At 44.3% G+C, this 144179-nt stretch overlaps 1 protein-coding gene across 1 annotated transcript; it reads right to left on the minus strand.

Moving 5' to 3' along the window:
* Window positions 1-38214: 38214 nt before the first annotated feature.
* On the minus strand, window positions 38215-85340 carry CLDN19 (claudin 19). Its single transcript, XM_073603375.1, has 5 exons — window positions 84775-85340; window positions 57255-57419; window positions 50252-50336; window positions 48111-48260; window positions 38215-42026 (listed from the first exon to the last, which is right to left on the minus strand). Exons 1-5 carry the CDS (start codon window positions 84995-84997, stop codon window positions 41984-41986), a joined length of 666 nt encoding a protein of 221 aa, XP_073459476.1. The 5' UTR covers window positions 84998-85340; the 3' UTR covers window positions 38215-41983.
* Window positions 85341-144179: the final 58839 nt, after the last annotated feature.

Below are 144179 nucleotides of genomic sequence, written 5' to 3' on the forward strand. Positions count from 1 at the left end.
GACAGGCAGAAAGACAAATTTGAAAGGGGGTTACAACCATTCCAACCTCTATCCTAAACAAAAGAAAAAAATACGTTTCGGCTTGGTATTTAATGACTTCCTTTGGAGCCAGGCTTGGGATTGATGAGCCAATCTGCTTTAAGTGTTTGACATTTCCTGGGGCGGGTTTCCTGATTGCAGTAAACTGCGTCTGTGCTTCTTGTAGTCATTATCAGAAGTCTGCATGACAGGGTGACAACACAGGAGTAGAATTAGGAGATAGGCACAGAGTGTTGTCACCTTATAACAGAAAGTGCCTTAAAAAAGAGTCTTCATGGCAGGATCACCAGGTATCATTTTAATGAAAGCTGAAAATTTAAAACTGACCCGAAAAATAAAAAAATGACCTGTTGAAGCCTATATGAGATATCAGTGATAGGATTTACATCTACTTTAATGAGATATCTTGGTATCCAGGTGGTGCTGACAGTTCCTGGGATCACATACGAACTCGGATACTCTTACTGGTTGGCTAGCGGCTCCATTGGATGTGCGTTTGTTGCAGCTGTGCTACTCCTCTGGATGAACTATAGAAGTGACATCACTGCTGAGGCAAAAACTGCCAGAGCTGCTCGCCACAGTGCCCACAACACTGCAATGACCTATCTGTGACTACTTACCTCTCTGGTTGTGGTCCAGGGTGCTATCCTGGGTTCATGGAAGGTGTGAGAAGCTGAAAAGAAAAACTGACCGTGGTGTAAGAAGATACCAATCTGTACATTAATATTTACAATGTACCCACCTGTGTGCCCCTCTGTACAGTAAGTACCCATTGGTGCCTATACTCACTGCTCCTGGTCCTATCCATCACTCTGATCGCTGAAAATCTTCTGTGTATGGGGTACAAGTACACATTGCCATCGCACAATGCAGCTTCCTGTGCCTAAGCAGCCTGCTCCTTATAATTGGATTGGCACCATGTCATCCTGTGCGTTTTTACGCTTGGTAGTTAACTGATGGTTAATAAATGTCATATAACCCCCAGTGATTTTCTTTTCTTAAATGTGAGGTGTGTTTGACCCCTGTCTGTCTGCTGCGTATTAATTCCTTGGCAGATTGGGTAAGGGGGTCTCTATACAGTAATACCTTGGATTACGAGCATAATTAGTTCCAGAAAAATGCTTTGTAATCCAAAGCACTTGTATATCAAAGCGAGTTTCCCCATAGGAAATAATGGAAACTCAGATAATTCGTTCCACAGCCACTGCTTGTCTATGCAGTGCCGCGTGTGGCCAGAGGTGGGGGGGGGGGGCGCCGGAGAAACTCAGAAACACATTTGGAGACACTCAGAGACACTTGGGAATGGAGTGTTTCCGAGTGTCTTCGAGCAGCTTCGAGTGTCTCCGAGCAGCTCTGAGTGTCTCCGACTGTCACCGGCACCCACCCCAGAGGCTTGAATCCTGCTCGTCAGCGCTCGCAAACCGCGTCAGGATTTAAAAAAAAAAACAGCATGTATTGTGAAGCGCTCACAAACCGCGTTACTCGCAATCCGAAGTTTCATTGTATTAAAAAATTCACTGTGTGAATGTCACTGTGTGAATGTTATTCACACAAACAATGTGAATAATCCCCATAATGTGTCTAATATGTTTATTTTTCTATGATCATCAGCTCCATCTAGAGGCCATAATAGAGAATTTTCCTGATTGAGATAGTTCACGAAAATATCCACATTATGGCCACTAGATGGAGCTGACGATCATAGGAAATAAACATATTAGACACATTACAGCAGGGATCTCCAAACTACGGCCCTCCAGCTGTTGCAGAACTACACGTCCCATTAGGCATTGTAAAACTTTACAGACATGACTAGGCATGATGGGAATTGTAGTTCCTGAACAACTGGAGGGCCGTAGTTTGGAGACCCCTGCATACAGGGATTGTGTGAATGCTGTGACACATTTATTTATTAATGGATGCCTAAAAGTTTATTCATCACAGGCCTAAGGCCCCTTTCACACGGTCGGACCTGACAGGAGGACCTGAACGGGCGCTCCATGCTAGCCTATGGAGCGACGGATGGATCCGACCCGGTCCGATCCGCTAAAAGCAGACAGATGCCCGTTTTTGTTCGATCCCTCCATAGGTAGCAGCGGCGCTTGACAAGCCCCTCCCCGCTCAGTGAGCAGAGAGGGACCTGTCATCCGCCGGCTCAGCGGAGATCAACGGAGAGATCTCCCGCTGAGCCGGCAGACCGAGGCGGACTCTGTGGAAGCGGAGTCCGCCTCGTGAGAATGAGGCCTAACACTACAGGGCTTCATCAACACATAATATTTAATATGGACTCCAGGCCAGGGGCGGATCCTGGGGGGGGCAACGGGGCAATTGCCACCCCCGAGAAATTTGTTGCGGGCCGGGCGGGTGAGAGAGCGGGCGGATGAGGGATCGGGCGGCTCCCCGAGCGGATGAGGGAGCGGGCGGGTCCCCGAATGGATGAGGGAGCGGGCGGCTCCCAGAGCGGATGAGGGAGCGGGCGGCTCCGCGGGAGGACCGGGCGGCTTGGGTGGGTGAGAGCAGGCTAGGTGTGAGTGGGGGCGGCTGGCCAATCAGCGAGCCGGCGTGCAGGGGAGCAGAGACATGACATCATCTCTCACTGCCCCGCATCCCTGCAGTAACTTCTGCCCTCACTGTTCAGGCAGTGTGGGCAGCAGAGAGATTACATTATCTCTCTGCTTCCTGATCCTGGGACAAAGAAGAAAGAGGCAAGCAAAACACCACCTTAGCAGCTATGTGACAATCCGCAAGGTGTCAGGTGACGTGGCAAGTGACAATCCTCAATGTGTGGCAAGTGACAATCCGCATCTGGTGGCAGGTGATGTGACAATCTGCAATGTGTGGAAGGTGACGTGGCAAGTGACAATCCACATCTGGTGGCAGGCGACGTGGCAAGTGACAATCCGCAACATGTGGCAGGTGACAATCTGCATCTGGTGGCAGGCAAGTGACAATCCGCAATGTGTGGCAGGTGACGTGGCAAGTGACAATCCGCATCTGGTGGCAGGTGACGTGGCAAGTGACAATCCGCAATGTGTGGACGGTGACGTGGCAAGTGACAATCTGCATCTGGTGGCAGGTGACGTGGCAAGTGACAATCCGCAATGTGTGGCCAGTAACGTGGCAAGTGACAATCTGCAACGTGTGGCAGGTGACGTGGCAAGTGGCAATCTGCAACGTGTGGCAGGTGACGTGACAAGTAACAATCCGCATCTGGTGGCAAGCAAGTGATAATCCGCAATGTGTGCCAGGCGACGGTGGCAAGTGACACGCTCAGGGCTCCCACTGATTCTGCATTATGGTGAGTTGAACCAATAAATTTTATATTACAATATATTAATAGAAATAACAACCATGGTGCTAGGATAATTGAAGCGCCAGCACCAGCCATTTCCTCGAAAAATTGCCCACAAGAAAACTTATTTTCTGGCAGTGCCCCTCCCGAGACTAGACTCTGGATCCGCCCCTGCTCCAGGCATCCATAACACCAGCTAAAACATCAAGTATTAGGGCCCTTTCACACTGGGGCGGTTTGCAGGCGCTATTGCGCTAATAATAGCGCCTGCAAACCGACCCCGAGGGCTTTCACACTGGAGCGGTGCGCTGGTAGGACGGGAAAAAAAGTCCTGCTAGCAGCATCTTCGGAGCGGTGAGGGAGCGGAGTGTATACCGCTCCTTCACTGCTCCTGCCCATTGAAATCAATGGGACAGCGCGGCTATACCGTTTGCGGTGGTTTTTAACCCTTTCTCGGCTGCTAGCGGGGGGTAAAACCACCCCGCTAGCGGCTGCATACTGACGGTAAAGCGCCGATTACAATAGCGGCACTTTACCGCCGTCGCCACCCCCGCCCCAGTGTGAAAGGGCCCTTACATGAAAAAATAAAAATAACTGTATTTTATAATGCATCTAGGGTAAGTACCCAAAAATATCTACCTACTGTCATCCCCTGTACATTAGCATCCAGACTGGGATATGGAGGGGATTCACCAGAAGCCAATCAGTTGTGCTGCAAAGTACATATGCTGCCACTAAACATTCTGACAGGAGGAGAGAGCAGAGTGATTGATGGGATGAGCTCATCAGTGTAATCCTGTTTCTTCATTGTCCAATCACAGGCTGCTGACAGGGGGGTGGCCAGGCTATATTGCTTAAAGCAGTATTAAACCCAAAAGCAAATCTTTATTATATTGCAGCTTACGAATTCTTAGATGTGATGGCTGCATTCCTTTTCTTTTTTACGTTTTCTTTCTTTTATTTTTATCTAGTGATCTGGCCATGAAGTCTGTCGTTTTTCACAAACTCAAGCTTTAAATCAGAATCAGTTTACCAGTTTATATGGATGTGACAAACCACTTAACCCTGGTAGGGGTGATTAGAATGATCATCTTTTATTTATTCATGTAAAACCTTAATCCCAAAAAGAAACAAAACTGTGTGCTGTAACTGATTATAAAGTGTGAGCTGACGTTTGGCTTCAATTTGTTTGTACATCTAAGCAGTGGCGTCACTAGAGCGGGGGCCAGAAGGGGCCATGTCCCCAGCAACATTATACTGTCCCCCCCCCCCAATTAAAACATTTTTTTTGTGTAGCGGGTGCTGACCTCCAGCACCGAAACTGACAGGCTCTGTGAAGGTACACAGACAGAGCCACAGCTGCAGGGGATATCCACCCCTGCTTCTTCTCCTCCAGCCAAGCAGCTCTCATTCACCCGCCCGGCAATGCGCACTCCTAGTGGTCACATTCAGGGCCAATGGGAAACGAACACTTAGAGGATTATGGGACATGTAGTCCCGGGTACTAGCGGGCCCAGGATGATTCCCTGGGAGTCTACTGCAGCCCCCAGCATACCGAGCAGGAAGAGGAGGAAGGCAGAGAGGACAGGGAGAGGAAAAGAGGGACCATCGGGAGGAGGGAGCCAGAGAGAAAGTGCCAGTAATTCTATTATTATCCTTCAATGTAAGGTCTTACCTCCAGGCGGGGGGTAGGCTTTTATAGAAGGACCTTATCATTGATGTGACTGTGTAACCCCTCCACCTGGCTGCTCCACCCTGTACTCCCCTCCACCTGGCTGCTCCACCCTGTCCTCCCCTCCACCTGGCTGCTCCACCCTGTACTCCCCTCCACCTGGCATCTCCACCCTGTACTCCCCTCCACCTGGCTGCTCCACCCTGTCCTCCCCTTCACCTGGCGTCTCCACCCTGTACTCCCCTCCACCTGGCGTCTCCACTCTGTCCTCCCCTCCACCTGGCTGCTCCACCCTGTCCTCCCCTCCACCTGGCGTCTCCACTCTGTCCTCCCCTCCACCTGGCTGCTCCACCCTGTCCTCCCCTTCACCTGGCGTCTCCACTCTGTTCTCCTCTCCACCTGGCTGCTCCACCCTGTCCTCCCCTCCACCTGGTGTCTCCACTCTGTTCTCCTCTCCACCTGGCTGCTCCACCCTGTCCTCCCCTCCACCTGGCGTCTCCACTCTGTTCTCCTCTCCACCTGGCTGCTCCACCCTGTCCTCCCCTCCACCTGGCGTCTCCACTCTGTCCTCCCCTCCACCTGGCTGCTCCACCCTGTCCTCCCCTTCACCTGGCGTCTCCACTCTGTTCTCCTCTCCACCTGGCTGCTCCACCCTGTCCTCCCCTTCACCTGGCGTCTCCACTCTGTTCTCCTCTCCACCTGGCTGCTCCACCCTGTCCTCCCCTTCACCTGGCGTCTCCACTCTGTCCTCCCCTCCACCTGGCTGCTCCACCCTGTCCTCCCCTTCACCTGGCGTCTCCACTCTGTTCTCCTCTCCACCTGGCTGCTCCACCCTGTCCTCCCCTCCACCTGGTGTCTCCACTCTGTTCTCCTCTCCACCTGGCTGCTCCACCCTGTCCTCCCCTCCACCTGGCGTCTCCACTCTGTTCTCCTCTCCACCTGGCTGCTCCACCCTGTCCTCCCCTCCACCTGGCGTCTCCACTCTGTCCTCCCCTCCACCTGGCTGCTCCACCCTGTCCTCCCCTTCACCTGGCGTCTCCACTCTGTTCTCCTCTCCACCTGGCTGCTCCACCCTGTCATCCCCTTCACCTGGCGTCTCCACTCTGTTCTCCTCTCCACCTGGCTGCTCCACCCTGTCCTCCCCTCCACCTGGCTGCTCCACCCTGTCCTCCTCTTCAACTGGCTGCTCCACCCTGTCCTCCTCTCCACCTGGCTGCTTCACCCTGTCCTCCCCTCCACCTGGCTGCTCCACCCTGTCCTCCCCTCCACCTGGCTGCTCCACCCTGTTCTCCTCTTCAACTGGCTGCTCCACCCTGTCCTCCCCTCCACCTGGCTGCTCCACCCTGTCCTCCCCTCCACCTGGCTGCTCCACCCTGTCCTCCCCTCCACCTGGCTGCTCCACCCTGTCCTCCCCTCCACCTGGCTGCTCCAACCTGTCCTTCGCTCCACCTGGCTGATCCACCCTGTCCTCCCCTCCACCTGGCTGCTCCACCCTGTCCTCCCCTCCACCTGGCTGCTCCACCCTGTCCTCCTCTTCAACTGGCTGCTCCACCCTGTCCTCCTCTCCACCTGGCTGCTTCACCCTGTCCTCCCCTCCACCTGGCTGCTCCACCCTGTCCTCCCCTCCACCTGGCTGCTCCACCCTGTTCTCCTCTTCAACTGGCTGCTCCACCCTGTCCTCCCCTCCACCTGGCTGCTCCACCCTGTCCTCCCCTCCACCTGGCTGCTCCACCCTGTCCTCCCCTCCACCTGGCTGCTCCAACCTGTCCTTCGCTCCACCTGGCTGATCCACCCTGTCCTCCCATCCACCTGGCTGCATTCACTCTGTCCTCCCCCAGAAGGACATATCTGTGATTGTAGCCTCACCCTGCTGTGAGCTCTCAGGCAGAATCTGGCAAGCTTGTAGCCATCTCCATAAATAAGATTAAGTCACAATTAGCGAGCACACTTAGGATTTTCGGGGCTTTGCAGCCAGAATAATTAAGATCAAAGTCATAACACGCGTCACTGCACATTTCACTAATTCATGCTGAATGGAACTTTCAAGTCAGTACTGTGCCCAGCCGTTCCAGAATGTGACCGGTGTCAGCTTAGCTCTGAGACACAGGACTTCATTTAAAGGTATTTCACACTCAATCATGGTACGTTTAAAGGCTAGCGAGTGCACAGCTTGATCTTCTAATGTTCCTCCTGATGGCCATCTGCACCTGCAGCCATGCTGGTTAGATCTTAAAGGATAACTCCACTTTTGTTGAGAGAAAAAAAAACATTCCCCTCTGGGTGATCAGGGTACATTTTAACAAACTTTGTTGCAGATTCCTACCTTTTGTTATTCAGAAAAAATAGCTGTTTGTCTGTGTCCATGTGCCGAGTGAATCTGTATGGGAGTGATTTTATAAGTATCAATCAGCTGCTGCACCTGCAGGGCTGTAATGAGGAAAGTAGCAGGGCCTGCATCCCTTTAGTTGTGATTTCCCTTTGTGAGTATCTCTCCAAAAATTACATTTTTGTTGTAGGGATGCTATTAATCTGACTTGAGTCTTAGTGCAGACTTCTGTGAAAATCAGTGGGCCAATCACACAAGCAGGAAATGACATTTTTAGGGGGTGTTCTGTGTACATCCATCTTTGTACAGAACGCCTCTAGGTAGCCATATTGCATTTTACACAAAATTACAGAGCTGCAAATAGAAAGGTAATTTCTAAAAAAATCAACTACAGTATGACTTGAGTTGCAATTGTATATGCTAGATTATATCATCTCCAATATCATCTCTAGAATGCGCTCCTTTTTAACCAATGACACCACAAATCTTCTACTGCACTCCCTGGTTATCTCGCACCTCGACTACTGCAACTCCTTCTAAAGTGGACCTGTGGCTCGACATGTAAAGCTGAAGTTTAGGTATGGCAATTTTTTTTACGTAGTTCATTTGGAGCAGCTTGGACCACTAAAGGGTAAAGTGCCTTGAAAAAGTATTCATACCCCTTGAAATTTTCCACATTTTGTCATGTTAAAACTAAAAAACGTAAATGTATTTTATTGGGATTTTATGTGATAGACCAACACAAATTGGCACATAATTGTGAAGTGAAAGGAAAATGATAAATGGTTTTCAACATTTTTTACAAATGAATATCTGAAAAGTGTGGGGTACATTTGTATTCAGCCCCCCTGAGTCAATACTTTGTAGAACCGCCTTTCGCTGCAATTACAGCTGCAAGTCTTTTTGGGGATGTCTCTACCAGCTTTGCACATCTGGAGAGTGACATTTTTGCCCATTCTTCTTTGCAAAATAGCTCAGGCTCCGTCTTGCCACAGATTCTCAATTGGATTTAGGTCTGGACTTTGACTGGGCCATTCTAACACATGAATATGCTTTGCTCTAAGGTTGCTGAAGGTCCGATGAAGCCCACACACGATCGGATTGTCCACCGGGCTCGGTCCGTCGGACCGGTCCGGTCGAAAAGTCCGACCGTGTGTACGCTGCATAACAGGTTTTCTTTAAGATTGCCCTGTATTTGGCTCCATCCATCTTCCCTTCAACTCTGACCAGTTTCCCTGTCCCTGCTGAAGAAAAGCATCCCCACAACATGATGTTGCCACCACCATGTTTCACGGTGGGGATGGTGTGTTCAGTGATGTGCAGTGTTAGTTTTCTGCCACACATAGTGTTTTGCTTTTAGGCTAAAAGGCTAAAAAGTTCAGATTTGGTCTCATCTGACCAGAGCACCTTCTTCCACATGTTTGCTGTGTTCCCCACATGGCTTCTTGCAAGCTGCAAACAGGACTTCTTATGACTTTCTTTCAACAATGGCTTTCTTCTTGCCACTCTTCCATAAAGGTCAGATTTGTGGAGAGCACCACTAATAGTTGTCCTGTGGACAGATTCTCCCCCCTGAGCTGTGGATCTCTGCAGCTCCTCTAGAGTTACCATGGGCCTCTTGGCTGCTTCTCTGATTAAAGCTCTCCTTGCCTGGCCTGTCAGTTTAGGTGGACGGCCATGTCTTGGTAGGTTTGCAGTTGTGCCATACTCTTTCCATTTTCGGATGATGGATTGAACAGTGCTCCGTGAGATGTTCAAACCTTGGGATATTTTTTATAACCTAACCCTGCTTTTAACTTCTCCACAATGTTATCCCTGACCTGTCTGGTGTGTTCCTTGGCCTTCATGAGGTTGTTCATTCATTAAGGTTCTCTAACAAACCTCTGAGGGCTTCACAGAACAGCTGTATTTATACTGAAATTAAATTATACACAGGTGGACTCTATTTACTAAATAGGTGACTTCTGAATGTAATTAGTTCCACCAGAATTTAGTTAGTGGTATCAGAGTAAAGGGGGTTGAACAGTGGCCTCCCCTAGCCATGCATCCATCCCCCCTGATCTACATATCAGTGGCGCCGGACCATGGATTCCAAGGCGGTGGGGTGTTTTTTTGAAGCACCTGATTAGAGCCAGAGGCTCTAATAGGCTTCAAAAAAATGGTGATCTTGGAGTGCAAAGCATTGCGCTCTGAGCCCACCCTGTTGTGTGACCATAGCGAATTAATTTTCGCTATTATCACATTAAAGTTCCTCCCCGCCAATCAGAAGGTAGGTCTATGAGACTTGAGACTCCTATTGGATGCCTAGCGCTTTGGCGGAAGACACACAGCGGAGGAAGCTGGAGGAGCGGACACCGGAGTGGCCGCTGCTCTCGCGGCCGCTGCTCTCGCGGCCGCTGCTCCCGCACTCCAGGAGAGGACACCACAGCCCCGCCACACGAGCAGGTAAGTGCCGGGCCGGAGCGATTGTGCTGTGCCACGCCGCCGGGGGGGGGTTGTTTTTTGTTAGCCACTCCCCCCCCAAAGAAGAACCCACCAACTGCCACTGGGGCTGAATACAAATGCACGCTCCACTTTCACATATTTATTTGTAAAAAATGTTGAAAACTGTTTACCATTTTCCTTCCACTTCAAAATTATGTGCCACTTTGTGTTGGTCTATCACATACACACATTACAGATAATCATTACTTCTGCTTTGACCTTATAGTGACTAGGTTAGTTTAAATGCAAATACCCATTTTCCCTGTAAAGGTCAAGTTTGGCTGTGGCCCTCCCTCTTCCTGAGTGTTTTCATTGGTTATTTAATATGATGACATCCTTCTTTGACCAATAGGAAGACTTTACAGGTGGGAAGAGGGGCTAGCTAAGTTGGGATTTTACAGGGAAAGCTTTATATATAATTTTAGCTTTAATGAAAACTTTTTCATCCGCTTATGCATTTTTCAACATATACTCAGTTTGCCCAGGTGCGATCCAATTCAGTGACAGGTTCACTTTAAGGATCGGTTCACACGGTGTGGAAAAGGCTTGTTCCGTGCACGTTTCTCGCACCATGTTCAAAATGCACTGTCTTTGCGTTCTACTAGAGGTGTTAATACATTGTTATCAGCACCCCCAACACAAATCGCAAACACGGTGTGTTTGCGGGCACCAGATCGCATGGTACATACATGCACGACTTTTTGTGCGATCCAATTCGATTTCAAATGAATGGGCTGAAAATCACACTGCAGGGAATGCACATGATTAGCCTAAAGTAGGGGTCTCCAAACTTTATAAACAAAGGGCCAGTTTACTGTCCTTTAGACTTCCTCCGGCGGGGGGTGGCTTGTGGGAGTAGAAAGTTTTAGTGGAAGGAATAGTGCCCTATTGTTGGTATCAGTGGTAATTATAGTGCTCTATTGTTGATAACAGTGGGAGGAATAGCACCCCATCATTGGTGTCAATGGGAGGAATAGCACTCTATCATTGGTGTCAATGGGAGGAATAGCGCACCCCATCATTGGTGTCAATGGGAGGAATAGCACCCCATCATTGGTGTCAATGGGAGGAATAGCACCCCGTCATTGGTGTCAATGGGAGGAATAGCACCCCGTCATTGGTGTCAATGGGAGGAATAGCACCCCATCATTGGTGTCAATGGGGGGAATGGCACCCCATCATTAGAGGGAGTTGTCGATGGAATAGTTTTGCAAGGGCCAGATAGAGGCAAGAAAAGGGCCACATCCGGCCTCAGGCCCGCAATTTGGAGACCACTGCCCTAAAGGATGAAAATGCATTTTAAAAAAATTATGGTTAACAGGCTACTCTCATCCTCTGTAGCTCCTTCTGGTACCACTGAAGCCAGTACCAGTAAAGTATGTTTGGTGATAGTGGGAGGAGACTTGAACAAACCTGGTCCGATGCAAGAAGAACAAACTCCATGCAGATCTTGTCCTGGGGGGAATTTGAGCCTAGGCTCCTTGTGCTGCATTGTGTATATTTGTAAAAGGCAGCAATGTAAGGACAAGGTCACCTAGAGCCCAAGGCAAACATACCAAACTGTGTCCCCCGCCCCCCAAGATGTATGAGCATTGTGTCAGCAAAAATCTCACCTCCCCCCCAAAAAAAATTGAGCACTAATCTACATGCTAATCCTCTAATCATAAATTCCCCCCTCCCAGTACTAATTGCCCCCCTGCTAAAATCTTTGCCCCCCATTCCCTAAATCCCCCCAGCACAAATGCCCCACCTCCAAAAAAAATCACCCCTCCTAGCACAAATACTCTACCCCTCAAATTTCCCCTCCCCACACCGTTCCCCCTCCACTCCAAATGCCCCATCCCAGCACACATTCCCCTGAACCTCTTCTAGCACAAACCCTCCAATTCCCTCCTTCTAGCACAAATCCCCCTAAATCACCACCCCACCACATCCCCCCAAATTACCCCTCCTAGAACAATTCTTACCCCTCGCCCCCCCCCCCCAAATCAGATTCCTCCTAACACAAATCCTCTCCATTCAATCCCCTTGCAGTGCCCCCCACCTCACATGATACCACAGTGCTCAGGGAAGCCCCCCCCATCCTGCCCACCCCTTGTCCAATCCCCCTATTGTATGAGAGGAGACATTACCTACAGTATCTGGGGCTGTTTCTTTCGCCATGAGAGTGGAAGAGATTTTTTTTGTCGCGTTAGAAGCCCATGCTGAATTTGAACATCAGTAATTAACTACATACAATAATAATTAAGCGGCGAGTGTCTTATATTACAGATTCATTCAATTTCTTCTAATTAATGAGCCTCCGCTGCAATGTAATTCTCAGAGGGCCTCTGATTTGGGAATCAGATTATACCAGAAGTTCCGCTGTAATGAGAGCAATAATTTTACATGCAATGGACGGATTTACTAAGGAATCATTACAGAGATCATAGGGAAGCTATTCCAGAAGAGTTATTTCCAGAAGAAAAAGCACATTTCTACACAAATCTACTGAATGGTAGATATATATTTTTTATGTATATAGCCCCTAGTGCCTTCCTATCCTGATGACAACTGGTTGTGAGGGAAAATCTCCAGTGAAGTTGTATACAGAAATGAAAACCTGCCTAAAAAAAATGAGTAGGCTTTAGGCTTTAGGCTACAGTCACATGGCAGTTTGGCAGTGGCCAGAGGCAAACACCAGCAAGAATTAGTAGATTCTTGTCAGCAGTTGTCAGCTCAGATTTTGGGTTGTCACCAGAACAGGAATAGAAAGAAAATCTGCCAATGGGGACACTAGTTCTGGTGACAACCAGGAATTCTCTCACTTTGTAGAGATTTCCCCTCACTTCCTGTTTTGTCTTTGAAACAGAATGTGAAGTAGAATCTCCCCAATGGGACACAGATGGCACAAAAACAAAAAAACTGAGGGGAATTATAGGCTCCCCTTAGTGTATGAAAAATAAAAACGTAAAAGTTTTACCTTTAGCTCTACTTTAATAAATACCTGTCTTGCATCATTGATCTTCGCTTGTTAAAAAATCTTCTGCATTCAACACTTCAGGGAGTAGCGAATATCTGACCACTACTGTGCACTCTGATTCTATCTGCTCCAACCCTACTACAGAACATGGAAAATTTCAGTCACCGTTTCTGTGAATAGTGCATATTCAGTTATAAACGTTTTCAGAGTGTCAAAGCAGCCAATCAGCATAATCTTTTATTGTTCTAACAACTGTAAAGGTTACATTTGATTGGTCTCTATAGGACAGTGGTTCTCAAACTGTGTGCCATGTGAGATTTGCAGGTGTGCCATGGGAGGTTTGAAAAGTATTTAAAATTGCTAGCGTTTTGAACCCTTGAACTTATCGAAAAATTAAATGGTAAATCAATGTCGCAAAAGTTAAAAGAAGTAACATATATAAAAACACGATCTCTGTCAGTCTGTCATTCATTGGTTCCTTTCGTAACGCAAAACTTGTGCAAAATCTCGGTCACTCTAATTATAATAATAGAGACCGTTCCATTCCAACTTTGATGCTTATATATATAAAGTTTGTTCATTGTTTAGCGATGGAGAAATACTTAATCAAGTCTGGAACTCTCAAAGAGAAAGGAAGCAAGGAGCTGGGGGCTCAACTGGGGGCCTTGAGGATGAGCCTGGAATGGAGCTTAACCAACTCTGTTAAGGGGAGGTAATGGGGTAAGGGGGTGCTGCTGCTTCTATCACTTCCATCCAAATTCCAATGTTCTTATGTAAATTTTATATTTATACATAAAACTCTGTTTTAAAAAATATTTTTCCTTATCCCTTACTTTTTATAATGTATATTTGAAAAAAATATATTATATATGTTTTCTATTTGTATTTGTATACCATAAATGATATGTAAGGTTTTATTCAGTTTAAGTTGTCAAATTTTATACAACTTTGTGTAAATGTATTTAGACCTCATGTCTGATCTTTTACTACCCCCCCCCCCCCCCCCCCCCAAAGATGATTTGAGCAAATAAAGGATAGAGCTTTAATTATCCTGTTTCTAGACCTCTTGAGTTTGACAGTTGTACACTCTGATTTAGGTTGGGTTCACACTGGTACGACATACGCTCCAACATGTTGCATGACTTTTATAAATCAACAGTTCCCTAAAAGAGTCGTCTTAACTGGTCTGACACAAGTTGGTCCCACTTTGAAAACGGTTCCTGAACTACTTTGGTCCGACTTTGATCCTACTTTAGCCCATTGAGTATCATTGAAGTCGGATCATAGTTGTATCATCATCTTAACTGATCCGACTTTGGCATGCAACTTGTGCTCTGAGGATCTTGAAGGGAACCCCGCGGCAAAATTTAGAAAAAAAAACGGCATAGGGCCCCCCCCAATTCCATACCAGGCCCTTTGGGTCTGGTATGGATCTTGAGGGTAAACCCCACGCAAAAATTTTTTTAAAAACTGCGTGGGATCCCTCCAAGACCCCCCCCCTTCTGGACCATACCAGGCCACATGCCCTCAACATGGGGGTGTGGGTACTTTGGGGCAGGGGGGCTCTGCGCCCCCCACCCAAAGCACCTTATCCCCATGTTGATGGGGACAAAGACCTCTTCCTGACAACCCTGGCCAGTGGTTGTGGGGGTCTGCAGGTGGGGGGCTTATTGGAATCTGAAAGCCCCCTTTAACAAGGGGGCCCCCAGATCCCAGCCCCCCACCCTATGTGAATGAGTATGGGGTACATTGTACCCCTACTCATTCACCCAAAAAAAGTGTCAAAAAATAAAAACAGTACACAGGTGTTTGACAAAGTAAGTTGTTATAGCAGCTCCAGCGTCTCTTCTCCTTTTGATTTCTTCTCCCTCTGGTTCTTCTCTCTCCGGTGATGTCTTCGTCCTCCAGATCTTCTCCCTCCACTGATGTCTTCTTCCTCTGCCAGTTCTTCTTGCTGCGCTGATGTTTTCTTCCGCTGCCGGTTCTTCCTCCAGGTTCTTCTCTCTCGGCTGTCTTCTTCCTCCATTCTTCTCCCGACGCTCGCTGCTGCTGTAGTGTTAGGTCCTGCTTGTGCCATAATTTATATAGCCATGGAGCGTGGCCACCCGTTGACGTAATCTGGAGACCCGCCACCTCATGACATCACCGCCTGACCTGACAAAGCATACGTTGGCGTATGCAAAACGTGGTGATGTAGGCAGCACAGCGGGGCCCTGCGTTCCAACGTGTGGTCCATTTCTCCTTATAGGTTTCTCCTTATCTCTTGGTTCTGCTCATGGGACAGTGGGTGACCCCAAGGATCGTGCAGTGGAGTCCAAGGTATCCTCAAGGTGCATTTATCCCATGCTAGGCCTGCACAATGTTGGACCCTAGACCCCCTGCCTTGTCCCTAGGTCCGGCATTAAGGAATCACCATTAGAGATTAAATGCATGTATGTGAGTGTGGGCCCTGTTGTGTGGTATGTGTGTGACAGCATTGTCCACTGTTTTTAATCATTGGTGCTTGGATGTATGGGCCAGTTGGCCCAATATTTTTGCTAATTGGTGAACTATTTTTTCAATAAAGTAATTTTTTCTATTTTTCATATCCCCTGGTTGGTTCTCCTTATGCAAGTCCTGTACCATGAGGTGACCTATTTGGGTCCCCTTTACATTGACTTTTAGACCTTCAAATATGGCCTTAAATATCCAAGACCAAGGCTGTACCCATGTTGAAAGAGGAGCAACCAAGCACTGACCTGGGGGAGGAAGTAAAATTTATGAATTAGGTCCTGCAAGTGGGGTATGAGGGGGGCATACCCAGTGATAAGCTGACATGGAGATGGTCAGGAAAAAGTATTTAATAATACAATTTGTATTGAAAATTTGCACAAGGCCATTGCGCTCCCATTTCATTTTATAATGTTCTGACAAAGTAATGATGAAACGCATCAGGACATGACCACGTGGCAAACAGGACTGTCAAGCAGCTGTGTCTCAACCTGGGTAACACAGCTCTCTGAGAGATCTGTAGAGCAGTAAGAGATTTACATGCTGGCTGAACAGGAATATGTTTTAATGCATTTATTTTATTAAGTGCACGTTTGTAAGTTTTTTTTTTTTTTTTACAATAAATCCTTTTAAAACAGAATTACGCTACGTACATATTTGTTTGTCATGAGTGTTTGTCATGAGTGATATTTGGATGGAAGGACGATCTCGGATGTAGAGAACAGATTGTATCACAGGCCTATATAATCAGTCTTTTTGGTGAGTTCAATACCAGAGGGCAGAGGTCTGAGGAGGTGTGGTGACGGGATCCTTGGTTGAATCTGGACGCCCTTTTATGAATTGTTTTTATGGACTGTGTCTACAACCTGCCTAGGACATTAGATCAAGTGGGATATGTGAATTAGGGACAAATGGGTGAAGCATGCCTATCAAGCGCTGCTAATGCTGTAATGTTGTATTTAAGCATATATGTGCATTTTATAATGTTGTTTCAAGATTTCCCAGTCTGGAGAGAGCTGCAATTCTTAAATCATTGACCATTTTATTAACAGTCCCACTGGAGTATTTGAAAGGATCTGGACAATGGCTTATTAGTGGGATTATATTGCTGGAGGGTTTCTGATGAATTTATTTCTATACTGTGGTTAGATCTATGCATTTTTATATCCAGGTCTGCACACCAGACATGGCCATTATAAGTGGAAACAGACAGAATTTCAAGATGGCTGGGAGCAGATCTAGGAACTATGGCAAAGATATCTCCCTACTAAGTTTCCCAAGACATATCTGAAGCCAAGAGGGGACTCAGCCCAACAGACTCTGCTTTTAAATGTAAATTGCCTATTGACTGCTATGGTACGTCCACTAAATGGGATTGGCAAAGAATGCCAAGCGAACCCCGGATAGTATATCTGTGTGATGTGATTTGCCACATCAGTAAAGTGCACATCATTAACATTTGTGTGGACATTCCTTTCTTGTGACTATAAGGTCTAATGGCTCAGAATGTTGTGCGGGGCCACTGGCAAGGAGTTTGGCACAATATGACGAAGGCTTACACACTATCAGTAGTGGGTCCTTGTCCTATCCATGAAGAAGCAAGGTGGGAGTTTGGAGATTTGGTGCCAACAGCTAGTCAATTACAAGTCCCCTTACAAGTAGGCTGTTGAAGGGGTTAAGGCAGTGTTAAGGATTAGGTTGGCACTTCTGTTAGTTGTTGCAGTCTGTTCCCCATTTGGGAGATTTCTCCTAACTTCCTGCCTACTCAACGGGCTTCTGATAGAACTAGAACATAGGAAAAATCCTACCAAGAGGTCCATAAGTAGCTATACATGGGGATTATTGAATAGCACTTTCCAAGCTGAAATCCTTGCAACTGTAACAGTCACAATGGGCTTCTGGTGGTGAAAACCAACACACCAGATCAACAGGAGTCTCTTTCCAAGCCCTTCATCATGACTACAGTTCAAAAAGTGTGACATATTTCAAGCAACACAATCCATGTTTGTAGCTTCAGGAATTATGTCCCATACTTAGCCTTTGGAGAAGAAGGGGGACCTTCTTTTACCATAATCCAGAAAATCTCTAGGGGACCATCTGGCAACGGCTCATCCCTCACTCACATGTAAATAGTACCTAACTTTACAACCAATGCCCTTGTACAGTGTCTGAGGTGCTACTTTGCCAAATTCTCTTTCAGATGTTGAATTACCAGCATTTCTATTTTGCTGCCTCTACTTCAAGACACCCAAATACCAGCCAGGGTGAAGTCACCTCAGACCCCTAAAAATCACAGGTCTGTGATGAGGACCTGTCACCACGTAAGAGGTGGAGTAGCACGTGTATCTGACTTTTGACTTTTGACCCAATATGGTCAATTAGCACACATTTGAATTGGTCATATCTGTCAGATCTACCAATTGCCATAGATGGCCGTGTTTGTTGCAGAGCAGCATTTCTCACATCTTGCTGCTCAGAAGGGAAGCTTCATAAGTAACTTTTATTCAGGACAAATGAAAACCTCACTGTAGTTCTTTTTAGTCTGGATTTTAATATTCACACACTCAGTAAGAAAAGTGGCTTCTTTGTTCTGCTCAGAGGGTCATTTGTCTCAGTGTAATCTAATTTACCATAAAAGTCAAATATAAGTAGGGAAGGGACACTTGATGTCAGTTTAGTGTGGCAAAGGCAAACATTTTATCACATTTTTCTAAAAGTTTATCACGTGAACAGAATTGTGAACCTATGCCTGTGCAGATGTAGCATTAGAATAAAATGTTTTATATTGATGCTGCAATTCGCATTCCTTTAGCAATCTGGTCATATATACATATCTTTGAAAATTAACTTGGCCCAGAAGAAAACTAGAGACTTATGATTGTCTCTATGTAGCAAAGTCCCGGGACTCTTTAGGCCTAATGGTGACCTCCAGAGTTAGAGAGAGCTGGCATCATTCTGTGTAGAGTGGGTTACAAGGCATGGTGGGTGTAATGCAAGATGAACAGGTGTGCGCCAGACACTTTTTGAATGCAAAGAGATTCATTACCTGAACTGTGGGAGAGAGGGTTAGGGCCAGGACACCTTTAGGTAGATGCAATGATAATTAGCAGACTCAGAGACTTCTATAGGTAGACAGATATAGAGATATACACGTGAAGGCATTCAGCAGGACACCACTTCTCTATAAGTAGGACCGCTGCCTCGTAACAATCTTGTAGCTGTTAGTAACAGTAATTGTATTCAACTATTTGCAACACTGATCATCACACAGTGAGTCTTCCGGAGATGGTGGAGTCGGTGGAGCTGCTGACCAAGATGGCCGCACATTGAGTGGCTTTGCCACAGAAGTATGCTGTTGAACCGTTGAACTGCTGAAACAGATGAGCTACAGGCATCTTTCCATGCTCTGACCATCCCTGGATCACATATCATTATTATATCTGGTTCTTTCAGGTAGACAGGTTTGGCTTATACTTTTTCCATAGGGACAGTCGGTGCCTCATTTCTTTATGACAGCCACGAGATTGACAGTTGATGTTACTTTTCTACTGTAAATAAAATGCTGTTTAATTCCCAAGCAGATCGTCAATGGACAACTTACTTACAAATATGAATGAATGCCCCTGCCTTAGTGCCCCTACTACGTATAGTCCTTTGTGGGACAGTCACACATATACTTTTGACAGATGTACCCTCTTGTCTAGGGACTGTATGTGAGTGCTTAACACATAACTTGTGACAACATCTTTCCAGTGCAGGCACGGACGGCAACAAAAACCAGACAGAAGTTTGTACCTATCCCCAATCTACTTTAAAAACATGTTTTATTACTGTCTGTTCCCCAGTTGCAGAGATTTAGCTCAATTCCTGTCAAGGTAAACATATAGAACGTAAGGGAAGTTACAGAGGTAGCATCAAAATATGTCTAGACTTCCAACCCTTCCCAATTCTGTTTAAGATTTAAAAAGAGTCAGGGTTGGAGTTGGGATTTAAATGTCCTCTTCACCATATCTGGCGCATGGGGTCATCAAGCACGATTTAGGGCTTCCCTATAAATATACTTGTTTACATATACTAGTATTGAAAATACATACTGTACCTCCCAACTTTCTGAGATGGGAAAGATGGACAACCTTTAGCATAAGGTATGTATATGAAGGACACAATTTCCGACACTCCCTCAGTTACGCAGATCATAAAGAATGAATATGCAGAAAATAATTGGGTAAACTCGCAAGTTCTTTTTAATTCTCCTTCATACTGGCTGGTCAAAACTACAAATGTAAGAATTCAGAGGATGGATGAAAGGTTTAGCATTGTATAACTATAACAGTATAATAGCTCTGGTAGTTACATTAAACATTATTCAATGGAGTCTTTACCTCTAGACCATAAATTAACAAATTAGGAGGAAAGAGGGACAGTTCCTTGAAATGAGGAACAGTTGGAAGCTATGGGAAATGCAAAAGACTGATCTACATATTTTCTATTTTCAGTTTGAGGGACAGGGTCTAATTACTATGATTATTAATAGTCAAATACAATTTTCGCGGCAAAGAAAGGAGAGCCAGAGGAATTAGTTGAACTCCCAAAGCAAATTTTCTAATTTACACATTTAAGCTTCTGTCGTGTGTAACTGCAGACTAATTGACATGAAATAATCCTCTCCTAATATTGCCTATTTCTGATTGGGATACAAATAAAGACTTCATAATACCAAAATGAGTTTTAGGAAATGCATAAATTCTAACACAATCATTAAGCTAATCATAATCATTTTAATCAAATATTTTATCACTAATATCACAGAGGTATATGACCGGCACACAAGGAGCTACAAAACAAACAAGAAGGTGCTGGTTCATATTCATGAACAATTTGCATGATATTTTGCTTGCTAAAGGTTTATTGTGAAAGCTTTACGGCAGCTGGTTGTATTTGAGATAGAAAAGCAACTGTTCTACAATTCACCCGGATTTCTTTAAAGCTCTAGGTAGATGTAAATAACACTGATATTTAGTTATGTATTTATTATAAAATCATTAATCATGTTATTTAAATATTGTAAGTGTAAATTCCAGATTTTGACCTGATTTCAGCCTCTTCTTACCCTGTAAAGCATCACTTACAAGGGGAGAAGGTGGGGAACCACCAGGGGCCAATCAGGAATACTTCACATGTTGAAAAGGAACATACTGATAGATGGAAAGATAAATGTGATGACCTCATTAGTCTGCTGCAGCTCCCTCACTGCCCAATCCCAGGCTGGGGGCGGAGAGGTGACCAGGTTGAATTGTTTAACTACAGTAGGAAATTTCAGGTCAGCAAGGTGGTTCTGCTGTCTTTTAGGGCTGTGCAAATCTCAGGATTGGTTGGACAAGAATACAAATCATTTGGCAAGTAAAACAGCTCCTTTATTAGTATTTAATCTGTCTATTTAACTGTTTGCCCGGAATTCAGCTTTAAAGTGTAAATCTGGGTATACATTAGTAGAATTTCAAACAAAAATCCATACAAAAATTCTTAGGATAGTCCTTCTGAAAATGCTCAGTACATTTCGAATGTCGTTCAAAAGTCCACAAATACATTCTTAATTTACGCATTTTTTCACACCAGCCGAAAACTTTTTTTTACAGAGAAAGAGAGTACCGGTAAATTATTTCTATATTTTCATTTTCAAATAAGGATTTAGGTGAATTTTTGGCACAAACTGATTTTAACAAATTCACCATTTTGGAGAAATGCATTGTAATCAATTAAGAAGGCAAAATTAAGGTCATTTTGATGGTTTTTAGATTTTAAGGTTTTAACTGGCTTCTGAAGGTTATAGAAGCGGCTTACAACCACCCTGAACCTATTCTTCAACCAAAAAAGATGGTCCATTATTAGCCTCAATACCTTACTTTTTTCCACAGCAGGCAAAAAACAGTCATTAGAAAAACAAAAATAATAATTAAAGCAACAATACAAATATAACAATAAAATACATAAAAAAACAAATGAAAGAATCCTAAATTAAATACTAATCTACCATAAATACTCCATTCAAAAAACACACATACTCTAAATAAAATCAAATTAGTGCTTCATTATTGAATTTGAGAGTTTCTGCTTTGGCAAAATTTTGCTGACACCAAAATTATTAATTTTGCAGCAGGATCAATTTTTCCTAAATCAATCTGCTCATCCCTATATGCAAACTGCCAGTTTTGTACCCAGACACAGGTATAACGAATCACATCAGACTTTTCTTTTTATCCATATATACAGGTATAGAAACTTTCATCAAAAATATAAAAAGTGCTCATTTAAACTTAAGCTGTGGCTATTGCTCTGATATCGCCAACAAAAAAGACCAATACCAGGCACTGGAAAACTGTCTCTCATTGATCGACGATTGGATAACGAAGAGCTCCCTTAAACTCAACGGATCCAATACAGAACTCCTCTTCCTCCATGCAAACCGAAACAAAAACCCTGGCAAGATGTCCACACCACTCACCATCCTCAGACAACCATCACTACCAGCACTAAAGCCAAAAGCCTCGGAGTCATCCTTGACTCAAACATGATGATGGATGCACAAATAGGATCAGTAGTCAGTGGATCCCACTACCTTCTTTGCCTATTGCGTAGACTCATCCCCTTCATCCCGGAAGGGGATACAACAGCAGTAGTTGGAACAATCATCAATTCACGACTCGACTACGCACATTCCCTCTACCTAGGACTTCCAAAATACCAAATTTCACTTCTACAAATCGTCCAGAACACAGCAGCCAGACTGGTAACAGGAAAAAAACCCTGGGAATCAATCAGCTCGTACCTGAGAACCCTCCATTGGCTAGCTGTGAAGGACTGGGTTACATTTAAGACCCTCTGCCTCACTCACAAATATACACAAGGAAAAGCCCCGCAATACCTCTGCGACAAAATAAAGCACTACACCCCAGGTCGCCCTCTTTGGTCAACTAACCAGAACCTCCTCCACATCCCCAAGACCCGGTATAAATGAAAAGGCGAACGAAGGTTCGCAGTGCAAGGACCACGGCTAAGGAACGCTCTACCCGCGGACATCCGCTCGGATGTAAATCATCTGGCCTTCAGGAAGAAGCTCAAGACCCATCTCTTCTGAAGTCCCAGACGGACACTGGCGGCAAAAGCGCCTTGAGGTGATTTATTTCGCATATATAGCGCTATACAAGTTATCAATTCATGCCCATGTTTTCCTCTCATTTCTACCCTTTGGGTTAAAAGAACAATTTCCTGCTATGTTTGTCTTTAGACCATGTGTTGAATTTGCTAAATCTTAATGTGAACATTCCTGTTATCGGTCAACATCGACCATTCCCTGCACTAGGCTGAAAGAACAAAAGACATACAATTATGGTCCAGTCCCCCTGACTCTAAACTGATATTTTGACAAATATACAAAGTTAAAGAGTGACCCAAAATAATCCTAACAGTCCATGTTGAATGAATTTTCATACTTGCATATAGGGTCCATTGTCCAAAAGACAGCAACACAAAAATCACACCACGTGATTGGTTATCATCTCACAGAATAGCATTCAAATAATCCTGGAAAGTTGGAAATTAATTACGTTACCTCCTCATTTTCCTTAAGGAGCTCATGGCCGCCACTCAACGCAAGCAAGACTGCAACGGTCTAATTTATTTGACCTCTGGAAAGCTAGAGACCCATAATAATAGACTTTGTTTCTGAAAATGTGAAATCAGCTAAGAAAAACTAGACTAATCCAGCGAGGGTAGCAGCAGGTCCCAAGTCACCTTTTAGTCCTGGACAATGATAGAGGGGATGCTGGCATTGCCAGTTCTCTGAGCTTATGCTTGCCGTACTATTTTTAAGGTCTCCAACTTATGTGATTTGTGCTTTAATTAGCATGGTAATGGGGTGGAAATGATATGCTGTATTCTAGAGGACACGGCTGGGCGTATTTACAGGGGGGCCACATGTGACAGAGTGAGTGTCATGTTGTATACAATCAGGAGAAAAAAAAAAGTATCTAAGCCGTAGATGAGAACCAGATTCAAGCTGGTACTTTCCAGTTCAGGCTGAAATGGTTTCTGATTTGTTGCTGCAGGTAACATTGACATTCTTTCTGTCATATCTAGATTGTATGATATGACCCACTAACTCTTATTCAGTAAAGCTGGCCATACACTAGTAGAATTTCATTCCTACAGAATTTTGAAAAATTGTTTTTCAGAGCATCCAATCTTTAAATCAATTAATTTAGCCTGAAAGCCCCTAAAATTTCATCAAGATCTACTACTTTAATGGAATCCTGGACATATTATACAGGTTTCCTTAAAGTAAAAAAAAAATCCCTATCAATTCCTAAAAATGTTCCATACCCCCTTCTTCTACCTATCCTGCCTAACCTGCATTAAAAAAAGATCTGTATACATAACTACACTATATTACCAAAAATATGGGGACACCTGCCTTTACACGCACATGAACTTTAATGGCATCCCAGTCTTATGCCCCGTACACACGGTCGGATTTTCCGATGGAAAATGTCCGATTGGATCGTGTTGTCGGAAATTCCGACCGTGTGTGGACTCCATCGGACATTTTCCATCGGATTTTCCGACACACAAAGTTTGAGAGCAGGATATAAAATTTTCCGACAACAAAATCCATTGTCGGAAATTCCGATCGTGTGTACACAAATCCGATGGACAAAGTGCCACGCATGCTCAGAATAAATAAAGAGATGAAAGCTATTGGCCACTGCCCCGTTTATTGTCCCGACGTACGTGTTTTACGTCACCGCGTTTAGAACGATCGGATTTTCCGACAACTCTGTGTGACCGTGTGTATGCAAGACAAGTTTGAGCCAACATCTGTCGGAAAAAATCCTAGGATTTTGTTGTCAGAATGTCCGAACAAAGTCTGACCGTGTGTACGGGGCATTAGTCTGTAGGGTTCAATATTGAGTTGGTCCACCCTTTGCAGCTATAACAGCTTCAACTCTTCTGGGAAGGCTGTCCACAAGGTTTAGGAGTGTGTCTATGGGAATGTTTGACCATTCTTCCAGAAGCACATTTGTGAGGTCAGGCGCCTGATGCCCACGAGAAGGCCTGGCTCGTAGTCTCCAGTCTAATTCATCCCAAAGGTGTTCTATCGGGTTGGGGTCAGGACTCTGTGCAGGCTAGTCAAGTTCTTCCACCCCAAGCTTGCTCATCCATGTCTTTATGAACCTTGCTTTGTGCACTGGTCCAAATCATTTGGTGGAGGGGGATTATGGTGTGGGGTTGTTTTTGAGGGGTTGGACTTGGCCCCTTAGTTCCAGTGAAGGGAACACTTAAGGCGTCAGCATACCAAGACATTTTGGACAATTTAATGCTCCCAACTTTGTGGGAACAGTTTGGGGATGGCCCCTTCCTGTTCCAACATGACTGCGCACCAGTGCACAAAGCAAGGTCCATAAAGACATGGATGAGCGAGTTTGGGGTGGAGGAACTTGACTGGCCTGCAGAGTCCTGACCTCAACCCAATAGAACACCTTTGGGATGAATTAGAGCAGAGACTGTGCGCTTCTGGAAGAATAGTCAAACATTCCCATAGACACACTCCTAAACCTTTTTTGACAGCCTTCCCAGAAGAGTTGAAGCTGTTATAGCTGCAAAGGGAGGGGCCAACTCAATATTGAACCTTACAGACTAATGCCCTGTACACACGATCGGACATTCCGACAACAAAATCCATCTGATTTTTTCTGACGGATGTTGGCTCAAACTTGTCTTGTGTACACATGGTCACACAAAGTTGGTTGGAAATGCCGAACGTCAAGAACGCGGTGACGTACAACACATACGATGAGCCGATAAAAATTAAGTTCAATAGCCAGTGCGGCTCTTGTGCCTGTTTCTAAGCATGCGTGGCACTTTGTGCGTCGGAACTGTGTACACAAGATCGGAATTTACACGAAAGCTCTCAAACTTTGTGTGTCGGAAATTCCGATGGAAAAAGTCCGATGGAGCCTACACACGGTCATAATTTCCGACAACAAGCTCCGATCGCACATTTTCCGTCGGAAAGTCTGATCATGTGTACAGGGCATTAGACTGGGATGTCATTAAAGTTCATGTGCGTGTAAAGGCAGTCGTCCCAATACTTTTGGTAATATAGTGTATTTTCAATTTGTTCTGGTCCTGTCACATGATCCTGCAACTCTGTATAAGGGAGCGCTTAATAACAGCTCTGAATTCTGGGAGCGGTAGCATCACCCATAGGCCCCCATGGCCCAGCCATTGTCAGCACTCCCTCCTCTCCCCTGCAGCTGCTGCTCATTGACACAGGGAAGCCAGAGCTGTGGGATTAAATGACTGGACTGGAGCGGATTAAAAATAGGTAAGTATGCAGATTTTTTAATACAAGTTAGGCAGGATAGGAAGGAGGAGGTTGGAAAGGACATTTTTAAGAACAGACGTAGCTAGGCTTTTCTTCCACTTTAAGCCTAGAACATGTGCATTACAATATGTAGGATTTTCCTGAACAAAAATCACATTCTTAAAATGTAATTTACTCGAGAATGTTCTGAGTATCACTACACTCGATTGCATCTCACGAACCATTAAACGATCACCAAATATTCATAAAATGAAATTGTTTAAGCTAAATTCTACTGGTGTATGGGTATGGCCAACTTAAAGTGATTATAAAGTCTTGCTGACTTGTTGCCAGAAGGGCACCACAAGACATTATGTGCGTTCTAAAAGGTATAGGATCATAGCCAGCCGTTTGCATGTGCACACATGTTTAAGAAAGCATGCCTGCTCATTTCTAGCATCGGTACCAGTAGGCCTGTTTAAGGAGCAGAGCTGAAGAAGAATTTGCTGAATGATCTTTAGCTATTACCCGAACCTGATCCTGTTCTGTGGCTACCAATCGCTGACCTGGCTTGCCTTTGGACCTGCTACTTTTCTGCCTATTCATTGCTGATCTAGCTTGACTTTGGATCCACTTTTACTCCACCTATTTGTTGCTGACTCAGCCTTTGGACCTGCCTGTACTTGTCTACCTGTTGCTGACCCAGCTAGCCAGGTTCTACCTTACCTTTTTTGATGCTGTCCTAGCTAGTTCCTGACTATGCCTTGCCTTTTCTAACTTTCCAGTGTGACCTCAGCCTTTCTCCTGACCACCACTTTGCCCGCATTGTTAATACAAACTGCAGGATGAAAACAAGGTCCGCCTCCTCCATTCATAAAACGTTTTTTATTGCAGGAAGCGATAGTACAGCTTTTGTGAATAGCTGAATAGATGGAAGGGTAAAATTGGCACTTTTGACACGTGCCTGAGACAGGTCCAGTGGCTAATATTAATCCAATAGCACTGAAAGGTCACAGTATTGAGGGGGGCAGAAGAATGAAGATTTCACTGGACAGAGCAGCCACCAGCACAACGGACAGTTTTCATGCAATATAAGTGTCGTCCCTTGTGCTGATTTTTAAAAAAAATAACTACACCTAAGCTTTAATGGTGGCATACACACTTCGATTTATTTATCCAATCAATCTGAGATCCGATCAAAATGATTGAATCTCCAAAAAATCTAATAGCTATAACTTCCCTTCCAATTGATTTAGACTCAACTGCTATGTTCAAAAGGGTATGTGTAAAAAGAACAGGATTTTCAAGGTGCCATAATGATAACAAAATATTATAAAAATATCCAAATGTTATTATAGTATACATATACATAAAACAACAATTTCATTAAAACCATCACAGAATATCCATGCGGCCACAATACAATGTGCAGTAACTTCAGCTCGACAGGTTTCGCCAATCACTCGCTTCCTCAGGAGACTTTTAGAGTACTGCATAAAATGCCACCAGGGTGCTCAGGAATGTTTGCTGGGTAACACACAAAAGAGAAAAATAGATCATGCACCAATAGGATCAGTATAGGAAGGATGTAGCCCAGCATGCATCAGCCACTTATATCAAGATGATAAAGGGGACAAACATGAAACATTCACCAGAACCTAAAGTGATTGTAAAGTCTTGTTTTTTTTCTATTAAAATAACAAACATGTTATACTTACCTCCTCTGAGCAGTGGATTTGCACAGAGCAACACAGATCCTCCTCTTCTCGGGTCCCTCTTCAGTGCTCCTGGCCCCTCCCTCCTGTTGAGTGCCCCCACAGCAAGCAGCTTGCTATGGGGGGCACCCAAGCCGAGCTGCAGCTCCGTGTGTCCATTTAGACACAGAGCTGTGGTTCGGCCCCACCCCATCTCTCTCCTGATTGGCTAACTGACTTTGATTGACAGAAGCTAATGGAGCCATTGCTGTGTCTCAGCCAATCAGGAGGGAGAGTCCCAGACAGCTGAGACACTCGTTGACATCGCTGGACAGACAGGGGGTGCAGGTAAGTATTAGGGGGGCTGGGGGGAGGCTGCTGCACACCTAAGGTTTTTTATCTTAATGCATAGACTAAATCCCTTTAATTTCCAAGCCTATCTGCCCATATTAAATGGGTTGTAAAGGTTTGTTTTTTTTAAATAACAAACATCATACTTACCTCCTCTGTGCAAGGGTTTTGTACAGAGGTGCCCCGATCCTCCTCTTCTGGGGCCCCCCTGTGGCGCTCCTGGCTCCCCCTCTTCTCAAGTGCCCCCATGGAGACCAGCATTCCTTGGAGGCACTCGTGCGGCCCCGGCTCCTGTGTCACTGGCTTTGATTGACAGCAGCGGGAGCCAATGCACCTGCTGCTATCAATCCAGCCAATGAGGACCAGAAACAGCGGCTGGATCTGCTCTGCTCGTCCCCATCGCTGGACCGATCGGGTTCAGGTAAGTAACAGGGGGACTCTGGGAGGGTTGCTGCACTATAAAAGGCTTTTCACCTTAATGCATAGAATGCATTAAGGTGAAAAACCTCGAGGGTTTACAACCCCTTTAAGGATGAGGCCCGACTTCCAGGTTCATGAAGCATATGTTTTCCCAAGAGGAAGAACAACCAACTTAAAGTGATACTAAAGTCTCAGTTTTTTTTGTTTAAAAATAACAAACATGTTATACTTAACTGCCCTGTGCAGTTGGTTTTGCACAGAGCAGCCCGGATCCTCCTCTTTTCGGGTCCCTCGCCGGTGCTCCTGGCTCCTCCCTCCTGCTGAGTGCCCCCACAGAAAGCAGCTTGCTATGTGGGCACCCGAGCCAAGCTGCAACTCCTTGTGTCCATTTAGACACGGAGCCGTGGTTCTACCCTGCCCCCTCTCTCTCCTCATTGGCTCACAGACTTTGATTGACAGCAGCGGGAGCCAATGGTGCCACGGTGCCGTCTTAGCCAATGTGAAGGGAGACTACCGGGCAGCCGAGTCTTTCCTGCAACATCACTGGATAGAGATGGGCTCAGGTAAGTATTAGGGGGGCTGCTGCACACAGAAGGTTTTTATCTTAAATGGGTTGTAAAGGTTCCTAAGTATTAAGGTGAAAAAACATCTGATGATTACCGGTCCCCCAGCCCCCCGGTTTACTTACCTGAGCCCTCGAAAGTGCCGCGCTCGATCATTGCCCGGACTTCTCGGCTCTTCTCGGCTCTTCATTGGATAGATTGATAGCAGCGCACCCATTGGCTCGCGTTGCTGTCAATCAAATCCAATGACGCAGGCGCTGGGGGGGCGGGGCCGAGTCCACTTGGCGGCTATGGACCCCGAATGCAGGACTCGGGAGCGCGCCCACAAGGTAACCCCCCTGGAGAGCACTTCTTCCAGGGGGTTATCTGAGACAGGGAGGAGCTAGGAGAGCCACCGAGGGACCCCAGAAAGCGCTATTCGGGGCCACTCTGTGCAAAACAAGCTGCACAGTGAAGGTGAGTATGACATGTTTGTGTTTTTAAAAAAATTAAAATCGAACCTTTAGTATCACTTTAATGCATAGAATGTATTAAAGTAGTTGTATACCGTTTTTTTCCCCCTGCAAGGAAAGTGAAACTTACCTCAAAACGAAGCTGTTCCAGCGCCGCAAAGTCAGCACTGCAGGGGCTCCCATCTTCACCCGTCTTGCTTCTGGGTTCACGGGCTCCGGCTCTGCGACCGCCTGGAGCCGCAATGACGTCACTCCCGTGCACGCTCGGGAGCCGTTGTTCACGGCACAGGGCTCAGAAGGAACGGCACGGGTGCGATGTCACTGCCTGCATGTAATGTAAATATCTCCTAAACGGCGCACGTTTAGGAGATATTTACACTACCTATAGGTAAGCCTTATTATAGGCTTACCTATAGGAAAGAGTCAGTAAAGGAAGTTTACTTCCTCTTTAACCGCTTGCCGACCAGCCGCCGCAGTTTTACTGTGGCAGAATGGCACGGGCAGGCGAATCGCCGTCATGTTACGTCGGCTCCTAAGGCGGCCACTAGGAGCTGATGCGAGTGCCCAGCAGTCTCGATGACTGCTGGGCTCCCGCGATCGCTCGTAACACGACGAGAATCGGGATCTCTGTGCTTAAACACACAGTTTCTGGTTCTCTGAGGGGAGAAGTGACAGATCGTCTGTTCATACAAAGTATGAACAGCGATCTGTCATCTCCCCTAGTCAGTACCCTCCCCCCTTCAGTTAGAACACACACTAGGGAACACAATTAACCCCTTGATCGCCCCCCTAGTGTTAACTCATTCACTGCCAGTGACATTTTTACAGTAATCGATGCATTTTTATAGCACTGATCGCTGTATTAATGCCAATGGTCCCAAAAATGTGTCAGAACTGTCCAATGTGTCCGCCATAATGTCACAGTCACGATAAAAATCTGACAAAAAACAAGGGGTTAATATGGCACACTCTGGATGTGGCTGTATACTAGTAACTGAAAGAGGGGACTTAAAACAGGGGTAGGGGGAACTTGATGGTGAATAGGGGTATTTCAGAACTGTTTTTGTTACCACAGTCAATATAGATAGCATTGCCGTATCATTAGGTGTTGTTTTTGTTACCACGGTCACTATGGTTACCTGGGCGGGCTTACTTATCACAGTCTAGTCCTCCCCTTTGCCCTATGGTATAAGTTACCTAAATCAAGATGGCCTCCAGCAAAGCCTGAGAAAGGAGCACGCATGCTCCGAACGCGAAGCACCGCCCGCCAACCCCGTTACCGGATGTGACGACACCATGACATCATGGAGCATCCACAATCTACGTCCCAGCCTCCCGGAAGCGCTGTGTGCATGCAGTACGGCCGGACAGCTACAGGATTGATGATCGTTTCCACCGCCCATGAATCTTATACCATTCGGGACTATGCGGATGAACCACTGTATTCTTATAACGCTGGAGTGTTTTTAATCTATTCACATTAAATATATTGTAAAACACGCTGCATTTAGAGGGCACCGTTCTCTTTCTTTTATCTTACGATAAAAATCGCAGATCACTGCCATTACTAGTAAAAAAAAAATGCTATAAATCTATCCCCTATTTTGTAGACGCTATAACTTTTGCGCAAACCAATCAATATATGCTTATTGCAATTTTTTTTTACCAAAAATATGTAGAAGAATACGTAAAAACTGAGAAGAAATTTGCTTTTTTTTAACCACTTCAGCCCCGGAAGGATTTACCCCCTTCCTGGCCAGAGCACTTTTTACAATTTGGCACTGCGTCGCTTTAACTGCTAATTGCGCGGTCATGCAATGCTGTACCCAAACGAAATTTGCGTCCTTTTCTTCCCACGAATAGAGCTTTCTTTTGATGGTATTTGATCACCTCTGCCGTTTTTATTTTTTGCGCTATAAACGGAAAAAGACCGAAAATTTTGAAAAAAAATGATATTTTCTAATGTTTGTCATTTCTTGAGGTGCTAAAATGGCAGGGCAGTACAACCCCCCCCCCCCAATGACCCCATTTTGGAAAGTAGACACCCCAAGGAAATTGCTGAGAGGCATGTTGAGCCCATTGAATATTTATTTTTTTTGTCCAAAGTGATTGAATAATGACAAAAAAAAAAAAAAAATTTACAAAAAGTTGTCACTAAATGATATATTGCTCACACAGGCCATGGGCATATGTGGAATTGCACCCCAAAATACATTCAGCTGCTTCTCCTGAGTACAGGGATACCACATGTGTGGGACTTTTTGGGAGTCTAGCCGCGTACGGAGCCCCGAAAACCAATCACCGCCTTCAGGATTTCTAAGGGCGTACATTTTTGATTTCACTCCTCACTACCTATCACAGTTTTGAAGGCCATAAAATGCCATGATGGCACACACCCCCCCAAATGACCCCATTTTGGAAAGTAGACACCCCAAGCTATTTGCTGAGAGGCATGTTGAGTCCATGGAATATTTTATTTTTTGACACAAGTTGCGGGAATGTGACAAATTTTTTTTTTTTTGCACAAAGTTGTCACTAAATGATATATTGCTCACACGGGCCATGGGCATATGTGGAATTGCACCCCAAAATACATTTAGCTGCTTCTCCTGAGTATGGGGATACCACATGTGTGAGACTTTTTAGGAGCCTAGCCGCGTACGGGACCCCGAAAACCAATCACCGCCTTCAGGATTTCTAAGGGTGTAAATTTTTGATTTCACTCTTCACTGCCTATCACAGTTTCGGAGGCCATGGAATGCCCAGGTGGCACAAACCCCCCCCAAATGACCCCATTTTGGAAAGTAGACACCCGTTTTCGGGGTCCCGTGCGCGGCTAGGCTCCCAAAAAGTCCCACACATGTGGTATCCCCATACTCAGGAGAAGCAACAGAATGTATTTTGGGGTGTAATTTCACATATTCCCATGGCATATTTGAGCAATATATCATTTAGTGACAACTTTGTGCAAAAAAAAAAAATTTGTCTCTTTCCCGCAACTTGTGTCACAATATAAAATATTCCATGGACTCGACATGCCTCTCAGCAAATAGCTTGGGGTGTCTACTTTCCAAAATGGGGTCATTTGGGGGGGTTTTGAACTGTCTTGGCATTTTATGCACAACATTTAGAAGCTTATGTCACACATCACCCACTCTTCTAACCACTTGAAGACAAAGCCCTTTCTGACACTTTTTGATTACATGAAAAACATTTTTTTTTTTGCAAGAAAATTACTTTGAACCCCCAAACATTATATATTTTTTTAAAGCAAATGCCCTACAGATTAAAATGGTGGGTGTTTCATTTTTTTTTTCACACAGTATTTGCGCAGCGATTTTTCAAACGCATTTTTTGGGGAAAAAACACACTTTTTTACATTTTAATGCACTAAAACACACTATATTGCCCAAATGTTTGATGAAATAAAAAAATTGATCTTAGGCCGAGTACATGGATACCAAACATGACATGCTTTAAAATTGCGCACAAACGTGCAGTGGCAACAAAATTAATACATTTTTAAAAGCCTTTAAAAGCCTTTACAGGTTACCACTTTAGATTTACAGAGGAGGTCTACTGCTAAAATTACTGCCCTCGATCTGACCTTCGCGGTGATACCTCACATGCATGGTGCAATTGCTGTTTACATTTGACACCAGACCGACGCTTGCGTTCGCCTTAGCGTGAGAGCAGGGGGGACAGGGGTGCTTTTTTTTTTTTTTTTTTTTCTTTATTATTTTTTTGCTTTTTTATCTTATTTTTAAACTGTTCCTTTCATTTTTTTTTTTTTTTAAATCATTTTTATTGTTATCTCAGGGAATGTAAATATCCCCTATGATAGCAATAGGTAGTGACAGGTACTCTTTTTTGAAAAAATTGGGGTCTATTAGACCCTAGATCTCTCCTCTGCCCTCAAAGCATCTGACCACACCAAGATCGGTGTGATAAAATGCTTCCCCAATGGCGCTGTTTACATCCGGCGAAATCTAAGTCATAAAATGCTCGTAGCTTCCGGTTTCTTAGGCCATAGAGATGTTTGGAGCCACTCTGGTCTCTGATCAGCTCTATGGTCAGCTGGCTGAATCACCGGCTGCATTTCTCAGGTTCCCTGTTGAGACAGGAGAGCCAGAGAAAAACACGGAAGACGGTGGGGGGGGGCATTCCCTCCCACTGCTTGTAAAAGCAGTCTAGAGGCTAATTAGCCGCTAGGATTGCTTTTACACGAAAGCCGACCGCTGGCTGAAAAGAATGATACCAAGATGATACCTAAACCTGCAGGCATCATGCTGGTATAACCACTCAAAGTCGTGAATGGCGTACCTGAAGACAAAAAAATGGTTAACAATAAAGCACAGTAAACGGTAAAGTATAAAAAATTGCATACCTGAAAAGCAAACATGATAAAACATAATAACAATAAAACATTGCAGAATAGAATACAGTAAAAAAGAGCAGAACAATAGAGAGAATAGAGAGAGAGAGAACAATAAAACGACAACTATTTTTTTTAATTTTATATTTTTGTTTGTGTTTTTTTTTTTTTTTTTACACTTTTTTTTGTAACTGTAACTTTTATAACTGTAACCGGTTCCAGGTTCGGGTCTCTCAAAATGCGATGGCATCTTGGGAGACCCTGTGAAAGTGTGCCTAGTCTGTGCAATGCTGTACCCTACGCTAATACTCAACTAGTGTAACCTTTGTGAAACAAAAAAAATACTCAACTAGTGAATGGTAGCGTTCAAAACATTCACCAATGCAAAGACCAGGATTGTCAGGACAGGAGGGACAATAATAGCGTGTCACGCCTATATCCGCGCTTGCTGCAGACACAACATCTTTTTTGGGGGGGTTCGTTGGGTAGGGGTACTCGGGAGGACATAAAGAAAATGCCTCTCATGCAGCCGACTGCATTTGGTTGGGGATGTGAATGGGGGAAGTACGGGCGCTGCAGAAGTGGTGGGTTCTCAATTAGGATTGGCGAATGCAGCAGGAAGGGCATTATGGGCACGACGGGCCTGCGTTTGTCTTCTTGGTGGCAGCGGGACACTACTTGTGCTTGCCACCTCACCAGCTTGAACTGCACTTATGGGACTCGCCACGTCACCAAGTGTTACTGCAGTGCTGGTTTGACTACGACCGGGGTGTACTAGGCCGCTGATGCTTGCCAGTTCACCAAAACGCTACCAAAAAACGTGTTAGCGATCGCAGGGATCAGGCCTGACTCTGCGAACGCTGCAGTTATGCGTTAAGTGTTTTGTAAGTGACAGTGATCGATGGATACTGCACTTGGGTGGGCTGGGCTGGGCCGGGCAGAGGGGAAAAACGCAGGTGCTAGCAGGTATCTGGGCTGATCCCGCTAACACTGCGTTTTTGGGAACCCTAAACTGCTGGGGACGCTAGTATAGATCTGATCGGATCAGATATTGATGCGTTCAGATACTATACCACTAAGGGAGGCGTATGCTGCGTGCGTGGGTGTTAGCGGTACTGGCGCTAATCTGACGCTGCCTGGGGTGACGCATATCACTGCGGGGCGATCAGGGGGCTAAACCTTTATTCGGTAATAAACGGCGGGTGCCCTGACACTATAAAAAATAAACGAACTAACCAGTGTCACCCGTAACGGTTATACGGTGATCAGTGGTGAAAGGGTTAACTAGGGGGCAATCCAGGGGTAAAACCTTTATTAGGTAGTATATGGGGGTCCCTGTCGCTATAAAACGCTGATGGCGAACCTAAATATTTACCTCCCTAACTAGCGTCACCAGCGACACTAATACAGCGATCAGAAAAATGATCGCTTATCGACACTGGTGACAGGGGGTGATCAAGGGGTTAAAACTTTATTAGGGGGGGTTAGGGGGGTACCCTAGACCTAAAGGGGGCTAATACTAACTGCCTTACCACTTCTAACTGTCACAAACTGACACCAATGCAGTAATCAGAAAAAACAAAACAAAAAAACCTGCTTGGTGTCAGTGTGATGGGGGGGGGGTGATTGGGGGGTGATCGGGGGGCGATGGGGGGGGGGATCGGGGGTGTAATGTATGCCTGGCATGTTCTACTGTGTGTGTGTTTTGCACTTACTCAGATGTCTTCTCTCCTCGGCGCCGGAACGGAAACTGCCGAGCCGAGGAGAGATGACATCACATCCTCTGCCTTTGTGTACTATACAGAGGCAGGGGATGTTTCTCATTGGCTGGGAGCGATCGCGAGGGGGGGGCCATGATCGGATGGTCTCCCCCTCGCCTCTCATCGCTCCCAGACCAAAGCCGACCGCCGCTGGCACCCGCGGGTAGGCAATCACGTACCAGGTACGTGATTTTGCCTGCCCGTGCCATTTTGTTGACGTATATATGCGTTAGGCGGTCGACAAGTGGTTAAAGAAAAATGGGGATATTTATTATAGCAAAAAGTACAAAATATTGTGTTTTTTTTTTCAAAATAGTCACTCTTTTATTGTTTATAGCGCAAAAAATAAAATCCGCGGAGATGATCAAATACCACCAAAAGAAAGTTCTATTTGTGGGAAAAAAAGGACGTCAATTTTGTTTGGTTACAATGTCGCACGACCGTGCAATTGTCAGTTAAAGCGACGCAGTGCCGAATCGCAAAAAAAATGGCCTGGTCAGGAAGGGGGTAAAATCTTCCGGGGCTGAAGCGCTTAAGGTAATAAAAACCTTTATGACTTTACAACCACTTTATGTATGCAAAAATACATCACTAAGTAAAGGATGTGGGTTGTTTACACAGCGTCGATTGCCCAGGGCAGAAAATTATCAATAATTTTGCATCGATCAGCAGCACTGAGATACTTTGTTAAACAGAATTGTATTTTGATTGATCAGATTATTAGGCTACATGATAGTAAGTTATGATCTTATCTTAACTTTTGATTACAATTTACTTCCCATGTGTGGCATATCGATTGAATAGGTTGTTTACTATAGATTGATTATTCAGATCAGAGGAGATCGATCGGAAAATAAATCGATGATTTATTAAAGCGTGCGTGGCCATCATTAGAGTGATTTAAGATGAAAGAATACATTTAATGCTAGGTCCACTTTAAAATCAACTCTGTTATAAAACACCAACAATTCTCATTGTTCTAGATCTAGAGGGAATGCTTTTCTAAAAACCATCTCTGATTTATTCGAGTTATTAAATGATCATCTAGAAATAAAAATCACCACATTCCAAACCCTAATGATTTATAGGTTTTATTAAATGGAAAACATTACAGACACAGCAAAACATTTTTAAATGCAAAGTTCAGTGCATGTTCAATATATACAAATAAAAAAAAAAACACAGTAAAGGACAAAAGTGATGTTTCAGTTTTGTGTGGTTATGAGGAAATTGAATTAGTATAAAAAATCTGGTGTGTCATTGCCCTAGTGCCCAGCAACTGGCATCTTCTGAAGACTGCTTTGCAAGGAAGGCTTCTACGTTTCTCCTGCTACAGACCTTGTTTTATGACTCTGGATGGAAGAATGTCGCATTTATTATGGCATTTTTAGAGGAACATTCTACTTCCAGGAAATCTTATCATTGGAATTATAAGCCAGACGGTGACTAAACACTAGTGCCCCCCATCAAAACTGAAATATCATATTAACGTGAACATGGTCTTTATCCTTCCAAGAACCAGGGCAGTTCAAAATGGAGCATATGATGAAGAAATGAATAAGAAGCAATTATCTTCAGTGTAAATTATATGGCAGGGCAATCAGTAGATCTTGAGATACACTATATCGTCAAAAGTATTGGGACGCCTGCCTTCACACGCAAATGAACTTTAATGGCATCTCAGTGTCTTAGTCCGTAGGGTTCAATATTGAGTTGGCCCACTCTTTGCAGCTATAACAGCTTCAACTCTTCTGGGAAGGCTGTCCACAAGGTTTAGGAGTGTGTCTAAGGAAATGTTTGTCCATTCTTCCAGAAGCGCATTTGTGAAGTCAGGCACTGATGTTGAATGAGAAGGCCTGGCTCGCAGTCTCTGCTCTAATTCATCCCAAAGGTGTTTTATTGGGTTGAGATCAAGACACCATGCAGGCCAATCAAGTTCCTCCACCCCAAACTCGCTTATCCATGTCTTTATGTACCTTGATTTGTGCACTGGTTCAAATTATTTGGTGGAGGGGGTATTATGGTGTGGAGTTGTTTTTCAGGGGTTGGGCTTGACTCTTTAGTTCCAGTGAAGAGAACTCTTAAGGCGTCAGCATATCAAGACATTTTGGACAATTTCATGCTCCCAACTTTGTGGGAACAGTTTGGGGATGTTCTCTTCCTGTTCCAACATGACTGCGCACTAGGGTTGCCACCTCATCCTTTTAAAACTGAACACAGAGTCCTAAAGAAAAGGCCTGGCTCGCAGTCTCCACTCAAATTCATCCCAAAGGTGCAGACCAGTCAAGTTCCTCCACCCCAAACTTGCTCATCCATGTCTTTATGGACCTTGCTTTGTGCACTGGTGTGCAGTAGGGTTGCCACCTCATCCCTTTAAACCCAAACACATATAAATTTCACAGGTTCTGAGGCTAATTTAATGCAGATAAGGCACCAAGTGAGTTTAATTACCACTTTAATCTGCCACAGAACCTGTGTAATTATTATGTGTTCGGTTTTAAAGGGATGAGGTGGCAACCCTAGTGCGCAGTCATGTTGGAACAGGAAGGGGCCATCCCCAAACTGTTCCCACAAAGTTGGAAGCATGAAATTGTCCAAAATGTCTTGTTATGCTGACGTCTTCACTGGAACTAAGGAGCCAAGCCCAACCCCTGAAAAACAACCCCACACCATAATCCCCCCTCCACCAAATGATTTGAACCAGTGCACAAATCAAGGTACATAAAGACATGGATGAGCGAGTTTGGGGTGGGGAAACTTGATTGGTCTGCACAGAGTCTTGACCTCAACCCAATAGAACACTTTTGGGATGAATTAGAGCAGGGACTGCGAGCCAGACCTTCTCATCCAACATCAGTGCCTGACTTCACAAATGCGCTTCTGGAAGAATGGTCAAACATTCCCATAGACACACTCCTAAACCTTGTGGACAGCCTTCCCAGAAGAGTTGAAGCTGTTATAGCTGCAAAGGGTGGGCCAACTCAATATTGAACCCTACGGACTAAGACTGGGATGCCATTAAAGTTAATGTGTGTAACGGCAGGTGTCCCAAAACTATTGGTAACATAGTGTATAGGCAGCTGAAGTTATATACAAATCATGACTTTTTTCTTCAAGTTGCGCTCGACCCACCTCTTGAATTTCCCTATTAGCCTATAAGGTTACTTTTCACTTTATAGAACCAATGGGGAGTTTAGGAGACAGGAGGGGATGGACCAAGCTCAGCTGTTACAAGATCTACACATAACTTCTGATGCCTGTTTTTCTGGATACACTAATAGTTTTGACAACTGCAGATTTCACTGAAGATAACCACCATATCTGTTTTTTTTTTATCATGTGCTCGGGTTAAATATCCTGGGTTTTTAATAGCTTTGCTTTAAGGTTAGACCATTCATTTCTAAATGTTTGTTGGAGAAACTGATCCCCCAAAAAAGTCTGGTTATCCAACTAAATTAAGAATTAGGGGCTGTGAATTGTACTTAGTATGTTAAAAATAAGGTTATATTATTCACAGACAAATGTCTATTTAATAAAATGACTAAAATGGCTAAATTAATGGCATATATAATATAGTTTGAATGAAAAGTGGGACCCTAATACTGCAAATCCAGTACCTTGGAAGTTAGTTCATTGCAGTGATATTATTGAACATTCTAATTTGTTGTTAAAGGTCCTGTACTTTGTACGCTGTCATTGCTCTTTGAACTGCTTTATTAAAGTGGTTGTAAACCGCAGCTAAATAAAAAAACAACAAAAAACCACCTGTAAGGCAATTGTATAATGTGCTAGTATGCATCGCATGGAATACTTGCCTTAGAACGAAGCCCTCCCACGGTGCGCTGTCACCGAAGAGAGGGCTGACATCTTCCCCAGTCTTTCTTCTGGGCTCTCGCGCTCCAGCTGTGTGATTGGCTGGAGCCGCGATGACGTCACTCCCGCGCATGCGTGCAGGAACCCTTGGTTCCAGCACAAAGCTCTGAAGATCCGGCAAGGAAAAAAAATCTAAACAATAATTTTAAAAAGACACTCCCCATATGCCGCTATTTCCTTTCAGTTTGTTTACCCTTTCCTTTTCTTTAAAACCGAAGTACACAGAAAATCCAAAACTGTAGTGCGGCTCACCTGGACTGCAAGAATTGAATGCTCATTTTTGTTTAGAGCACCATTTTACTTACCTCATTTCTCGCTGCTGCAAACTTCTTCCTTTCTGTGCAACTAGTCCTCTGAAGGTGCTTCTCCACAATGTTTCATCAAGTACAGTGCGGGACCAGCAGTCCTGCATTGTAGGTGAGAACGCCAAGGGCCGCCAACAACCCAGAGCATTGGAGAGAAGAGGAGCGAGTGAGGGATAAGGTAAGCTAGACTGCTTTGTAATGGTAACCGAGACAAAAATGAGTCTTAAAGTTTCTTCGTCCAGTTTTAATTTCCACGTGGGCATTAGAATATACATATATATGTCCAAAATTGTCAAGCACATACCATGTGTTGATTCTTCTATGATGTTTATAGGCCAAGATCATAGGCTACAGTCATTCATCCTAAGCATAAAGGTGAATGGAGTATAAACCGCCGCTAATACATAAAGATAAATGTAAAAGTCTATGACCACCTTATGCCTGAGAAAGTGTAAACAGTAGCAGGACAAATGCCTCCGGGGTGGAAATTATGGGTCAGGAGGGTTAATGGGGGAATCATCGAGGTCTGATCCGCATAGCGTGGTCTGATTCATATTTTAAAGTCAAAAATCCCCCTTAACAATGTATTCATTCCAAAACAGAAAACATTTTACATTAGAACAATTATTGGCTTACAATAAAAAAAATAACAATATCCCTTCAGGTTGTCTTATAGGAATTGGTGGTGGTGGCAGTCAAGGAGTTGATGGTCAGTCTACAGAAAACTAAAAGAATGTTGATTCACCCATTGGCTCTTTATAGCAATCCTGGTCCTTTAGGGGTGAGACCTTCACCTTAGCATCCCACCATGGTCTCCAGGTGCCTTCTCCATAATGTACAGTACAATAATTGAAAAAAAACAAAAAAAACAGGCAGACTATAACCCTTCTTAATATCTGGTGGGTAGAGCTGGGAACCCATGTGCAGGGATGCGGCTTCAGTATATGTGAAATAAAGAAGCCAATGGGTGATTAAAATACCTAGTGTCTACTTAAAACTGAAAGCATATCTAAACCCAAAACCTTTTTTTTTCATATTGGATAGGGTAGGGAATAATTAAAACCTCTGTGAGATTTCTTGCCATCTGAGTCCCATTAATGAGATCTTCCCTCACTTTCTGTCCTGTATACACAACAGGAAGTAAAAGGAGATCCCTCCAAAGTGAGGAAAATCCCCTTTTAGACAGTTGCCACTGGAAAAAGTGTACCGATTTGAAGATTTTTCTGTTCTGATGACGAATTCAAGTTTTATTTTTTATTTTGCTTTCAGTCCCTATTGGGAACACAGAGAAGAATACAACCTGGTAGAGGTTCTAACCATCCAAAAAGAGTTTTGGCTTTAGATACACTTCAAATATTGATTTAGGAATGACTGACTCGACTCTAAGCATTTTAATTTTTGTGTTAATGATTGTTACAATTAACACCTATTAAAAATAAAGCACTGGATGGATTATTGCTTTTAGTTGTAAAATGGTGGCAGCTATTACAGTGTAAGTATTGGTTGAATTAAAACATTTGTTAGACAATAAATGACCTTAGATATATACAGCAAGAAAATAACAATGAAATTTAAACGGTCCTTAGAGACAACGGGAATGAATTTTAACAATTGGCGCGTAGGAAAGTGGAGATGTTGTTTGTAGCAACTAATCAGGGATCAGCAGTATTCAAGCTTATAGTCCAACTCCAACCGAAGTGATATTTCAGTATTGCATGGTTGTTTATAAGGAGATAAATGTCTGTTCACTCTATTAATAACCGTTCAGCTTCGGCTGGAACAGAGACATTGGTAGACTATGGCTATGCAATGTATGTCATCATGGTCGCTTGAAGCCTCCACTAGAAGTGCTTGTGAAAGGGTGACAATGCAGGAGGAAAATTCAGAGACAGTTGTCATCCCATAACAGGAAGTTCCTGAACTTGGATCTTTATGGCAGTATCACCAGGTATTATTTTAACAAAAACTGCAGATGAGAATGACTTTTGAAGTTATGTCAACATGTTATAGATTATTTGAGATTTTACTGATTGGGTTTACATCTACTTTAATAAGAGTTTCTAGTATAAATACAGTGTATCATCACCAGAATACACAACTCCTTCTATCTGTCATAGCTATCACTAAGCCAAGGGATAGTGTTGCATTTCTTGGTGGATTCCTTGAGGGCTTCATTTATGGTCTCTTGAAAAAACTATTTCTAGTATTTGTTGCCTTGAGGTCGAAAAGGAAACCAGCACTAGAAGCCTTCCCATACATGAAATGTCAGCTTGGGGCAGAGTTGGCTTTTTATGAGAACACGCATCTGATTGGTTGCTATAGACAACACCTACATTTTCCTGTTTAGCAGGGTTTATACACCAGTCCTTGTGAAGTTCACAGCTGGCCAGTTGGACATCATCTGGGTCCTTCAGTCCAAGAAAGCATCAATTCCTTATTGTTATATCCTGTAGACTAATCAGGTCCATCACAACGTTCCTCAAAAATGTCTCTTTCTCGATACTCCAGAATTCTTCCCAGAGTCTTAGTCACCAGGAATGTATCATTTGATGACTTCTGATATTAACTTGTCTCTTCCTTCTTCTTTATAGGTAGTTTTGTGGTTCTAGATAAAACAAGGATTACAAAACACAACTCTGGATTATGTCTCACAGTGTTTCTGTGTAGTCATATTTTATACTGCTACAGATATAGAATTTCTTGTCCAGAGCACTCAAAACCGCAGGATGAAAGTTTACATCAGTGGTTAAAGAGGAGGGATGAAGGTCCCAGAAAAAGCAGTGAAAAAATGGGAGCAGTGAATAAGAGCCTGGATCTGTAGGTGCTGGAGAAGGTGGAGAAGGGCACTCTAGTAGGAAAGTGTGCCACACTGTTCAATAAGCTGTACATACTTTGACTCTATGGCAAGGGTCCACCTTTATAGTGCATGTTCCCCTTTAAAGGGTATGTATATCCAAAACAGCTTGTTTCATTTTGAATATAGTATAGGAGCATTAAAACCATCATATGGTTATTTTTTTATATCTTTGTACTGTTGGGGATATTTTTTTCTTTACTTCCAGTTCTAGAAACACAAAATTTTGTGAAAATCCCTCAAAGTGAAGGAAATTCCCTCTTAGACAGTTGTCAATGGAACATTTGTCCCAATGGGAAGATTTTCGCATACTTCTTGTTTCCCTGAGGCCCCATCTCCTTCGTCAGGCAAAAAAGTCCATCCAGGCTGCTGTCTGGTCGCCTTGTCCTCCACACCCACCCTGCACACTGGACTCTTGAAATTTTATATGTAATTGATTTTGGAATAAATCCAGCTAACTTTTTACTCCTGATGGTCTGGCGCCCTTTTATCTTGTTGCATGTCCTTGAGGCATTCCCAACCTATAGAGAGTGTATACATATATACTATATACACCTAGTGAATCGACACCACTACTGCACAGGTCACCCCGGATAACACAGATTCATGGACTTATTCATTTGACATTCATTACTTCCAGCTAATTGCTATCTGTGTGTCAGTTGAGCACTGACTCTCACTGGTTGAGCTCAGCCTGTGTTCTTTTTTGTGTGTTAAAATGCAGGGAAAATGGCTAAAAATTCAGTTTGAGCAATAAACAAATTCCCATGGCTCATTTCTCCCATGCTAGTTCTGGTTTCTATGTTTCCCTTTCCTCCATTTTGCATTTAGTTGCACCAGCATATTAAACCAATGCTTTTACATTTATAACTTTTTATTACCTTTTTATTTATTTAAAAATTGCTTGTTTGACTTTAAAATTTCTCTCATGGAATATAATAACTATTATAATAGTTATTATATTCCATAAGAGAAATTCAAAAGTCAAACAAGCAATTATTAAATAATAAAAAAAATTAATAAAATGTTATAAATGTAAAAGCATTGGTTTAATATGCTGGTGTGTTATTTGTGTTCTGCTTACCTATAAACATTTTCCCTTTAAAGAATATCCATATATGTGATAGAAATATGCAGGCAGCCAACCTCTCCTTCTGAAAATGATGGCTGCCTGGCTGTGAAGCTGATCCCATGGCACTGACTCAGGGCTGGTTCACGGCACAAAAACGCACTCCGGATGCGTTTCTGCATGTGTGTTTTTAACGCTTTCCGGTGCATTTTTGATATGTTTTCTTCTTTTTTTGCTCTATTTTCAATATACTAGGGTCCAGTGCATTTTTGATGCGTTCTAGTGCACCCCAGTGCGTTTTTGATGCGTTTTACTGCGTTCCAGTACAGTCCAGTGCAGGAAAAATGCAGCACGTTCTACGTTTTCTGTAACTGGAAAGCCTTAGGGAACTGACCGCACTGGTGTGAACTATGTCATTGGAAACCATATAACCTACTTTCCATGCATTTTTGATGCAGAAAAAAAAAACGCACTGGACTTCATGTGGTGTAAATTGGCCCTCAGAGGAAGTATGCAAGTCAAGAGTTCTGACTTTACTAGCTGCATGCTTGTTCTGGGTCAGTGATTGATAAAATAATGAAGGCAGGAACAACCAGTGAACTGTCATTTTTAGAAGGAGGTCATCAATGGTAGAATCCATATTGCCCCCAGTATTGGAAGTGGATGAGTTAACATTGTAGAAGAAGTCCTCTGGAAGGGTTGGCTCAGACCTCACACAACACCTGACCTAAGTACACATCTGATTGGACCTGGTCAACTCAAACACCACAAATGTAAGTGCAATTTAAATGTCCACTGACAACTTATTTGCAACTTAGTTTTTTATGTACTAGTATTCTGTGGGGTAGTATTGTTATAACATGTTTGGCCGGAGGTCATAGTAACTCTCCACTTATAATATATTTGTATATCTAGTGATTAATTTACTGATATTGAGCTCAGACTGCCTGCAGTGGTCGGTGTGGTTCACTGTAATGTTAAAATACGTCAACTTCTGATAGTGGAAGATTCTCACAGTGGTAAATGTTGCTTGCCACCCCCCCCCCCCCTATACAATGTGCAAGGGGTGAACAGAAAGTTATAACCTAGCAATTGTAACCTCTGCCTCTAATTATTATATAGCTAATGGATAATTAAACCCAAGAACAAAATGTGATTAGATGTGGTGGCTTCCTTAGTTTATCTTTTTTCAGGTTAAGAACTTTTTTTTCAGCAAATACCGGGAAAAAAAAAATGTTGATCCTTTCAGAAATGTGATGTCCTTGTGAGTTGGACAGCATGCAAAACAATCTTTCTTATATAAACTACTAATCCCATCATCCCTTAATAGAGTTGAACAAAGGCAGACCTGATTGAAGTCCAGTCAACCAGTTCTGGTGCACTGAAGGGCAGGTGCAGTTGTTTACAATGTATGTATGTGTATATACAGGGCTTTTTTTTTCAAGGGGAGCGCAGTTCCGGCACCTCTTGGACTGACTGTATGTAATGGCAAGGGGTGCTGGGGTGTGCTGCAGGGTATTAATGCTCACTGCTGGGGATTTATTTTTGCAAGGGGGGTCTATTGTTGCTGGTGGGGGACCTATTGTTGCTGGGGGAGGGGTCTATTGTTGATGGCAGCCAGACAGACTATTAATGCTGGCTGTGCGGGGATCTGTTGATGCTGCTGGGAGTCTATTGTTGCTGGGGGGGGATTTTGTTGTGGTTGGTCCATTGCTGTTAGGGGGATCTATTGTTGCTGGCTGCAGGGGATCTATTTTACTGCTTTTCTTGATATCATTACCAAATTCCATACAAATTACTTAGCACCTCAAAATGATACTTGGTTCTATATTGTCTAAAAGGGACGGTGCTCGGAGGTGGGTAGGGGTGGAGAAAAGGGGTGACTCGGAAAGGGGGAGTTCCTGCACCTATTGTCTGTGTATTATATATATATATATATATATATATATATATATATATATATATATATTTATTTAGGGGGAGGGGTTCAGTGGTTTGTACATAGGGGTACATTCAATGTAAAGGCTATAGCTGGGTTTCTGTGCTCAAGGATGTTTTGAGATATCAGTGGACCCCAATCCTATCTCGTCAAAAACAAACTGTCTTGGAAGTAAAAGTAGGACGCCACTGCCAATGTCTCATCCTAAAAAGCCTAGCTTCCTGTTGTGGTTTTATAAACTTTAATGTATCTTGTTTGGGGTGTAGTAGCCCTTTAAACAAAGGCTCCATACATAGCTCCCTCAAACTCAACGGTTCAAAAACAGAACTTCTTCTACACGCTAACCAAAATGCCAAAAACAAGACAGTGTGGACACATGCCACCATCTTAGGACAGACCATCTCTCCGAGCACCAAAGTCAAGAGTCTCAGAGTTATCTTTGACTCAGAAATGACAATGGATGCACAAATAGGATCGGTAGTCAGTGGATCCCACCATCTCCTCCGCCTGTTACGTAGACTTATCCCCTTCATCCCAGAGGAGGACAAAGCAGCAGTAGTTGGAACAATCATCAATTCCCGACTCGATTACGCTAACTCGCTCTATATACCCTGTTTCCCCGAAAATAAGACATAGCGTGATTGTCGGTGATGGCTGCAATATAAGCCCTACCCTGTTTCCCCGAAAATAAGCCCTACCCTGAAAATAAGACCTACAAGGACTTTAACTAGGGCTTATTTGGGGGAGTAGGGCTTATATTGCAGCCATCACCGACAATCACGCTAGGTCTTATTTGCGGGGAAACGGTAGGATTACCTCAATATCAGCTTGCACGCTTACAACTCATCCAAAATGCGGCGGCAAGACTGTTAACAGGAAAAAAAACCCTGGGAGTCAATCTCCCCATCCCTGAGGAGCCTACATTGGCTATCCGTAAAGAATCGGATCACATTCAAGACCCTCTGCCTCACCCACAAATGCATACAAGGAAACACTCCTCAATACCTTCGAGAGAAAATAAAATACTACACACCCAATCGCAATCTTCGATCATCTAACCAAAACCTCCTTCCCATACCCAAATACCGCTACAAAGCAAAGGGAGAACGAAGGTTCGCAGTCCAAGGACCTCGGCTGTGGAACGCACTTCCGCCCCACATCCGCATGGAAGAAAACCATCTGGCTTTCAGGAAAAAACTCAAGACCTCCCTCTTCTAGAAGCTGACAACACCAACGCATTAGCGCCTTGAGGCGATTCAGTTCGCATTTGCAGCGCTTTATAAATTTTTAATTCATTCATTCATTCACATAGAGAGATTTAGGGCTCATGCACACTGCATCTCAAAGAAGCGGCTCCTACGGGCTTTTGAGCTCTCCTTTTTTTTTTTTTTTTTTCTGCCTGGAAACTCCCCTCCATTTTAGCCAATGTGTCCATGCACACTATTGTTTTTTTACAGGAGTTTACAGGCAGAAAAAAAAACTCCACCAAACTCAGGTTTGCGCAAAAACCGTGAAAAAGGCTTGAAAACGCACAAAAAATAGAAAAAATTAGCCGAGGGGAGGGTTTGTGAAAAAAAACGCGTATGCTCAAAAGAGCCTCAATAATAATGTGCAAAAGAGCACAAAAAAAACACAGGTTTCTTCAAACTGAATAAAAAGCTCAAATGCCTGTAAAAGCAGCTTTTTTTTTTTTTTTTTTTTTTTTTTTTTTTTTTCTTGAGCTGCAGTGTGCATGAGCTCAAGAAAAAGCTGCTTTTAAGCTTGAAGAAGCTTGTGCTTTTTTGTGCTCTTTTGCAAGTTTTTATTGAGCTTCTTTGAGAATTTTTTCACAAACCCTCCCCTTAGCTTATTATATTTTCTCTCTCTCTCTCTCTCTCTCTCTCTCTCTTTTTTTTTTTTTTTTTTTTTTTTTTTTTTTTTTTTTTTTTTGTGCATTTTGGAGCTTCTTTGATAACATAGTAGGAGAGTTTCCAGGCAGAAAAAAAAATGAGAGCTCAAAAAAGCGCAAAAGCCTGTAGGAGCCGCTTCTTAAAACACGCGAAAAAGCTAAAAAATGCACAGAAAAGATGAAATGAGCTGAGGGAGAAGGTTTTTAAAAAAAAAAAAAAACAAAAAACACTTCTGCTCAAAGAAGCTCAATAAAAACACGCAAAAGAGCACAAAGCTTCTTCAAGCTTTTAGGCAGCGAGATAAAAGCTCAAATGCCTGTAAAAGCAGCTTTTTCTTTTTCTTTTTGCGCTGCAATGTGCATGAGCCCTTAGAGCCCACCCTTGTCTGTGAAGGACATCAATTTATTACACTTTTATGCCTTTAATTAAACACTGGGTAGATTTATTACATTTTGAGGGCCCCTTTATACACACTGAGCGGCTCACAGCAGGGGTCCGGGGCATCCCTTTTCACCATTTCAGTCCAAATTTTTGGCTAAATTCGGACTTGAAATGGACCAGAAGATGCACACAGGACTCCTGTGCAATTTGCTCCGGAGATGTGTGAACCGACTCCATAGAGAGCCAGTCAATGCGAACTGGATATGGAGAAACCCACATCCAATTCACAATAGTGTGAACCCAGCCTTATTGTTTGTGTTTCAATATATAACCATAAAACACTTTTGCACAATGTATTTCCACCCACATTAGTAACAGAGTTTTTTCTACATTGACTTGAAGTAATAAAAATTAGATTTGTTATTCTCTTGGTATTTATTTATAAAATAATAGAAAAGTAAAAAAGGATACACAGTATTAGGGGAACGGACATAAATGAGGACACCTGGGGATGTAGCTGGTTAGGAGGGTTGGGATGGGCTGGGATTTAGACGTACTCTCTGGTAGTAGCTGAAGGCTGGGATTGTCGGTAGTATTGCTGTCCTCTGGTGTCTAAGTTGGGACATGAACAGCACAGGAAGGATCCTCCAAGCATGGTGAGGCTGGAAGCTGCCCAGCCTACAAATAACGCGGATCCAAACTCATACCTAGAACACAGGAAAAGCCAGATGTCTCTTAATAAAATCAGTACACAGACAGGAATATTTACTAAGACATCTTTTTTGCCCCCCCCCCCCCTCCCTTTTTTTTTTTTTTAAATTTAAATGTGTGCAGTTAAAATACATGCAGAGAAACAGTGGTGATATAATGTAACAATGAAAATATTGCAAAATATCAAATTAAATATATATACTCTTTGTGTGTGTGTGTGTGTGTGTGTGTGTGTGTGTGTTAGAGATAATCTATATCACACACAAAATGTATTTGTATTTCTTTCCATCCAGTCCTGAGCTTTGCACAACTGTCTAAAGAGGGCAGACGTGATTTTTCTCTACTGCACTTAAAGTGAAACTAAAGGCAAAAAGTTTCCCTTTCCATTTTGAATAGAGTAAGGGGGAGGGGGGTCCCAGATGGTAAAAAAAAAGGGAAGATTTCCCTTCACTTCCTGTCCAATAGCCAAAACAGGAAGTGAGAAGAACTCCCTGCAAATTAACCGGCTAGCCGACCAGTGCACGACGATATACATTGGCACGGCTGCGCAAATGGGCGTACAGGTACGTCCCCTTTAAGAAGTGGCATTGTGGGCGCGCGCCCGCCGCATGTTCCGTGACCGTGCTCGCGGGACCCCTGGACGTCGATGTCCGCCGGTGTTCCGCGATCGTGTCGCAGAGCGGAGAGATGCCTATGTAAACAAGGCATTTCCCCATTCTGCCTTGTGACATGACAGAGATCAATGCTCTCTGTCATCGGGAGCAGTGATCGCTGTCATGTCAGTGGTAGCCCATCACTCCCCTTATTGTGATATTTTTGGTTAAAAAAAAAAAATGTAGAATACATATCGGTCCAAACTGAGAAATACATTTTTTTTGTATATTTTTTGGGGATATTTATTATAGTAAAAAGTAAAAAATATTGCTTTTTTTTTTGTTTATATCGCAAAAAATAAAAACTGCAGAGGTGATCAAATGCCATCAAAGAAAGCTCTATTTGTGGGGGAAAAAAAGGACCTCAATTTTGTTTGGGTGCAACGTTGCACGACCGTGCAATTGTCAGTTAAAGCGACGCAGTGTCGTTTCGCAAAAAGTGCTCTGGTCAGGAAGGGGGTAAATTCTTCCAGGGCTGAAGTGTTTAAGGGAATCCATTGTCCCCTTCCCCAACTCACCAGAACTGGTGTCCCCATGGGAAGATTTCCCCTCTATTACTATTCTGGGGACAGCCCAAAACTTGGGATTTTCTTTTCATTTTAATTATCATTGATAATGGTATAAGGGACAAATAGAGAGGAGTGATTCTCCCTAACGGGCTCACAGGCAATAATAAAAACCTGACAGGTGTTTTAACTCCTCTCCACTCTGTCCAAAATGTAAAAAAAAAATAATATATTGCCTTTAGTTAAACTTAAAGTAACACTTAGAGCTTGTTTACACTTGTGGGCTTGTTCACACGTGCAGTGCCCTCTGAAGAGTGATCCACATTGGATTACTCTTCAGAGGGCATTTTGCAGGCAGTGCAGAAACATGATGTCACCTGCCCACCCTGTAAATGCCGCACTACTATGCCACAATTGTGTGTATTGCCCCATTGACTTGCATTGGTTGCACTCAGCAGCGGTAATGCCCACCGATTGCAGCATGTATACAGCATTGAATGGCTGCATGCACAGGTTGGGGGGTAAAACTGCTTCTGGTTTGAACGCCTACTAGCCACATGTGCGAATGTAGCATTATAGTGATAGATGCTGGAGCAACCGACACGTTCTTATATCTTTTGGTGAAGTCCCTTTTTATATATTCATCCAAACAGAACTCTTCCAGGTAGACAAGTACAGAGTGTGAGTTTTATGGCAGGGAGATCTTACTGCTGGAGTATCCAAGACCTGTGAATAGGGCTGACTCTGCCAACTAGGCTCCTTCTCTATCTAAAATATCACTTTTGGATGGACTGACCCTTTCAAAGCAATGAATACATTTTCACTTACCGGGCATTGATTGGTGTATTTGGGTTGAAAAATTCATGAGAAACTTGCGTGGCATACCATGAAACTGCAATTAATGTGCAGAGACCTAAAGGAGAGGATAAAAGAAGGGTGCACATCATGAAACCATAGCAGATTTCAGATTTAGAATATTTTATTGATCCCAAAGGGAAGTTATTGAGAGTGATTTGGAGTTTGATTGGTGATTGAGGTATACGGTATTGATATCTTAGGCTGAAGACCATCAGTTGTTTTATCATTTAAGCTAGATATTTTTCAAGAATAAGTATTCACGCCCAGCACCAGGAGTATTGAATTAAAATTTAAGGATGTCCGGTCACTAAAATTTTCTTCCAAGTCTGTGCTATGAAAGATTGGATACCTCTACTTTCCTTTTTTGATGAACTCTTGTCCCTTTTGTTACTGTTTTTTGTAAATGTCCCTATTAGTGTTCCCCCTTATATCAGGTGCCCCTACCAGAGTGACCGCGGGTGTCCCAGCAACCAATGACTGCTGAGTGGTGGGGATCTGGCACATTTAGGCTCATGGTCCGGACAGGAGCGCTGCTCAGTCCCTGTTTGGACCGCGGTCTGCCATGTAATGCCGGCTGACCTACACCATCATGACCTTGATTATGACAGTGACATGGTATTTGACAAATAGGTACTTCACACTAAAGCCTGTTGGCCAGAAGCCAGTTAACTAGTATTGTGGTTTTGGGAAGATGCCAAAATACAATAAGAAAATCCACCAAACAGAAGAACAGACGAACTTTATACAGATGGCTTATCTGGTAGGAATTTTACCCAGGACTCCATGGCCACTCCCAGGACACTGTGTACTGTATATATTTTTTACTGTCGCATAAATCAGTCACAGTAGTATCCAGTGGCGGCCTGTCCATTAGGGGCGCTGCCCCCCCACCCATGCGTCCGGCCCCCTAATCTACATTCGGGGCGCCGGATGTATAGATTCCAATAGGGCGGTGTGTTTTTTTTTTTTTTTTTTTTCTTTTTTTTAAAGCACATGATTTTGAAAGGCTTCAAAAAAGGGTGGGCTCGGGTTGCAGAGCACTGCGCTCTGAGCCCACCCAGTTGTGTGATAATAGCAAATGAATATTCACTATTGTCACACTGAATGTCCTCCCTGTTTCCCGATTGTGACCAAAACGACAAGCGATCTTATTGGACCAAGATGAGGAGAGAGGAGGAGGGAGGAGACATGGAGGCCCGCCGGAGGAGACGTAGGGAACAAAGACACTGCCTGGAGGGAAGCGCTGCCCGCGTGTAAGTGCGGGGCTCATCGACTAACCGATGGTTGTGTGTGGACCCGACTGACCCACGGGGGTAGGGGTTGGGGGGTGAGGGTAACCTGACCGGGGGGGGGAGAGCTGTGGGTGCATTCTTTGCCCCCCCCCCCGAAATATACCACAGAAAAAACGGGTTGATTTAGTAAAGATAAATCAAGGTCACTTTGCAGGGGAATTATCCCCAGAGCTTAAAGTGGTTGTAAACCTTTACATATACCCAGTGAAGTGACTGGCCTCAGGTGATACAAATCCTCCTAAATAAGTTGTACCTGTTTATCTGCAGCCCTCGCTTTTCTACATCTGTTCAAAGTCCAGAACTTATAAAACTTGTCTGAGCTATCACAAAGCAGGGGGCGGAGAGCTAAAGTTACACTCTGCAGAGTTCAGTGAGGACAACTCTGAGAAATGATCTTCACACAGGAACAGAGCTGAGGCTGTCAATCACAGGCTGTGTGCTGGAGCTCCCTCACCTGTCACCTTTTTATCTCTTGGTGTCAGGGAAACTTGCCAGAACTAGCTCATGGCGATAGCAGAGGAACGAAGCAGCAGACTGAAATTACAATTATGCTCTGGATTTAGACAAGTACACACTATAGAGTGATATGCTTTGTTCACATTTCATGTCAGAGGTTTACAACCACTTTAAAGAAGTTGTAAACCTCAGAAAAAAACAAAACAGAAAAAACAAATGCTGCAAGACAAAGGCATAATGAGCTAGTATGCATCGCATACTAGCTCAATATGAAATACTGGTACTGGTATGAAATATATGAACTGGTACTGGTATAAAAATATGAAATACAGGGTACTGGTACCCTGGATCAGCGTCGGCACTCCGAGTACAGCGCGGACATCTTCCCCCAGAGTTACTTTTGGGTTTGTGGCTCCGGCGCTGTAAATGGCAGGAACCGCAATGACGTTACTCCCGCGCATGCGCGCGAGAGCTGCCGGTCACAACACAGCCACTGAAGAAACGGCACCAGCGGCCCAATTCTTCAGTGAGCATGCGCTGATGACGTTGGCAGCAGCGCATATACTAAATATCTCAAACTGTGCAGGTTTAGTAGATATTCAAGGTACCTACAGGTAAGCCTTGTTATAGGCTTACCTGTAGGTAAAGGTGGTGTAACAGAGTTTACAACCACTTTAATGACTGAGTGAAGCTCTGCTGACTTCCATCATCCAATCATGTGCAATCAAAAATTATACCAGGACTGGAGATTGGAAACAACACAGTCTAATCCCTTACTGCCCACAGTTAATGCCAATAGAGACTGCCCCTTACTTAACAGTCCATCAGCCATCCCTTGTGTACAGTCTTAAAGGGGACAGCTTAACATGCACCACCATGCAGAAGGGCCCCAATTTTTTAGCTGGCTTAAATCTGCTAATTAAGGCGCAGGTACTTTACACCCACTCCTAGGGGTGTATGCTCAGTGCACTTGGGGACACTTTTTGATCATTTATCATCAAGAGTTACTATAAGGCTTTTCTTTGTGCCATTCATGCTTTCACGGTTGATACTGTTCTTATAAATGCTGTGTATACTAGGCTAATGGGGTTTAGCCCTATTGTAATATAAGTCAATGGCTGTAGGTGAGGCTAATATTCCTGTCAGTTAACCTAACGTATTCCATGACCTGTTTGTTAGTATGTGTATTGTGTTCATTCTACTTTGCTTCAGTATACTTACTTTATCATCAATTGCCTGTGGCCTACTTTCTGTGTACTATTTTAGAGTGGTAGCATACTAATGCCTAGGTTACACAGGTGTGAGCAGCCTTCAACTTATAAACAGGTGTATCAGAGGGGACCGAGCGGTTTAAAGAGTCGTGGCAGAGAACAGAAGACCCATCATACCAAGTGGCTCCTCTTGGGGTAGAGCAACATGAAATACTCAGGTAGTGTGGCACAGGATGGGCAATAAATTTTACTTCCCATGACCCAGCCCACTGGGAAAGGAATGTTACAGGAAACCAAGTAATGATATATTGAGGAGGCTTTTCCTAAAAATGTTAGTCGTTTTTCTGACCACAAAAAACGCCAAACGCTCATAAACGCTGATAAACGTGGCTCACCAGTGTTTTTTAACGTTTTTGATCCATTGAGAAAAAAAAAAAAACATGTAAAAAAATAAAAATAAAAACTGCTAACGCGGAAAAACGCTAATAAACGATGTTGCAAAAACGTTAAAAAAACGTTGAAAGACTCACTGCAAAGCTACTGGCGTTTTTATAACATTATTTTAACGTCCAGTGTGCATGGAGCCTTAAACTGCAGCTGTAGTGCTTTCTGTAAAATTCAATGCAGTGGGCACAATTCACTAAGGCTCCATGCACACTGGACATTAAAATAATGTTATAAAAACGTTTATGAGCGTTTAGGCGTTTTTTGCGGTCAGAAAAACAACTTCTGAACGCAATTTTATGGCGTTCAGAAAACAGCCCATAAACTCCACTGCTGATAAAAGTTCAAAAACCTCCATGTGTGCATGGACACATAGGATAACATAGAGTGCAGTTTATGGGCTGTTAAAAAAAACGCCCAAACTCCAAAAAAAATGGCCCTTTATGAGCCCCAGTGTGCATGGAGCCTTAAGGTTATCGCATGCGCTATGACAGTTACGTGACCACCAAACGCATGTGATAATGAAAATGTCAATTGATTATTGCTCGTGTGCAGTATTTAGCGGAAACACCAAAAACACTCTTTAAATACTGCATAAAAAGGCAGTCCATTCACAAAAGTAAAAAATAAATGCATGCAGTAATTTAGTACTGGTCCAAGCTTGCGATAACTTTGAACTGTCAGAACCCCCCCGTGATTGGTTTAAAAAATAGGTGGGAAAGTGCAAGCTGGAGCAGGTGTCAGCTAGATTTTATAGTCAGGAGTTGTTTATGGGGGCTGGCAGATGACATAGCAAAGAGGATGGAGCCATTTGAATCCAGTCTTCTGGAATTTAAAGCAATGCAGAAGAGGAGGAGGAGGAGGAGATCTCAAGTGGTCCTTTTAAAGGAAAGAAGCTTTAAAGTGGTTGTAAACCCACAATAAAATAAATGAATTAATTAATAAATTAAAAAAACCTGCAAGACAAAGGCATAATGAGCTAGTATGCATCGCATACTAGCTCATTATGAAATACTCACCTTAGATCGAAGCCCCCGTAGCGGTCCCCGTAGACCGCTCCGGCCAGCAAAATCGTTCCCGAAGTTACTTCCGGGTATCGCGGGCACTGTGAATGGCCGGAGCCGCGTAACGGCACACTAGCTGAAGCAACACACAACACACTAGCTGAAGCAACGGCACAAACACGCCGTTGCTTCAGTGCGCATGTGCCGATGACGTCGGCACATGCTGATACAGGGGATATCTCCTAAACCGTGCAGGTTTAGGAAATATCCAGGGTAGCTACAGGTAAGCCTTATTATAGGCTTACCTGTAGTAAAAAGTGGTCTGTAAGGGTTTAGGTGCGCACATTGCTGGATAAATTCACGGATGCTGATACCCTGCAGAACAGAAGTTCAGGGTATCCAAGCAGTTCAGGTTATCCAAACCACTTATCATGGAGCTTTATACCCAACTCATAGGGTATCTTGAGCCCTCAACACGGAGAAGCCATGCCATACCAGCCATGACTAAATTGCCGGCTGCCTTGCGCTTTTTTTGGAAAAAAATCATATCAGTTTCTTCGTGAATAAGACAGTTTTTTTTTTTCAGAACTTTGTGTGGTATTTTCTAGACCTGTGCGATTTAGTTTCGTACGACGCGGAAATTCGTATATTCGTGAGGATCCGAAATACGAATTTTTATGCATACGAATTTTGTACGAAATATGAAATTTCCTTTACGAACTTTGGATAAATTTATTATAACGAACTTTCGTTATTAGGATAAATAAATAAACCCAACTTAAATGGATAGCATAGTTCATAAAATCAAAAACATTGGATGTTGGTAAACAGTCCTGACACATTAATTAGAGTCTAGATGGATATAGTGAAGAGACATAGGCACAGGCCCCAGTCTGAAGGCAGGAATGCAGGTAAAAAAAAGTGGATCCTTCACCGCACCAATGTGATAACTAAAAATGAAATGCACGCTTACCAAACGGCAAGCATAAGAGGGCTTGCGACCTTAACCCGGTCAGGGCCTTTCATGGGATGAAGACAACGTCATGCCACTTCATATACCTTGGAATAATAACCCGCTGTCCACCAAGTACCAAGCAATCCCTCTAGCATAGGGATGATATACTCCTAGCTGGGGGTTATTCTCATTAGACTTGTGAAAAAGTTAGACTAGCAAGAGGGCAGAGTTGTAAAGATAAGATCAGCATATAATTTAGGATTACGCTATGTTGTTCTCCTCTCTCCCTCCGGGGTATCTCTAATGAGAATAACCCCCAGCTAGGAGTATATCATCCCTATGCTAGAGGGATTGCCTGGTACTTGGTGGACAGCGGGTTATTATTCCAAGGTATATGAAGTGGCATGCCGTTGTCTTCATCCCATGAAAGGCCCTGACCGGGTTAAGGTCGCAAGCCCTCTTATGCTTGCCGTTTGGTAAGCGTGCATTTCATTTTTAGTTATCACATTGGTGCGGTGAAGGATCCACTTTTTTTTACCTGCATTCCTGCCTTCAGACTGGGGCCTGTGCCTATGTCTCTTCACTATATCCATCTAGACTCTAATTAATGTGTCAGGACTGTTTACCAACATCCAATGTTTTTGATTTTATGAACTATGCTATCCATTTAAGTTGGGTTTATTTATTTATCCTATTTACACTGGTATATTTTCACAATTATACATTTATTCACAGCGCTGCTCATTTATATTTATTGTTGTTATAGTGTGTGTATCTCACTTTGAGTGGCTGCTTTTGCTATATCCTATTTTCCACCCTATTATTATCATTTTTCATCACAATTTAATATCAATATTTTGCATAAGGTATCCCTTTGATGTAATATAGCGCGGTAGTCTCTCCCCTTTTTATGAACTTTCGTTATTGTTACGAAAAGTTAACAAAACTAAAAGTTAAAAACCCAGGAAGCCAGCACAGGGATGGTGGGAGCCCCTCATAATGATAAATTTATCATAACGAACTTTCGTTATTGTTACAAAAAGTTTACGGACCTAACAAATTCGTATTTCGTATGAATTTCTAATTGAATTTCGGACACGAATTATGAATTAATTTTAAAACGGAACGAAACAAATTTATTGACGGCGCACATGTCTAGTGTACACGGCATACTCTAATGCGGTAAAATATTGCGTAGTGAATTGTGCCCAATATGGCAACTTGGACACTTTCTGTACACTGTTGGTGCATAGAACGCCTCTAGAATTATCAATTTGGGCTTGTGTGATTGGCTCACTGATTTTCCCTAGAAGTCTGTAACTAAGGAATTTCAGTTTTGGGGAGTGAGATGCTCCACAGGGGTTAACTACTTCAAAAGGGATGCAGACCTTTCCTCATTAGAACACTGAGAGCGCACCAACTGATTAGAATGGACCAGACCCTTCTATTCACAATCAATATCCAAAGACAAAATTCTTCAGAACAACAAAAGGTAGGGATGTGCTACAAAGTTTGGTAAAATCCCTGGAATGCACATAGATCACCCAGAGGGGAATGGTTTTTTTTTTTCTTTTTCCCCAAAAAAGTGGAGTTACTCTTTAATTACATTACCTGCCAAAATGAAAAGGGCTCCTCCAGATACAGCAATTCTGTCCTTAGCGATGGGATTAGTGTCGCCCACTTTGGTACATTTCATTCCCACAACACTGATGATTATTCCGATGAAGCCCAGAAGCACAGCAATCACCATCAGAGCTCGGATTGTCTGGATATGAACTGCAGAGGGGAGAGGGAAAATTGAAGTCAGTGATTGGTAAGACAAAAGACATGGGAGCTTTCCTATAAGAACCACCCTGTGAAAAGAGCACCTGCCCCCAATGTTGTTGTTTATTATTTTAATTAAAAAAAAAAAAAAAATTTCTGCTGCCATATTTTTTCTGTTTGTTTTCCCATTTATTTTCCCCTGTGACTAAAGTAAATAAGAAGCAACCATTCCAACGTAAAAGTTAAGGCTTAACTCCAGGTAAAGCAAATATCGTCTAAATACATTTGTCATTAAGCAAGTCTTCCTTGAATCTTGGTGTGCTTTGTGTATTTCTGCCACATCTGTGCAGTAATCCAATATGAGACTTTCCCTCTGTGTAGGCGCTTCCTGTAATAAAGACCGCTCACTGCTGCTATCTCTCCTGGTGCAGGATAACTGGTCTTGTCTCCGCCCCCTTCTGTAGTTTCCTATAGTGGATGGTGTCTGCTGGCCCCCTCCCACAGCTCTGCTCTCTGCTCAGGCTATGCTCGATATAACAATGATGTCACTGCTACTTTTACAAGGTAGTAACTGGGCTTGTAAAAGCAATTATTGCACTATATATATATATATAGATAGATAGATAGATAGATATCTGTATTTAAATTATTGTATAATGCCCATAGTTCTGCTTTAATTTGTTTAACTCCTTATCAGATGTGGTCTGTGTGTATGACTCAAAAGACGTGCTGGTAGGTTAATTGGCTTCTGTCTAAATTGGCCCTAGTATGTATGAATGTGAGTTAGGGACCTTAGATTGTAAGCTCCTTGAGGGTAGGGACTGATGTGAATGTACAATGTATATGTAAAGCGCTGCGTAATTTGGCGGCGCTATATAAGTACCTTAAGTAATAATAATATGACACCTGAGTGGCATCTGTCAGAAAGCTCTAATTTATTTTATTTTTATAATTATTTTGTTCAGTCTGCTGCAAGGTGCTTGGGCAGTCTGAACAGATGATGCATCTCCATTCACTTTATTTGCGCTGTGCACAGCTCGGCGCTGGTTAAAAGTAAACAAATGGCTCTTCTCAGGGCTAGGCACCCATGTGAATGACCACATAATGAAACTTCATGAGTCATTTTTCAATCCTTTAAATCTGCAGCTCTCATTACAATAATACTGGGTGATCTTGCCATTAAAGTTCTTGTTTGTTGTGCTTTCTGTGATAGGGTGACTACACTCTGTCCCTATATCCCAAATGTTCTCATGTGTTGTCAGGCTGTCACATGAGCTTCCAATGGCATCTACAAGTGGCCATTTCAGTACATATTATTATTATTATTATTATTATTATACAGAATTTATATAGCGCCAACAGTTTGCACAGCATTTTACAATATGAAGGGAGACAATACAGCAACAATACAATTCAATACAAGAGGGTTAGGAGCAGTGGCAGCTCGTGGTTTTGCGGTCCCCCCCCTTGCTCGCTGTCTGCCGGTCGGTCCACTTACCCCATCTAGGTGGCGGGCATCAGACAGCGACAGGGATCGGGCAGCGGCGGACATCAAGGAGTGGCGGGGATCGGGGCATCGGCGGACATCAGTCTGCATCAGGTAGTGGCTCCTGTGTTCTATTCTCCTCCCCACTTCCGCCGTGCGTCTCCTCCCCTCCATCTAGGCATCCAATAGGATCACCTGTCCTTTCAGTCAATCGGGTGACTGGTATCAGACCCACTTCCCGATTGGCCGGGAGGAGGATCAGTGTTGCAACAGCGAATATTCATTCGCTGTTGTAACACCTGGGTGGGCTCGTAGCACAATGCTCTGTGCCACGGGCCCATCCCATTTTGAAGCCTATTGGAGCCTCTGGCTCTAATCAGGTGCTTCAAAAAGACACCCCCTCCACTGTAATTTAGGTGCTGGGCATCCTAAAAGGGGCCGGACCTAAATTACAGACGGGCACCACTGGTTAGGAGGGCCAAACGGCCAAATGGACAAACAGAAAGTAGTAACTGTGAGGAATGAACTGATGAGGGAAGTAGAGGATTCGATTGTTAGCTTAAAGCGGGATAGGCCTTCCTGAAGAGATACGGGATCGCCTAAAAGTGGACAAGGTAGGAGATGACCGGACAGATTAGGTTAGTGAGTTCCAGAGGATGGGAGAAGCTCTGGAGAAGTCCTGAAGAGCAGGAAACCTGCCTTGAGAAATGCCATGCAACCATCACTAGAGCGCATGTACAAGAATGAGGCCGCTCTCTAAGCCCTGCTGGCTCCTTCTCCCACAGAATGGGTCGTTCTGACTCCCACACACCATGTCCACAGAAGAAATGGCTGCACTCCAGTGAAGAAAAGATTTATTCAGCAAGTGGTGTACACATCACATACCACGCCTCAACTCCACACACTCCTCGTTTGTTGGAATCACTGGAGTATATCTGTTTGATCTGTGAACGCTGGAGTGCATGAAGATCCACTAAAAGATCCTCGTGTTTCACATTAACGGTCATGCCATTTCTATACTTTGGAGCTTTCATCCACTGATCCACTGATCAAGAAGCCCCATTTTGGGAGGTTTTCATATTGCATATTTTCATTATTGTCTATGGCTTTTAATGATGCTACACCTCCAAAACGCTGGAAATAGAAAACCTGTCTAAAGGCCCCTTGCACACTGGGGCTGTCCAGCTGCAGTGCGCCCCTCCTGACGTTTTGGTACATTCAGGAGTGACAGGTGCAGTGTCCAGCCCTGCTACAGGCAGCCAGTCAGGGGCCAGGGACAAAGGTCTGGCCTGCACAAGACCTGCGTTTTTCAATGCAGTCACATGACCATAAAGCTTTGGCTCTAATGCTGGGCACATGCTAGTTTTGTTCAAAATTTTTTCTTTCTGATCATCGGGGTCAAATTTATGTTTGCTTTTGACCACAGTGACAAGAAAGTTCGAAGGAGCAGTGTGACAGAATCACCCGGGACAGAGGCTTTTGGAGGGGACTGAATGCTAGCCTCTTGCCTACCGACTATGGGTCCTGGCGTTTGAGGGAGCTACAAGCATTTAGGAAGATGTTCTGTTATGTAATGCAAAAGGACATTATTAAGGAGGCCACGATGGTCTCTGCATGCTTGGGATTCATATAGCAGGTGTATGTGAAAGGAATGTTGATTAATGAGATCTGGAAAGCTCTGGGTCTCTTGTTGTCTACTAGTGTGGCTTCTAATGCCGCGTACACACGAGCGGACTTTACGGCAGACTTTGCCCGGCGGACTTTTCGACGTACTTTACAACGGACTTTCTGAATGAACGGACTTGCCTACACACAATCCACCAAAGTCCGTCGTATTCGTGCGTGATGACGTACGACCGGACTAAAACAAGGAAGTTCATAGCCACTAGCCAATAGCTGCCCTAGCGTGGCTTTTTGTCCGTCGAACTAGCATACAGACGGCGGACTTTTCGACCGGACTCGATTTCAACGGATTAATTTAAAACATGTTTCAAATCTAAGTCCGTCCAACTTTTGAGAAAACAAAGTCCGCTGGAGCCCACACACCTTCGAATTGTCCGACCAAATCCCATCCGCCGGGCAAAGTCTGCCGTAAAGTCCGCTCGTGTGTACACGGCATTAGAGTATTTCACCCATTGTTGTTTGGGCTAATTAACCTTGCTATTGTATGAAGAAGTTCTGTGTTGATATTTATGATAGTGTGTATTGTATAGTTGGTGAGCTAGGAGACGAAGTCTACCTTGAGGGGTCAGATCTCTGAGTCACCTAGTTTGGGTAAATGATTTAGTAAACTAGCTCATGTTAATTAGGTTTTTGGTTACAGGTGTATTGTTAGAGTAATATGAGCAGGAGGGAGGAACCTCCTCTTTTACTGTATATAAGACTTGTATTTTGGTTCTAATAAAACAGTCCATGTTCAGCAATCAAACGAGTATTGTCTTGTTTGTAGTTAGCGGTTGGAATATGCGGAGTGTGGGACATTTCATTACAAGCAGGATGGAAGATTTTTCTCCAATGAACAAATTTCTAATAGTGTATGCCGTTTTCATTTATTTTAACACTGAATGTTGAAAGCAAATTAAATTTTGAAGTACTTTTGAATTTTTGTATGAATGTTCAGTCAAATACCTGCTAGTGTGTGGCCAACTTAACTCCTTCTGGTATAGCTGGTGGTCAGGAACTCTCTCCTGGCTGAAGACAATTTAGAACAATAAGGGTACATTTAGCCTAGGTTCACATTACTGCGGGTTAGAAATCGTGCAAGTTCAGCTGAACTCACGCGATTTCAACCCACTAAATTCAGTCTGACTTCAGGAGCGATTTGACAGACATCTGTGCGGTTTCATACACAGATGTCTATACAAATCACCCCCCGAAGTCACCAAAAGTAGTACAGGATCTGATGGTGTCATTGCCGGCAATAGCTGCCGATTTGGCATGCAATTTGACATGTCAAATCGCATGTAAAATCGGACCAATGTGAACCTAGGCTTAAACCTGCAAGGAACCCAGCAGAGGTCCTCACGATTAGATGCAAGAGGCATCCCCACTAAAAGCAATGGGAGGCTGCCGGTCCCCACAGCTAATCATGGACACTTGCATTTAATCTCTCATGCAGCAATCACATGAGTGATCAGCCCTAGACACAACTGGTTGTGGGAGCCCCCGCTGGGGTTCTCACTTCTAATCAGATTGTGACATCATCTACTCGATTCTCCACCTCAACCAATCACAGGAAGCCTTGTATTCAGTAATAAAATACAAAGCTTCCTGTGAATGGCTTAACAGCATTTATCTTGACTTGACCTGCCTTTATACACACATGCAATATGTGATCGGTCACTTCCGCCATTGTGTTGGAGCGCAGATGGAACGCAGCTTGGTGTACCGGCTCCATTTTATGTGCTTTTTTACTGGAATGATTTTTTATGAATACATGGCTACAAGTTACGCTATGAAGAGTTCTTCTTTTTTCCTTTAAGGCCCTTTTGACACGGGGCTGTTCGTTTTTAGTACTCCGCTTGCTCAGCGGGGATCGCTCTGTTGATCCCCGCTGAGCTGGCGGATGACAGGTCCGTCCCTGCACAGGACCTGTCAGAGAGTCCGCTCTCCCCTATGGGGGATCGGATGATTACGGACCGCCTGTCCGTTTTCATCCGATCCAATCCGCCAGACGGATGGAAAATAGGACATCCATCCGTCTGGGTTTTGCATAGAGCTGTATGGAGCGACTGTTCAGATCCGCCTGTCAGTTTTTTCAGGAGGATCTGAACGGTCGCTCCATACAGCTCTATGGAACGTCGGATGTCAGCGGTGACATGTCCGCTGACATCTGATCCGCCCTGATCCGATCCGCAAAATCCAGACGGATGGTCCGCACATGTGAAAGGGGCCTTACTTATAAAATCCCGTCTGGCTACATTGCTGGTGAGAGGCGTCTGCATTGGTGGATACATCTTGACATATCTTTCTGCTTATCTGACAGCCGTCATGGGTATCCGATCAATCTGGTGAGTTGGATGTTTGCCTAAAACTGGTGGAAGACGGCACTTTCTATTCCTGTCACTGAATTCATTCATCGCTGTGCACTTGATTGAAGAATCATTGGTGATGGCTTATGGACCTTATTATTGAATATTTATATTTGAACACTATTTGATTACATATTTTTTATTTTTGATCTGCATTGAACGCGGTATGAAATGATATATTCTCACTTTACTAAATGCTGTTCAGCCATTCGCAGGAAGCTTTGTATTTTATTACTGAATACAAGGCTTCCTGTGATTGGTTGAGGTAGAGAATCGGATAGATGATGTCACAATATGATTAGAGCATGACAGCATGGATTAGTGAAGGGAATAGTCCATTTGGACCACCTTGGTCCAAACAAACTTAAGTTAAATGAAACCTGGAATTAGGCTTTAATTATCTCATTTGCTATTTTGAAAAGCCAGTTGAAAGAAAAAGCAATGGTGGGAAAAAAAAAACAATTCTGGTTTTACCCAACCATTTTTGACATAAAAATTCTGAATGGTCTACATATCTGGGGGCATGGCAAGGGTAAATCCATTTTCTAAATAAACTCTGCTAGAGGCAGTCCCTCTTTCTAATTTCAGAGAGCAAGGACGTAAGCTTTTTTTGTGTAGATAGCTCTTTTTGTGTAGATAGGACATGTTATATTCTCAAAAAAAATTGGAACAGGAAAGGCTGGAATCCTCATAATGGTCAAAGTAAGTATGCAGACCTGGTAACGTATTGAGTCCCAGAGAGATACAATACATTCTCAGGGTATTTAACTCTGCAGTAGGCCTCAAAAACTAAAATATAATTTTAGGGTGGACTGACCCTTTAAGAGAATGATTGATCATACATGATTAAACTGTCCTTGGGGCGTGGCTCCAATAGAGTGCTGTTGAATGCTCTATCGTGTAAATGTAGCACCCTCCTATATAGGTGCTAGGTTAGGTTAATTTAGTTCTGGGTTCATTGTAATGAGTGAGCTGTGTGTGATTATTTTGGTCTGTTCTGTGTTTCACTGGCTGCATGGTTGACTGCTTCTCCCTGTCTGTCTGGAAATGTTCTGGAAGATAGTGGCAAGGAGAGTCAAATCAATAGCTTCATATTGATGCAACCCTGGCCAATCCCTGGGGAGAGGTGCCAAGGTGATGGCTGGGAATGTGTATTAATACTCTGAGACCTGGAACAGAAGTCTCTCCTCCCTGAGGAGGAGATCACAGCCTGGGGGGGCTGTTTTCCTCCTAAGCAAACGTGCTATGTATCTAAAGTTTATCGAGGTGTCAGCTGGGGGGCGTGTCCTGTTTAAAGTTGTTAGAGCTGACTGAGAGATTTAAAGTCTGGGAATCTAGTGTGGTATCACTGCAAAAGTGTCTGAGAGATATTGGAAGGAGGCAATCAACTATCCAAGGACATTAGTGAGTAGAGGAGATCCCTATGACTGTCTGCTACTGCCATCACACTTGTGCTAGAGTCAGTTTTATCCAAACGGGCCATCGTGTGTGGTGTCCTGACGAGCTCAGTCCATTAACTGCTTGTGCAAGGACTCTGCTCAGATCCTTAAGAGAAAGTTTAACATTTTCAAGTGTTACTAAAAAAAGATCAGACCGCTATTTGCTGTAAGCAAGGATTTTTGTTTGCCTTACTGCTGCTGCTTTTGCAATTTCTTTAGTTCTACCTAAAGGGAATTCACTACTAAAGTGCTTCTGAAAAGCTTAGTCCAATATTTATGCGCAAGCAAGGACCCTTGCTCCCCTTACTAGGAGAAGACTTTGTGTCCTCAAGTTCATTACTAAAAGTTAGTGGAGTATCCCACAGTTACCCTGAACCTGTTCAAATTCTACAATGGCCTTTCTCAATCTTTTCAACACAGAGGAACCCTTCAAATTACTTTTTATTCTTGGGGAACCCCTATAAAAATGACTATATCTACAACTCATTATACATTAGTGTGCTTGCCAAAGGGAAAGAATGCTCCTTACACTTGTAGTTACTGGGGAGAATTACCCCCTTACAGATAGCTAAAAAAATAAACGGTGTCAATAGGAACCTAAATAAATAAGAGGCAGAAATTGCTCATGGAACCCCTAGCAATCTCTGGAGGGACCCTAGGGTTCCATGAAAACTTGGTTAAGAAACCCTGCTCTACAATAAAGCATCAGAAAAAGCATACCCCTGGATTGTTCATTGAGCCAAAAGAGCGACTGTGACTATGTGCCTGGCTGCAGGCAAATACTGGGAAAGTTACCCTGGGAATCTATTCAGTGGCTCCTGCGGGAGTAGCGCTACATAAGCTTAGCTGAGCTCCTTTAAACAACAAAATGATACGCAGGTCTCTGTAAATTCTGGAAAAAAATAACTAAATGCTAAGCTTTCTGGTCAGTTCCAAGATTGCCATTTGGGGACTAATTAAAATAAAACTTCCCAACGGGGCCTCCTGAGACTGTGGGCCATTCCTTTGATGTTAAGGCTTGGCTACACTCCTATTCATGCTACAACAGTAATAACCAGCATCATTACATGTTACAAGAATAAAAGAGCCCTAGGAACTCTAGTATGGTTCCTTCTATCTGATGTCACATGCTCCTATTACTCTGGTCCTGTGAATTCTATGCGATATCGCCTCCTTACAAAACATTCCAGGAATTTGCCCATTTTTTTTTTTTTTTTTTGCAGATATAATTAAATTGTGGCTAATTATGCGTCCCTTGTCAACATCACAGCAGAGTATTATACTGGAACTATTTGTGCCGTTCTGGAAGAAATACATTCTTCTGTCTCACATGTGAAATAATCTCTTTTTGTTTTTCTAATTCCTCCCTCTCAGAGCTGCCTGAACTTTCATAGCGGAATTTTAATTTTTAAGTAAATGCCAAAAGGGATCTGAGACCTGGTGAACCTGATAGTGAAAGGGGACGCTGGCACAGGGTCTAGGGGTTGACCCGAAATGCATTGTGCAGTATGAGAAAGTCATTAGCTAATATTACAGGATTTGTCTACAGAAGTTGGATTGTTGGTAGGTTAATTAGATTTTACGGGGCGCCTTTCTTTTTTAAGACCGGAATGGGGGGAAAAAGAAGGGAAATTAACAGTATGCCTTCTAAATAGTAGCATTTTTAATGTCCATGCTCACTAAAGATTCTAATGAGATCTAAACCTCTTTAATAATGTGTCTTTTAATAATATATACAGTGTAAAACCTGTGGTTGCAGCAGAGGAAAGCCTTTTCTTGTGTCATTTTATTTATCTATTACAAGTATTTGTGTAGCACTGGCAGTTTATGGAGTGCTTTTACATTCACATCAGTCCCTGCCCTTGAAGAGCTTACAATATAAGGTCTCCAGCTATATACACATATTTTGGCCAGTTTAGATAGGAGCCAATTAACCTAACATGTTTTGGGTGTGGGAGGAAACCCACACAAGCACAAGGAAACCATGCAATCTCCAACACAATCAAGTGTTGTGACTATGATTTAAACTGGGCACCCTAGTACTGCAAGGAAGAAGTTGAACAAAAGGAGGATGGCTATACATTACAGCGGGACACTTTACAATAGTAAAGAATTTATTCCAAACAATGTTGGCAAGACATGCAGCACAAGATACGGGAGATGTTGACGCGTTTCACACAACAGTGCTTAATCCAAGCACTTTGTGTGAAATGCGTCAACATCTCCTGTATCTTGTGCTGCATATCTTGCCAATATTGTTTGGAATAAACTCATTGCTATTGGAAAGTGTCCCACTGTGGTGTGCGGCCATCCTCCTCCTTTACAATGTCTGCGGTAGCGAGCCGGGCAGGCACCTACAAGCGAGGACTGTGAAGGGGTTTACCTGTCACTCACCTGGAGCGTTGCTTTTCCCCATTTGCAAGGAAGAAGTGCTGCCCATCTATGGCACACCATGGCAGGGCAGGATTTCTCTTAAAGTGTTTACCGGTCAACAAGCCTTTAGGCAGGCTCCTCGGATGATTCTCAAGAACTCTTGGGCCACTGCTCCACGGACAGACAGCATGCCACTCATCTATTTTTACCTGTATGGTCCTCCTGTCCCTTGCTGCTATTTTTTGTAGTCCTGCCCACCTCCACCTCTACAAGTGAAGATATTCCCATTGCTCCAGCAAAGGTTCTCTTATGGTGTGTAGGAATGATCAATGTTAAGGAACCACTAACTGACTTTGTTACTTCAGGATTCCTCCAATCATAACTAGTCCAGTATAAACTTTATTCTATCTTACCAAGCCCTGATGGAGAGGGCTAATTGAACCCCCAAATTTTTTTGGCTTTGTTTTTCTGCTACAAGACTCTAAATACAATCAAGTCTAGACCTTTTACATTCTCTCTGGTGCTTTCTTTACCATGCACCAAGGTTTTATTCTGAGCTAATAGCCAACTCTTGGCTTTCACTCCTGGAGACCTGCCTAAGGGGAATGACTCCCTCTATGATAGTTTTAATTCTTTCCCGAAAACATTTTCCACAATACAACATCCAGCTCCCACTACTACCTTCTGCTCTTATCTTTAGAGCCTGACACCATCACTTTAAGATATAGTGTATCCGTTTGATTAGCATTCATGTGTAAAACATACGGATCATAAACAAAGCCGTCTAAACAAGTAAATATGCTTTAAGTGGTTGTAAAGGCAGGAGGTTTTTACCTTAATACATTGTCTGCATTAGAGTAAAAAACCTTTCATGTTCAGCCCCCCCCCCCCCCCCAAATACTTACCTGAGCCCGATCTCGATCCAGCGCTCGATCCAGGGGCTCTTCTCTCACTCTCTCCTCACAGGCTCAGAGACAGCAGCGGTAGCCATTGGCTCTTGCTGCTGTCAATCAAATCCAGCTGGGTGGGGCTAAGCCGCACTGTGTGTGTCTGTGGACACACACAGCCCGCCTTGGGAGTGAGCCTGCACGAGTGCCAGCATAGCAAGCTTCTTGCTATGGGGGCACTCAGAAGGGAGGAGGAGCTGAGAGCACCAGTGCTAAACCATTGCATAGAGCAGGTAAGTATACCATGTTATTTGAATTAAAAAAATAAAATAAAGCTTTACAATCACTAAAGTGCAAGTAAAGCCAAAACTTTTTTGTCTTTAGTTTTGGATAGAGTGGAGAGGGATTACAACACTTTTCAGTTTCTATTGCTGTCTGTACCACCCATTAGGGAGATTAACACTCTCTATTTGTCCTGTTTACTTTCACTTTTTAATGATAATTAAAAAAATCCCAAATTCTGGGTTAACATCGGAACAGTAAGGCCTCATGCACACTGGACGTTTTTTCTGCTGCTTCTAGGGGCATTTGCCATTTTTCCCCTGCCTCTAAACACCCCTGCATGTTAGCCCATGTGTCCATGCACATATAGGCTTTTAGAGGTGTTAAGAGGGAGAAAAAAAAATACCATAGCTCCAGGGGCGGACTGACATTTCATGGGGCCCCCGGGCAATAGGGGATCATGGGGCCCCCTTTGTCCCCACCCACCCACATACAAGCCACACCCTCACAAAGCCCCACGTATATATTGCACTGCTACATTACATGCATTGGTCACAGAATTTCTCTACTGTATGTTCAAAATAAATGTTTAAAGAGTTAAGAAAATAAAGAAAAATAAACTCACATTAACCACGTACATTTACTGCGGGGCTGCGTCTCCTGTGAGCAGAATCACGTACAGGTACTTGATTCTGCACTTGCGGGTCTGCGTGCTGTTTGACCCGCTGCCGCTGTGATTGGACACACCAAGAGCTAATCGGCAGGTCCGGCCAGTGTCGCCAACCTACCAGATTGAAATTTACTGGCACAACCCCCAAAATTTACTGGCACCACCAAGTTTTTACTGACATTTCACAAGATTTCCAAAATTACATTTTTAGGTGTAAATTTCAGTATTTAGGCTACAAACAGGTATGCTAGGCAAATAGCAATGTGATTTAAGGTAGATATTAAGGTAAAAAAACATATTTTTGTTATTTTCGACATAATAAGGAATTATCTAGTCCAATCACCTCCTGCCTCCATCACCTGTCACCATTACTCCCTGCCTCCAACACCCCCTGCCAGACTGCCTCCATCCCCCTCTGCCACCAACACCACCTGCTCCAGTCCACCCCCCCTCTGCCACCATCCCCCTCTGCCACCATCATACCATGTCTCCACCCCCCTCTGCCTCCATCACACCCTGCCTCCATCCCCCTCTGCCACTATCTCCCTCTGCCACCATCACCCCCTGCCACAATCCCCCTCTGCCACCATCATATCCTGCCTCCACCCCCCTCTGCCACCATCACCCCCTGCCAGACTGCCTCCACCCCCCTGTGCCACCAACACCACCTGCTCCAGTCCATCCCCCTCTGCCACCAACACCACCTGCTCCAGTCCATCCCCCTCTGCCACCATCCCCTTCTGCCACCGCTCCCCTCTGCCACCATCATACCATGTCTCCACCCCCCCCTCTGCCACCATCACTCCCTGCCTCCATCCCCCTCTGCCACCAACACCACCTGCTCCAGTCCATCCCCCTCTGCCACCATCCCCTTCTGCCACCATCATACCATGTCTCCACCCCCCCCCTCTGCCACCATCACACCCTGCCTCCATCCCCCTCTGCCACCATCACCCCCTGACACCATCCCCCCTCTGACAGACTGCCTCCATCACACCCTGCCTCCATCCCCCTCTGCTTCCATCCCCCTCTGCCTCCATCCCCCTCTGCCACCAACACCACCTGCTCCAGTCCATCCCCCTCTGCCACCATCCCCTTCTGCCACCGACCCCCTCTGCCACCATCATACCATGTCTCACCCCCCCCCCTCTGCCACCATCACACCCTGCCTCCATCCCCCTCTGCCACCATCACCCCCTGACACCATCCCCCCTCTGCCAGACTGCCTCCATCACACCCTGCCTCCATCCCCCTCTGCCATCATCCCCCTCTGCCATCATCCCCCTCTGCCACCATCACCCTCTGCCACAATCCCCCTCTGCCACCATCATACCCTGCCTCCACCCCCCTCTGCCACCATCCCCCTCTGCCAGACTGCCTCCACCCCCCTCTGCCACCAACACGACCTGCTCCAGTCCATCCCCCTCTGCCACCATCACCTTCTGTCACCGTCGGCTGGGCTGTCACTCTGTCCCAGACTCCCCCCGGTTCCCGTAGACTCTGGATTGCCTGGTCCTGGATGCAGGGCTCCCCTCCATTCCGCCGGCGCATGCTGCTCAGCCTCCGAGACCTGCTGCTCCAGTCCAGTGCTCCAGATTAGTGTTACAGATTTTAAATGTTGGCGCGCCTGGTGGCGGGATGTGCTAATACATCACTCGCCTTGCCACCAGTAAAGCGCGCCAGCGCCGCTCAGACTCCGTGAGATCCGCCCCCCCGCCGGCCGAATAGAGGATCTGCTCGGCAAGGTCCGGAACTGCGCATGCGCAGTTCCAAGCCGGACCGATCACGGCTATTTTTTACTGGCACATTCCCGCTACTACGGACATTTACGGGCGGGGAAAAAAGTGCCCGTTTTTACGGGCTGCCCGTAAAAATATGGGCGGTTGGCAACACTGGGTCCGGCGGACCCGATGTCTGCCAGGCCCCGACGATCGTTTCCAGCAGAGGCAGAACGGTGGTCTGCCGAAGTAAACAAGTCCCCATAGAGCAGGGGTCTCAAACTGGCGGCCCTCCGGCTGTTACGAAACTACAAGTTCCATCATGCCTCTGCCTGTGGGAGTCATGCTTGTAACTGTCAGCCTTGCAATGCCTCATGGGACTTGTAGTTTTGCAACAGCTGGAGGCCCGCCAGTTTGAGACCCCTGCCATAGAGTCTCCCCCACTTACATCAGGGTCCCCAGAGAGCCTTCCCTTACATCAGGGTCCCCAGAGAGCCCCCCCTTACATCAGGGTCCCCAGAGAGCCCCCCCTTACATCAGGGTCCCCAGAGAGCCCCCCCTTACATCAGGGTCCCCAGAGAGCCCCCCCTTACATCAGGGTCCCCAGAGAGCCCCCCCCCTTACATCAGGGTCCCCAGAGAGCCCCCCCCCTTACATCAGGGTCCCCAGAGCCCCCCCCCTTACATCAGGGTCCCCAGAGAGCCCCCCCTTACATCAGGGTCCCCAGAGAGCCCCCCCTTACATCAGGGTCCCCAGAGAGCCCCCCCTTACATCAGGGTCCCCAGAGAGCCCCCCCTTACATCAGGGTCCCCAGAAACCCCCCCCCATACAACAGGGTCCCCGAGAGCCCTCCCCATAGATCTGGGTCCCCGAGAGCCCTCCCCATAGATCTGGGTCCCCGAGAGCCCTCCCCATAGATCTGGGTCCCCAGAGAGCCCCCCCCATAGATCTGGGTCCCCAGAGAGCCCCCCCATAGATCTGGGTCCCCAGAGAGCCCCCCCCCCATAGATCTGGGTCCCCAGAGGGCCCCCCCATAGATCTGGGTCCCCAGAGAGCCCCCCCATAGATCTGGGTCCCAGAGAGCCCCCCCTATACAACAGGGTCCCAGAGAGCCCCCCCACCATAGATCTGGGTCCCCAGAGAGCCCCCCCATAGATCTGGGTCCCCAGAGAGCCCCCCCATAGATCTGGGTCCCCAGAGAGCCCCCCCATAGATCTGGGTCCCCAGAGAGCCCCCCCCATAGATCTGGGTCCCCAGAGAGCCCCCCCCATAGATCTGGGTCCCCAGAGAGCCCCCCCCCATAGATCTGGGTCCCCAGAGAGCCCCCCCCCATAGATCTGGGTCCCCAGAGAGCCCCCCCCCATAGATCTGGGTCCCCAGAGAGCCCCCCCCATAGATCTGGGTTCCCAGAGAGCCCCCCCACCATAAATCTGGGTCCCCAGAGAGCCCCCCCATAGATCTGGGTCCCCAGAGAGCCTCCCCCCATAGATCAGGGTTCCCAGACTTAAACCTCCCCCCCAGAGGTTCCCCTGTACCTGGCTGTGCACCTCCAACCCCCAGCACAGGGGGAGGTGGGAGGTGACAATCGGCAGCTCTATGGTGCCTGTGCACCATGGGATCTCACTGGGGCTTGTAGATCTCTTCCTGATTCTGTACAGTGGAGAGGGGAGGGGCCTCTGACCCGGGCAGCAGTCGGCAACAGTGTACAAACAGAGCAGGTCACACTGAAGAGTGAAACTTGTAGCTGCCTGGGTCAGAGGCCCCTTCCCTCTCCACTCTATACACTTTGAAGGAGAAATACAAGCCCCAGGGAGATGCCTCGAGCACTCCCACTCCCCCCACTGCATCCCAAACTGAAAGCCAGAGGTGCAGGGGGGAGATGCTGTGTCTTGGGGCCCCCCCCCCCACAGCGGCAGAACGGCCCCCTGCCGCAGAACTGCCAGCAGCATACTCCTAGACCCAACAGGCATCTCTTAGGAGCTTCTCACAGGCCCCCTACTGGCCGCGGGCCTTCGGTCGGCGTCCGAATGCCCGAATGGTCAGTCCACCCCTGCATAGCTCCCAACTGTCCCTGATTTTGAGGGACTGTCCTTGATTTGGAGCAATGTCCCTCTGTCCCTCTTTCCCCCTCATTTGTCCCTCATTTTGGTCTGATCCATATAGTTGTACATAAAATGCACTTTTTATCTTTCAAAAAGGGATTCCCAATGCTAAACCTTTCATCCAAATTCTAAATTGCTGCATTTGTAAATTTTAAAAGCCAATATAAAGGAATAGTAATGCTAAAAAAAAAAAAACAAGCCTTTGTGCATTTAATTAACCTTTTTTTGGTTAATTCTCCTTTTAAGGGGGTGTGGCAGGGGCTGTGTCCTATGTCTACATAGGCTTGCTAGTAGGTGTCCCTCATTTCCATCTCAAAATGTTGGGAGATATGAAATACTGCCAGTGCATCCAGGAGCAGAAAAATTTTGGATGATAAATTCTTGATGTTTAGACACTTGAACATTCATTTAAAAAGCCAGAATTAAATATTATTCTGGCAAATAAATGAATTAAAGGATAAGTTCACCTTAAAAAAAATAAAATAAATGCACATCTTTTTTGCAGGTCAAAAAATATGCATTTTATTATTTTTTTTATTGGGAGCCTGCAAAGCATTGCACCCACAATCAGCAGATCGTTGGTGCTATGCAGGGCTCTTGCAGACTGTGTGTGTAAGTGCTGTGTGCTCATACCTCGCATGAGTGCTCAGTTGCACGCTGACCGGAACTAGACGTGCAATTTGTTTCGGTCTAAATACAAATTCTGACAAAATTTTGTTTTTTTGGAGATTTGAAATCCATTAAAATAAATTTTGTTTATCGTATTCTAATGAATTCCAAATTTTCAGAACGATTAGAATTTGGATCGGTCAAAAAATTATCAACTGATTCGAATTCTGTGTGAAGAATAGCTGATTGTTAAGCAGCTGGCCGAAGCAGGCCACCACGTCCTTAACAACTGATAACTCATTAGCTGTCAGTGGGAAAGCAAATGGGGAAATGTAAACAAAACAATGCGGGCAATACAAAAATATTTTTTTTAAAAACAGCGTGGGGGTCCCCCCCATTCAAGGGAACTCCATGCCAAAATGAAAAAAAAACCTGCGTGGGAACCCCACTTAAAGTGAAATAATAAAACTGAAAAATTCCTTTAACTGTAGTGCCTGGGGGTCCCCTTAGTCTGCCTGAAAAGTGGTGCATTTGTACTGTGTATAGAACCTGCTGCAGCAAAAACTTCTATCAAATACTTACTGTAATTTTCCTTTCCTGATGGACTCCACGGCCCGCCCCCTCATACCTCATAGGACCCTTCTGCCATAAATCTTTGCTCCGGGCCAGAGGCCGTGTTCCATAATTTAGCCTACTCCAGCCACTGAGAAGGGAACTCCTGCTGCCATGGAGTCCATCAGGAAAGGAAAATTATGGTAAGTATTTGATAGAAATGTTCTGTTTTCCTGACAGACTCCATGGCAGCCTACATGTGGGAAATAACTAGCCATACACACCTAGCCATACACATAGCTGTACGCAGTAGTGCGCCATAAACGTGTTAATTGAAGACCACAAGGCCGCCTTGCAACTAACTTCTGGAGCCACGTGACGTGAAGCCACCCATGATGTAGACACGCTTCTAGTTGAGTGAGCGGTCACCGCTTCTGGAAGCGCCAAGCCCTTGGCTTTGTAGGCCCACTGAATGGCCTGAACAATCCATGCCGCGATAGATCTGGAAGAGGCACGCATTCCCTTATTCTTCCCATGAAAAAAAACAAACAGGTTCGGAGCGGAGCTGTAGCTTCTAGATGAAACACTGGAATCTCTGGTAGATATGAACGTTGAAACAGCAATCTCCTGATTGTCATGAAAAACAGATGACACTTTGGGGTTTGAACCCAAACTAGGAATCAAAACTACCTGATCAAAAGGTTAGAAATGGCTCCTTGCATCCCAGAGAGCTGATTTCGGAGACCCTCTTGGCCGATGTTATAGCCACCAGGAAGGCAACTTTCAGGGAAAGTTCCTAGATAGAGGACTGATCTGCATGTTCTCTTCCTGAGAAGAAATCCAGGACAAGGGGAAGATCCCATTTAGAGAATCTTGGCTTTTTCTGAGGTCTGAGCCTCACTGCTCCTCTGAAAAACTGTTAAGCAAGAGGGTGTCTAGCCCAGGAAATTCCCGTAAAGGCAGAAATTGCAGAGACTTGGACCCACAGCGAGCTGACTGACAAGGAGAGATCCAAGCCCGATTGTAGGAAGCCCAGGATATCATGTATCTTTGGGTCAGTGCAAGACCCTGTAGTGAAAGAGGTATAGTCTGCGAATTTTTTCCAAATCCTCTGGTAGACCCTGTTGGTGCCTGCTCTTCTGGCATTCAATAACGTGGAGATTGCCCAACTTGGACAGCCTAGGGCCTCCAGCCTTCCCCTCTCAAGAACCAGACCATCAGATGTAGATGGGCTGGGCATGGATGTAGAGTTGCCCCTTGTGATAGGAGATCTGGTCTGGAGGGCACAGGAACTGGGTCCCTGAAGAGTTGCATCAGCAGGGGAAACCATGGCCTGTTGGCCAGTACAGAACTATTACCACTATCTCTGCTTCTTCCATCCTGAGCCTCGACAGAAACCAGAGAATGACAGGAACCGGGGGAAAGGCATAGGCCCTGTAGAATCGCCAATGGTCTGTCAGAGCATCTACCCCGAAAGCCTGGGGACAACAAGACCTCGTGTAGTATTTCTCTAGTCTGAAGTTGCACGGGGAGGCGAACAAGTCTACTTCCGGAATGATTCCCAGGGACAGGACCCACTTGAAGACTTCGGGGTTGAGAGTCCACTCGTTGTCTAGAGACACTCTCGACAGAAAATCTGCCTGAACGTTCTGGACTCCAGGTAGATAGACAGCTGTCAGGTTGGTCAGGTTCTTCTGGGCCCAGGTCATGATGGGGTCTACTTTCTTCAACAGGGAGAGACTGTGAGTACCCCCTTGTCTCTTGATGTATGAGACTGCCATTGTGTTGTCCAGTCTTAGGAGAACTGAGGCTCCTGCTGTTAAGTAGTGAAAGGCCTGTAGAGCGCAGAACGCTGCCCAGAGTTCCAGAACATTGGAGACTATCATGTGAGAAGGAAAGCTCCATATGCCTTGGGCTACCTCTGTCAAGCAGAGTGCTCCCCAGCCCCTGTTGCTGACATCTGTTGTGATGGTGATCCAGGACACAGGTGCAATGGAGTCACAATTGAGGAGGTTCCTCTGCTGTAACCACCAAGGAAGGCTCTCCCGCATGGATAAGGTTATTCGGATAGAGTGATCCCGAAGCCCTGGGTTCCACTGCTGGAGGAAGGGACGCATTTTCCACTGAGCCCACTTTACCATTGGTGGTATTGCTACCATGGTGCTGATGATGTTTAGGCATTGTGATGCTCGGAGGAGGACAGTGCAAGCCAAACTCTGTCCCAGATCACTGGGATTTTTTCCAGGGGTAAGGAGATGGTGCTCTTGATAGTGTCCAATTGTGCCCCGAGGAATACCAGGGACTGCGTAGAATCTAAGGGGCTCTTTTCCAGGTTCAGATAGCCAACCGGACCCGAGTAGAGTGGAGATGACCTGGGATCTGTGGATTAGCAACTGCACCCTGTCCCGAGATAACAGCAGGTCGTCCAGATAATGGAACAGACAGATACCTCTGGTCCTGATCAGTGCCACGACAGCCAGTGTTTGAAAAGACATGAGGCGATGTCGTAAGCCCGAAGGGAAGACAGTTGAACTGCAGATGGATTTGATCGACAGCAAAGCAAAGGTATTTCTGGAATTCTGACATGGAAGTAAGCGTCCTTCAGGTCTATAGACACAAGCCAATCACCTTGCTGGATTGCTTGATGGATCGTGAGCATTGTCTCCATCTTGAACTTCTCCTTCTTGATAAAAGAATGCAAGTGGGTTAGGTCTATAACTGGCCTCCAGGAGCCGTTTTTTTTTTTTTTAACACTGAGCCACAAGAGAGAGTGCGTAGGACAGGAGAATTTGCTTTTTTCTCTTCCGAGACAGGCAAGGATGTGGATATGAATTGGAGAATGGGTGGGTTGCTGAACGTCCAGGCATGGCCTGATGAGACTGTTTTGACAACCCAATAATCAAAAAGACTTGGGGGCTTCTCGTCTACCGGAAGATGCCCTTTTTGAAAACTTCTGGCCCGAAAGCTGGTTTTTCTTCCTGGTCTTCCTGAATTCACAGCTAGGCCTTTAGCGGTGAGCATCCATTGCTCAATCTGAACCTTGCCTGAGCTGTGTTCTCTTCTGGTTTAGCAGACGGCGATCCTGGGGAGGAATCCTGACTTGCCCCCTGTGGCATGGGTGATGGCACTGTCCAATTTGTTCCCAAAGAGGGACGAACCCTCAAAGGGAATCCTACGCCATGCCTGCTTGGAGGCAGGGTCAGCTACCCACGGACGTAGCCACAAGGCACGCTTTGCTGTGACAAATTTTTGCATGATCCGAGCCACCAGGCAAATTATGTCCTGGTAAGCCTCCCCCAGAAACGCCGCCGCCAACCTTAGCTCATGAATAGGTGAGCTCCTGGCCATTTCTTCCGAGGTGCTCCTCAGAGAAGCATCTACGTCGTCCGTCCAGACTTCCTTCACTTTAGAAAGAGCTGTGAGAGCTAGAGCTGGTTTGCAGGTCATACTCACTTTAATGTAGATCCGCTTGAGGTCGTTATCAATTTCCCTCTCCAGGTCATCCCTAAAAGATACAGTATCCTCCAGTGGGGGTGTGACGTGCCTCGCCAATCTCATTAGGGCTAAGTCAATGAGAGGAGCTGACTCCAGATGTTTCACATCCTCACTTTTAAATGGGTACATCTTTGATACATATGTTAACAGGAAATTCTTCCTTTCAACACCACCCCATTCATCGGTAATTATTTGGCCGAGTTCACCCAAGAAAGGGGAAATTAGGGCGTTCTTTTTTGAGGTGTTTAAAATATTTCCTCTGTTTGGAGGGTGCCACCACTGGCTCTTCCCATCTCAAAGCTTCTTTGACAGCTTTGACCAGCTGTGGTACTAAGGCAAATTCAAAACCTGCACCAGGGTCATCTACCTCCGCCTCACTGCCTGAGGCTTCAATTGAGGAAAGGCTTGGCTGTTAAGGGCCTGGAGCCTTGAGATCATCCCCAATAGGGACTGACATGGTGTCGCCAGCAGGGTTGTGGGTACGATCAGAATCCACTTTACTCAGGGACTACCTTTTTGACCAGTGTTTCCACTCATTGGTCTCCACCCTCTTTCTTTTGCGGCTTTAAAAAAGCATCGCTCGCAGAGCGACTTGCCTTCGAGGACCTGGGCCCCGCATCCCCAGCAGGCTTTCCTCTCAGAGCGGCTGGAGTGGCTGTGAGAGTGTCACCCAGAGGTGGTTTTAGACTCCTCTCTGTGGTGCCTTGATCTGGAGGGAGATCTATGACGTCTGGACCTTGAAGAGGAGTGAGGATGTTGAGACCTAGGAAGGTCTTTATCTTCACGTGACGTGTTTTGGTGTTCAGACTTAGAAGGACTGAGTGGAAAAGAAAGAGTTAAGAGCTCCTGAATGAGTGAACACCTACGCCGGAAAACATCGCCACCCGGCGGCGGGCATGTGCGACCGCTGCCATTTTGGCGGAACCACGCCTGCGCAAACCAAACCTCGGCTTCGTTCACGGCTTGCAGATGCGTAGACAGGTCCCGGCGACTTCCTGAAACGGCGAGCTGGAACGCAGATGCGCTCCAGCCGCCATAGCCAATCACTGGAGCTTGATAGCAAACAAGGAGACACACAAAACACAAAGATATGGCTGCCATAAGAAAATGAATATCTTTGTACATTGCCACCACCACGGCACGATCCGGAGCAGACCTGGGACTGGGGAGCTGTCGCTCGACCCAACGCATAACCAGGGCGTTTACAAGGCCTCCCGCTAAAGCTGGGACATTTGGCCATGTTGCCGCTTTCCTGCCAATGGCCAGGCTAGTAAGCTCTTCATAGCATTGCATCATATCGCTCGTGTCCACCTACTAATAGCTAGGATTGCTGGACTTCAGAGAGGTTTACCGCTAACCACCAACGTATCGTCGTGCACACTGCCAGGCCTGGATTCCGGAAAACTTAATGAAAAGGTAAGTTTTCATCTTGATCCTAGGAGGAGGACAAAAAAGGAACACGGCCTCTGGCCCGGAGCAAAGATTTATGGGAGAAGGGTCCTATGAGGTATGAGGGTGCAGGATTAACCCACACGTAGGCTGCCATGGAGTCTGTCAGTAAAATTACATTTCTAATGTATAAAAATCACTTTTTAAATTGACTCACGGTTGCAATTGCCAGCACCCGGCTTTTTAAAAAGAAATAAAGGAAAAAACTGTCCCTACTAGGCCCTTTGGCCCTCCTCTCCCACAATGAAAAGAAAATTATGCCTTACACTTTAATGTATAGGGGAGAATGTAACAAATCTAACAAATACCACACACTCTTAACAATCTGATAGCATGCAATGGAAACCGTTCTAACACATCTGCTTTTCTTAGTTTAATCGCAAATTTATGATCATACTGTATATTGTTTTAAAAAGTTATTTTCCATGAGAATGACTTTCTGGTGCGGCTGTCACTGACCCTCATAAATTCAGATTTAGGTGGGGACCGATCTGCCATTTGGCATTCATGCTCATTTCCTTTCTAACATTACACAATGCTCAACATTTCTCATGTACAAGAGTCGCCTGGATGAATTATTGGATTAATGCTAAAATGGTTTGCCAATTTAAATGTTATTATTGTAATCATACAGTTTGGATATGGAGTGGATCCCTGCGTGCTCAAGATAAGGCGAGGAGACAAAACCTTACAAATCTTTTTTTTCCTCTATTTAGTAATCGAGATTAGGTAGGGTGAAGAAGGGTGGGTGCAGTAAAATAAACCACACTCAGGAAGCCAAAATATCCCTAAACACCAACGGTTGCATTAGGCCTAGTGAGAGGGGAAAAAGAAGACTCATTAAGCCTAGTGAGAAGGGAAAGGAGGGCACATTAGGTCTAGTGAGAGGGGAGAGGAGGGCACATTAGGTCTAGTGAGAGGGGAGAGGAGGGCACATTAGGTCTAGTGAGAGTAGAGAGGAGGGCACGACACATTAGGTCTAATGAGAGGGGAGAGGAAGACACATTAGGCCTAGTGAGAGGGGAGAAGAGGGCACATTAGGTCTAGTGAGAGGGGAGAGGAAGACGCATTAGGCCCAGTGAAAGGGAAGATGAAGGCGAGGCCGCAGACCATCCAGTTCATCAGGGGAGTACCGTGGTGATTGGACAAGATTACCAATTGCTTGAGTAGAAGCCGCCCGTCTGCCCAACCATTGGCCCTGACCAGTTGTATCTGCTTGGAGTGGGTATCAGAGTGTTGTATCTGCCAGCTCCTTAGCTCTCTTGTATACCAGATTTTCTAGTAGTGGCTTGCCTGCAACATCAGTAAAATACAAAATGAGTGTAGCGCTATAAAAATATATAGAAAAGTCCAATGTCATAAACATTAAACCGGCAGTTCAAAGTAGAGCTGACAAAGAAGAGACTTCCTGAGGAATGGGACGAAAAAATCTTCAGGAGCTAGACACTTCAAATTCATACATCATCTGGAGTGAAAATATACACAACACCACCAATAATGAAGAGGCTTACCCGATTGAGTGGACCCGCCAGGGCATACGCCAAGAGGAGTCAGATAGGCTTAGGTGGTGAGTGTCTGCAGACGGCCTGGAGGAGCGATGAGGTGGCTCTCACGTTGCTGTGTCAACCAAACGGATGTCTGAACCGAGGAGTGTGGAACAACCGACACATAGACTGGGTCTCTCTGGATCTGCAATCTGTTCAGGTCCACTCTCTCTGTTATATCAGAGAGAGTGGACCTGAACAGATTGCAGATCCAGCCAGAGTTCAGTTTTATGGAAGCAAGTGGCCAAAATAGGTTTTCAACACCGCTCCGAGGGACCCAGTCTACGTGTCGGTTGTTCCACACTCCTCGGTTCAGACATCCGTTTGGTTGACACAGCAACGTGAGAGCCACCTCATCGCTCCTGCAGGCCGTCTGCAGACACTCACCACCTAAGCCTATCTGACCCCTCTTGGCGTATGCCCTGGCGGGTCCACTCAATCCGGTAAGCCTCTTCATTGTTGGTGGTGTTGTGTATATTTTTACTCCAGATGATGTATGAATTTGAAGTGTCTAGCTCCTGAAGATTTTTTCGTCCCATTCCTCAGGAAGTCTCTTCTTTGTCAGCTCTACTTTGAACTGCCGGTTTAATGTTTATGACATTGGACTTTTCTATATATTTTTATAGCGCTACACTCATTTTGTATTTTACTGTTGTTACCCTTGTTGGTTGTGTTAGCTGCTTGTTTTGTATCTTGGCAGCGCAGAATTATTTTTGTCTATATCTTTGCCTGCAACATCCCCAATAATGAAGATTTTGTTCTTTCACAACTGTACCGCTCAATTACTTTTTTTGTTCAACCCATGGAGACATAGTGACACCCAGGGCTCAAGACCTGCAGGAACGCATGGGAACGTCGTTCCTGTACTTCTTCTACAGCAGGAACAATGTTCCCTTTGTGTTGTGGCTGCAGGGGGCCGACCCTGGGAGGCTCAGGTGCAGAGTCCTCCCCTCCCTCCTTCTCTTGTGTAAAATATGATGTCCCTGTTTAGTGGCGGAGTGTAGCGTGTGTAGTACTGCAGCAAGGGTTAATAGATCATTGGGCACTCGCTGAGCTCATGCTGTTCACCGCTAGATTGTTGGGCTTGGACTGACTGACACAGTTCTACACCGCCAGGCAGCATTAAACACAGCAGGAGCGCCGCCCGTAGTCCCGCCCACCCCGTCAGGCAGCACTGAGCACACTGGGAGCGGCACTCGTCCCGCCCACTACTCTCTAGCGGTGAGCGGGACTATGGGTGCCACTCCCACTGTGTTCAATGCTGCCTGGTGGTATAGAACTGTGCCAGTCAGAGTCTGACAATCTGGCAGTGAACAGGGTGAGCTCGGCGAGTGCCCAATGATCTATTAACCCTTGCTGCAGTACTACACACGCTACACTCCACCACTGAGAAGGACAGCATGTGTTTAGATTTTTGCAAATTCCCATTGGCTTGCAGTGCTTCCCACCTTGGTCTTGGGGGAGGCTGCAATGATGGGCACGGTGAGGATGCATTGATGGGCACAGTAAGGCTGCAATGATGGGCATGGGGAGGCTGCATTGATGGGAACAGTAAGGCTGCATTGAAAGGCACAGTAAGGCTACAATGATGGCAGAGGTGAGGCTGCATTGATGGGCACAGTGAGGCTGCATTGATGGGCACAGTGAGGCTGCATTGATGGGCACAGTGAGGCTGCTATGACGGGCACAGTGAGGCTGTCTTGACGGGCACAGTGAGGCTGCCTTGACGGGCACAGTGAGGCTGCCTTGACGGGCATAGTGAGGCTGCTTTGACGGGCACAGTGAGGCTGCAATGATGGGCACAGTGAGGCTGCAATGATGGGCACAGTGAGGCTGCATTGATGGGCACAGTGAGGCTGCATTGATGGGCACAGCGAGGCTGCATTGATGGCTACAGTGAGGCTGCAATGATGGGCACAGTGAGTATGCATTGAACCATGTGTTTTTTTGTCAGTGTAGCATACAGGTTAAATTATTTTGTTGTTAGATCTGTTCTATATTTGTTTAATGCATGTGAATTTTGGAGGTGTCCTCGTAAACTGGCACTTTACAATAAATGTTGCACTTTATTTGTTAAAAAAGGAGTGCGTATATACAGATAGACACACACTTACACTTCTTTTTTTTTTTTTTTTTTTTGAGGGGGGGTGGGAGGAATCTTGGGTGAGTTCCCACACTTTTTTCCCCAGGACTTGACCCTTGCTTGTAATACTGTAGCTAAAAACTGTTTACTAGTTTTTTTTTCCCCACTGAGAATATAAAAAAGTCTGTATTTTTGGTTTTGGAATTAAAATACATTTTAGGTCAGCTGATTTTTCTACCATGAAATCCTTGTCTTATATTTCAGACAGCCCAGCCAGGTGGGTGACCTCACTTACTTCCATTGCAGTTAAGAAGTACAGCTGGGTCCCCTACCTGAATAATTCATATTGCTGTACCTACCTTTCCCAGTCAGAATCCTAATGTACGGGGCAGCTATTATAAACAGAGAGTTCAGTTATTTATACTAGCTGTTTGAGTAAATAAGTGGATTTAGAATTATCTGAAGTTTGGCTTTAAACTGGATCCACATCTTTCTCAGCACTTTCAAATTCCCCCTGTGAAGCCAAGGTCTGATTCACACCAGCAGACCAATGGTGATTCCAGTGCATTGCACCATTTTCTTCCTTTCTGTTAGAACATTATTGAAAAGTCCCAAAAGTAACACATGCAGTACATTTTTTTAGGGCACACCACTGCAATGCAGTGGTGTAAACTGACACCATAGGAAGCAAGGCAAAGTGCTTTGTTTTTGCATTGGGTTTGTGCTGGGCACCGCTACTCAGTGCATCCCAATGCATATGGGGGGGGGGAATGGGTCTTTTTTGCTGTGTATGGAGATATTGGTAACCGTGGGGAAAATTTACTAAAACTAGAGCACTCAGGATCTGGTGCGGCTGTGCATGGTAGCCAGATTCTAGCTTGTTTAACTAAGCTTTGGCAATAAAACCTGGAAGCTGATTGGTTGCTGTGTAGAGCTGCACCAGATTCTATTTGCTCCAGTTTTAGTAAATCTCCCCCACGATTATCAATATCTCCATACACAGCAATAAGAAATAAAGACCCCTTCCCCCCATATGGTATATATCAAGGCTTCTTAAGTAGGGCTGCGATGATCAGCAAAACACACTAACCCATAATGACCAATCAGAAATCCACTTTTGCTGGCTTGATTGCGGTACCCAATGTCTTGTAGGCTGGTTTGGACTATTGGCTCTTTGCGTATGACCAACATTCATGGATAACTAAAAACAATTGGTTCAAGCATTACAACTGGGTAGCGTATAGGGGGCACTCATACACAATAATGAACATTTATAAGCATAGAACACACTTATCATCATTATCATTATATCATCACTATCATTAATCAGCAGTCAAATATTGGCTACAGTTGGCCAAAAACCCTGCATTGTGGCAATTCTGTGATCTCTTAAGGGCTCATGCACATGGGTGTAGAAAAATTATTCTGATTGTACTGTATACAGATTTTTATAAACTTCATTGCAGCAATATTGTTTAATACGGGCCAATGAACACAGCTGCACACTCAGTGATCTTGTGCGATGAGTAAAATCCGCGGTCAGTATTTTTGCGTAAATTTACATTTTTAAATGCACGGAAATGTTGGGACTGAAAACTGAATCAAAATAACTTTATGGTTATGAAGGTTTTAAGAACATTTAAGCGTCTAAACGTGTGTAAATGGGAGCAAATTACTGACCAGTCAAGTTCCCCAAACTCTCTCATCCATGTCTTTATGGACCTTGCTTTGTGCACTGGTCCAAATCATTTGGTGGAGGGGGGATTATGGTGTGGGGTTGTTTTTCAGGGGTTGGACTTGGCCCCTTACAGTGCACAAAACAAGGTCCACAAAGACATGAATGAGCAAGTTTGGGGTGCAGGAACTTGACTGGCCTGCACAGAACCCTGACCTTGACCCGATAGAACACCTTTGGGATGAGTTAGAGCGGAGACTGCAAAGACAGGCCTTCTCGTCCAACATCAGTACCTGACCTCACAAATGCACTTCTGGAAGAATGGTCAAACATTCCCATAGACACACTCCTAAACCTTGTGGACAGCCTTCCCAGAAGAGTTGAAGCTTTTATAGCTGCAAAGGGTGGGCCAACTCAATATTGAACCCTACGGACCCAGACTGGGATGCCATTAAAGTTCATGTGTGTGTGTATAAAGCCAGGCGTCCCAATACATTTGGTAATATAGTGTATATGTATGTGTGTGTGTGTGTATGTATGTGTGTGTGTATGTGTGTGTGTGTGTATGTGTATGTATGTGTATGTGTATATATATATATATATATATATATATATATATATATATATATATATATATATATATATATATATATATATATATATATAGTCCATGTATCTATGTGTTCATGTAAATGTAATCGTTGGTTGAGAAAAAGGAATGGAAGAATTATTTTATGGATTTTTACCCATAAGGACATTTACATGTCTATATTTATGTATACACAATTACATTACAGATCATTGTATGCGTTTCTTTACCTTCTGCCAGTAAATATCAATAAATTTCTTACGCCCGTGTGCATGAGCCCAAATCTGCCATTATTTTACCTGGAAAAATGTGAATGGTTAGCGGTTCCTGAGGACCGGATTGGCATACCCAGGATTCCAGGATTGCCCCCATTCTCTACGTACCCTCCAGTGATAGCAGGGAGTCGAAGACTTTACACTGCACCTGGCCCGTGCTCTGCGAGGCGCATGACATCCACAGTCCCTCGTACAGTCCCACCGCTGTGATAATGGCATCCCCTGCGTACGACGACTGCTTCCATTGAGGTAACGCTGTGGTAGAAATGATCCCTATCCATCCCCCCAAAGCCAGAAAATAGCCAAGGAGCTGAATTCCTGAATTGGCCATAATGTCCGAGTTTAATCAAAAGTTTTTAGTCTTTTTGTGAGTTTTGAGTATCCGGTTGAACTGCAGCTTGCGGTCCTGTCTCTCGTTGGTCAACGCGGTCCTCTCCACCTGTGGTCTGTCCCAACGGGCTGGTGGTGACACCAGGATGAGCTGCAGCTTAGTAGCAGTACATAAAGATGTTCTCCCAGGCAGAGAGGTGAAGGGGACAGTGAGGTGCGGAGAACTTCATGTTTACACTCCACTAAGCCTCTAGGACACCCAGGGGACAAAGTGGCAATAAAAGGGAAAAAAAAGACACACACTAATGTCTGTATGTGCGAGCAGTTTGGAGAATGCCAGGGGGCAGGTCCTTGGGATTAACGAAATTCAGAGGAACACCCACACAGGATAAGGCACATGGAATTCAGAATTAACTCAGTCTGTACTGCTGAGCCAAATTCTACTCCCCTGGATCACACAAGTGGCTTTGATGTTTGAGGAATATTCTATGGAGTGTTGAAGGGCCCATTTACACCATATGCTGGGCCAGATAGCCTTGCCCAACGCAGTCCCAGCTCATAGATAGGACATGAGGGCAAACTGCCCTATCAGATCAGTTTACACCATTGATGTGTGCTGAAAAAAAGCAGGACATTGTGTACATTTTGTAACACACTACATCGCAACCCACTGCAGTAAATAAAACGGGCTTATCTGTAACTTGACATTTCAAAAAAAGTTGAAAAAGACATTTATGACACATTGGGGTTTATTTAATAAAGGCAAATCCACTTCGCACTGCAAGTGCACTTGGAAGTGCAGTCGCTGTAGATCTGAGGGGGACATGCAAGGAAAATAAAAAACAGCATTTTTGTTTTCACATGATTGGATGATAAAATCAGCAGAGCTTCCCCTCAGATTTACAGCGACTGCACTTCCAAGTGCACTTGCAGTGCAGAGTAAATTTGCCTTTAGTAAACAAACCCCATTGAGGTTGATTTACTAAAGGCAAATAGAATGTGCACTTTGTAAAGTGCAGTTGCGCACTGCAAGATCAGTTGCTCCAGAGCTTATTAAATGAGCAGAAGCTTTGCTGACTTGGATCATCCGATCATGTTCAAGCAAAAATGCTTTTTTTTTTTTTTTTTACATTTCCAATTTTCAAAGTGCACAGTCTATTGGCCTTTAGTAAATCAACCCCATTGGCACTACACCCTTCACAGCGTACACCTGGTATAAACGAGCCCTTAGTGCATGTTTAAAACCGCACCAAAAAGCATCCCCCCCATTGAAATGTATTGAAAACACACCCACAGTTGCTTTTTTTTTTAATCGCAAGTCCTTTTTTCACAGGTGCAGGGTGATGTCAGGCAACCAGAAAACGCACAGGAAATAAGGCAAAAATGCACGGAGCTGGTGGGGACACCTGCTGTCTGAGTCACTCCGAGGTACCTGTTACCCTACCAGGGTTGGGCTTCACTATTGAGTCCCCAGACAAGGGTTTTCCCACATAATATTAGAAGGCTTCTCCTGATTGATTGGCCATTGTGTCCATTATATGAAAGGGTTAACTTCAGGCCTGTGAGATATCAAGACCTTTTATGACAATTACAAGTAAAATGTTTACTTGACTTGTCCATCTCTGATATCTTGCTTATATTGATCCACTTTATCTCACCTTGATTACTTCAATTGGTCGCTTCAGAAAGTTGGATTCCTTTTTTCCTTTCCCCTGTTCAGGGTGTATCAGAGAATTTTATGCCTTCAATATTCTGAATTATGGATGGACTAAATCGACTCCAAGTTTTGTTGTGTCACCCCATATCTGGTTTTCAAGGTCTAGCAGCACCTACCCAGTTGTCCTGAGGAAGCAATTTAAGATTGTGAAATGCGTTGACAAGCTAGCATGGAGGAGATCATGGATTTAATTTGTTAATACATATACACCATTCATGTAAATTATGGATCTACTATCACTTTGCAAGGATCCATGCCTCTACGTTTTTGCACTATTGGGTATCTGTTGACCTTGTCAAGCCAAGGGTGTTGTTTGTTTGGTATTGTATGTGGTTTAAAAATTTTGTAATAAAGATATACATTTTTATATAATTCTCAGGTTATGCCCACAAATTCCGCACATTTTTGAGAGCGTTTTCTTACTCTTTTTCAACCTTTATATAGGCACAGGTCTTAATGTTTGTTATTTTGCGTATTAATTTGTGTTGCGTTAAGGCAGCTAATTAATTTTGAATGGTTTGCCAATTCACCAAAACATGCTCTAATGGACATGCACCACTACTTCTTTCTTTCTTTTTTTTTTTTTTTTTTTTATAAATTCTTTATTTTCACAGAAATTGTATTACAATTTACTAGACATGTGCGCCGTCAATAAATTTGTTTTGTTTCGATCCGTTTCGTATTAGCCGTTAATTCATATTTCATAATTCGTGTCTGAAATTCAATTTGGATTCGCACGAAATACGAATTTTCTTTAGGTTAGTTAACTTTTCGTAACAATTACGAACGTTCGTTATGAATTTAAAAAGCAAAAAATACCATTCTCAATATGGCAGTCGTCTGACTCATTATGAGGGGCTCCCACCATCCCTGTGCTGTGCTGACTTTCTCCTGGGGCTGTACCCCTGCTGTGCTCATTATGAGGGGCTCTCACTATCCCTGTGCTGTGCTCATTATGAGGGGCTCTCACTATCCCTGTGCTGTGCTGACTTCCTCCTGGAGCTGTACCCCTGCTGTGCTCATTATGAGGGGCTCCCACCATCCCTGTGCTGACTTCCTGGGACTGTACCCCTGCTGTGCTCATTATGAGGGGCTCCCACCATCCCTGTGCTGACTTCCTCCTGGAGCTGTACCCCTGCTGTGCTCATTATGAGGGGCTCCCACCATCCCTGTGCTGTGCTGACTTCCTGTGTTTGTACCCCTGCTGTGCTCATTATGAGGGGCTCCCACCATCCCTGTGCTGACTTCCTGGGACTGTACCCCTGCTGTGCTCATTATGAGGGGCTCCCACCATCCCTGTGCTGTGCTGACTTCCTGGGTTTGTACCCCTGCTGTGCTCATTATGAGGGGCTCCCACCATCCCTGTGCTGACTTCCTGGGTTTTTAACTTCATCATAAAGAATAATCGTAATTATTATGACAATAATGAAATTATATTAACGAACATTTTTATTTTGTCCGATTCTGAATCTCCCATCGATTACCAGTACCAGTCTCCCACTCCCATATTACAAAAGGTAATTTTCCAAACCCTCACTCAGCAGCAGAAGAAAACCTCTGATTGGTCAACAAAACACCAATCACGTTTCCGTTGTAACGGAATTTGGATCAGAAATTCGTCAACGAAATTTCATATTTCGTATACAATTCGGAAGCAGAGAAATTCATATTTCGGATGCTTCCGCATGAACGAATTTTCGGAAATTCGTACGAATTTTCGATGCGTACGGAACTAACCGCACATGTCTACAATTTACGGAAGCAAACATCTCACCAATATAACATCACCTCTATTATAACGCCTGCCAGTCTTATGGCCAGTAAAAGTTACTATTACAATTATTGACAGGCTGTATTATCGTATGCAATATAATAAATCATCAGCTTTTCTTTGTAATTAATAGAAAGCAACACAACTTCTCTTTTTTTTTTTTTTTTCTTAACCAAGGAAAGTAGCAAGACAAAAAGCAGTAAAGAAAAAAAAAGAAAGAGAAGAAAGAAAAAAAATGAACTGCCATCGCAACCAACCCTACCTCCCTCTATTCTCCATTGGATAACCTAATTACAGAACCGGTTAGTGGATCACCTACTGCTGAGAGGTTGGGAAAATCTGTTCCCTATAAGTAAGATAAGTGGCCCAGACTTTCCGATATTTCTCGTCTTGCTCTTTCAATGTCATTGTACGATTTTCCATTTGTTGGATTTCTGTAATTCTGGCAAACCAGTGTGATCTAGTTGGAGGGGTAGTACTCTTCCACAACGTCAGAATATATGCCTTTGCTGCGGTGAGCAGGTGTTTTAATAGTGAGTTTTTATATTTTTTAATAGCGGGATATCATGTAGTAGGAAGGCTGCCGGTTTTTCTGCAAGAGACACCCCTGTAATTGTTTTAACCTTTTCAGAAACCATCGTCCAGAACTCTGAGCCCCAAGCATTCCCAAAATATATGTAACATAGTGCCCTCCGACTCCTGGCATCTCCAACAGTCATTCGATACCAGTGGAAACAGCCGATGCGGCACTGCCAGTGTTCTGTACCACCTGGTAAGGATTTTATATCCTCCTTCTTGATACCTACTCACCAAGGACGCCTTGTGATCAAACAGTAAAATCCTATCCTTCTGAACCTGAAAAAAATGTAACCCCCAGATCTCTTTCCCACGCTTGTAGGAAAGCAAGTTCTTGTGGAGCTTCCAATCCAATCAATAGGGCATAGAGATATGAAAGTGAATGTCTCAGAGGTTCCCCCGATAAGCATACTTGCTCAAACATAGAGGATGCACGTACTGCAGTGTTATTGACATTGATCGGAGAAAAGCACTGAGCTGTGTCCGCCAAAGAAAATCTAGATCTGATGCAAAATCACATTTGTTCTCCCTGCTTGTGATCAGGCAATTGCCCACCGAAAAATGTAAGAGCCTACTATTACCCAACCACAGCAGTGGTTTTACTATTACCCAACCACAGCAGATCCATGCTTTAGTACTCTGTCAGCAGAGTACTAAAGCATGGATCTGTTGGGCCTGGCTGGAAAGCCGGTGTACCCAAAGTTGGAACCATAGATCTCGGATGTATTTTTAAAGGTCCTTTTAGTAGATCGTAAGGTGGCACCCACCGTTGGGTGCCTCCTTACAGCCTGTGGGATGTCTGTATCCCAAAGCCATACAAGCCCCTCCAAGGGTATATCAATCATCGCTTGTTCTATGTGAACCCATGGCTTCTTCTTTTGAAGCACACACCAATCCACTACCTGTGCCAAATGCGAGGCTTCATGATATTTAACTGTGTCAGGAAATCCAATCCCTCCTCTTTCCTTAGGGAGCGTCAGAATTGTCCTGCGCACCTTCGCTGGTTTCCCAGCCCAGATAAACCATTTAGGAACACAATCGCTCTTCTTCATTGATTTGGGGCTTAGTCCGTATATATTAGACTTCTTTCTATTATTATCGTATTTTGGGCTGGAGAATCTCTACCCATGGAGGTTCTGGGTGAGCAGCCATAAACGTGGGCAGGAAGGGTAGAAGACTTCCTGTGACAGCGTTTTCCCCCTTTTTTAAACAAATGTGGATACTTCTATGTATATGCAACTAATCAAGATGTAAGTTATCAGTACTTATGATGTTTTTTGGTCATTCTTGATTGGATGGAGGCATTAACTCATTGTTGATTATTTTCATTTGAATCTTTTAGATACTTATTTTCCTGTTAAACCCCTGATGGAGACAACACTCATTAGGTATAGGATTCTGTATCCTCAATCTGCATATTTTTGATCTTTTGTATTCATTATCATGTTTTATATTCTATGTATTTTTCTACAATAAATTTATATCATATTTGTAATTTCTATCATTCTTTTGGTAGTGCCTTCAAAAAAATCCCACCCTAGGGGTTCTCTTTTTCCATTATTCTTTATGGGATGTGGCACACACTTGAAATCTTTTATATGAGAATCCTCTTTTCACAGATAAACCTCAGAAATCTCGATCAGAGATCTCTCAGAAAACCTGGGGAGATCTTAATAGGTAAGGTCTGAAATAAATAAAAAAGCCTTGGCATCATGTTAATCTTTATATTGGTCCTACCAAACCATGTAAAAACCTCCCTATACCACCACTGAAAGTCAAGTTTAAACTGTCTTGCCATCGGGGCAAAATTAAGTTTGAATATCCTGTTTAGTTTATTCGGTATTTTGGTCCCTAGGTAACATATATGGGAGTCTGTCCATCTAAAGTCGAATTGAGTAGTTATCTGATGTTGCAGGGGCGCGCTCATCTTCACCCCTATTGCCTCTGATTTACTATTATTTACCTTAAAAATGGACAGCGCGCCATATGTGCGTAACTACAGCAGCAGGGATGATAGGAATTTGACTGGAGAGGTTATAAAAAAAAATCAAATCATCTGCGTAAGCGGCAAGCTTATGTTCCTCACCCTTTGTTGAAATACCCCTGATATTTGGATTGGCACGAACAATTCTTTAAAAGGCTCTATCGTAAGAATAAAGATGATGGGTGATAATGGACAGGGCTGACGGGTCTTCTTTCAACACTGCTGCCCCATATATATTTTTAGCATCAGACCAATGTCAAATCCAATTTAAGCCATACACCTTTTTTTTCCGTTTTGGTGAGAGTAGGGAAAGGTTAGAACCTCTGTCGGGCTTTCATTACGCTTTTTGTCTGTAGGTAAACTGTCTCCTTGCTTTCTGCTTTGTCCTATGTCTGCTGGACAGGAAGTGAATAGAAATCTCCCAAATGGAGACCTCTTGACAAACGTTTACAGAGGTTTTAAGGTCTTCCCCTCTATACAGAATAAAAAAATACTGCTTTACTCAAAAACCAAAGAGATGTGGAATCACCTTTAGAGATGTGCACAAGAAAAAAATTACTTTTGTTTCATTTCAGATTCATTCGCTAAGAAAATAATTTTGTTTTGTCATATTCGTTATATTAACCACTTAAATAAAGGGCACTCCCCAACCCCCCCCCCCCCCCCCCCCCGCTCAGGCCGATTTTCAAGTTTCAGCGCTGTCGCACTTTGAATGACAATTGCGCTGTCATGCAACGCTGTACCCAAACTACATTTTTGTCATTTTTTTTCCACAAATAGAGCTTTCTTTTAGTGGTATTCGATCATCACTGGGTTTTTTATTTTTTGGGCTACAGATAAAAAAAGACTGAACATTTTCAAAGAAAGGTTTTTCTTCATTCTGTTAAATAACTTTGTAAATAAGTAAGTTTTCTCCTTCACTGATGGGCACTGATAGGCGGCATTGATAAGCAGCACTGATGTGCACTGATAGGTGGCACTGATATGTAGCACTGACAGGCGGCACTGACGGGTACTGACAGGCGGCATTGGTAGGCACTGATAGGTGGCATTGGTGGGTGACGCTGATGGCATGATAGGGAGCACTGATTAGGAGGCACTGACATACATCACTGATGGGCACAGATTGGCATTTCAATTGGGCACTGATTGGCATCCCTGGTGGTCTCTAGAGGGCATCCCTGGTGGGCTCTAGTGGGCACCCTCAATGGGTCTGCACTGATAATCAATGCACTGATTATCAGCGCAGTTACCCCCCCCTCCCCCCGTCAGGAGAGCAGCCGATCGGCTCTCTTCTACTCGTGCCTTGTCAGCGTGAGTAGAGGAAAAGCCAATCAATAGCACTTCCTAGCTACCATGTGATCAGCTGTGATTGGACACGGCTGATCACATGGTAAAAAGCCTACATCTGGCTCTTTACAGTTTACAGGGATTAGAGATACGGTGTGTCAGTGACACACCACACCACCGATCGCCGTGCTGTGCACCCCCGCTGCTGGATGTCATATGACGCCCAGTCAGGATAATGCAACCACTTTTCGGCTGTCATTCTGCTGTATGTTAAAATGATTAATTTTCGGAGTTCGTTTTGTATAGTATATTCGGATTTGTTGTTCCGAATTGATAAATATTTTTTATGCCGTTAAAAAAAAAAAAAAAAAAAAAACAGCCCAGAATAGCTGGTTAAAGTAAGTTAAGGCTCCTCACTGACAGCAGAATATAAACAAAAGAAGAAAAGAAGGGCTGGCAATAGAAATCCATAACAAGCCCTTCAGGTCTAGTATGGATTTTAAGAGGGACCACATGCCAAAAAAAAAGGCATGGGGTCCCCCCCAAAATCCATACCAGACCCTTGTCTGAGCATGCAGCCCAACAGGCACTCTCGCCCCCCCCCCCTCCCCCTCCTGAGCCATACCAGGCCACATGCCCTCAACATGGGGGGGGGGGTGCTGTTTTTTAAAATAAATTCTGTAATGCCAGCTCTTCTTTTGTTTACAGCTGACAGCAGATGTGTCATAGTTGCCCGTTTCTTAACAACAAGCTATTCCAGGCTGTTTCGTTTCCATTCTGCTGTCAGTGAGGAAGCCTGCTGAGTCATGGTTGTTAAGGAAGCGACAGCTGTCCACTCCTTAACAACAAGCTACTCACAAATCAATTTGGATCATTCGTTAATTCAGATGCCTCAAACACCTGAATGAAATAAATGCATTTCATTGTTTCATTATAATTTATTTCCGATTAGTTGAAATTTGCTACTATTTCGATTGGTAACTAAACGAACGCCACATCTAATCACCTTACCTTATCTTTCAGAGACATTGTGCCATTTAGCCTAATGCCATATGCTACACTATATGACATACATTTTGTGGACATCTGACCATCTCACCTATATGAGGTTGTTGGACATCTCATTCTTGGACCATGGGCATTAAAGCAGAACTATACTCGCTAAGAATAAAGTGATACGCCATCCCCGGCTGCTGACATCTTCGACCAGCTGGCTTCTGGGTCTCGATCGCTGGTCGCTGTCATCGGCCGGGCAGAGATGACGTCACTCCTGCACTTGCACGGGAGTTCTATCAGATTTAGCATTGCCGAATTTGTACATTGAGCTGCGCTTGAGTAGCTTACTGTACAGGGGTGGACAGGCAGGTACAGTAAGTAGCTTTATTGCAGAAGAGACAAAGAATGTCTCTGCATTAAAAATCCTGCCTGTCCGCCCATTTTTATTTCTAGCCTAAAGTTCCACTTTAATATGGAGCTATGCCCTACAGCCTCTATTCCTCTGGAACGGATTTTCATAGGATTTTGGAGCATGCCTGTGAGATTTTGTGCCTGTTCAGCCAAAAGAGCATTTGGGAAGTCAAGTGTCAATGATGGATGAAAAGACTTGACTCTCGGTGTGTCTGTACATGCAGCCATACTGTTTCATTACATATGCAGGTTCTTTTACCTGCTCAGTAGTGCTGTGCAGTGACTGGGTTTCACTGTTCTTATCTCTTAGTACAAGTCTATGGACCAGGTCCAACAAAACACAATCGGACCAGGCCCTGCTGTTGCTCCTTACAGTGGGCCTGGGTAGGCAGGACAGTGTTTGGAACGCAGGTGGACTGCTGAGATTTTCTGCACCCAGCTCTTGTCTGTATGAGCCCTTGGGACCCCAATGTGTGTTAGATGGGTACTCTTATTCTTTTACAGTCTAAGCATAATCGGAGGGCTTATAAATAAGTCTCGGCAGTGGGTGCAATGATTGCTATACCACCAGCGTGACCCTTGGTTGTGTAACGTAGAGACGGCCTTTGTTTTCTCCGGCTCAGTGGGTTCATGACAGTGTTTGTGTGGGTCTGAGCTCAATCACGTCAGGGACCCTCAACAAAGCCCTCATTGAGGAAGATTTATTCTTGATTTATTATACAGTGTATGCATTTGCAAAATGAAATCACAACAAAAGAATTACATGCTTGTGCTTAGGAGAAACAAAGTGTGACCAAACCAGGGATGTAATGTGTGTGCCATTGTGTCACAGGGAAAGGAGCAACTGGCATCCTTTCCAGTCTTTATGCAATGCTTTAAAAACTTAAAAGCTTTCAAGGTACTTCTCTGTCTTTCTCCATATTTTACAAATTGGGTGCAGTGAGGCGGGGCAGTAAATTGTGAACAATCAACTAAATGCAGTGCTAAATTATATATACGGTAAATTATTTACCTACCAGAGGGTTTTAAAATCCTTCCAGCCGGTCTTATGTTCAGGTACCTCTAGACCAGTGATGGTGAACCTTGGCACCCCAGATGTTTTGGAACTACATTTCCCATGATGCTCATGCACTCTGCAGTTTAGATGAGCATCATGGGAAATGTAGTTCCAAAACATATGTGGTGCCAAGGTTCCCCATCACTGCTCTAGACCAATGTTTCTCAACTCCAGTCCTCAAGTACCCCCAGCAGGTCATGTTTTCAGGCTGATTTGATCAGTTTCACTGCCTTAGCAATTACCACAGCTGTTTCTTCTGAGGGGAATCCTAAAAACGTGACCTGTTGGGGGTACTTGAGGACTGAGGACTGGAGTTGAGAAACATTGCTCTAGACAACCTTGTAAACAGTACAGACAGATCCTTATGTATCCATGACTTTTCCATCAAAATCAACAATGCAGCTATCAGACCCTCCCCTCACGCCAGGGTACTAGGTGTAATCCTAATCTGACTTGTCATTTCAGCCTCAAGTCCAATCGTTGTCAAAAGTTTGTAGAATTCACCTCCGTAACATCTCTAAAATTCATCCCTTTTTAACAAATTAAACCACCAAGGTCCTCATTCACTCCCTCGTTATCTCTCACCTTGACTATTGCAACTCCCTTTACATTGGCCTGCCTCTCCATAGGCTATCCCCTCTTCAGTCCATCATGAATGCTGCTGCCAGACTTATACACCTTACCAACCGCTCTTTGTCTGCCAACCCTCTCCTCCAATCCCTACACTGGCTCCCAATCACCCAGCGAATTAAATTCAAAATACTAACCACAAAATACAAAGCCATTCACAACTCTGCCGCGAGCTACATCACCAATCTTATCTCCAAATATCACCCAAATCGCCCTCTAAGCTCTTCTCAAGACCTCCTACTCTAAAGCGCTCTCGTCTCCTCCTCCCATGCTCGTCTCCAGAGCCTCTCCCATCCTCTGGAACTCGCTACCTCCACCTGTCCGGCTATCATCTCTTCAGGAAAGCCTATCACGTCTCCAACTAATCTTTTACCACTTCCATCAGCTCATTCCCCACAGTTACAACCTTTTGTACCACCTGCCCCACCCTATTAGATTGTATGCTCTTCTGAGCAGGGCCCTCTTAATCTTCTTGTATTTTATTGTATTATAACTGTATTGTCTCCCTTTTATATTGTAAAGCGCTGTGTAAACTGTTAGCGCTATATAAATCCTGTATAATAATAATAATATATAATAATTTATATCTATACAGCGGTTAAAATAAGTATTGAACATGTCACCAATTTTTTAGGTAAATATATTTCCAAAGATGGTATTGACATTAAATTTTTTTTTTTTTTTTCAAATATAAAGTTTATTACACTCCAAACACAGGCGGGGAATCCACCAGTACAGATTGTTACATTTGAGGAACAGACCATGGTACATATATTATTCGTATAAGAGCGGTATACAGATCAGGGTGGTGTAAATATGCAAGTGTAATGGTTATATACATATACATTAGCTACCATTAAGATATATTCCATGGCATTCCTCAGGGCATGATGGGAGTTCCTGGTATCGGTGGTCTCCACCTAACTTTTCACTTTCCATTAGAGGGGAGGGGAGAAGGGGGAAACAGGAGATCCTATAGAGTATAGGAAAGATAAAGAGGGAGGCAAATAGGAAGTGAGAGAAGTAAGGGGGGGGGAGAAGAAAAGAAAAGGGGGGGGGGGAAGACACGACGGGGGCTGGGAGCTCTCATTACTTCCAGCAGAGAGGACACTACTAAAGGGTTCAGATCAGAAGTTGTTGACCCTCATCGGAAAATATGAACATATTCCAAATGTCCCATGTCTGTTTAAACAGCTCTTGCTTATGTTGCGCTGTCAGTATCAAGTCCTCCATCTGCTTAATTTCCTCCACTCTTCGGAGCCAGGATTGTACAAGGGGGGGGTGAGTCTGCTTCCACAGAATGGGAATGCAGCCTTTCGCTGCATTAAGAAGATGTCGAACAAGTGACTTTTTATATGTCTTAATGGGTACCGGAGATAGGTGGAAAAGGAAGAATGCGGGGTCGTCTGGTACTTCGTAGTCAGTAAATTTTTGTGTAATTCGCCTAACTTCACTCCAGAAGGACCGTATCTTGGGGCAGGTCCAAAAGATGTGGATCAAGGTTCCCTCTCCCTCCTCACAACGCCAGCATAAACCTGAGGAATTCGGGTAGCATTTTTTTAGTCTAGATGGCGTCATGTACCACCTGGTGAGCAATTTAAAGTTGGATTCCTGTATTTTGGAGCAGAGCGAAGATTTGAGGGAGAGGGAGATGATCCGAGTCCTCTGTGAGGGAGAGAAGGTACGTTCTAGATCTTCTTCCCACCTAGATAGGCAAGTCAAGTGAGGCTGCGTCTTTGGTGTATTTAATAATAAGTACATTTGTGATAAGATGTGAGCCAGAGGGGATTCCTCAGCACAGAGTTCCTCAAATGGCGTTAGTTCTCGAGCGAAGTTGTGTGGTTCTGGGAGTGAGTGGAGGAAGTGGTGTAATTGTAGAGCCCTCCAGAAGGTTAGGCGGTACAGGCCTGTTGGGTTACATAGGTCTTCTAAGGTTGGCCATTTCCCTTCAAACGTAAACTTAATTGCACAGTCTTTACCGTTTTCTCTAAGGGGCATGAATTCCGTCGCTTCCATACCCGGTTCGAATTTGGGATTGCCCAAGATGGGGAGAAGGGGGGATGTCTTGGAAGTAAGAGTTGCACGTATGGCGGTTTGGTGGCTATTTCTCAGAGTGGTACCTATGAGGGGGTGGGATCTTAGAGAACTTGGAAGACTGTCAACACACCACAGCGCTCCCCCCAAAGGAATGTCAGACTGGGATTGCTCCAGTTGTACCCAAAGTTTGGAGGAGCTATTTCTCCTCCAATCGAGTATGCGTCCTAAATGTGAGGCTATGTGGTATAGGCGGATATCAGGCATTGCCAGTCCCCCACAGTGTTTAGGTAGAGTCAGCAGCGAGCGGCGTAAGCGCGGTCTTTTGTGTGCCCAAATGAATCTGGTGAAGAGTGTATGGGTTTGCCTGAAGAAGGAGGTTGGGATATGGATCGGTAAAGCTTGAATCAGGTACAGGTATTTTGGTAAGATACTCATTTTAAGTAGGTTGCATCTCCCGAACCAGGAGTGAAAGCCTGTATGCCATCTGTCTAGTAGTGTCCGGGTCCTTGTCAGTAGTGGGGGGAAGTTCAGGTCAAACGTCTGTGTCACATCGGGGGGAATAAGCGTGCCCAAGTACTTTAGAGCTGTTGAGGTCCACTTAAATTTAAAGTTTGATTGGAGCTCCGCTAGAATGTTATGGGGGACCGACACTCCCATTGCCTCGGACTTAGAAAAGTTTATTTTCAGGTTCGAGATCTCACCGTATACTTTGAACTCACGCATGAGATTGGGAAGTGAGATTCTTGGGTTCGTCAGGGAGAAGAGAAGGTCATCAGCATACGCTGAGATTTTGCAGTTCGTTTTGCTCACTTGTAGGCCTGATATATCCGGGTGTGATCTAATCTTGCAAAGGAAGGGTTCGAGGGAAAGGGCAAAGAGCAGGGGGGACAAAGGACACCCCTGTCTTGTGCCATTTCTGATAGGGAAAATGTTGGAAAGTATACCATTGACCTTTACTTGTGCTGACGGGATCGAGTAGATGCTGCCAATCCATTTCAGCATTCTGTCACCCAGGCCGACATGCCGGAGAACCGAGAACATATAGTTCCAGTGCACCCGGTCGAAGGCTTTCTCCGCGTCTGTACTAACAAAGATACTGGGGATTTTCTTAGATTTTGCTACACGGACCAAGTTAAGGACTTTAATGGTATTATCTCTAGCCTCCCTGGATGGAATGAACCCTACTTGATCCAAATGGATCAGGGAGTTGAGGTGGGCTGCTATTCTAGTTGCTATAATTTTAGAAAATATTTTAAGGTCAACGTTCAATAGGGAGATAGGACGGTAGCTACTACAGGAGCATGGATCTTTCCCTTCCTTGTGGATTAGGGAGATATGGGCTTTGAGAGTTTCAGTGTGAAATTTGGATTTTACCCCAAGTGTGTTAAAGAATGTCACAAGTCTTGGACCTAGAGTCGTGAGGAATGTCTTATAGTACTGGATTGTATAGCCGTCCGGCCCTGGCGCTTTACCTATTTTCATGGATTTTACTGCGGTTTGCAGCTCTTCCAATGTAATTGGTTCATCCAGTAGGTTCTTAGTTTCCTCCGGTAGTGTGGGGATTTGGGCTGTCGAAACGTATTTGTCGATGTCTGCTAAGCCAGTGGGGGGGGCGGGTAAATTGTATAGATCGGAGTAGAAGGTTTCGAAACCTTTTGCAATTTGTTTCGGGATTGTGGCCTTCGTGCCGTCTGGTAATGTTATCTGTGGGATATAAGAGGCTGCTTTAGTTTCCTTCACCGATCTAGCCAACAGCTTACCACATTTCTCTCCCGACTCATAAGACAGCTTGCGGCAAAACTGCAAGGCAGCCTTTGCTTTATAAAGGAGTAAATCGTTAATTTGAGCTCGTAAATTTCCCAGCTTCGTCTCCAGATTCCGGGAGGGCTGCTGTTTGTGTTGGGATTCTATAGTGGCTAGATCAGAGAGCAACCCGGTAAGCTGTAAATTTCTTTTCCTTTTAATATTGGCCCCGTGTTTAATAAGTACCCCTCTCATTACACATTTGTGAGCCTCCCATAGAATGCCAGGGTCACAACCCTGGATATCATTTTCCTGAAAGTAAGTATCCATGGCATTGGAGACATCTTCCAGCACCTCCGGGGTCTGCAGCAGGCTCTCGTTTAGTCGCCAGAAGAGAGATCTAGGTGAAGGTCTCTCAGTGAGGTTGTAAGTGAGGTGGATTGGCGCGTGGTCCGACCATGTGATCTGACCAATTGTGGAAGCAGCTACCAGATGAAGCTGATCATGTGGCACTAGGAAGAGGTCTATTCTTGAATATACCTTGTGGGGAGGGGAGAAGAAGGTATAGTCCCTCTCTCCTGAGTGCTGGAGTCTCCAGATATCAATCAGGTGGGCGTTATGTATGGATTGTCTAATACATTTTCGGTGTGACTGTGATAGAGAGGAGGAGCCTGATGACGTGTCCACTGAGGGATCTAGTGATGCATTGAAGTCACCTCCCAAGATTAGTTGGCCTTCCCTGTATTCCATGAGTTTCCTAATTGTGCTTCTGATAAAGGTTGCCTGTTGTTCGTTAGGGGCATACAGGGCAGCCAACGTAAATTGGGCTTCTCCTATCTGCCCCTTTAGAAACAAGTAGCGTCCCTCTGGGTCTGCCAGCATTTCCTGAAAGCGCCAAGGCAACCTATTGGAGACTAAGATCGAAGTACCTCTAGATTTGGCGCTACAGTGAGTGGAGTGGTAGGCATATGGGAAGGTTTTATTCTGGAGTGCAGGAGATTTGTTTGTTTTGAAGTGGGTTTCTTGCACAAACGCAATGTCTGTACGTGATTTTTTAAGATCATACAGTAGTATGCGCCTTTTTTCCGGGGTGTTAAGCCCCTTAGCGTTGAGGGATGTCACTCTAATGATATCCCCCGTCATGTCCTCCCGGAGAGAGAAGGGAAAAAGTTAACGAAAACTATAGATAAAAGAAGAAAAGGGGGGAAAAAAAAAAAAAAAGGGAGGTAAGGGAGTGAAGAGAGGGGAAGGAAGTAGAAGGTGATAGAACAGCAACTATTCGGACTGTTGCCGTCTCACCTTGCAAGTCTAAATTAGTAAGACACTGCCTACTTATTATGCACAACACCCAGAGAGACTAGGTGTATGCAAGGGCCTACGTGGGGTGTGGATGGATATCGCCCGTGGGTGAGGTCCCGGGACTCCCTCCCATCCTGGTCCACTTAAGAAGCTCTATTAACTGATGCACAATATAATTAAACAGGGAAAACAATTCAAACGGAAATAAATGCCCCGGCTATCCCTGGGGCTCAACCTTTAGACCGGCAGAGAAAGGCCCCCTCTCCTCCACCGCGGCCACCCTCCATGATCGGCGACCCGCTGAAGGCAGACCTCCCCCAGCCGGCCACCGATCGGCGCACCCAGCGGCAGGACCAGGCGGTCTCTCTGGAAATTGTTAACGCCAGCGGGGAGAGGGGAACTGTCTCCTTCAGAGCGCTCCCGCATAATGCAGCTCAAACAATCCCTCCCCCCTCCTCACAGTCAAGCATCCCCCCCAGCAAACCAAACATTCCTCAGAGTGCATTTACACTAAGTGTGGACTAGACATATGCATAATCTGACGAGCCCCAACAAGGCCTCCCTTCCTATCAACATAACTAAAACCGGGAAGTTTTATGAACACAAAACATAAGGAGGGGGAGTCCAGCAAGGGTGGTGTAATGGTAACAGCACGACTAGCCCGCAAGCCCCAGCTCAGGATAAACATATTGAAAGAAAGTTCTAAGCTAGACAGTTTGGGTCCTTCTCCAGTGTAAACCCCACTCAGACAGGTCCTTTCATGGAGCACTATATTCAACAGCTGCAGACAGTTCCGTGTCCGTGGCACTGGGTGCACCTCCTGAAGGATGGGGGACATTGAGGTTGATGATTGGGTAAGAATACCTCAGAGGCATTGGGTAAAGCAAGTACAAACAGCTTGATCCAGTCCCCGTAGCTGGACATGGGTTCGTGTAAGAGCATGAGGGATCTGTGACGCGAGGGGTTAAGGAGGGAGAGCCCGCTCCGGACACGGCCCCCGGGGGGAGGGGGGCCAAACACATGGGATCTGCGAGGGTCTCCAAAGGGGGGAAAACAACAGGGGTCCTGGCAGAAGTGGGTCACCTAGGAGCCATTTATAAACCAAAATAGTAACCGCTCCTGCGGTGTAGAGGGGAGGCGGCAAAAGAAAGGAGTACTCACGCTTCCCGCTGACTCTCCTGAGAGAGAGATCGGGGGCGACGTCCACCTCTCTGCGATCTCTGCGGTCTTGGTGCCTGGTGTCTCATTGTAGTGAGTCGACCGGGTGCTCTAGGCAGGTAGTCCAGCCAATTAGGGATCTCGATCGGATCCGTGCCCAGAAAGTCAAACGCCGCAGGTAGGGAATCCGGAGAGCGTAGGAGGAAGGATCTCTGTTCCTTAATAAAGGTGACCGACAGTGGGAAGCCCCAGCGATAAGTGGTGTTGCAGCGCCGGGCCAAATCTAGTAGAGGTTTCAGAATGGCTCGGCGGATGAGTGTTGGTCTAGAGATATCCGGGAGTAGTTTCACTTGCGCACCATCGAATTCCAGATTTCCCGTCTCCCAGGCTCCACGTGCAATGATCTCCTTGTGGGTGTAGTGATGCAGACGGCAGATCACATCTCTGGGTCTGGACGGGTCCGACGATCTGGGGCCCAGGGCTCTATGGACTCGATCAATTTCGACCTGTTCCGGAAGGCGGTCCCCCGCCACCCTGCGGAAGATGTCCGTCACTGTGGCTTGGAGATCTGCTTGCCCCGTGGCCTCCGGGAGGCCTCGGAGCCGCAGATTGTTCCTGCGGCTCCTATCCTCCATTTCTTCCATTCTGAGCTGTAGCTCGATCGCTGAGATATTGTGGTCTGACCGGCTTGATTCTAAGGAGGTCACTCTCTGTTCCAGGGCCGCCAGTGAGGTTTCGCCTGAGGACAGTCGCGTAGAGAGTGAGTGAACCTCCTGTTTCACTGCGTTCAGCTCTTTCCTGTGTGCCGCCTCGACCTTCCCCACAAGGGCCTCAATGTCCGCTCTGGTCGGCAATGCCCTAAGGAGAGCCTTCAGCTCGGCATCCGCTCCCAACATAAAGGGCTGGTGGGAAGTCTCCTCCGAATTTGCCGCCGATAAGGTGGGAGAGTTGGGGTAGGGTATTGGGCTGCGGGGTCCCTCCAGGAAGGCCGGGGATGCCATGAGGTCTGGTGTGTGTGAGCCGGAGGCGTAGGGGTCCGCCATTTTGAGGTCCGGAGAGCTGGGGAGAGATCTGCCAAAGAGTCTCTGCAAGTCTGCCAGTGCGGGCGTCCCAGGTGCCAGGCTTGGCTTCTTCTTGTTCCTTCTATATGTGCGCTTCTTAGCTGAGAGCATTTTCTGAAAATAAGAGCGATAATAGCCAAGATGGGATAGGAGAGGCCGGGAGCTCAGTGCAAACACGTCTTCACTCGGCCATGTCCTGACCACGCCCCCCGACATTAAATTTTTACCACATGTCGGTAACAACCCATGCAATCCATATATAATTAGAAACCTAAACAAATAAGTTCAGAAATTAAATTAGTACACATAACATAAACTGGAATGACAGCAACAAGTATTGAACACGCTAACTGAAACGTATTTAATACTTGGTACATGATCCTTTGTTAATAATTTTCAAGAGGCCTCCTGTATAGAGAAACTAGTCACATGCATTGCTCAAGTGTGATTTTGGTCCATTGTTCCACACAAACAGTCTTCAAATCTTGAAGGTTCCATGGGCCTCTTCTATGAACTCTGATCTTTAGTTCTTTCCCTAAATTTTCTATTGGATTCAAGTCAGGTAATTGGCTTGGCCATTCTAGCAGCTTTATTTTCTTTATTTGATGCCAATTGAGAGTTTCCTTGGCTTTGTGTTTGGGATCATTGTCTTGCTGAAATGTCCACCCTCGTTTCAGCTTCATCATCCTGGTAGATGGCAGCAGATTTTTATCAAGAATGTCTTGGTACATTTTTTCCATTCATCCTTCCTTCGATGTAATGAAGTTTTCCAGTACCTTATGCTGAAAAACAGCCCCGCACCATGATGTTCCCACCTCCAAACTTCACTGTTGGTATGCGGGGGTGTTTTTGGAGTGATGTGCAGTGCCATTTGACCTACAAACATGTGTATTATGGCATCCAAAGAGTTCAATTTTGGTCTCATCTGACCAGACTATATTCTCCCCATATTTCACAGGCTTGTCTAAATGTTGTGCAGCAAACTTTAAACAAGCTTCAACATGCTTTATCTTCAGCAATGGAGTCTTTTGTGTGGTGATCGTGTATACAGGCCATGGCGGTTGAGTGCATTACTTATTGTTTTCTTTGAAACAATTGTACCTGCTAATTCCAAGTGTTTCTGAAGCTTTCCACAAGCTGTCCTTGGCTCTTGGACAACTCTTCTGATAATTCTTTTCACTTCTCTGTCAGAAATCTTGCAAAGAGCACCTGGTCGTGGCCGGTTTATGGTGAAATTATGTTTCCACTTCTGGATTATGGCTTCCCAAGATTCAGAAGTTTAGAAATCCTTCTGTAACCAATGCCATCAATATGTTTTGCAACAATAAGGTTGCAAAGGTCTCGAAAGAGTTCTTTGCTTTTACCCATCATGAGATGTTTCTTGTGTGACAGCTTGGTAATGAGACACCTTTTTATAGGCCATCAGTTAAGACTGAGCCAGCTGATAATAATTTGCACTGACAAGGGGCAGGACTTCTTTCTAATTACTGATAGATTTCAGCTGGTGTCTTGGCTTTCCATGCCTTTTTGCACCTCCCTATCTTTATGTGGTCAATATTTTTCCCCTGTGTCATTCAATTTTTTTACACATAACTTCATTTCTAAACGTATTTGTTTTGGTTTCTTTGTATTTATGGATTGCATGGGTTGTTATCGACGTGGTGAAAATAAATTTCATGCCGATAGCACCTTTACAAATATATTTACCTAGAAAAATGGTGATGTGTTCAATATTTTCTTTACCCGCTGTATATACCCTTTTTTTTAACTGAATGCACAATTTAATATTTTTAATATTTGCTTGAGGTAAAAAGAAATAAAATCTATCTTTGGCTGCAAAATTCACCTTTAATTCTCAGCTGTGCCTTCACTGCAGTTCCTCTTATTCGCTGCAAAATACTCTTTTTCCAAATTGAATGGTAGTATCACTCAACCCAGAAGACTGAGGAAAACTGTGGATGAAGAATGTCTTGACCCCATCCTCTGAGCACAGCTCTATAGATTTACAGCATAATGATACAGAGAGTGGCACTGATGTCATCAGGATGGCTCACCATTGGATGAACATTGAGGAGGACCCATAGAGGTTGATGTACTAAAACCAGAGAGTGGAAAATTCAAGGATTCTACAAATGCCACAACAAGCCAAGGACTGCAGGTGACCATAGGAGGCATTTAAGGACCTAAAAATATGATTCCCTGTGGTTCCGGCTACCACAGGGACATGCACATGGTCACCTTCAGTCTTTGGCTTGTTGTGGCGTTTGTAGAATCCTTGAATCTCCATTGATTGCAGTTTCTATATGTTTGTCCTAGATCTTGGGAAGGTTTGTGCTTGAAGTGGACAGCATCCCCTGAGGAAGCCCAGATTGAGGGTGAAACATGTTGGGAACTACATCAAACTTGCTGTATCCATAAGGACTGTACTATATGTACCTGCTGTGATACTGTTTTTAGATATTTTTTAACAAATGTTAAAATAAATAAAATGTTTTTCTTTTAATACTTTTTTTTTTTTTTTTTGAAACTATTTCCTAGTATATGAAACTTAAAAATCCCATACATACTCCAATACTCCAATATCTAGGGATTTGGTGCTAACTTCAGTGGTTTTGTCCGTGATTAAGAAACTATTTGTAGTGCATTTTCAGTTGTGCAGAAACACACTACAGTGCATTTTATGGAAAGGGCCAGGGACTTTTTTTCTGGTTTTTGGTTCGATAGACTTCAATGGATCAAAAACGTGTATTGAAAAATGTAAAATGCACCTGCAAAATGCAAACTGCAACCTTCATAGGTGTGAATCAGGCCTAATATAAACATTCGTACAAAAAATCTCAATATATAAAATGACTTGCAGAATGGCACAAAAGCACTTCAAAGTTTTGTTTGCTTTAAACATTCAATTTTAAAATAAATTATTTTGTAAATAAACGTCACATACACTGTTAGAAATTAGTACATAGAAAAAAATTTTCATCCCAGTCTTCAAATCTTCTTTTCACTGTAGCCGAAAACGAATGCCGATTTAACCCACTAACTATAAACTAACCTTTCTAAACTGAAAAATGTCTAACACAATTATGACCAGCATAACTTAATAAAAATTTGTGATTTTGACACAGAACTGCATATGATTTTTTTATTTATTTTTTGAGTGGGGGGCATCTGCTTTAAGTATGTTTCTCATCATACAATATTTTTATATTTGTCATTACGTTTTCCATTAAGTTGGATTAATCCCACCATGGGGAACCCCATCCTCCAGCTCTCACATGTTGTCAGCGGGGGTCCAGGCACTTTTTGCTCCATTGGTTCTGCTATCGCGGATTACTGAGCTCCGACTGGTGAACATGGGAGGGTTTACATTCCACTCCATTACTATGAGATAGGGCCAGTCAAGCAAAAAGTCACCGGTTAATGCAATTAGGAAAGAAATGAGGAGTTGAACAAAAACACCATACAAAACACAAAATAGGAAACATGGGAAGGGGTCTACTATTTATCTGTCTATTGTGTTTTTTTTTTTTTTCTTTAAATAATAGACTGTTCCCTGATAAATAACGTCATCCCATTAATTAAAGCCACCTACTCCTCACGAGGCTGCCCAGCCACGTTCGGAAAAGTGTGGAACTTCTGGACAGAATGCCTTTCTACTAATGAAACCTAGGAAGTGTTCTTAACTAGTAGCACCCCATACTTGCATAATCTTAAGCCCCAAGTTCTCTTTAACGGTACCCTCCTTTATATACTTTTATTGAGTCAGAGGTTGTATTCGGGTCATATCCAGGTAATACTTTTATTTAATAGAAAGGTGGTTAAGTGAGAGTGCTTACATCCCATCACAACCCCCTTTACTCCTGTGTTTTAGAGAATACCGAGCGGTAGGACTTTGTTTTTTTTCTTATGCCTCGTACACATGATCGGACTTTCCGACGGGAAATGTTCGATGACAGGCTGTTGGCGGTAAATCCGACCGAGTGTATGCTCCATCAGACAATTGTTGTCGGACTTTCCGGCAACAAATGTTAGCTAGCAGGTTTTCAAATTTTCCGTTTTTAAGATCAAAGATACAACTATGTTGGTGTCCCTTGTTAATTTTACATTGTATTTTTTAAAATGTAACTGCCTACTCCCAAACTGTCATTTGAAGTAAAACACATAGCCAAGTATTATTCTCCACAATTTTTTTTATTGTGCATTAAAAAAAGAAAACATATAAAATTAGACATGCTGTCTGCCAATAGAACTTAACCAAAAAGTGCATTCTATGCATCCAAAAATATACCAAATCAAACCATTATTCAACCAAAAAAAAAATGTCAAAGCAATAACTCCAAGGCCAATAATAAATAACACTTTATCTCTTCCGATTCCGCAACATGTCTGGTTGACGAACGGCCGTTCAGAAACAAACTGAAAAGCACGAAATTAAAAATGGGAACTGAAAAGCGGTAAATGAAAAGCACAAAAACAAAACCGTGAATCAACACTCACCAAACTTCTAATAACATGAAATTAGCAGAAGGAGCCCAAAGGGTGGTGCTAAAGAGCCGAAAAACAATTGTGTTGCCGTGTGTATGCAAGACAAATTTGGGCCAACGTCCTTCGGACAAAAGTCCATGGTTTTGTTGGCCAACAATCTGATCGTGTGTACGAGGCTTTAGTTTATGGTAATACCAAGATATGTGTTCTATCTCAATGTTATGTTCGAGCCGGGGAATGCCCAGAGGCTCTGTTTTGTTAAACTTTAATCTTTTGATAAAGAATAAAAAGAATTTTCAAAAAAAATAATAGACTGTTTAGACTAAATGATTATAGGCGTTTTGTCCCACATGCGTCAAATTGTGGCATTTCAGGAGCCTAGGAAGCACAGGTGCAGTGTTCAGCCCTGCTACCAGCAGCCTGTTAAAATCAATGGCCGTCTGAAATCTGCAGTGACTGGACGGAGTACCGTGTGGCACTCACGTTTAGGGCCAGTTGTGTTTAGGGACATGCCCTGTAGGCAGAATTTTGAAACACAAACATCACTCCGCACAGTGCCCAGCCTCCACGTATTTCACCCTGTCCTAGATTTTGAGCAGGGCTGGACGCTGCACCTGAAAATACCAGGATTTGATGCACAGGGGCCATAGCACCAGTGTGCATGAGCCTTCACACTGCTAAATTTCAACTGCCTCAAAGATATGGCAACTATTCTCTTTATCAAGGACAGGAACTTTTAAATCTTTTTGGGTCAATCTAAATTTGTTGTTTTAGCCAGTAGAAAAAAATACATGAAGCAGTCAAAGATGCACTCAACAATCACATTACTTGTGCACAGTAGTGGCTGGTAGTATATCTTTTTGGGGGGGTGGCAAACAATCCACCCACTGCCACCCCCCCCCCGGGTTAGTCAGTCACCAGCCATGCACTTACCCTATCTAGGTCACTTCCCCTGGGCGGCGTCTGCTCCTGGTGCTTCACGGCGGCTTCCCCTTCGTCTCCTCCTCGGCCGCCAATAGGATTGCCTTTCCTCTCAGCCAATCAGGTGACGGGTCTTCTGATTGGCCAGGAGGAGAATCAGGAAGACAATAGTGAATATTAATTTGCTATTGTCACACAACTGGGTGGGCTCGGGCGCAGTGCTTTGTGCCCCAAGCCCACCCTTTTTTGAAGCCTATTAGAGCCTCTAATTACGTGCTTCTAAAAAATGGGAGCTCCCATCATCCGATTCTGGGTCGGAATACGAGCCAGTGGAGGATAGTGGATCAGAGTCCGAGTCAGTGGAGGAAACCATCCCTCCTAAAAGAATAAGGAAACCAGGACCAAGATCAGAAGACCTACCCACCACCAGCAGCGCCAGACCCCAGGACGAGGAGCCCAATACATGTACTGGTATTACACGCCCAACCCGAAGAATCCAGCCCCAGTCCTACCTTCCCGATGCCCTGGCAAACCCCTTATGGTTGCCTGCCAACTCAGGATCTGCTATAATCCCCCTTTCACCGCACAGCCAGGTGTGCAGCCCAACACTACGAATTCTTCCCAAAAAGATTATTTTTATTTATTTTTCCTACAAGATTTGCTGCAGAATATGGTGGACCAAACAAATCTGTATGCATCCCAATTTATTGCTGCCACCCCAATTCATCTTACACCCACATGTTCCAGTGGCGACGTCTAACACTGGATGAATTTAAATAATTTTTGGGCCTTACATTCAATATGGGGCTTACAAAAAAAAAGAACAAACTCCATCTATTGGTCCACCAACCACATCCACCACATGCCAATATATTTTGCTGTCATGTCCAGGACACGATACCACATGATTATGCATTTTCTACACTTCAACGATAATTCACAGTGCCCTCCCCAAGATCATCCCAACCACGACAAATTGTACAAGATACTCCCCCTAATAAGTTTTTATCTCTGACCAACAAATTTGTGTGGACGAATCCCTTATACATTTTACTAGCCGACTGCACTTCAAGTAGTATATACCAAGTAAGAGAGCCAAGTATGGGTTGAAATGAAATACATTGTGTAATCGAGCCACTGGATACGTGTACACATTCTGGATTTATGAAGGCAAAGACTCCCAGCTCCAGCCCCGTGAGTGCCCCACATATATTGGAACCAGTGGGAAAATTGTCTGGGAGCTGGCATACCCCCTGTTCGAAAAAGGATACCACTTATATGTCGACAACTATTATACCAGCCTGCCCCTTTTTTGTCACCTTTACAGTAAACAAACCCTGGCCTGCAGTACCTTCAAAAAAAAAAATGGAAGGGATTCCCACAAAATCTGCTAACAAAAAAATTGCAAAACGGAGAATCGGCATTCAGAAATTAGGAGTTGTTCGCCATGAAGTGGAGGGACAAGAAAGATGTCCACATCCTCTCTACCATCCACAATGACACCTTGGTGGAGATCCAGAGAAGATGCGGCTCCATTGTAAAGCCTGAATGTGTCCACAACTACAATCTGTACATGGGGGGGGTTAAACGATCAGATGCTACAACCCTATTTGTCAACCAGAAATTCCCGTTACTGGTATAAGAAAGTTGCATTTCACCTGTTTCATATGGCCCTGTTTAATTCGTTTTTTCTGCTACCAAAAAGCAACTCAAAACCAACAAATCCCCTACCTCAAGTATATTGAAGAAATCGTCACTGCCCTGATTTACCAACAAGGTACCGCCCCAGGAAGCATTCGCTCTGATAGTGTGAGTCGACTTCACGAACAACATGTTCCCTAGAACATTCCCCCCACAGAATCTGGAAGAAGACACCAAAAGTAATGCTGTGTATGCAGCAGAAGAGGTGTTAGATACCAGCTATTATTGCCCCCAATGTCCCTCCCAACCTGGCCTGTGCATCGGAGATTGCTTAAAAAATTATCACACATCTTTCAGATATTAGTTCTCCTAATTATTAAGAGACTGCCATTTCCCCATTTCAAATGCCTGTGTGGATCATTTGCTTGCTACCATGTTACTACCTTCCATGTTAATTAACTGACCCTGGCCTGGTTACTGACAATGTCTTTGCTTGCCGATTTAAACCCCGTTTCTGACTTCCACGTGCACCAACCTCGGCCTGTTAAATCGACCATGTTTTTGCCTGCCACTTGGACTGATCTTTTGCCCTTCTACTTTAGTACACAGGGGTCTCACATATGTGAAGGGCTTCAAAATAGCGTTCTGAGTAGAGAAAAACAGTTTTTCGTTTTCTGTGCTCCCAGAACAGGGTCTGGTTGCCTGGAGGCTTCAAAGAGATTTGGGTGGGAAAAGCCTCTACCCCTTTCCCCCCCGGCCCTAAGCTTGATAGTCCTTCCTGCTGCCTGGACCAATACTTTGGCTGTGCTGACCATATTGCTGCCTGTAATGACCCAGGACATTATGGACCATGTTTCTTCCTGCTGCTTGGGCCAATACTCCTCCTTTCTTTGCTGAGGCTCGATCTGGAAACCACCATCACAGCGCTCACAAACAGGAACCATCCACAGGGAGGACAACATCTATAAGGGGAGGATATCATATGCTGTCTTACAAGGGCTGTCTGGTAAGCCTCCATCTTTCTCTGTGGTGACGGTTTCTGTCAATGGTGGATGTCACGGATTTACCCAGCGGAATAATCACATATGTTTTTCATGGACACTATATTATAATTAAGCACGTCCTTATGACATTGGAATTTGTATTTAGTATTATCATTACCCACTAATCCCTATTTGATAATTAGTGGAATATTTATGTGCACGGTTTATTAGCACTAATGTTTCAGTTTTTCTTGTGATTACAAATTTTATTTGTCTACTGTTGTGGTAGTCTTCCAGCGCTGCACTTTTTGTATAAATACTTTGGCTGTGTTGACCATATATCTCCCTGCTGCCTCTACTGACTATGGACAGTATTTCTGCCTGGACACCTCTGCCTGCTACCTGAACCAATGCTTTGGCTGTGCTGACAGTATCTCTGCCTGTACGAACTATGGACAGTATTCCTGCCTGCTGCCTGGATGATTGCTTTTGCTGTCACTGACCACATCCCTGACTGCTGCCTGGACCGGTTCTCTCCTCTGTGGACTACTGCACTTCTAAAACCACAGGTAATCTTTTGTTATTTGGTATTTACCTGCTATGTGTTAGAAATATGAAGGGCCTTCAAAAATGTGATCGGTAGTCAGAAAATTATATGTGTAATTTATGCTCCTAGAACGCATGGGGGTGCTACTTGGATGTTGGGTCTCTGTATGTGGCCAGGCTGTGTAAAAGTCTCACATGTGGTATCGCCATACTCGGGAGGAGTAGCGGAATGTATTTTGGGGTGTCATTTTTGATGTACATGCTATGTGTTAGAAATATCTTATAAATGAACAACTTTTTTTTCCACATTTTCCAAAAACTTCTGGAAAAAAATGAATGGTTCAAAAGACTCATTATGCCTCATAGATTATACGTTGGGGTGTTTGCTTTCCAAAATGGGATCATTTTGTGGGCAATTCCATTGTCCTGGTGCTCCAGGGCCTTCAAAAGTGTTGGGCCTCTTTATGTGGCCAGGCTGTGTAAAAGTCTCACATGTGGTATCGCCATACTCAGGAGGAGTAGCAGAATGTATTTTGGGGTGTAGTTGCAATTATGCATATGCTGTGTGTGAGAAATAACCTGTTAATATGAAAAGTTTGTATAAAAAAATAAAAATAAATAAATAAATAAATAAAAAAAAAATTTTAATTTTCCCAAGAATTGTGGGAAAAAAACTACAACTTCAAAAAACTCCCCATGCCTCTTAGTAAATACACTGGACTGTTTACTTTCCAAAAAAGGGTCATTTGGGGGGTATCTGGCTGGTTAGGGTCTCAAGAAATGAGATGTCAGTACATCAGGTGTGATCAGATGGGATTTTCGGTGATTGGCACCATAGCTTGTAGACTCTATAAAAATTTTTATTTGGATACAGTGTAGCATGACTGAGTAGTTGTCATTCAAAGTATGAGAACACTGAAAGCTAAAAATTGGTCTGGGCGGGAAGGTGCATAAGTGCCTGGTATTGAAGTGGTTAAACAGCCGATAATTGCCGGCTTTTTTTTCCTTACATCATAGTTGTTAGTGGGGGAATCCCGCTGACAGCTGAAAGAAACGAGCTGAAAGTATTGGTTTCAGGTATCGGTGCATTTACATGAGTAATGATAATTGTGCAAATGCTTAGTATCAGCACCAATACCATATATCGGTACAACCCTAGTATCAAGTATTAGCCGTAATATGCACATCAAAAAGTGGAGTAGAGATGATTGAGAAGTGAGAAAGGAACTACAGGGCACCAAGGGATAGTGGGAAATAATGAAATGAGGAGCGAATGAATGAAGAATAAGGTGGATGGTTGGGGAGGGTCGGGGGAAAAAGTCTTGCTCCATCCTCATCAAGGTGAAGGGGGAAAGGGGGGTACCAGTCACAGGGAGAACAATTATCTGAACTCTTGGAAATACTGGAACGCCATTCAAGTGGCCCGAGTTAATGTGAATTGTTCCATCCTATCACACTCTGCTGCCAAAAGGCGTTCTAGATTCATGACGGAGTACAGTTCCATCAGCCATTTTGCCAATGTTGGATTCTAGGAGGAGTGCTAAAGGCAAGAAAGTGGCAGGGCTCTATTAAAGTGGTTGCAAAGGCTGAAGGTTTTTACCTTAACGCATTCTATATATTAAGGTAAAAAACCTTCTCTCTACAGCTCCACAGCCCCCACCCCCTTTATACTTACCTGAGCCCAATCTCAATCCAGCAATTTGCACGAGAGCAGCGTTTTTCTCAGCTCTCTCCCTGCTCATTAACTCAGACACAACAGCAGAAGCCATTGGCTGTCAATCACAGGCAGTGAGTAGGGGACGGGGCTCGGGAGCGAGCCCGCATGAGTGCCCCCATATTAAGCGGTTTGCTATGGTGGGCACTCGGGGGGGGGGGGGGGAGGAACCAGGAGCCCCTCAGGAGGGAACCCGAGAAGAGGAGAATCGGGGCTGCTCTGTCCAAAACCATTACAAAGAGTACGTAAATATGACATGTTTGTTATTTAAAAAAAATATGCCTTCACAATCACTTTAATTTTTTTTTAAATCTGCTGATATTCTGACTTTTGAGCTGCTCATACACGTTGAGATTTCTCTTGTTCCGCCCTGTAAACTGAACGAGAGAAATCACTCAATTTCCATATCCGCGCTAAACAGGGTTGATTGACAAATATGCAATGTCAGCTATTGTATTCAGACAGTCAGCACCCATACTGTGTGAGCTCTGAGTAGAGCGACTTTAGGCCATACATGGCATTTCCCTTTACTAAGTCATGCAATGAAGTTGACCTTTTGCCTATATAGGCAAAGCACAGGTTTGCTTAAGGAATGCTTTTTTCATTCACACTGCCCCACCTCTCCGCCACAGTGCAATGCGTAGTACCAAATATTTAGGAGTTTGGGTATAGACTGGAGGATATAAGGAGAGGTATACTATGTGCCTCGGCTCCAGAAACTCAGTATTAGTATAGGTTTTTTTGATATGGTGAACTTTCTGTGGTTTAGTCATGTAAAACTAAGGTATAACCTAGAATCCTTCTGGTGCTTGTTTTTTTTAGCAGCAATTATAGTTGTGTAAAGTCACCACAGGTCTTCTTTAGAGTGGATCTGGATACAGACAAGTCAGATCTGAGAGCTGTATCAGTTAGCCGTTATAGTTAGCCATTGCTCTGGGTCCAATTTGTCATCCATTCCACAGCGCTGTGTGGTTGTGAGGAGGCCACCACATTAGTGGAGGTGGAAGCTATCATCATTTCTTAAAGTGGTTGTAAACCCACGAAGAAAAAAAAACCCTGCAAGACAAAGGCATAATGAACTAGTATGCATAGCATACTAGCTCATTATGAAATACTTATCTTAGATTGAAGCCCCTGCAGCGGTCCCGGCACACCACTGTGGCCGGCGACATGTCTACCGGAGTTATTTCTGGGTATTGCGGGCTCTGGCGCTGTGATTGGCCGGAGCCGCGATGATGTCACTCATCGGTAACGGCACAGCAGCTGAAGAAATGGCACGAACGAGCTGTTTCTTCAGTGCGCATGTGCTGATGACGTTGGCACATGCTGATACAGTGAATATCTCCTAAACGGTGCAAGTGTAGGAAATATTCACGGCACCTACAGGTAAGCCTTATTATAGGCTCACCTGTAGGTAAACGTGGTTTGTAAGGGTTTACAACCACTTTAATGTCACCACTCTAGAATCTGTAGTCAAGGTTTTAACCAGATGGTACTTCATACCTTCCAGACACGCCCACGTGGGCATTCTAAGTTCTGTTTTAGAGGCTACCAGATTGTTGGAGATGTTCTTCATTCTTTGTGGTCCTGCCCGATGCTGAGTCCTTTTTGAACCAGAGCCTTCACTCTTTTGCACAAATTGTTTATGTCTGACTTACCAACGGCATAGAAAAATAAACTTGCCTGTTTCTCCGAAGTCGTGTTGATGCTTTTTTTGTCAACGAGCAATTGACCAGCATTCTCAAAAATACACATGGCAAGGTCTGGGATCCATAGATTTAATTTCACCATCCGACCATAACTACCAGGAGCCAAATGGCCCCATGAGACACCCACCATGCTAACTGGAAATCCCCTGAGCCGCGCTTCCCTTCCCCTCCAATTAATTCCATAACTTTCTTTCTAACTGTGTCCACTTTCCACTCTCTTTACTCTTAATTGGTGTCCACTCTTTCCATCGTCCTCCCCCCCCAAACCCCCCCCCCCCCCCCTCAGCTCCACTGAATCAGGGACTATTGCATTCCAAGACATAGTATATCTGTTTTTCTTACACCAAACCTTCATTCTATTAACTTAACACTGTTTTCTTTTATACCACACTGTTTTTTTTTTTTTTTGTCATTTTGCATTTGAAAAATTGGTTTTACAAATCTTTGTACCCAAAACAATTGCTGAAAATTTTTGAACTTAAAAACCAATAAAGATGTATGGACATTTTTTGGCACAGCTTTTATGGAGGGAAAAGCCAGAAGGAGCTTTAATATTTTCATTTCTTCTGGTTGTGACAATGCTGCTTCTCCAAATATACTGTAATGTATGATGAGTGTTGTCACCCCTATGACAGGAAGTGACAGGCACACCCAGGTAAAATAAAAGGGAAAAAAAAGCCAGACAAAAGAAAACGAATGCAGCCACCACATCCGAGGACTTGCAAATTGCTACATATTACATTTTTGTTCCTCGGGTTTAAATACCCAAATCTGTGATGACGTGTCATCTCCAACTCTTCTTCTGTGTAGGTGTTGGTAGCAGTCAATTTAACCTCCCAGTGCTGTATAATTTTACTTTCTAGTCAGGTATTAATGCAGCCTAGAGCCACTCTGATGCAACTACTTCAGCTGCCCTGTGACATGGCACTTAATAAAATGGTCAACGAGTTTGCAATTTAAATGTAAAGCAAGAGGTGTTATAAATGGGCTCGTTAGTACGGAAACTAGGTGTGACGAATGGCATTAGAGGGAATTTTATTTTTCCCCCAGCTAAAAAGGGCAAGTCTTCCAAAAAAAAAAAAAGAGAGAGAAAAATCCCAGTGTATCCTGCGTACTATTGAATTCAATCACCTACCAGCTTTGTAAATCTTCCTCTGGCTCTAAACCCTACTGTTCTGGGGGGTTCCCTGCTGTTGGGGTTCCAAATTAACTTGAGTCTCTCTGATATTTACCTGATATTAAAAGCAGTTGTGTATTCATTAAATGAAGAAAAAAAGGGAATATGTCGACAGGCTGTGGACTTGTGTATTGATGTCATCAGTTTGGGAAGCTTGTGAGATCATTCAGAATTCACTGACACGTGCAGATGAACTGCTTTAATGTGGGTTTTACTTTCCCATTTCCCATGTGTATGATATTGCAAAACTCTTCTGATGTGAACAGAAGTCCATCGACACAGGCCCTTAAAGTGTTACTAAACCCAGGACCCTGCATTCAGTATATCTGGTCTCCCACAGTGCACAGAACATGGAGATGCAATGATTTTAGTAAATATAAACTGCTAAATACCTTTTCTCATCAGCAATATATAGCAGTCTTGTGACTTCTATCAGGGTCCAGTCAAGTACTGGTTAAAGCTTGTAGGAGGAGTTTTCATTCTCCTCTGACTGCTCTATGAGGCTGAATGACCCTTGACTTTGTCTGGACAGTGCTGATTGGCCCTGTGCTGATCACATGCAGCCTCGAAAAAAACTCTATAGCAATACACACCAAACTGAGCATGTGCAGAATGCCCCCAAGGGTCTGTACTACCAGCAGATGGCTTGGGACAGTAAAAGAAAGGGAGGATCAGAGAAGACAGCCTTTTTACATAATGCAGTGGATTAACCCCCTTAGCTTCCACAGTGAGTATAACAAGATTGCTTTACTGCATATACAGACTGATTTTATTGTTGTGGGTTTAGTAACACTTTGGGGGGATGGATATGGACATACACAGCCTGGCTCAGAAGCGAGTCTGCATGTCTGCCCACCAGTGCAAGTGGATTGCTATGGGGCAGACACAGAAGAGGAGCTGCTCACCGGTGGGGGGACCCCAGAAAAGGAGGTAAGGGGCAGCTCTGTGCAATACCATTGCACAAAACAGGTAAGTATAAACCTGTTTATTATTTTATCAGCGCCGTCTTAATAGCATTATGGGTCCCTGGGCAAAGTTATCCTCTGGGGCCCCTATCAGCTTCCCCCAATTTACGCACCAACTTTCAAGAATTAAAGTATTAATAGTTGATAGAATTAAGCATATATTTATTAGTACTTTCAATAAAATCAATTTTAAACAAAAAGAAAACATGTCATAAATCAAAGACTAATCAGCACAAAGAACACAGTATGGGGGAGGAAGAAGGACACAGTACAGGTACTGGGACACTTCCCAGGACAACAGCCATCCTGGGACAGCTTAGAAAAAAGCGTGACTGTCCTGGCAAATCAATTGGCAAGTATGATGTAATGCAATATTATCATAGGGCCCCTGGGAAGTACCCAGGGATGCCCATTCATTAAGACAGCCCTGACCTTAATGTGCTAACAAAAGGAGAGTGCTAAGGGAGTACACTGATGACCCATCAATGTGCTGTTGCCCTTTATGCCATATTAAACAAGCTGGGGATGTGTTCCAGAGCAGGGTGTGCCGTTTCTGCAGTTGAGAAGTACTCCACCCAGCCTTTGACCAGTCCAAGGACTAGGTTCTTGAAATGGCACAACAGATTAACTGTTGAAAAATGCACTAGAGCAGGGATCTCCAAACTCTCTAAACAAGGGGCCAGTTTACTGTTCTTTAGACTTAAGGGGGGCAGGACTGTGGCTATTGGGAGTAGAAAAGGTCTGGAAAAGTCCTGGAGGTGAGCATGGGAGGAGGTGACGAGGGAGCTAGAGAGCAGGAGGTCTTGAGAGGAATGAAGAGAACGAATAGGTTGGTATTTAGAGACTAGGCTAGTGATGTGGCTGGGGGCTAAATTGTGGATGGCTTTGTAAGTAGTAGTTGTTAGTATTTTGAATGTATTTAGTTGGGTGAGTGGAAGGCAGTGGAGGGATTGACAGAGAGGAGTGGCAGACACAGAGCAATTGGTAAGGTGGATGAGTCTGGCAGCGGCATTCATAATGGATTGAAGGGGTGACAGACTAAATAGAGGTAAGCCAATGAGGAGGGAGTTGCAGTAGTCAAGGCCAGAGATGACCAGGGAATGAATTAAGAGCTTTTTTGTGTCATTGCTTAGAGAGGGGCATATTTTGGAGATGTTGCAGAGGTTGAGGCGGCAAGATTTGGACAGTGATTGGACGTGGGGCTTAAAGGAGAGTTAAGCACTACACCTAGAACCTTAACATGCGGGGATGGGCTTATAGTTGTGCCATCGATTTTGACAGCGAGATCAGGGGAAGGGGCACATGGGGGAGGAAGAATTATAAGTTTGGTTTTGGATAGATTGAGTTTGAGAAAGTGTTGTGACATCTAGACTGATATTTCTGAAATAAATTAGTGATACATGAGGAGACTGAAGGAGTGAGCTGAGGGGTAGAGAAATAGATTTGGGTGTCGTCAGCGTAGAGGTGGTATTGGAAGCCATGGGAAGCTATCAACTGACCCAGGGTGGAGGTGTAGATTGAAAATAGGAGAGGTCCAAGAACAGAACTTTGGGGGACACCAACAGAGAAAGGAAGAGGAGAGGAGGAAGTAGAGTTGTAGGAATTGCTAAAGGTGCGGTTGGATAAGTAGGAAGAGAACCAGCGAAGAGTACAGTCACGGAGACTAAAAGCATGGAGTTTTTTTAATAGGAGGGGGTGCTCAACCATATCATAGGCAGCAGAGAGGTCCAGGAGTAGAGAATAGTGTCCATTGGTTTTGGCTGTTAGTAGATCATTTGTTAGTTTTAGGAGAGCAGTTTCTGTTGAGTGTTGGGGACGAAATCCAGACTAAAGGGGATCAAGAAGGCATTGTTAGTGTCAGTGCGAGGCATAATGTCCCATCTTTAGTGTCAGTGAAAAGAATAGCACCGCATCTTTGGTGTCATTGAGGAATAGTGCCCATCCTTGGTGTTAGTGGGAGGAAATGTGCTCCATGATTGGTGTCATTGGGAGGAATTGTGACCCACTGTTGGTGTCATTGGTAGTTATTCTGTCCCTTTATTGGTGTCAGTGGGGAACATTATGCTTCTTTGTTGATATCAATGGAGGATAATAATGCCCCAAGGACCAGGAAAAAGCAAGCAAAGGGCCACGTCTGGCCCCTCGGGGCACAGTTTGGAGACCACTGCACTAGAGTATAGAAAGTCATCTGCACTCCAATGCATTTTATTACGAAAACTTCAGGAGTTAAGTACCTGGCTGTACTGGTCAACAAGAGGTGTCTGGATCACAAGCTTGACAGAAGAGAATTTCCAATCCTTTTGGCAGGTCGAACAGTTTCCAAATATATATTTTAACTGTGCATTTAAATGCATTAAGATACTTTAAAAAGCCTTCTGTGCACAGAAGCCCCTGTAATACTTACCTGAGCCCCATCTTAATCCAGCGATGTTGCATTAGAGACTTGGCTGTCCAGGACTCTCCCTCATCATTGGCTGAGACAGCAGCGAAGCACCATTGACTCCCTCTGCTGTCAAAGTCAGTGAGCCGATAAGGAGAGAGGGGGGCAGGGGCTGCTGTGGCTTCGTGTCTTAATGGACACACAGAGCAGCGGCTTTGGTGCCCCCATAACAAGCTGCTTGCTGTGGGGACACTCAACAGGAGGGAGGGGCCAGGAGTGCCGAAGAAGGACCCGAGAAGAGGAGGATCTGGGCTGCTCTGTGCAAATCCACTACACAGAGCAGGTAAGTATAATGTTTGTTATTTTGAAACAAAAAAAATTAGACTTTAGTATCATAACGACTCAGCATGAAATATACCGTATATACTCGAGTATAAGCCGAGGCACCTAATTTACCACAGAAAACTGGGTAAACTTATTGACTCTAGTATAAGCCGAGGGTGAGAAAGAGGGTCAACAATGCCCATCTGTAGCTGCATGCCTCCCTGTGTCTTGTCTATTGCATACCTCCCTGTGTCTATTGCATACCTCCCTGTGTCTATTGCATACCTCCCTGTGTCTATTGCATACCTCCCTGTGTCTATTGCATACCTCCCTGTGTCTATTGCATACCTCCCTGTGTCTATTGCATGCCTACTTGTGCAGATCTGCCTACCTCACTGTGTCCTGTGTATACCTCCCTGTGTCCTGTGCATACCTCCGTGTGCCTGATCTGCAGCTTCCATGTGCCGCTCTGCATCCACCGATCAGCGTGTCATAAAAACATACAGAGGCCATACCAGTGTTCAAAAGCTGCGCCACCTCCTCGTCTGTGTGATAGGCAGAACACTCTATTTCCCAGCAGTCAGTGTTCAGCCTATCACGGACATCCGCTCATCTTCATACCACGGACGAGGATGAGAGGATGTCCATGATAGGCTGAACACTGACTGCTGTGAAATTGAGTGTTCTGCCTATTACAGATGGGAAGGAGGCGCAGCTTTTGAACACTGGAATGGCCGCCATATATTTTTATGACACGCTGGCTGCCGTCTGTCTGCATGATACTCTGATCATGTAGGCAGACGACGGTGACTCAAGTATAAGCCGAGGGGGGCACTTTCAGCTTAAAAAAAAAAAGGGCTGAAAATCTTGGCTCATACTCGAGTGTATACGGCAACTGCTTTAATGGTTTACTACTATAAAACTTCCTCCATCTCTGTAGAATGACTTTTTGATATTTTGATATGTTGTTAGCTTTGTGTATTGATGCAAGCAACACGCTTTCTACTGGGAGGAAGATGTGAACCTTAAAGTGGTTGTAAACCCTACCTAGTGATAGGTAATGGAAATATCTCCTAAACGTGCGGCGTTCAGGAGATGTTTCACTTATAGTGCGCCGATGATGTAACCAGCTCACGCTCTGTGAAGAAACGGACCTCCGTACCGTTTATTCCCCAAGCGTGTGCCGTTACTGACGGCGGGAGTGACGTCACACGGCTACGGCCAGTCACAGAGCCGGAGTCCGCGACCCCTGGTAAGGAAGAGGGGCAAAGATGGACGCAGCCTGCACAGGGGACAGCGATGGATTCGTTTGCAGGTAAGTGTCACATAATGGGCTAGTATGCGATGCACACTAACCCATTATGCTTTTAATTTGCAGGCTTTGCAGGGAGCAAAAGAGGAAGTAAAACCCATCAGGGTTTACTTCCTCTTTAAGTCAATGATATTTAGTTTGCTAAATTACTGTGTATCATAAAATGACCACCATTTTTTATTTTTTTTAATAATTTCACTTTTTGTTGCATCTCAGTGCTGCTGATCTTTTGAGGCCCCTTTGCAGCCACTTTCTGTCTACATGCACTCACCAGCAATGACTGCATGGTATTTCTCGACAGTGGCAACAGTGGTTCATGCGTAGGCCTGCGCACAGGGTGTGCCAGGTGTGCCCAGGCACACCCTAATCACACTGTGCAGCACAGATCCCCCCTACTGCCCTGGCCCCCCCCCCTCCTTCCCCTCACAGTGCTGCCAGCTTCCCAACTCTCCTCTCCCTCCGGCTGTTGCTGTGGGGATGTTTTAGGATGAGTAGGGGAAGGGGCCGGTAAATATGTAACTTACTAGCCCCTTCCCTTTTATCGTGAGTGATCGGTATTAAGTGTTTGAGCTTTGGGGTGCAGACCCTAATGCAATAGGCTGCGCACACCTATGGGTTCATGCCTGTGTAATATGTGTTAAAGTGGCCACTTGTAGTTTTAGTTGGAAGTTTGTCTGTCAGGTGACAATGCAAGAGCACAACTGAGTGACTAGGACATTGTCGCCCTATAACAGGAAGTCCCTGAACAAGGAACTTCATACAGGTAGCAGGCTCGCCGGGCATAATTTAAAAAAAATTACTTTTTACATCATATTATTAAATTGAAAGTTTACGTGAAGTTTTTGTAATTGGGTGTCCATATCTAGCACCAAAGAAATATTTAGTTCTTGGGTTTTATTTCTTTGGTTTTTTAATTTTTCTATGGGTAGGTATGACATTTGTAGAGCAAACTAAAAGATTATTTCATTGGGATTCTGAGCACTTATAAGGCAGTATAAGTGGATGCATTTAAAAACTTAGCATAGAGAGCATAAATATTCCCAGGAGCGTAAGAGCCAAGCCTTCTTGGGTTAAAATTGGAAGAAGGATCTCAATGTTTCACTCCATTTTTCAATAGCACTTGAAAAATTAAAATTAATCTTTTACGCGGCGTGACAATAATAATCTTTCATGCTACATAACCATGTCGGCTTGATTGCCATGACAACCTTCTACTCCAGTTCTGAGAATTCCCAGGAATAATTGGCACATCACTTACTACAAATGAGATGACATGCACGCAGCTAATCCCCAAAGCAAACAGGAGTAGACTTTTACCTAATCATAGTCTGCTTTTCTCTTGTGTAGTCCATATAAATAGCCTAAAATCAATTTTTGTGTGCTTGAGTGACTCTAACCTGGTTTGCTGCAGGATAATTCATTTGCACCCGCTAACACACTGACAAACTCCATGCAAAGACACCGGTCAGGTACACCGCAGCTCAGTGTTTGCTATGGTGGAAGTGAATGCTGCACGAGCCATCCTAAAGGTTTGGGGTTTACTGTAGGTGCTTCAAATATCCCCCTCCTAGGCGTGGCTCTAATGTACCATGAAGATGGCTTGGGTACCACTTTTGCAAAGTTTTTAGAATACATTTTGAGTATCTTTTGATATTCTGTACCTATGGTGCTTGGGTTGTGATGATAACCAATTCTGCTTTTTTAGTCGTGGTATAAGATGGGTTCTAAACCAGGGGTATCCATAGACGTTAGGAATATGAGACTGGATCTCTAATGCCGTGGTCTCCAAATTATGAACCATGGGCCAGAACTTGTCCGCAACAAGATTTTATCCAGCACATGGCCAAGGGGAGTGGCAAAACCCCAATGTGCACAGACTGAGGATTCGGGTGAGCAGGGGTTGCCTATAGTCTCTGCTTCAACCTTAAGTAAGGGGATCTAATGAGGACTCTGATGTAAAGTTGGGTTCATAGTAGTGCAGGTCAGGAACGTGTGCATAATTGTGTGTGTGTTCCCGACCCACACTGAGAAGCACTTCACTTTAGCAGACGTGCAGGGGTGCCTTTAATTCCTTAATTGCACCCCATTGGATCAGCACCCAAGTTGTGATTTAAATAAAGGGTCAAGGACTTCTTCCCTGTGTTTTTCATGGGTACAAACAAATAGCCACTGCCCTCACCTATAACTGGCTTTTACAGCAAAGAGCACATGGAAGGGCAACACATGCAATTCAAAACCTTTGCACCTGGTGGGAGCCCACCCCTCCTCTAGGTGAGGGGACGCACTGGACATCTTTTGCTGCCATAGTGCTACATGCTGGGTGTCCAGTGGGCCCATGTGCCTTTAAGGAGGGGTGGCCTCCCTCCAGGCTCAACTGCCCTCTGCCTATGCATTATAATGCATGGGCTTCCACTGTGGAGGCTCTCAAAATGTAGAGTTAGGACTATAGATACCAGGGTGCCTTGATGGGGCTCTGTGGATTACGCATTTATTTGCAAATATGTGCAAACTAAACTGTTAGACAGGACAATTCGGTTGGTTAGCAGGCTGGTCGGTAAGTTGAGCTGGGAATTTCTTTGGTTTTGCTTTTCATGGATACAGCAGCCAATTTAAATAAATTGGCTGCTGTACCCACTATGTGTGCAAGCACACGCACCACACTAGTGTGAACCAAATATCAGAGAGTATTCTGATGGGGATCCTGATGTAAGGAGGGACTCTGATGGGGCCCTGAGGTAAAGGGTGACTCTGATAGACATAAGATAAGGCTCTACTATAGACCCTGATGTAGGGGGGGGGCATGATGTAAGAAAGGACTTTGATGGGGACCCCGGTGTAAAGTAGGGTCTCTGCTGGAAAGCCTTATGTAAGAGGCAACTATGATGGGAAACTCTGAGGGGGACTCCTTTTATTTATAAAACAGATTTTTTTCGGCCTGCGAATGTATGTGACCCTTGTACTTAAACATTTGTAGACCCCTGATGTAATGTATTAACCAAAAAATTCCATCTATTAAATAAAACCATGCTATTGACATATTTTAAAGCCATATTGATCACTAGGGGTATGGGAAATTATTAGGCAATCCATTGGGGGTCTGTAATGATAAAAAAAAATGAACAAGCCACTGGTGAAAGGGCATGAAGGAGTAAATACAGTCACAGCAGTCTGGGGAACGTAGGCATCAGAGAAGGTGAACAAGACTCCAGCAAACAGGCAAACTGTTATGTTTCGTTTCACATTTATCCATTGCAGAGAAATTTCATAACGGAAAGAATCCCAAGAAAAGCTTATTACATCCAAACCCTTGACCTCAACATACCCATTAAACCTTAACCAAATCAATAGACATGAGCTAATACTCTGGTTTCATGCTTAGATCGACTCTGTAGTTAACTATAAGTTAATGATTTGACACGGCTGAACTATGAAATACAAGATAAGAAGATTGCATTCACTTTGTTTTACTGAATTTTTTGTCCAATGTCTGCTGATGTCACTTCAGGGGCTGGTCCTAATATTAGCTGTGCAGGGGGACTCATGTGCCAATAGCCTCTTACTATGTATGCTTGATGTGCCAGGCTGATATTGCTCAGATAAAAAAAAAGGTGGATAAGTCAACAGATCAAGAACTATACATCAACATCAGCCAACTGCAAATGAACCTGACTGGTATTGAACCTAGAGCACGGGTTCTTAACTCTGGATATTTGTACCCTTGCTGTGATGAGAACTGTATGACTTGCTTGCCTTATGTAGTACGGAGTTCATTAAAATAGGTATCAGGTGGATGACAATGACAGAAATGAGGCATGAGCTGGGAATGTTTAACCACTGAGGTCCTCAATTAGCAGTCACCTCACATACAACAACGTGCAGTAACCATATTGGTGTTTACTTACAGGGGATAGAGAGTCAAGCCTATGTCAAAGTGCTAGAACTTCACAAAGGTCACTGACCCTTAAAGCTGGACTCCAGGCAAACGGCTTAATACACATTTTAACCACAAACTGTCTTTGTCTCCAAAAGATTTGACCTTCTGTTTAGCCCGTCTTGGCATCCCTATAGCAGCAACAAGCAAGCATGTTCAAAAACACAGCTAGGTAGCCTGCTGGTTGGAGAATGAAAAAGTAGCCGCACACTTCTGTCATCCATCTGATCACTCCAGTCTTCCATTTTCCATTTGATCACTCTACTCTTTCCTTATATCCGCATGGTCCCTTTCTGCACATATGCGCTGACCTTATTGGCTCCTAGGCCTTTGTTACATTTCTAATCTTTCAATGTATTTGTTTTAGAAGACTATAAATCTCCCCCCACATCTATTTTTTTATTTTTAAATGACCATATACATACCCCAAGTCCAGCAGTATTTGGTTTGGTTGCTGGACTTTATGGATCCTTTCCCTTTTACTGATGTTGGCGCTCCTTACACTTATAGCAGTGACTCCCTAAGGAGCTACTGGATTTAATTGGTTTAATCTGCCTTTCCCAGTGGTGACCCATCCTTATCTGGATCCAAAAACACACTGACACATCAATAGTAATTAAATGGGCTTTACTGAAGCTGGAACATGCCCAAGGGGAATTTGGGGTCGACAGCCTGCTGCATTCAGAGGTGGCTAAACACTGCTCCGGACACAGCAGCACTCTATGGTGGCATACAAACCGTCAGTTTGTGTGTACCCTGAAATGCCATCCCTGAATGCAAACTGCATCCAGGGCCAGTCCATATTCCTAGTCGCATTTAACTGCAAAAATGACAGAGGTAGAACATGGCAGGCTGTCATTGATTTATACAGGGTACTGGCCGGGACTATTCCCACACACGGTGTGCATGCCCACTGACAAAGAATTGCGGATTTTTTGCTTGCATCCACCCTACATCATATGTTTGAATAACCCCTTGAAGAGGAGTGCTAGAGGAGCGATAGGCGAGCAAAAGAGAACGAGTTTAACACAGCAATTTCAGGAGTAACAGAGGTAAATACCCTGGTAAAGTAAGGTAGTGCATCTGACAATGCCAATAATAGTGCAGCCTAACTACTATGTACAAGCCACTAGCCAGTGGAGTAATGGGGCGTACACACGGTCGGACTTTTCGGCTACAAAGGTCCGACAGCCCGTCCGACAAACTTTCGACTGACTTTTGCCGGACTTGCGGCGAACTTTCTAACGAACGGACTTGCCTACATACGATCGCACAAAAGTCTGGCGGATTTGTACGTGATGACGTACACCGGACTAAAATAAGGAAGTTGGTAGCCAGTAGCCAATAGCTACCCTAGCGTGGGTTTTTGTCCGTCGGACTAGCATACAGACGAGCGGATTTCTGGGTCCGGCGGAGTTACGACGTAAAGATTTGAAGCATGTTCCAAATCTAAAATCCGTCAGATTTGCGACTGGAAAAGTCCACTGAAAGTCTGGGGAAGCCCACACACGATGGGATTGTCCGCCGGATTTGATCCGTCAGAGTCCGTCGGACTTTTGTAGCCGAAATGTCCGACCGTGTGTACGCCCCATAACAAGCAAGTTTGCTGGTGGCGTGTCCCTCAATGTGAGGGTATTGGTAATCCAATAGCAATGTAAGGAATGCCTTCAAACTTTCCTGGGCAGAGCTCTACTGGAAAAAGCAACGTTCCAAAGATAACAATCCATCTAAGGGTGGCAAAAAGCCTCTCACAACACTGATGATACACAGATGTCCGCTGGTTAGCAGTTTGTTCCCTGATGGCCACTCTTGTAGACTGGATGGAAGTAGGCCTCAGTGCCTCTGGCTAGATAAGGACAGATGAGTGTTGCAGTCAAGAACTATCTACACTGGCCTCTGTGCTACTGGCATGTCCCTGGGGGTCAGGCAACAGGCAGCCCACAATACCCTGGGCTGCCACACTCTAGACTGCACCTCTTTCCCTGATGGAATTGTGGGTTCCTGTTGTTTTTCTGCTCCTTCAAAGTTCTATGTGCCCATCGCTCTATTTCCACTTGGCTCTCCTTGTGCAGCTCAGCACTGCTACTGTGGGCTCCAGCTGGCTTATACCCCTTCGGCCCAGAGCTCTCTCCTCCTTTGTAGCCTGGGCTTTATTTCCTTGCTATCAATCACCCTTTCTGCAGGCTCTGGCATCTTCCTTCCTTGCCGCCACTCTCCTTTCTAGGATCCAATGGTGAGGTTTTGGCCAGTCAATCACTTTCCAGCTCTCTGCTCTGTCAGTCTAACAGTCAAGGAAAAAATGGCAAGCCATGGGCAGCAATATTAGTGCCTGGTCTGTGTGGCTCCCATTGGTCAAAATAGCTGCCAGCCAGAGTTACACTCCTACGCAGAATGGCATTCACATAATATTGTGTGAATGCTGCTCTGCAGCAGTACTTTGAGTTCAGTCCAGTGCGATTAAATACCCCCAGGGTGTAGTTCCAGGACGACAACAATAATCCCCTGGCACATCTATTTCTACTGTGGTTCCAGGACGACCTGAGCTCACTGGAAATGGGTTAAATGATGCTGGTTTTATGACAACCTGAGGTTACGGCAAATAGTATTATTAATGCTGGGATTAATTCAACCTGGAGGAGGACTGGAGCAGTGAGTCTGCAGGGGACAGAGCCAAGGAGATAAGTATCTAAATAAAAGATGGAGTTGGACTTTTAACTGTTTTTGTACACAGTGTAGCACTCTTTCCAACCCTTATGCGCTCAACCATTAAAAGTAGCCAGCATAAGTCAACCCACTTGTGTGCCATCTATCATGACTTTAGGGAACCGATAAGGTAAGAAATATGGAAAATGCAGTTTTTAAATTGGGTTTGAAGGTGCAGGCTCCCAAGTTGCAAGCTGCAAGTCATTGGCGTGCTAAGACGTAATGTTTAGATAAGAATGACAACCCCGGTGCTGGCAAGTCAGCCACATTAGGCCCCATATTTCTATCCTCATGTTAGATACCAGTCTACCCTGACATCAACTTTGTGATGGAACACAAGCAATTTAAACAATGTTGTCTGAGTTTTGTGCAGCTAGCAATAGCCAGGCTCCTCTCGTTAAATGACGCCTGTGTTGCAGTCACTGGAGGGGACACAGAAGGTGCCAGTTTTCCGTCTGCCTTCGGATCAGGACTTTTCATTTCACAGCCATGTCTGGTGCCCACGATGCTGTTATCTCCAGCCGCCGGGAATCATCAGACTGGAGAGGGATAAGATTCCCACTGCTGCCTTCAAGCAACATATAATTGAGGAGTATCCACGCCGTGTAACGCTCTGTGAAATAAAAAACTGTGATGGCTAATGAGAGCTTATTTAAATGTTGATGCTACAAAGACAACAGCCATCGTATTGTAAAAGGGTCAGTCCATCGCAAAGTGATATTTCAGTTTTTTGTAAATACTTGGCGCTTAGTGTACGTAAACCTAATTTCTCTGATTTGCTCTCTTTTGGTTGGTTAAAGCTGAACTCTGGCAAAATAATATTTTTAGGACGTTTGTATAAATTACCTCTTTTTGCACAGAACAGATATAAAACAAACCTGCCACGTCCTTCGCAACCAGTGACCTCACCCGGCCCAACTCATTTGCTGGCAAGAAATCCCCAGCCACTTTGTTTACAAGCAGAACGATGCGGCTGGGAGCTGTCATTTACCTGAAATTTAAACTGGTTGCAGAAGGTGAAGTTTTTTTACCTTAATGCATTAAGGCAAAAAAATGTCTGCATGCAGCCCCCCCCCCCCCCCCCCTTATACTGCACTTACCTGAGCCCAATCTTGATCCAGCGATGTGCACGAGAGCAGCGTCTCTCCGCTCTCTCCCTCCTCATTGGCTCAGATACAGCAATGGGGGCTCCTGGGGGGAGCCAGAAGTTCTCTGTGCAAAACCATTACATGGAGCAGGTGAGTATAACATGTTTATTATTTTAATTAACCACTTACAGACCGGAAGATTTGGCTGCTTAATGACCAGGCCATTTTTTGCGGTTCGGCACTGCGTCGCTTTAACTGACAATTGTGCGGTCGTGCGACGTTGTACCCAAACAAAATTGACGTCCTTTTTTTCCCACAAATAGAGCTTTCTTTTGGTGTTATTTGATCACCTCTGCGGTTTTTATTTTTTGCGATATAAACAAAAAAAAAGCGACAATTTTGAAAAAAACAAACAATATTTTTTACTTTTTGCTATAATAAATATCCCCAAAAATGTTTTTAAAAAAAAAAAAAGAAAATTTCTTCCTCAGTTTAGGCCAATATATATTCTTCTACATATGTTTGCTTAAAAAAATCGCAATAAGCGTATAGTGATTGGTTTGCGCAAAAGTTATAGCGTCTACAAACTATGGGAAAGATTTATGGGTATTTTACGGCATTTTTATTATTTATTTATTTATTTTTTTTACTAGTAATGACTGTGATCTGGGATTTTTAACGGTACTGTGACATTGCGGCGGACAGATCGGACACTTTTGACACATTTTTGGGACCATTGACATTTATACAGTGATCAGTGCTATAAAAATGCACTGATTTACTGTGTAAATGTCACTGGCAGGGAAGGGGTTAACACTAGGGGGCGATCAAGGGGTTAAATGTGTGTTCCCTAGGTGTGTTCTAACTGTGAGGGGATGGGACTGACTAGAGGAGCAGACATATTGTTGTTCTCACTTAGTAGGAACAAACAATATGTCTCTTCTCTCCTGACAGAACAAGGATTTGTGTGTTTACACACACAAATCCCTGTTCCTGCTCTTGTGCACGCGATCGCGCCCGCCGGCCACGCGCATCGGGTTCCCTGCCGTGCAGCGGGCACGCGTGCGCCTGCTATCGCCCTTAGAGGTACAGACATACCCATACGGCAATTTGTGGGAACGATCCATATTGCTGCCGTATATCGGCGTGAGCCGGTTGGCAAGTGGTTAAATTATAGGAAAAACCTGGCATTTACAATCACTTTAAAGTGACTGTAAATTCTTGTTTGTTATTTTTAACAAAAAAAAAAAAAAAAACATGTTACACTTACCTGCTCTGTGCAGTTGGTTTTGCACAGAGCAACCCAAATCCTCCTCTTCTCAGGTCCCTCTTTGGTGCTCCTGGCCCCTCCCTCCTGTTAAGTGTCCCCACAGCAAGCAGCTTGCTATGGGGGCACCTGAGCCGAGTCACAGCTCCCTGTGTCCATTCAGATACGGAGCTGCAACCCGGCCCCACCCCCTCTCTCTCCTCATTGGCTCACTGAATTTAATTGACAGCCAATGGCGCCTCGCTGCCGTCTCAGCCAATGAGGAGGGAGAGTCTCTATCGTTGGATAGAGATGGGGCTCAGGTAAGATATAGGGGGTGCTAGGGAGCATGCTGTACACAGAAGGTTTTTTTTGTTTTTTTTCATCTTCATGCATTAAGATAAAAAAAACCTTCTGCCGTTACAACTACTTGTCAGTTTAGCTGTAGTAGGTTATATACGCTCACTGGCCACTTTATTAGGTACACCTTGCTAGTACTGGTTTGGATCCCCTTTTGCCTTCAGAACTGCCTTCATTCTTCATGGCATAGATTCAACAAGGTGTTGGAAACGTTCCTCAGAAATTTTGGTCCATAGTGACATGATAGCATCACACAGTTGCTGCAGATTTATCGGCTGCACATCCATGATGCAAATCTCCCATTCCACCACATCCCAAAGGTGCTCTATTGGATTAAGATCTGGTGACTGTGGAGGCCATTGGAGTACAGTGACCTCATTGTCATGTTCAAGAAACCAGTGGTGAGATGATCTGATCTTTGTGACATGGGGCATTATCCTGCTGGAAGGAGCCATCAGAAGATGGGTACACTGTAGTCATAAAGGGATGGACATGGTCAGCAACAATACTCAGGTAGGCCGTGGTGTTTAAACTATGCCCAATAGGTACTAAGGGGTCCAAAGTGTGCCAAGAAAATATCCCACACATTAGTACACCACCACCAGCCTGAACCGTTGATACAAGGCAGGACGGATCCATGCTTTCAGGTTGTTTACGTCAAATTCTGACCCGACCATCTGAATGTCGCATCTGAAATGGAGACTCATCAGACCAGGCAACATTTTTTCCAATCTTCTATTTTCCAATTTTGATGAGCTGTGTGAATTGTAGCCTCAGTTTCCTGTTCTTAGCTGACAGAAGTGGCACCTCGTGTGGTCTTCTGCTGCTGTAGCCCATCTGCTTCAAGGTTCTATGTGTTCTGCATTCAGAGATGGTATTCTGTATACCTTGGTGGTAATGAGTGGTTATTTGAGTTACTGTTGCCTTTCTATCATATCGAACCAGTCTGTCCATTCTCCTCTGACATCAACAAGGTATTTTTCTCCACACAACTGCCGCTCACTGGATATTTTCTCTTTTTCGGACCATTCTCTGTAAACCCTGAAGATGGTTATGCATGAAAATCCCAGTAGATCAGCAGTTTTTGAAATACTCAGACCAGCCTGTCTGGCACCAACAACCATGCCACGTTTAATGCCACTTAAATCCCTTTTCTTCCCCATTATGATGCTCGGTTCAAACTTAAGCAAGTTGTCTTTACCACGTCCTAAATGCATTGAGTTGCTGCCATGTGATTGGCTGATTAGCAATTTGTGTTACTAAACAATTGAACAGGTGTACCTAATAAAGTGATTGGTGAGTGTATATCCTACAGATGTGCCACTTCACAGGCAGGATAATAGCATCTCTCAGGCATTTAGCAATTTTATTGTTACCATTTTAAGCATTCTTAACCCCTTGCCGACCAGCGCATGATGCTGTACATCGGCACAATGGCACGGCTGGGCAAATGGGCGTACAAGTACATCCCCTTTAAGATGCGGCATTGTGGGCGCGCGCACCCGCCGCATGCTCTGTAACCGTGGGTCCCGTGGACTCGATGTCCGCCGGGTGCCCGTGATCGTGTCATGGAGCGGCAGAACAGGGAGATGTCTATGTAAACAAGGCATTTCCCCGTTCTGCCTAGTGACGAGACAAGGATCTACTGCTCCCTGTCATCGGGAGCAGTGATCGCTGTCATGTGAGTAGTAGCCCATCCCCCCCACAGTTAGAAACACTCCCTAGGACACATTTAACCCCTTGATCGCCCCCTAGTGTTTAACCCCTTCCCTGCCAGTGTAATTTACACAGTAATCAGTGCATTTTTATAGCACCGATCGCTGTATAAATGACAATGGTCCCAAAATAGTGTCAAAAGTGTCTGATGTGTCCGCCATAATGTTGCAGTCATGAAAAAAATCGCAGATCACCGCCATTACTAATTAAAAAAAAAAAATAATAATAATAAATGCCATAAACTAGCCCCTATTTTGTAGACGCTATAACTTTTGCACAAACCAATCAATACACGCTTATTGCGATTTTTTTTTTTTTTTTTTATGTGGATATGTAGAAGAATACATATCGGTCTAAACTGAGGAAAAAACATTTTTTTTATATATTTTTGGGGGATATTTATTATAGCAAAAAGTAAAAAATGAATGCTTTTTTTTTTTTTTAAATTGTCGCTCTATTATTTGTTTTTAGCGCAAAAAAATGTTTTGGGTGCAACGTCGCACGACCACGCAATTGTCAGTTAAAGCGACGCAGTGCCGAATCGCAAAAAGTGCTCTGGTCAGGAACGGGGTAAATTCTTCCGGAGCTGAAGTGGTAAAAATCGCTGCTCCCCGACAAATGGAATTTTTAAAGCCTTTTCTTTGCTTTGGTACAAGTTTCCTAAGGCAGTGCCCAGCCCCCAGTGCCATTTGTTAAACAGTGATGACCACTTTTTAGGCTAATAGAAAAGATATTATCAACCCTTGCCTATTAGCTTAAAAATGGTCATCACAGTCGCCTTCCATTGAATTCGGGGGGGTTATGTTACGACACCCAAACTTATGACCGGTAAGTTCTTCTCACCCCTCGCCCCTGCCCAGGCTGCCTTGATGACGATCCTGCTCTGCTCGGCATGATGGCTTCCTGTGCTGTAGATGAACCAATCTATGACTTGTAGATTGTGAAAATGTGGAACATCCATAAACTAACATCACGCATGAAGCTGGCAGGAATTCCTAACATTTTTATGTAAACTTCGTAGAGAAGAACACAACCGTCTTTCTCTGGGATCTCTCAATGCAAATCTCTGCTAACAATGGGCACATTAAATAGAAAACTTGTTCTCCAACGCATTGTCTGTGGGAGGACCGAGAGAGCGCTAGATGCCTGAATATTTACCCCAATCTTGGGGGACACAGAGTATTTACTATTATCTGCTTTTATATTGTTTTCTATTTGGTGAAGAGTTTCATATTAATATGTAGCTATGTAACAATACATACAGTGTAATGTGTGTTTGTCCATAGCTTACATTGTTGTTAAAGTATCTAAACCCAAGAACAGAAAATATAATATATTGTAGCTTACCCAGTCCTTTAAATGTTCTGGCTGTATTTGTTTTCCTTTTTTATAGACTTTTTTTCCTTTCCGTTTTACCTGGTGACTCCTAGGGTGACAACGCTCACCAACTGTAGAGGGAGGAGCAGCATTGCCACCCTAAGAGAAGACTACAAGCAGTCCCCCTATCTCATCTTCTGCATTACCAAAAAAAGAGGGGTTCTATAGTCCTCAAAGAAGAACAATGTAATTGATCAGAATAACGCACATGCTAGAGAGCATAGGAAGTTAAATTAGAACTAAAGGCAAAACTTTTTTTTTAAAGTTTTGGATAGAGTGGAGATGGATTAGAACACTTGTCAGTTTTTATTGCGGTCTCTGCCCCCTTTAGGGAGATTCGCCCCTCTCTAATCTGACACTACCGGAAGTGTTGACCTACTGAGCCTTCTTCCATAAATGTAGATCTTAAAGTATATACTGTACAAGGAAAAGGCGCAAAAAAACTGGAAAATATTTAGCAACATCACAATAAGCAGCAAACGATTTTAGAAACTACAATTTTAAAAGATACATGTGCAATGTAAAAGGGAAAATCAACATGAATAGTCCATTAAAGGTCCATGTAACAAGTCTATGTAAAAAAAGGATAAATGTATAGTCCACAAGCAGGGCTGCCTTCCAGGGAACTGAAACCAAGCTCCAGAATCTATAGAAAAAACACAAGGAAGGGAGGCGCCTCTGGGTGTAGTATAAAAGGCCGTTTTTAATTTTAAAAGCAATATGCAAACAACTCACATTTTGGTAGTGTAAACAAAGCATATAGAAAGCCAGAGGAATGATCCATCATGGGGCAGTTCATCCAGTGAGTCACAGTGGTGCTGGCAGGTCTGCGTGTAGCTCCTGGTATACCGCTAATGCCGGCCGCGGTGATGATGGAAATCCAGGTGAGGCTTGGAACGCAGATGGAGGGCAAGCGCACAGGCTGTGACGTCAAAGGGCCGCGACGCGTTTCCTGAGCGTACGGGCTACGATATTCTGGTAGCCGCGCTCCTTCATCAAGCTATGGATAGATAGTGAAATTGAATCTTGGTGTCCTTTGTGAATTTCTCCAGATCTGTACCGTAATCCAGCAGGAAACAAATCCTACAATTTTCCCCTGTGCAGGAACTTCCTATAATACAATCTGATCTCTAATGCACTCTCTCCTTGTGTGGGGTGACTGGTCTTCTGCCCCCTCTAGTTTTCTGCAGTCAGGATGTAGTAGCACCAGATGCTTGGTTGCACCCACAGCTGTTCTCTCTGTAGTTCTTAAAGTATATACAGTGGGTAAAATAATTATTTGATCCCCTGCAGATTTTGTAAGTTTGCCCACTTGCAAAAAAAAAGGAGGGTCTATAATTTTTATCATAGGTGTATTTTAAATGATAGAGACAGAATATCAACCACAAATCCAGAAAAAAACACGATACAAATGTTAGAAATTGAGTTTTAGTTCAGTGAGTAAAATATGTATTTGATCCCCAAGCAAAACATGACTTAGTACTTGGTGGAGAAACCCTTGTTGGCAAGCACAGAGGTAAGACATTTCTTGTAGTTGGTGACCAGGTTTGCACACATCTCAGGAGGGATTTTGGTCCATTCTTCTTTACAGATCTTCTCTAAATCCTTAAGGTTTCTTGGCTGATGCTTGGCAACTCAAAATTTCAGCTCCCTCCATAAATTTTCTATAGGATTAAGGTCGGGAGACTAGCTAGGCAACTCCATGACCTTAATGTGCTTCTTCTTGAGCCACTCTATTGTTGCCTTGGTGGTATGTTTTGGGTCATTGTCATGCTGGAAGACCCACCCACGACCCATCTTTAGTGTTCTGGCTGAGGGAAGAAGGTTCTCATCCAAGGTTTTACAATACATGGCCTCGGCCATTGGCCCCTCAATGCGGCAAAGTCGGCCTGTACCTTTAGCAGAGAAACAGCCCCAAAGCATAATGTTTCCACCTCCGTGCTTGACTGTAGGGATGGTGTTCTTAGGGTCTTAGTCAGCATTTTTCTTCCTCCAAACACGGCGTGTCGAGTTAATTCCAAAGAGCTCAATTTTGGTATCATCTGACCACGGTACTTTCTCCCAATCCTTCTCTGAATCATTTAGATGTTCATTGGCAAACTTCAGATGGGACTGTACATGTGTCTTCCTGAGGAGGGGGACCTTGCGGGCGCTGCAGGATTTCAATTCATGGTGGTCGTATTGTGTTAGTAATGGTTTGTTTGATGATTGTGGTCCCAACTGCCTTGAGATCATTCACAAGCTCCATCCTTACCCCATGAGGCGAAATCTTGCATGGAGCTCCAGACCGAGAGCGATTTGATGATTATTTTGTATTTCTTTCGTTTGTAAAAAATCACTACAACAGTTGTCTCCTTCTCACCAAGCTTCTTGCTGATGGTCTTGTAGCCCATTCCAGCCTTGTGCAGGTCTACAATCTTGTCTCTGACGTCCTTTGACAGCCCTTTGGTCTTACCCATGATGGTGAGGTTTGAATGTAAGAAAAATTATCTGCTGACAGATGTCTTTTATACACATAACAAATTGTCGTTAGGAGCACCTTCTTAAACTTACAGGACTAATCTGTGTACCACATGAGCACATATTGTAGCCAGTCAGTGGGAGCCAGAATTATTTTTGGTTGGTAGGGGATCAAATACTTATTTTACTCACTAAACTGCAACTCAATTTATAACATTTGTATTTGTGTTTTTTCTGGATTTTGGTTGATATTCTGTCTCTATCATTTAAAATACACCTATGATAACAATTATAGACCCTTCATTTCTTTGTAAGTGGGCAAACTTACAAAATCTGCAGGGGATCAAATAATTATTTTTCCCACTGTAACCAGAGGCAAAACTTATTTTCTTTTAGTTTTGGACAGAGTGGAGAGGAATTAGAACACCTGTCAGTTTTTATTGCTGTCTGTGTCCCTGTTATGCCCCGTACACACGGTCGGATTTTCTGACGGAAAATGTGTGATAGGACCTTGTTGTCGGAAATTCCGACCGTGTGTAGGCTCCATCACACATTTTCCATTGGATTTTCCGACACACAAAGTTTGAGAGCAGGATATAAAATTTTCCGACAACAAAATCCCTTGTCGGAAATTCCGATCGTGTGTACACAAATCCGACGCACAAAGTGCCACGCATGCTCAGAATAAATAAAGAGATGAAAGCTATTGGCTACTGCCCCGTTTATAGTCCCGACGTACATGTTTTACGTCACCGCATTCAGAATGATCGGATTTTCCGACAACTTTGTGTGACCCAGGGGCGGATCCAGGGGGGGCAACGAGGCAATTGCCACCCCAGAGAAATCTGTTGCAGTCTGGCCGGGCAGGTGAGCTCTGCGGGCGGCACCGCCGCGAGTCGCTCCGAGAGCGGGCGGCTCCACCACGGGTGGATAAGAGAGCGGGCGGCTCCGCGAGAGTGTCGGGCAGCTCCGTGTGAGGGCGAGCAGGCAGCAGGCGGGAGAGAGAGCGGATTGGCCGGGCGGCTCTGTGTGTGGATGGGCGGGTGAGACTGAGGCTGAGCAGGCTAGGTGTGTGTGTGGGGGTGGCTGGCCAATCAGCGAGCCGATGGGCAGGGGAACAGAGAGATGACATCATCTCTCACCGCCCCCACATCTCTGCATTAACTTCCGCCCTCACTGTGCAGGTAGCGTGGGCAGCAGGGAGTTTACATTATCTCTCTGCTGCCTGTCTCTGGAACAAGAAAACAAGAAACAAGCAAAACACCACCTTACCTGGCACGTGACACTCCACATCTGGGTGGCAAGTGACAATCCGCATCTAGTGGCAGATGACGTGGCAAGTGACAATCCGCATCTAGTGACAGATGACGAGGCAAGTGACAATCCGCATCTAGTGGCATATGACGTGGCAAGTGACAATCCGCATCTAGTGGCATATGACGTGGCAAGTGACAATCCGCATCTAGTGGCATATGACGTGGCAAGTGACAATCCGCAATGTGTGACATATGATGTGGCAAGTGACAATTCACAATGTGTGGCATATGACGTGGCAAGTGACAATCAGCATCTAGTGGCAATTGACGTGGCAAGTGACAATCCGCAATGTGTGGCATATGGCGTGGCAAGTGACAATCTGCATCCAGTGGCAGGTGATGTGACAAGTCACAATCCACAAGGTGTGGCAAGTGACAATCCCCATCTAGTGACAGCTGATGTAGCAAGTGACAATCCGCAAAATGTGGCAGGTGTCAATCTGCATCTGGTGGCAGGCAAGTGACAATACACAAAATGTGGCAGGCGACGGTGGCAGGTGACACGCTCGGGGTTCCCACTGTTTCTGCATTATGGTGAGTTGAATGATTTCATTTTATATTACAATGTAATAATAGAAATAATGCGCTTCAATCATCCTGACACCATAACAACCATGGTGCTGGGATGATTAAAGCACCAACAACAGCCATTTCCCCGATAAATTGCCTGCAAAAAAAATGTATATTTCTGGCAGTGCCCCTCCCGAGACTAGGCTCTGGATCCGCCCCTGGTGTGACCGTGTGTATGCAAGACAAGTTTGAGCCAACATCCGTCGGAAAAAATCCATGGATTTTGTTGTTGGAATGTCCGATCGTCTGTACGGGGCATTAAAGTGAGATTTACCCTCTCTATTTGACTGGTTAACCATTATTTTGGAAAGTGAGGCAAAAGAAATATTTTGATACAGCGGCATTATCACATGCACGTTCAACAGACCTTTATCAAATACGACAGTTTTTTTGAAAGATTTTCTAGCCATGTATGGCCAGCTTCAGTTCTGTTGTTGATGGATCACTAACCGATCTATGACTACTGCCCCTCTCTGCCAATCCCTTCACTGGCTTCCCCTACCCCACCGTATAAAATTCAAAATACAAAACACAACATACAAGGCCATCCACAACATTGCCCTCAGCTACACGACCAACCTTATCTGCAGATATCACCAAAATCATCCTCTCCTCTCTTCTCAGGACCTCCTGCTCTCTAGCTCCCTTGTTACCTCCTCCCACGCTCACCTTCAGGACTTCTCCAGAGCCTCTCCCATCCTCTGGAATGCCCTGCCCCGGTATATCCAATCAGCCCCTAACCTGTCCACCTTTAGGAGATCCCTGAAAACTCATTTATTCAGGGAAGCCTGTCCCACACCCACCTAACAACCCCATCAAATCATTCCCGCATCTATTACCTTTTGTACCACCTCCCTCCTCCCTTTAGAATGTAAGCTCTATGAGCAGGGTCCTCCTGTCCCTTCTGTATTGAACTGTAATTGTGCTGTCCACCCTCTACATTGTAAAGTGCTGCGTAAACTGTTGGCGCAATATATATATATATATATAAAAATATAGTTGTGCTCATAAGTTTACATACCCTGGCAGAATTTGATTTATTGGGCATTTTTCACTTTTTTCACTCATGGTTAGTGTTTGGCTGAAGCCATTTATTATCAACCAACTGTGTTTACTCTTTTAAATCATAATGGCAACAGAAACTACCCAAATGACCCTGACCCTGAAAAGTTTACGTACCCCAGTTCTTAATACCGTGTATTGCCCCCTTTAACATCAATGACAGCTTGAAGTCTTTTGTGGTATTTGTGCATGAGGCAGGCGTCCCAATACTTTTGGTAATAGAGTGTATATATATAAAGTTTTGACTTTATCAATACAAACATTTTTTTGTGACTTCCATATTTTTGTTATTGTATCAAATGTAGAATTTTGTAATGTGTCCATTAGAGGGAGCTCTATATTTGGTGGGCCTCATATGTTCCATCTTAACAGCCACACAGCACAGGGAGTGCATTGTTTTTAATAAGTGGACTCCCTATACCATAGAATATTGTCTGAGCCAGACAATGAAAAGGGTTATATATATATAAACATTAACACATATTAGTAACCATATTGAGCTAATGTTGATTTCTATTACATGTATATGCAAAAAAAAAAAAAAAAACACTGAAGACCTGCAGTTCAATGAAATTACGTTGATGGTTGCAAATGGTATAATCAATAAAATATACATGTTTTTTCATATGAAGTCTTTTGAAATTGTGCAAAAAAGTTCAGAGTTGTGGACATTTTGCAAAATATAAAACTTGCAAATGTCAGATGCACACAAAAGAACGCACATGTATGTAGTCTGTAAAAACAATTTTCTTTATTTTTTTTTATTACTGATGCATTGTTCCTGCTAGAGGTGTGATATGGGATTTAGTGGTATTTGTAATGCTGCTGCCCTCCTGTGGACAATGAAGGCATGGCATCTGCCCTTGGCCAAGGAATCTACAATGTCTTTTTCTTTTTTCACCAGTCTGTCTGTATACCGTAATACAGCTGTGGTCATCATTCACTCTGTATATATGCATCAGAAGTCCTGCATTGTGATGGTTCCACTAAATAATCCTTGTGACAAGCCGGTAGAACAGGATGGGACTTGTTCCTCAGACAGATGAGGTTACCTGAACAAGTCTGCTTAAAGCGGAGTTCCACCCATAATTTCATCTTTAGCTCAATCTGTCCATTCCAGCAACATGAACAACATTTGGCTGTTTTTATTTTTTCCTTACTTTGTGAAGCTTGTTGCTAGGGTGTCTCCTGTATTCTGCCTCCTCCCGGGCCACAGTGATGTACGTAATTACCTGCGGCGCCTAGGCTCCTGGGAGATGTGTGTCATCCTTCCCAGGAGTCAGTGGGCATCGCCGCCTGATAACAACGGGGTGGGCACTTCCACCGTTGCCGCCTGTTGTGATGGCAACCAGACACACTGCCTGCGCTACGCCCTGTGTAGAATGAGTGAGATCAGGAGGTGCGTGCTGGGTAGCCAACAGCACCTTATCCCGGAACAGAGTCCTAGTGGGCTTCACATGCCCACAATTAAGATGAAAGCTCTCAGGAAGCTGAAAACGAAGTTAAGTAAATTTAAAAAAAGATGTACTCAAAACGCGATTATATTCAAAACGTGCTTTACAGTAAGTTATTCATACAAGCAGGACAGATGATTAAAAAAAATACATGTGGGGGCGGAACTCCACTTTAACTCTGTTAAAAGAAATCAGTCACAATAGTTACCACTGATCACTTCTAGTTGTCTAGAAAATCCAAGAAGGTAACGCCGTTCCAGGTGATCACCATGATAGATCCGGATGTGCTGGGTGCAAGCCACGGCTCGCCACCGAAGTATAGGGAAGAGAAGAAACGGCTGCACACCGGCAATATCGATCCAACAGATTTATATGAACAAAATTGGTCTCATGACTGCCACCAAGACAATAACAATAGAGAGGCGACGCGTTTCACACTGCAATAGTGCTTCTTCAAAGCTAAGGAAGAACTCCCTTCTCCTCTGTAGGTGAGGGTTAATGCAATCGGCCTCCCAAATGGTTTAAGACATACATATATAATACCCCCAGTGAATAAAACACCAAAAGCAATGTTTACCCAGCATCACTTGATTAACAACATATATAACCTACATATAAATAAATAGTATAGGAAATTCTATATATATATATATATATATATATATATATATATACACATACATACATACATACATACATACATACATACATACATACATACATACATACATACACCCCGTGCCTTGCAAAAGTATTCACCCCCTTGGCTTTTTTAATCCGAATTATATGTGATGGATCAGAACACAATAGTCTAAGTTGGTGAAGTAAAATTAGAAAAATATATACATAAAACAATTATTCAGAAATAAAAAACTGATAATTGGCATGTGTGTATGTATTCACCCCCTTTATTATGAAGCCCATAAAAGCTCTGGTGCAACCAATTACCTTCAGAAGTCACATAATTAGTGAAATGATGTCCACCTGTGTGCAATCTAAGTGTCACATGATCTGTCATTACATATAAAATTACATATAAACACCTTTTTGAAAGGCCCCAGAGGCTGCAACACCTAAGCAAGAGGCACCACTAACCAAACACTGCCATGAGGACCAAGGAACTCTCCAAACAAGGGACAATGTTGTTGAGAAGTACAAGTCAGGGTTAGGTTATACATAAATATCCAAATCTTTGATGATCCCTAGGAGCACCATCAAATCTATCATAACCAAATGGAAAGAACATGGCACAACAGCAAACCTGCCAAGAGACGGCCGCACACCAAAACTCACGGACCGGGCAAGGAGGGCATTAATCAGAGAGGCGGCACAGAGACCTAAGGTAACCCTGGAGGAGCTGCAGAGTTCCACAGCAGAGACTGGAGTATCTGTACATAGGAGGACAATAAGCCGTACGCTCCATAGAGTTGGGCTTTATGGCAGAGTGGCCAGAAGAAAGCCATTACTTTCATAAAAAAACAAAATGGCACGTTTTGAGTTTGCGAAAGGCAGGTGGGAGACTCCCAAAATGTATGGAGGAAGGTGCTCTGGTCTGATGAGACTAAAATTGAACTTTTTGGCCATCAAAGAAAACGCTATGTCTGGCGCAAACCCAACACATCACATCACCCAAAGAACACCATCCCCACTGTGAAACATGGTGGTGGCAGCATCATGCTGTAGGGATGTTTTTCAGCAGTCGGGACTGGGAAACTGATCAGAGTTGAGGGAAAGATGGATGGTGCTAAATACAGGGATATTCTTGAGCAAAACCTGTACTTCTCTGTGTGTGATTTGAGGCTAGGATGGAGATTCACCTTCCAGCAGGACAATGATCCCAAACACACTGCTAAAGAAACACTTGAGTGATTGAAGGGGAAACATGTAAATGTGTTGGAATGGCCTAGTCAAAGCCCAGACCTCAATCCAATAGAAAATCTGTGGTCAGACTTAAAGATTGCTGTTCACAAGCACAAACCATCCAACTTGAAGGAGCTGGAGCAGTTTTGCAAGGAGGAATGGGCAAAAATCCCAGTGGTGAGATGTGGTAAGCTCATAGAGACTTATCCAAAGCGACTTGGAACTGTGATAGCCGCAAAAGGTGGCTCTACAAAGTATTGACTTTAGGGGGGTGAATAGTTATGCACATTGACTTTCTCTGTTATTTTGTCCTATTTGTTGTTTGCTTTACAATAATAAAAAAAAAAAAAATCTTCAAATTTTTGGGCATTTTCTGTAAATTAAATGATGCAAATCCTCAAATAATCCATGTTGATTCCAGGTTGTGAGGCAACAAAACACGAAAAATGCCAAGGGGGGTGAATACTTTTGCAAGGCACTGTATATACATACAGAGAAATAAATACAAATATTATACCAATTTGTATTTATTTCTCTATATATAACATTTGTTATTGTTGATATTGTCTTGGCAGTCATGAGACCAATTTTGTTCAAATAAATCTGTTGGATCGATATTGCCGGTGTGCAGCCGTTTTTTCTTTTACCTCTAGTTGTCTGGCTGTCATGTTGACCTTTTCGGTTTTAAAGCCCATGTCTGGCTTTGAAAATAAAATATAAATAAAATATTGCTACTCTGGCTGCAATACTCACGTTCTCCATTGCTGTCCCTAACAGACTTACCGCTCAGATCATCCAATGTCTGTCCTCCAGTGTTAATTTTGACATCAAATTTCGATTTAGTTTTAGTCTTAGTCTTATTCATTTGACTAAAATGCCATTTTAGTTTTAGTCGTATTTTAGTTATCTGAATTTTTAGTTTTAGTTGTATTTTAGTCGACTAAAATCAAATGGGTTTAGTTCAATTGTAATGAATTATTTATGCATTTCTCTAGCATTTCCAACCTCATTATATACCCCTGGAGTAAAAAAAAATCGAATAACATTTATGGTATTAAGGTTTCAACATGCACTACAGACACAGATTTAGTCGCTGTGATGTATAACGTCTTTGTCAAAAATATTGCTTTTTGACTAACAGAAGTGCAACTTTAAGATATTAACAACAACACTGTAAACTCTATTGGCTATAATGCCATATTATATATATTTTTTTTAGCATAGACCCTAAAGAATAAAATGGCGATTGTTGCAATATTTCACACTATATTTGCGCAGCAATCTTGCAAACGCAATTTTATGGGAAAAAAGACACTTTCAAATAAAATAAAACTAAACAGTAAAGTTAGCCCAATTTTTTCGTATAATGTGAAAGATGATGTTACGCCGAGTAAATAGATACCTAACATGTCATGCTTTGAAATTGCACACACTTGTGGAATGGCGACAAACTACGATACCTAAAAATCGCCGTAGGCGGCGCTTTAAAAAAAATTAACGGTTACCAGGTTAGCGTTAGAGGAGGTCTGGTACTAGAATTATTGTTCTCACATGTGTGATTTGAACACCGTTTACATATTCTTTGCTGCGCGAGCTCGCGGAGACGGGGGCGCTTTAAAAATTATTTCTTTTTTTTCTTATTTATTTTATGTATTTTTATTTTTTTACATTGACACTTTAAAAAAAAAAAAAAAAAAGATCACTTTTATTGCTGTCACAAGGAATGTAAACATCCCTTTTGACAGTAATAGGTGGTGACAGGTACTCTTTATGGAGGAATCGGGGGTCTAAAAGACCCCAAATCCCTCCTTGGCACTTCAAAGTATTCAGATCACCAAAAACGGCAATTCTGAATACTGTCATTTTTTTTTTTTAAAACTGCTCCATTGGCAGTCGAGTAAACCGGAAGTGATGTTGTGATGTTGCTTCCTTCCAGTCTTACTCTAGCCGGCGGAAGTGCCGGACCGTGGCTCAGGTCTCCCGGTGGGACGGGAAGCCCAGAGAGAGTGGCGGGAGGGGAGGGGGGTGGACGTCTCCTCCCATTCCTCCGGGTAACAGCCGAGACGCTTTTAGCCACATCGGTTATTATCCCTGAAGAGCCGACCGCCCGCTTTAAAAAAAACTGTACCGGGATGATGCCTGCAGCTGCAGGC

Source organism: Aquarana catesbeiana, linkage group LG10 (assembly GCF_042186555.1).
Source record: "Aquarana catesbeiana isolate 2022-GZ linkage group LG10, ASM4218655v1, whole genome shotgun sequence".
In the NCBI taxonomy this organism is placed as follows: Eukaryota; Metazoa; Chordata; class Amphibia; order Anura; family Ranidae; genus Aquarana; species Aquarana catesbeiana.

Excerpts from the sequence above, each read along its gene's own strand:
- CLDN19 (XM_073603375.1), bottom strand. The coding sequence starts at position 84,997 with ATGGCCAATTCAGGAATTCAGCTCCTTGGCTATTTTCTGGCTTTGGGG. Across the intron at positions 57,420-84,774 it reads CTCCCTGCTATCACTGGAGG|TTCATATCCAGACAATCCGA; the intron begins GTACGTAGAGAA and ends TCCCCTCTGCAG. Across the intron at positions 48,261-50,251 it reads AATACACCAATCAATGCCCG|GTATGAGTTTGGATCCGCGT; the intron begins GTAAGTGAAAAT and ends CCTGTGTTCTAG.